Source organism: Piliocolobus tephrosceles, chromosome X (assembly GCF_002776525.5).
Source record: "Piliocolobus tephrosceles isolate RC106 chromosome X, ASM277652v3, whole genome shotgun sequence".
Taxonomy (NCBI): domain Eukaryota; kingdom Metazoa; phylum Chordata; class Mammalia; order Primates; family Cercopithecidae; genus Piliocolobus; species Piliocolobus tephrosceles.
The window spans coordinates 38,078,738-38,200,228 of NC_045455.1; the positions used below are offsets into that span (position 1 = coordinate 38,078,738).

Consider the following 121,491-nt stretch of genomic DNA (forward strand, 5'->3'; position numbering starts at 1 on the left):
TGGGCCTTGTGTTTAGATACTCTATAACCTAATGAGCCTAAATGGTTGAGGAGAGTTGCAGTGTCTAGAAGAGAGTCTTGTTTGGTAGGGCTACAGATTAGGAGATCATCTACATACTGCAGAACTTTGCTATTAGTGAGAGGACAGGAGGCAAGGTCTTTCGCTAAGGCCTGACCAAAGAAATGGGGGCTGTCCCGGAACCCTTGTGGGAGGACTGTCCACGTCAGTTGAGTGGAGGTATGTGTGTCTGGGTCCTCCCATGTGAAGGCAAACAGGAACTGGCTGTCTGTGTGTAGGGGTATGGTAAAGAAGGCATCCTTAAGGTCTAACACAGTAAAATAAGTAGAATTGGTAGGGATATGGGACAGAAGGGTGTAAGGGTTGGGAACTACAGGGTGTGTGGGACGGGTGGCTTCATTGACTAGTCGAAGATCCTGTACTAACCTATACGTTCCATCTGCCTTTTTAACTGGAAGTATTGGAGTGTTACAAGGGGAATGTGTGCGGACAAGGATATGTTGGCTAAGTAGTCGCGTGATAATTGGCTTTAAACCTTGTAGATGTGTCGGAGAGAGAGAGAATTGGGGGCGGTTTGGGAAACGAGTAGGATCTTTGAGCTTGACAAGAACTGGTGGGTGGTGGGCAGCTATGACCGGGGTGGAAGTGTCCCACACTTGAGGGTGTACAGAAATAGGGAAGATGGGGGATGGGGGCGACATAGGAGGAGCGTGTGCGCCTGCACAAAGCATGAGCAACAGGTCATGAGAGGGTTGAAGGGGAGTGGATGGGTTGGTGGGGATGTGTATGGAGGCCTTTAAGGTGCTCAGGATGTCTCGGCCTAGTAAGGGGGTAGGGCATGAGGGTATAATGAGGAACGAGTGCGCAAAATAGTTGTTGGCCAGGCAGCAATTAAGGAGTGGAGTTTTTCATGGAGTGGATGGCTTTCCGTCTACCCCTACTACAGAGATATTGGATGGAAGGCTAGGTCCAGAGAAGGACGGCAAAACAGAATAGGTAGCCTCGCTGTTGATTAAAAAATTGTCTTACCCGCTACCAGGAGAGTTACCCACGGCTCGGCGAGGGTGATGGGGGTCCCCGAGTCTCGGCACCTTCAGTTGTCATCGTCGTCCAGATGTAGGAGCTGGAAGGAGCTCCCAGGATCCTGGGAAAGGGGGTCACGTAGAGGCGCGGCACCTGTTCTCAGGGTGGGGCAATCAGACTTCCAGTTTCCTTTCTGCTGGCAAGCAGGGCACGGGGTTGCTGGTGGATGAGGGTTAGGACATTCACTGGCCCAATGTCCTGATGCCTTGCACTTATAGCAAGGCTGCGTTGGGGCTCGGGGACCCTGCGGACACCTGTTGGCATAGTGTCCTGCCTTGCCGCACTTATAGCAGGCTCTATGTAGTCTGCGGGGTGTGTGCTCTCTGGTCTGGGGTTACGACTGGGCTGTAAAGCCGCTGCTAGGAGCTGAACCTTCTGTTCAAGGCAAGCTTGCCGTCTCCTCTCTGGAGCTATAGACCTTAAAGGCTAATTTAACCAGGTCTTGTATTGGTGTCTGAGGACCATCCTCTACCTTTTGAAGTTTTTTATGAATGTCAGGAGCTGATTGAGAAATGAAATAAGATGCCAAAATGGTGGCCCCTGTTGGGGAGGCCGGATCTAACCGGGTATACTGGGTTAGAACCTCAGTCAGTTTAGGGTAGAGGTTAGGATAACCTGGAGGTCATGCCAAGTTAAGTCATAGGCCTGACAAAGGTGTCTAAATTCCTTTATGTATATGGTAGGATTAGCTGAGAAATCACCTAAACGCTTCTCAATTTTGGAAAGATCGGCCAATGAAAAAGGGACATGTACTCTGACTACCCCCTCCGCCCCAGCCACCTCTCGCAAAGGCGCTAACACTGTAGGGGGGTGCGGGGCAGGAGTGGGGACATCAGCAGGGCACTTAGAGCGGGTGTGAGCAGAGACAGGAGACTCAAGACAGCCAGTTGGGGGCCCCGAAGGAGGCATGGGACTGAGTGGATTACTAGTAGGTAAGGAAGAGGAAGGAGGAGTCCGGACAGAGGGAGGAGGAGGAGGAGTATAGGGTGGAAGTGAGGGAAAACCTAGATCCTCTGGCTGAACAGAAAGAAATGAAGACTCCTCTTTTTCGGGTTCCTGTGAGCCGGCGTCCTTGGCTAGCATAACTTGGGCCGAAGAGCACCGGCTATACAGGTCGGGACGAGAGCGTAAGGCCCAAAAGCCTTGTATGTAAGTAATTTCAGACCACTTGCCTAGCCGCTGGCAGAAATTGCTGAGGTCGGTCAGAACATTGCGGTCTAAGGTGCCCTCTGGTGGCCACAGAGACTGATTGTCTAGTTTGTATCGCGGCCACGCCACAGTGGAAAGGAAAATTAACCGCTTCCTCCTAAGGTCTTGTTCAAGCTGTAAGGTTTTTAAATTGGCTAGGAGGCACCCTAAGGGGGTGCTCTTTGGAAATTTGGACTGGGGGTTTCCCATTTGTTTCCTCTTTACCGACACACAATGGACACAATGGAAATGGAAGTGGATCTCTGCCTGGCTTCAAAGCGTCCTTTGGAACCAGCAGAGACAGACTGGAGGCTCTTGAAGCCAAAGTGGAGGGTACCTTCAGGCGGACGTCTCCGACCTGCAAGGCTCTCCGAAGCCACGTGGTGGCTTCCAGCCACTTGGTGGCTCAAAATGGACCTCGGACCTGCGCAGGATTTTGGCCGAGGGTGGTAAAGAGGAGACAAGGGCACTTACCCCAGAGAGGCCGTGAGAGTGAGCGAAGCGGGTCTCAGGTCCTGGTCCGTCCGCGGCGTGGAACGAGGAGGAGGAGGCTCCCCGGACCCTGGGGGCCCTGAGGAGGGGTCTCCTCCCGGGTTCGGCACCATCTGTCTTGTTTTTCTAAGACCACCAGAGCGAGCAAAAGAACCAGCAAGTAGGCAAAGGTCAGGCGCAAAACTGCAAGTTTATTTTAGTAACCCAAGGTGTGGAGAAGAAGTCTGTCGGCCTCCGGCAAAGAAGGCCGGCAGAGTTCCCCTCCCCCACGCTCTCGGACGGAGTTCCGACAGTTCCGACAGCAACAAGAAACTGAGGAAGTCCGCGTGGCTTAATGGAGGAGAGCGGCTTTTCTAGGAGTGGGAGGGCAATAGGTGGGGCATGGGCGTGTCAGGGGCGTTCCACAGGTGCGACCAGGTAAATCTTGGTCTCTTCAGATTGACGTCACCTGGCGCATGCCCAGTTGGTCTGCACCCCTCCCTGGGGGCCGGCTGCATTTTCGCGCGCGCGGGAAAAGTTGGGAGGGGGAGGTGAAGAACCCGGATGTGCACCATCTTGCCTCCGGGCGGGAAAAGTTGGGAGGGGGGGGATGAAGAACCCGGAAGTACACCATCTTGCCTCGGTTCGTCCAAACAGTTCCATCTTGCCAAATCCAGTTATTAAGGGAGTCCTTATCTCATTTAACATGCTTGATAACATTTGATGAACTGTTGGTTATATTCACCATTTTGAAAGTCTTTATTCAGTTTGTTTTCAGAACACTATATGGCATGGTTTTCCTTCTGCCTTAGTAAATGTTCCACTACAGTCTCCTGTGTGGGCAATTTCTCTTCCTGACCTCTAAACATTGTAGCACTCCAGGGCTCAGCTTCCTGTCTGCTTCTTTATCCACATCAACTTCCTAATTCATTTTATCTGCTGCCTCAGCATCAAATATCATCCATATGCACCAGCTGCTAGCTCTCCCATGAGCTCCAGACTTACATTTTGAACTTTCTAGACATCTTTCAATAGATGTCTAATCATCAGCTCAAAGTCCACATATCCAAAGCAAAACCTTTGATGTCCCCTGAATTTCTAGTCCTCCTTCAATCTTTACAATTTTTGTCAATGGGACCACAATTTATTCAGGTGCATCAGTTAAAATTTCAGAAGTCATCTTTAAGTTCTTTTCTTTTTCTGACAAACTATATTGAATTCAATTATATTACTTCATCTCAACCTTAAAAAATATTTCTAGCATCCAAATATGTCTCCAGCCTCTACTGCCATTGTCTTAATCTCAGATACCATCATCTCTCACATATTCAACTTCAACAATGCCCATGCTCACCTCCAGCTTCCTCTATTACGGTTTTAGAGTCTATTCCAAGCACACTATTGATAAAATCCAACCCCTTGTCATGGCCTACAAGCTCCTACATGATCTTGCCCAGCCCATCTCTGTAATCTCGTGAACCTCCTCCCATTCTTCCCTCCCTCAAATCCTTCCAGTAACAATATCTTCCCATTTTCTATCAAGCTCACAAACTCATTTCTACCTCAGGGCCTTTGCACTTGCTATTCTCTCTGCCTTGACTTCTCCTCCACCAAATTTCACAATTTATCCTCTCTTTTTTTGTATGTGAGATAGAGTCTCACTCTGTTGCCCAGGCTGGAGTGCAGTGGTACAATCTCGCCTCACCACAACCTCCACCTCCCAGGTTCAAGTGATTCTCCTGCCTCAGCCTCCCAAGTAGCTGGGATTACAGGCGTAAGCCACCTCCTGGCTAATTTTTATATATTTTAAGTAGAGACAGGGTTTCACCATGTTGGCCAGACTGGTCTCAAACTCCTGACCTCAAGTGAGCCACCCGCCTCTGCCTCCCAAAGTGCTGGGATTACAGGTGTGAGCCACCATGCCTGGCCAATCCTCTCATTTCATCCATACCTTTCAATATTTCCCTTCATCTTTCTCCTGCACTGCATGCTATATGAGGGTTCACTGCATCTATCACTAATGTATTACCTATTGTTTAGTTTATTACCTGTGTTCCAGTAGGATGTAAGCTCCACACGGGCAAGGACTTTGCTGCCTTTGCTTCCAGTGGTATTTACAGTGTATGGAACAGTGCCCGATACATATTAAGTCCCCAAAAAGTATTTGTCAAGGGAATAGATGAATCAATGAGTTAGTGTAGGAGGATATAGATAGCAAGAGGAAACTGGTGAGAGAGAACATCACAGAAGTGGCCCAGACCAAATGACATTGGCCCTTATATGTTATGATAAGTGGTTTGGATTCTACTCCAAATATAAGACAGCTACACAGAACACAGAATCTTAAGAAAAGATGACTATCTGCTTTATGGAGAATGATATGTATGATTTCAGGTAATTGCTTGAAAGCCAATGTGCAAATCAGATTTTTGGTAAATCAAATAATGTTCTTAAGGCATTATAGTGGCCATTAATTTTATAAAATTCAAAAACCATAGGCAGTGGAACTGCTTTCTATTTTATGAAGACAGATTTTCCTCTTAAGGTGGAATAATAGCGATAACTATGAACTAAATAGATTTATTTTATTTTATTTTTAAGAAATATCCTTTAATAGCATGTTCCTAACAATTGTTTAGAGTTATTTGTTAAACAGTTCCATTCACTGAAAGAAAATAGCACATAATGCATCTCTAAAGAAGTATATTTAGATTTAGCTCTCAAACATGTATATGTAAACCTGTTATAATAAGGTTTTGTGGAAAAAAGACAAGAAACATCACTAAGTAGATTTAAAAGAAAAAAAATCTTAATGTGAAAGAATAAATGTTGCCCCTTATTTTCATCTCCTGTAAATTTATCGACCTTGATCCTTTTTATTGCTGGTTTGAACAAGCAGAAAAACTTAACCTTACTGTGAGACTTTTAAAACTTACTTTCCCCTTAAGCAGATAGAAAATAATATATGGATATAGTAGCAAGGCATAGTGTGGAAAGGCCACAAAAGGGAGTTATAAGCCAAAGGAAGTTACCTTCACAAGTTGAATTCATTTTAAGTCTTGTTATCTCATCAGAACAATATAACCTTCCCCTTTCCAGAGTAAAAATGAAATCATATAACTGACTAATAAATCGAAAACAGAAAATGAAGTTCGCTAAAGAAATATAAAACATTGCTTGTTTTTGTCAGTATCATGGCAATGGGAAGTCATAGTTTATGATATTCCACAATCTTAAAGTCTTTTAAGCAATAACGGTAACATTACATGCCCTTTTATGTTGCTCTTTTCTTACTTACAACATTCTTTTATTTTATAAATAAACAGAGCCAATGTTCTAGAGGAATTACCAGGATTGGGAAACTGAGGCAAAAACATGCCTGAGTATCATGGGCTATCCAGTCAATTAATAATAAAAAGAGGTCTCAAATGCAAGGTCTTTGCCTACGCTTGCACAATTCACATTTCCTTTAACAACATTCACATGTAGAAGATGGATTCAATTAAGATAATAGAAGAAACCAACTCTAACCCCATGAATCATGTATATAGAAACACGAAACAGATGAGTTCATTTGCAATCAGTTGTATTTCAAGAGAAAGGTTGTGTGGGTTTAAGCAGACTTCCTAATTAAGGGCTAACAAACCCAAACTAAAGATGACACATCCCTCTGTGAGAAAAACAAAAGGGAGTTAAGCAGTGTGGGTGGTATGTGAGTTATAAAAAATGATGAATTTGGATGATGATAATGTTTCTGCTCAAAGACAAAGCACACTAGAGAATAGAGAATGCAATTTTAAATTAAGAGGAAAATGAAAATTGTGTTCTTTTTGAACTATCCCTCCTCTTCTTAACTGAACAACAATCTCGACATTAAAAGTTATTGCATTGACTGTAAGAGTCTTGAAGACAAGAACTGTGTCTTATCACCTTTTAAAAAAGTTCTAATACCAGAAATTCAATGAATATTACATAATACAGAGGAGAAGTTTAGAAGGGGGCAGAAACAAAAAGAAAGGGAAGAAAAAGAGCAAGGTTTTTATAAGAGGCCTTATTTCTGATCTTGCAAAAGGAGTAAATGGGCAAAAATGAGGGTCTGCAGAACTTGGGGAGTCCCTTTGTTTAAGTATTTGACCTTAATCCTAAGTCAAAACCACTCTCTCTGTCATGAAGACAGCTGTCTAAATCAGAGTAGAGGTTTTAAAGTATACATTTCGAGTGCAGCTTTGCACATTGGCACAGAGTCACAGTTCCTACTCAAGATAACTTGGATCGTGTTCAGAGCTTGCAGACCTAAGTAAAGGTAGGAGGTGGAAGCCCTATTGCCCTGGACCCTGCTTAACTTCCCAAAGTCCCCCACTAATGTCCTGACTCCCACGTTTCCTGGCCTTCTCTGTCCACCGAATTTCTGTAAAGTGAACAGAAGGGCTGTTATCATCAGCTCTGGAAGTCTTTCACTCTTCCAAATATGCTTTACTCACTACTTACAAAATGATCCACAGGAACTTTTAACCTCTGCAAGAAGCAGAAAATCCTCTTTCTCTGGATCCACGAATGAACACAACTGAAATCACTGTTGCTGATCTGTTGTTTAAAGAAGATTTGGCATTGTAACCTTCCAGAAAGTAGGCACGGTTTGGGTTCTGTTTTTAAACACAGATAAGTGCACTCTTACCCAGTGTGTTTGGGTGCTTTCGATGGTAATAATTATTCTGAGTGATTTGGTTAAGCTAGAATAATAATTATATTCAATAAAGGATTACCCATGTCAGGAGACACAGGGCTGATCGAAAGATTCTAAAAGTAGAAATCTGTTTCAGCAGAAGGGCCTAACAGATCTTGCAAGTCCAGTGGGGCATGGATTGAGATATATTGCCAGTTAATATATGAGGAAGAAAGGAAACATCATAGATCCATGTGTGACATCTGAAATGAGTTCTATGTAAACAAGGGGATAAATAAACTAGGTTGACACACTCAAGCAGGGATTTCAAGCTAAAGGGGCTAGATTAAACAAATGCATTTATCTCTAGCACTCCTCAAGCTCTAAAATTTAGAATGAAGGATAAAAATGATACCAATTAATAAGAACAAAAAGAATTATAGATGAGACTAAAGGAAACCATGTATGTCAGTAGCATTTTGGAAGATGGAAATTCCAATCGAAGAGGAGTTACAACTGATTTAATGGAGTCCATAAAACAGAGTCCTACCTGCCTGACATCAGTTCCCACCTCAGCTCGGATGTGGACTGGCGCTGATACGACAGAACTCATTCAATTCTTTAAAAGAAGCAGACTTCCAAAGCCACTCATCTACCCTTACAGCTGGGTGACTATCCCCTCCAACACAGGCACAAAACAGGAGGTTTATTCTCTGGTGAAGGTGGACCAGAAAGTATCTGCTGGGGGCAACAGTGAACTTCTCTGGAAACAGGGGGATTGAATTGTATTTTGCAAATTGAATGTTTTAATGTTTTCATTTTATTAAACTTATGAACTCTATGGCTCAGGAATTCAGACAGAGCACATGGGGATGACATGTCTCCCCTCCACAATATCTGGTCTTCAGCTGGGAAGGCTGCAACAGCTGAGGCAAACCAATGAGTACAGCTGAAATTGTTGAGTGGCATCTTCACTGACATGTTTGACACCTGGGCTTAGAGGACCACAGGCTCAGCTCATCAGGATCATTGAACAGAACATCTACACATGGCTTCTCCATGTAGCCTGAGATTTCTCATAGTATTGAGTCTTCAAGGTAGATAAACTTTTCCGTGGTCTCTCTGGGCTACAAACATGAATGTCCCCTCTTAATATTGGTAAAGATGTGAACTGAATGAAGCTCATTGCTGATGGAACAACTGCTGTGTAAAACTGTCCAGTAGTTTCTAATAAAATTATACATATGTAGAGCAATATGGATAAATTTCAAAAACATTAGATTAAATGAAAGAAGACAAGGAAAAAATAATATATATACACATAATTTCATTTATATGAATAGACAAAAACTAATCTAGAGTAATGGAAATCAAAACAGCAGTACCTACATTATGCCTCAAAGGGGGCACGAGAGAACTTTCAATATTATTAAGTAAACAGAAATTATTGTAGGTGTGATGATAGTATTGTGCTTATGTAGTCAAATCTCTGATGGTAGAAATATGCATCCAGCAAGTGTCATGATATCTGTACATTACTTTCAAATGGCTCAGCAAACAATCAAATTGCTCTATATAAAGTCAGAAAGAGAGGCAGAGAGGCAGATCCAGCTAAAGAGAGAATGAAAGATAAGAGACGTATAGATATAGAGAAGAAGGTAAAGCAAGCACAGCAAAATGTTAATAATTAGTCTTGCTGAAGTATATATGGATTTTTTTTATAACTTAAACTTTCATTTTAAATTCAGAGGGGAAAGATGCAGGTTTGTTTACTGGGTATTGCATGATGCTGAGATTTGGGGGCATGACTGATCCCATCACCCAGGTATAGGGCATAGTACCCAATAGTTAATTTTTCATAGTACCCAATAGTTAATTTTTCAGTCATTCTGGAACTCAGAATGACTGGAGATATACCTGGGTATGTAGCAGAGAAGTCTTCCTTGCACCACAGTCTCTGCACAGGGGAGGTGTGATGGCTCAGAGTGCCACAGGAGAGTGAGTGCTTCGGATGTCTGGAGATCTGCCAGAGCATGCAACAGAGAGGTCACACCTGCACCAGGATCTCTGTACAGGAAGGACAGGGTGTCTCAGGCTGCTGATCCAGGTGAGGGAGTGCTCTGAATACCCGGAGAGCTGCCTGGACATGGAGCGGAGAGGGCCTTACAGTACCATGATCTATATCCATGAAGGGTGAGGTGGCTCAGGCTGCTGATTCAGGCAAGTGGTTGCTCCAGATACCTGGATTTCTGCTTGGGGATGGTGCAGAGAGGGCCCTACTGCACCATAATCTCAGGTTAGCAGGTTGGGGCACCCAGAAATGATACACATAGACCAGTTCCAGGTCATCAAGCTGGCCCCAGCTGTAAGTCTCATCACCCAGGAGAAACTGCAGCTGCGGCAGCTCTCCTCCCACCCCAAGCTTGCAACAGGGGAAAGCATGATTCTAGCACCTACTGCTAAGGAGCTTTCCACAGTTCCGGCTGTGCAGGCCCTACTACACTCCAGAGAAAGTGCTCTAATCCCTGAACTGAGACTAAAATGCACACATGGCTACCCCGTATGCACCCGGATTAAAAGTGTCATCCTACTCTTGGTCCCAGGGCTGGGAAAATGCCTGCAGCTTTTTCCTGTGTCTTTCCCCCACAGCAGCTCCAAGCCTCTCCCCAAGCTAGTTCCAGTGATTGGGAGAAACAAAGTGCTCTCCCTCAGCCTAAGTTCCTTAAATCCCCAGTGGAAAGGTGAGTAACAGAGGGAGGCTCTCTGCCTCTCTCATGTACTGAGCCTTCACTCACTGTTATTAGCCAGGTACTGTCACAGAGGCTGTTTTCCTGCATTCTCCTCCCTGAGATCTGGGGTGTCATTCACAATTTCAGTAGATTCTCATTTTCCTTCCTGAATGAAAGCTCACAGAATTGATGTGTATATACTATCTTTTTGTTTCCAAGTGGCTGAGTCATGTTAAAAGCCTTGAATCCACTGTCTTGGGGGGAGAAATTTCATTTTGAAGCAAACCTCCACACATTGCATCATTTTATCTACAGAGTTCAGTGTATATCTCTAAAATAAGTATTTCCAAACTGAGATTTAGAACCCACATGCAGATTTATGTATTTATCAAAGATCATGCTAATAGGTTGAGTTTGAGTTTTCTTTATGCTTTTTGTTTAAATATTTTTTAAAATGAGAGGATAAATATTGCAGCCAGGACCTGATGGCATTGAAAAGCCACTTAAAGATATCATCTAAATGCCTTTAGTTAATCAATGTAATGTCTTAAAGTCAGGGTATTTAAGAGACGTTCTAAAGGTAGAGTTCTGGTGGGAGGTAGTTTAGACTAGTACACAGGTCTACTGACGCCTAGAATGAATTAGTTTCAAAGAAATTTATATATTTATGGCTGCATAAACTGTAAACTGTAGTAGTATATGCCATCTACTTTGATGACTTAGTATTGTGTAAAGTCAGCTAAACTGGAACTATGCTTCCCAAAATATCCTTCCCTGCATGGTTTAAGTTAGAATTAACTACAAGAGAAACTTGTATGAGATTTATATGGTAGAAGAAAACCAGCAGTCATGCTCACACTGGGAAGATCAGTTGAGAGTCAGGTACTATTGTAGTTCACATCATGCAGATTGTCTCAGATCAGCTGAGTCACCTTGTTGGCATGGGGCAGTATCCAGGCCTCAGTATCCAGCTCCTCCTAGATCTTCTTTAGCTTCTCAGTGGCACAGGTACCAGCTCTTTTGCAGTCATTCACTTCATCCAAGCAGGAAACTTAGAAGCAGTCAGAGATTACCATGAGTCCCAGTGAGAGATAAACACAGGTTCTAGTTTATTCTCGTGGTTTGCAGTTTGTTCTTGATCTCCTCTGCTTCATGCACTTCTTCCCTTTACAACTTCTCACCCAGCTGACTTAGACCAGCACTAGGAGCAACAAACTTACATAACAACTTACCCAGCTCCCGGAATTGCAGAAAGTAAGTCCCTGTAGTAAATCCCCTTTATTACTCAATGTGGTTCTGCTTCTATAATTGAATCCTTGCTGATAAACCTGCATGACAACTTGTACTGAAATCAGTTACAAACGTGTGGCTTAGAAACATTTCAAACTATTGGCTACCATTTTCTATCTAAATAGTTTCTGTTAAGAGCACGCATTTCTGAAAATCCGTAAGTGATGTCACTGAAATGCACATGTAACCTCAATTTGTACATTTTAAGTTTTTCATAGCCTGCTCATCTTCATTATTTAATATGATAAACTTGTAGAAATATATAAGCATTTGGCAGAGAATGTTGTGAGCAAGCTTAATGGTATAAAAGTTAGAGAAACAAATTTTTTTAGCATTCTATAATAGTAGAGATGTTCAATTGAGTTTCCTATTTGTCCATCAAGATATGGCAGGCCCTTTTCAATATCAATTTAGGGGTTTTCTGGAAAGTACATATAAAATATGAGTCCTGATGGACAGTGTGTGCCTAAAGATCTAATAGAGATGAGACACTTTCTGAAAGATGAATAAGTGATGAAAGGAGAAGTAGAGAAAACTAGGCACCACTTCATTAATTCATTTAATCTTTTGTCTAAAAATATTTATTGAGAGCCTACTACTATTCTCTGAAAATAAACTGTGAACAAGACAAATGAAATTCTGCCTTCATTGGAAGTATTCTCATTGGGATGTAGACATAAATAAATGAATAAATGGATGAACAGATAAAATAAAATAAATAATATAAATACACATAAATCTATAGAGTCATAAGTACTAATGAAGACAATAAACAGAGTAATGGAGTAGAGAGTGAATGAGTCTTGGGGTGCCTAGTTTAGCTAGAATGGTCAGGAAGACTTCTCTGAGAAGGTAACATTTGTGTTAAGACATGGATGATAAGATTAAGCTTGGTTACACAAAGATCTTGGGGAAGAGAATTCCAGGCAGAGGGACAAGCAAATGCTAAATGCACATCAACGTGACAAAAACACAGGGAGAGTGAAGAGTGTGGAGAGGCAGGCACAGGCCAGATTGTATGGGGCCTCATGAGCCCTAATAATTGCTATGGTTACAAGACATTTTACTCAGGAAAGAGGTCAGGCACAGTGGCTCCAGCCTGTGATCCAGCACGTCGGGAGGTCAAGACAGGAGATTGCCTGAGGCCAGGAGTTGGAGACCAGCTTGGGTAGCATAGTAAGACCCCATCTGTACACCCCCAGTCCCCAAAAACAGAAAGAGAGAAAATTAGCCAGGCATGGTGGTATATGCCTATAGTCCAGCTATTAGGGAGGTTGAGGCATGAGGATTACTTGAGCCCAGGAGTTGGAGGCCACAGTAAGCTATAGTAGTGTCACTGTACTCCATCCTGGGTGACAAAGCAAGATCCTGTCTCTTCAAAAAAAAAAAAAAAGAAAGAAAGAAAAAGAAAAATTTAGAAATTAATTAATCAGGGAAAAAATATAATCTGACTTACGTGTTGAAGGATCTGTCTGGCTTAGAGGGTCAAGAGTGGGAAGAGTAAGACCAGCCACAAAATTAGCCTTCTTAAAGGCATCTTCCTTGAAGGATGAATCTTTACAGGCATTATAAATGACTAGGTCTTGGAGGCCTTTGGGAAATGGTCACCTTTCTCTTGGGGTTGTCTAAACAAAAAGTAAGGTAACTATATGAACTATATGCAGACATCTGACTAAGTACTGGCTGCTGGGTTGACTCTACCCTCATATATTGCCGGGTAATAATGGGGCATCAATGCTGGGTTTTGATAAATGAATTGGGCAGTGTAAGTGGGCATTCCCTCATATGGGGAATCTGGTGAGCACCTGTGAGGTCTGGAATGGTATTGCAAGGCCACAGGCTCCAGTGAGTACAGGAGTCACTGTTGGAGGGAAATATGAGTCCCCCCATTACTCGATGATAGTAGGATTCAGACCTCTTACCAATTCCTCTTCCCTGAAGGGAGTTGAGAAAGCTGTCTGAAACTCACATGAGGAACTGAGTTCACAGGCAAGATGCTTAATCATTAGATAAATATCTTAGTTTGACTGGTTTATCTCTCAACAGACTTGTTCAGTTACACTGTTTATTTCAAATATTTGAAGCTCATATTTCGTAGCTTAGGAAGACTGTGGACAAAATCCTTATGTTTTTATTTGAAAGGCTTCCACACCCTTCAACAATAAGCTGTCAGAGAAAGAGAAGCGAGCATGGAATTTTACGGAATGAGCCAGAGAGGTTAACTCAGCTGCAAGGCAGGGTTTTGCTGGAATGGCCAGCAGCTTGAAGCACAGTGTCTGACAGCAGATCCAGGATGGTTCAACAGCTGATGAGTTTGTTGGAGGGCAAATGTAAATCCAGCTATGATCCAGGCTGCTTTAACTGCTAAGAGGTCTGGCTTGTCTCAAATCCTTACATGGTAGAATCATGGTCCTGGAGAGCTTTGACTAAGGAAGGGAGGAAAAGTATAAAATTGGGGCAGGGTATTAGTGGGTATAAGAGCAGGTAGGGGTTAAAAAGTGGTCGCAGTCCTAGGCATGTAGATCATTCTTGAGGCTTTATCCCCATAGGGGGAGTAGAGAACAATCTGGACTTTGGCCAACCAAATCCTAGCATCACTTCAGGAACCACCTGTTGATGGGAATGATGCCAAGTTGGTCAGGATTGACTAAGGAGCCAAGTAAGACTCAGCTGACAGCTGAAATTCTGAAATCCCTGAAGCTGAATAACATATGCCCAAGAGCAACATCTCCAGCAGGTAGATTGACACTGGTTTTTTATAGAAAGTACCTCTTTATTCATTATCACATATTTCTCTTTAACTTTTCTATGCGAACTCTTCTCTGCTCATCATGACCTGTTTGACAGAATAGGCTGATAAGATGCAGGACTTTAGGTAACGAGATATCAACCACTGACTAAAAGGTTGACATGATCATTGAGTTAAGACTTTGGGTTCTATCCTTTTCTATTAGGCTCCACTTAGCTTCCAGACAGAATAGTGATTAAATATCAATTTATGTTTATAGTCAAAGAATTTGTTTCAAAACTTATATTGTGTACTTCAGGGGTTGGCAAACTTTTTCTATAAAAAGCCACATGGAAAATATTTTAGGCTTTGTGGTCCATATGGTCTCTGTTGCAACTACTCTTCTCAGCTGTAGACAACAAGTGAATGGATGAGCATGGCTATGTTGCCTAAAAACTTTATTTACAAAGTCAGGTAATGGGCTGGATTTGGTCCATGGGCTGTAATTTGCTGATAATTGCTCACATCATAATTTGCTACCTACAATCCACAAAGAGGTTGATGGATATCTATAATTTCTCTGTGTTCTTTTTTTTTCCTACTTACAATGTTATTTTGTATTTTTTCCTAATTATAAGATCCATTTTCTGTTATCTAAATGTTTTAATTAATATATAATAGATATACATATTTGGGGGAACATGTGATAATTTGATACATTCATATAATGTGGAAAGATCAAATCGAGGTAATTAGGATAATGTCTCCTTAAATATTTATCTTTTCTTTATGCTAAGAACATTTGAATTATTCTCTTCTAGCTCTTTTGAAATGTACAAAAGATTATTGTTAACTATAGCCACTCTACTGATCTATCCAACACTAGTTTTTACTTTTTCTAACAGTATATTTGTATCCATTAACCAACCTCTCTTCTCTGCATTCTTTAGAATTGTTTTTTTATTGAGATACCTAGGCCTAGCATGAAACATCTGCTTGACCACCACTCAGCAACCTGAGAAAACTATAAAATGTGTTATATCCGGGGCTTTTTCTTTATGTTTTGGAAACAATCAAACTATTTGCTGTGAATCAAAAGATTATAGTTATTTACTATCTTATTCTAATTTACTAAATAGGAGGTGAATGGCAGAAAGCTCTCTGCAGAGTGAAAAAACAATCAGCACGTGCAGGTCCTCTCCGGCTCTCTACTTTAGTAGCTAACCTGTGGTGTGAATAATCAACCCTTTTGGAACAGAGCTTAGCATGTGTACTTCTTTTCTCTCACCTAGAGAGGATGACTAACTTGGACCCATGAGCACAGATACAGAAGAATGAAAGGAAAACTTCCAGTGTTCCCGAATCACCTTGGCACAACTCTCACTACATCTTTCCCACAGAGAACCCTCAAAACACTAGTTTATAGACAGACGGTGTGCAAACCCTCAGAAATGTTATGGCAGGCACTGAGAGAAAACGTGCTCAGGCTCTGGCACAGTCAGGAGTATTGAATGCAAGTTCCTTGAATTAAAGTATTGAATAAAACCCAGCAGATAACACATTGTCATTGTTCTCGACATTTATCAATCCAGTAATGAGCCTGATGCAATCCAGACTCATCTATCTCAGCAGGATTTCCCAGGTCATCTTTCTTAGAACAAAGCACTTCTGCTTCCACACTGAAAAGGATGAGACCATTGCAATTAGGCAGAGTGTCGCTGGTAACATGATCTGAATGGGATTCCCAGGACCCCAGTGAGGCAACACGAGGGAATTCATGTGAACCTGCTTTGAGCTGTTCATAAGAACAACTCAACGTTTTGTTATTGATATTTTTAGCTATCTTTGTGTTCCTAGGACTTGGCTGGATGCACTAGATTGGTACAAGAAGATCAAAGACAATCTTTTCCTTCAAAGAGCTCCCATTTGGGAAAAAATAAAAACCTCCTGGTAGCCAAAGACTTGTATTTGTTTGCATTTCTTCTCCTTCCCGCAGCCTCTCCTTTTCCTCTAATGATTTCACAGAGGCACGGCTTTGGTTGGCACAATTTAATAAAATAGGGTTTCTGTTTGAAAAGGCTAAGAACGGATGAGCTGAGTCTTTTGACAACCACTCTATGTGAGACATATTTTTAGATACTTACATTTATGTCTCCTTTATTTTATTTTTACGTTTCAAAACCACCAAAAACCGCAAAATATAATAAAACAGACATCTGTGTACTATTACAAAAATTCAATACACTTTAATAATATCTTTCCCTATTGACTTCACAACTTTTTTAAAAAAAGATATTATAGTTGCAACTACAAGCCCAATCCCTCATCTCCCCACTGCCCACTACCTGAAAAATCATTGTTCTAAATTTGAGGTTTAGTTTTCTTGGATTTTTCAGTTGTATTATAATTGCATACAGTTTATATGATTTTTAAATTTTGTTTCGATATTAACATTTGCATAAGTGCTAGCATTTTGAACATATCCTTTGTCACTTGTTTCCTTCATTTAGAATTATGTTTTCAAGATTTTTCTATGCTGTTCCACATAATTTAGCTCCTTCAGTTTAATTACCACATGGTCTTCCACTAGGTACCATGGTTTCTTTGCCTGTATTCCTTTTGATTTTCATTTATTTTGATAATTTTGAGAATAATTTTGATTCTTATCTGGTTTATTTCCTATTTTTTGCTATTATAAAAAAATACCTCTTTTATCTTTTCACACATCATACATATGTTTTGCATTTTAGGTACTTATTTTGATGCTCTCTTCTTCTGGGGAATATTAACGAAAAACAAATTAAAAAAATTTTTTTTTCCAACTTTTGTTTTAGGATCAGGAAGTTTACGTGCAGGTTTGTAACATGGGTATATTGAATGAAGGTAAAGTTTGGGGTATGAATGGACCTATCCCCTGGTGACGAGCACAGTATGCAAGAAGTAGATTTTTCAGCCCTTGCCCTCCTCCCTCTCCTTCCCCTCTAATACTCCTCAGTGTCCATAGATGCCATCTTTATGTCCATGAGTACCCAATGTTAAGCTCTCACTTTTAAGCAAGACCATGCAATATTTTATTTTCTGCGTCTGCATTAGTTCACTTAGAATAATGGCTTCTAGCTGCAACATGTTGTACAAAAGACATGATTTTATGGTTTTTTTATGGCTGCATAGTATTCCATGGTGTATATGTTTTCTTTTTTCAGTCCACCATTGATGGGCATTTGGGTTGATTCCATGTTTTCACTATTGCGAATAGCACTGTGATGAGCATATGGGTGTATGTGTCCTTTTGGTAGAGCAATTTATTTTCCTCTGGATATATACCCAGTAATGAGATTGCTGGGTCAAATGGTAGTTCAACTCTTAGTTATTTGAGAAATCCCTAGATCACTGTCCACAGCAGCTAAACTAATTTACATTCCCACCAACAGTGTTATAAGCATTCCCTTTTCTCTGCAGCCTCATTGGCCAGCATCTATTATTTTGTGACTTTTAAATAACAGCTATTCTTATTGGTATGAGATGTTTCTTGTGGTTTCGATTTGCATTTCTCTGACGACTAGTGATGATGAGCACTTTTTCATGTTTGTTGACCACTTACACATCTTTTTTTGAGAAGTGTCTGTTCATGTTCTTTGCCCACTTTTTAATGGGATTATTTGGTTTTGCTTCCTGATATAAGTTCCTTATAGATTCTGGATATTAGACCTTAGCTGGATGCATAGCTTGTGAATATTTTCTCCCAATCTTTAGGTTGTCTATCTTTGATAGCTTCTCTTTCTCTGTAGAAGCTCTTTAGCTTAATTAGGATCCACTTATCAACTTAAAAAAAAATTTTTAAAGGAGAAATGTTCAACTAGCCCCTTGTGCTCATGTGTACATATACACCCAAAATGAACAACATTCCTCAAACACTGGTTATGAATTATAAAAACTTTGTATTTTCATCAACTGCAGTATCCTCTATAGTATCAGGAAAGCAACTCAGCTTTCATCTGTTAGCTGTCTGAGGTTTCTTATTCTCTAAGGGTTTGCTATTCCGTAACCAAAGGGAGAAGATCTGCATTCACAGGAGAGAAGCTATGCAAGTTCTAAAATGTGGCTCATTTCTGGTATTTAGAAATAAGAGAGGTTTTGAAGTTATCTCCAAACTGTGATTTAAAATAGTTGATTCTGGGATTTGAAAATACAGAAACTTGCCGTTCTATGTTTCTGATCTGTGAAATCCTAAACTTCTTTTCTCTACACATAGGCCTATTTCCTTTTCAAGCACTGAAATGACAGTCTTGCTTCTGCAGTTGCTCAGGCACTCAAGCACAGCAACCCTGTTGGCAGGGGTCACTTCTGGGAAAGAAGTGATAATGAGCTTGGTCCAGCTGAGCTGCTGGAAGCTAGTCCCTGAGCAGTGGGGGAGATGAGTGTTTGGGGTTGCCTCCTAAGGTTAAGGGACCTGAAAGCATGTGTGAGAAGGGAAGGATGTGGTGCTGAATAGTTATAATAACTTTCTAAGAGGATTTGGGGTTTTTATAATTAGATTTTTTTTAAAAAAGGAAGAAGAAAAAAGGAGCATGCACTTTGGAGTAAAGCCCAAACCAGGAGTAAAGAGCTCTAGCAAACTTGTATTTGGGGCTTTGTCCACCAAGCAGTGTGTTAATCCTCCTCTCCTTCCTAATATGAGGCTCCTTCTCTTCAAATTTCATTCAGGGTTCAAGTCAAGCCCATGCTACAGAGTGCATGTTCTCTCTCATTTTCCAGTGCCATTCTATTGAGTCCACACTTCCTCCCATACTCAAGTACCCAACAGGGCTATTGTCCCTTCCTGGTAGTCCCAGAAACCAGAAAAAAATCATGCCAAGCTGAAGACCTGTCCCCTGTCCCTCCCAGAACCAAAGCATTGGACTGTATTTAAAAACCACACCCCTCTAAACCTCTTCAGATTCTACATGTGTCTATCATCACCATCATACTGGCCTCTTTCCAACTATATTGGTCCTATATTAGACCTATATTGTCGACCGACAGCTTGTCTATTATATCAAGTACCTAGTTGATCAACTCAAGGTCAAAAACAGCATCAGCAGTTACTTATGATTTAATTCATACACAAAGTGTTGTTGCATGTCTACTAGGTGTCAATTACCATGACAGATTCTAGGAAGAAGACATAGCCCTGGTCTTGAAGGGGCAGTCTGTTGAGGGAGACAGACAAATCTATAGGCATCTACCATGTCGAGGTGCTATAAGACATAGCAGTCACAGCCAAGACATCCCAGAAAAGGTATCAGGCGACTCTGGAAGTAGGGAATGGAGACAAGAAAAGGGTTGTGGGAAGTGCATTTTGAGCAGAGCAAGCAACAAATGCAGAGGACCAAAGGCAAGAGAAGGCAGATCAAGTGTCACCACTCTATAAGTAGAACATGGGTAAAAAGAAAAAATATGAAATTCACATAGGCAGCTGTACTCAACAGACTTCAGGCCTTTTAAAAATGGAGAAACATGGCTGGGCGCAGTGGCTCATGCCTGTAATCCTAGCACTTTGGGAGGCCAAGGCAGGTGGATCGCCTGAGGTCAGGAGTTTGAGACCAGCCTGGCCAACATGATGAAACCCCGTCTCTACTGAAAATATAAAAATTGGCCAGGTGTGGTGGCAGGCGCCTATAATCCCAGCTACTCGGGAGGCTGAGGCATGAGAATCACCTGAACCCGGCGGGCAGAGGTTGCAGTGAGCTGAGATCATGCCACTATACTCCAGCCTGTGCAAGAGTGAAACTCCGTCTCAAAAAAAAAAAAAAAAAAAGTTAGAAACATGATACAGTCAACCCAATGTCTCCCAAAATATAATTATTTGAAGCAAATACACACTTAGGGCCAGTATTATAAACTGTGACAATAGGGACGTAAGTAAAAAAAAGGGAAGGACATTTGTTCCCTGTCTAACTAGAGTATGTGGACCCTCCTGACTATTTTCTGTTGATGAGTCACAGAGTGGTGTCAATCCAGACCATGACTGTAGGGTGAGACTGTGGTGGGTCCAGAACAGAGGTGGGAAGAACAGATTCAATATACTATATTTCCTTCTAGAGTCACACTTAGATTTAAGCCTAGAAAGTCTTAATAGTCTAAGAACATCAGATTAGACAGCTTGATTTTGTTGTGTTTGTGGATCAGAAAAAGCCTCTCTCAAGCACCTGAGAGTTTGAAGATAAGAGAGCATGCTGTCTCATCTGCAGGGCAGCACTTCCTCTTGCACACTAGTTAAGAGAGTCCTGTCTGTTCACAAAAGAGGCACTGAGGGAGCCACCAGTTGGCATATGCAGCAGAAGGTCAGGAAGTCAACATCAGTGTGGAAATTAAGAGCGGCGCTTTACGACAACTCTGAATCAGCAGAAAATATTCCTGATTGCCATGTCCTCAGCCGCCATGGTTATTGGGCCTTACTTGGACCGCTTATGCGAGACTGTAAACCAGAGAGCGACAGACAGGACAAAGAGGAAAAATACAAGCAGGAAGAAGCAACGAATAAAAGAATTCAACTAATCCTCTTGGTTCAGACAAAAAAAAAAAATTGATCATAGCACTTATGGTTTTGACAGGACTGATTCTCAATTGCCAAGCATAAACCAATGTTTGCTTAGATTCATACACTATAAGTAATTTACTTACCGGAATTGCTAGTCACTGGAAAACTTCTGAGCACATTTAAGTTTTGAATATACCTAGAGCAGATACTGCCCTCCTGAGGACGGTAGTGATATTGCTGATTGTCTTGTAATAATTTTAAATGAACTTCTGAATGCTACCCAGGTGTGTACCCATTTGCATATATAAGTTAGTCCATATTGATTTATTCAGAAAAAAACTATTTTTGCATAAATATATTTTAGTGTTTTTTTTCTGTAGAGAAAAATGTTTCTAGATTACTGTTTGGACGAACGGAGGCAAGATGGTGCACTTCCGGGTTCTTCTTAACCACCAACTCTTCCCGCGCCGGTGAAAATGCAGCCGGCGACCTGGGAGGGTGCAGACCAACTGGGCATGCGCCAGGTGACGTCAATCCGAAGAGACCAAGATTTACCTGGTCGCACCTGCGGAATGCCCCTGACACGCCCATGCCCCACCTATTGCCCTCCCACTCCTAGAAAAGCCGCTCTCCGCCATTGAGCCACGCGGCTTTCTCACAGCCCGGCGGCCTTCTTGCAGCCCCACTCCTGTCGGGATGTCGGGACTGTGGGAAGTCTGTCCGAGAGCCCTGCGGGGAGACTCTGCCGGCCTCCTTTGCCGGAGGCCGACAGACTTCTCCCGCACACCTTAGGTTACCAAAATAAACGTGCAGTTTTGCTGTTACACTTGCCTACCCGCTGGTTCTTTTGCGCCCGCTCGGCTGGTCTTAGAAAAACAAGACAATTACTAATTAAAACATGCGTCCATTAAGACTGTTTTTCCTGTCATGAATCATAAAATCCATTTTGTGAAATCTATTCCGTGAGTCACAATCAGATTTTTTTTTTTTAAAAAAAAAGATATCAAATAAAACAGAAAAGAATAAGTAGAAAACATTAGAAGGGATTCCACAGACCCTTAACATGACCTGTGTGCACCAGGATATGGTCATCATGAAGTGTAAGGAATGTAAGACTTGACTGATGGGATCACGTGAATGTATGCCTTAGCTGGGAAGTGGCATGTGATCCTTTCCTCACTAGTATCTCATTTGATTTGCTGGCCTGTGATAGTTAATTCAACCATCAACATAATGGAACAGTGTGGTAGGCAGGATTCTAAGGTGGCTCCCAAGATCACTGCCCCTTAGTGTGCACATTTTGTGTAACTCCCTCCTAAGTACAGGCTGAACGGGTGCATAGGATAGAATTTGACTCCCATGATTGAGTTACTAATCTGCTGACATTTTGGTCAACCAAAATGGAGAGTATCCTGGTGGGCCAAATCTAAAGTCAGATTTATTTTATTTTATTTTATTTTTGAGACAGAGTCTCACTCTGTCGCCAGGCTGGAGTGCAGTGGGAAAATCTCTGCTCACTGCAACCTCCACATCCTTGGTTCAAGAGATTCTCCTGCCTCAGCCTCCCAAGTAGATGGGACTACAGCGGCATGCCCTACGCCCAGCTAATTTTTGCATTTTTTTTAGTAGAGACGGGGTTTCACCAAGTTGGCCAGGATGGTCTCAATCTCTTGACCTCATTATCCACCGGCCTTAACCTCCCAAAGCGCTGAGATTACAGGCATAAGCCACCACGCCCGGCGACAAGTCAGATTTTAAAAAGGCCTGGGTCTCTCCAGAAAGACAGTTGTGAAGCATAGAGGGCATTAGGAGAGGCCACAGGAAAAGGTACTGTTGGTGATCGTTAGGAACTGAGCTGGACCCCGGGCTGACTCCTCACAGAACAAGGGCCTCAGCTCAAGGAACTGAATTCTGCCAACAATAGGAATGAACTTGGAAGACGATCCCCAGCTTCAAAAAGGAAGGCAGCTCATCTGACATTTTGATTTCAGCCTTGTGACCCAAAGTAGAAAACCCTGTCCAGCCAAAACTGGACTTTTGGCCCATAGACACCGTGAGATCATAAATTTGTTGTTCTAAGCCCCTAAATTTGTGGTAATTTGTTATGCAGCCATAGGAAACTAATAGAGTTAATGTTCCACAATGTAATTTTGTATTTTACAATTAACTGTGAAACAAAATGCAGCATAACTTTATCTTTTGCAAAAACGTTGAGACTTTCCACTAGTTTGAGTGATGAACTTTCAGTATTACTGCAGGATGCCTCTTTCAGTATTTCCTAAGTTCTTGACAATTGTTACTTTTTCATTATAATAGTTAAATCATCTTTCAAAATGACTTTGTTATTAGAAGGAAAAAGAAAAATGACATGCAAAATGTAAAGGCACGATCAAGTTCAAATTTAACTACTGGATCCAAAAGTGCAAATAGTATATTAAGAAAAGTGTTGACTCCACTCATCAAACTTTTAATTCATCTGAGCACCATCCTTTAAAAAGGGCAAGATTTTATAATGTTATATTATATTTGTTTTATTGATTATGCAATGTAATGACAGACCTAGGCACATATGCTTTTTAAACTATTCTTCAAATTAAAGCTTATGCACTTCAAAATTGAGATACCTGAAAATACGAAATGTTGAATTTATTAATAAGTCCCTTGAATATAATTGAAAAAGAAAAATAGTGAAGCTTAGCATTATTTTGTAGCTTTTCTACAACTATTAGCAAGTCTCATATTAAAATAGGATTGACAGATTATCTGGTAAGCTTGACTACATGGAAGAGAAGTGTTTTATAGTCATGCAGAACGTAAAAACCATACCTGCAAGCTCAAAGAAATCTAAGACTTTTTTTGTTAAATGAAGCAGTTATTAACTCCATGGAAATATATGAAATCAATGAATGATGTTTAGACCAAAATCTTGTTTATATTGGGAAAGCGAAGGGAACTTCATACAAAAGAGCTGTAGTGGACATAAGTACTGGTCACCAGTATTTCCAGGTCTCTCCTCCTTCCTGGACACAGGATAATACGTTTCCCTGCTTCCTTTGCGGTCATGTGACTGGTGGTGGTAATAGACAGTTATAGGAGATGACACGTGTCCCTTTTAGTCTGAAGCACGAGGGACCTAGTTGGTGCTCTATTTCACATATTCTCTATCCCTGCTGTTATAAACCCTGGCACCTTGTGTTGCTACCAGGATTTACTATCGGGAAGCATTATAAGGTAGAGTGACTACATAAAGCAAGCCCGCTTCTGCCCTCTATCGAACGTAGACCACAACCGAGAAATAGTTGTTTTTAACCTGAGATTTGGGGATTATTTCTTACTGCAAGACCATGTACACCAGAAATTGGCAAACTCTTTCTGAAAACCATAAGTGAATATTTTAGGCTTTGCAGGCCACAGTCTCTGTTAACGTATGATTTTTTTCAATAACTCTACAAAAATATGAAAATCACCCTTAGCTTGTAACAAAAGAGTAGGCTGTGGGTGGAATCTGGCCCATGGACCATAGTTTGTGACCAAGTTCTAGACAACGGTGGAGGGGACTATCGGGGGCTGACAGCTTTCTCAAAAGCTAAGATGGCAGCTTCAACATAGGAGGGCTGGGAATTCACACCCCTCAGGAACATCCTCAGTCTTGACTGATGGGAGGAGGTGTATACATACTTCAGCTCCTGAGCAGGCTAGCCCTGAGGTGTGCATTTATGTCTCAGAATTTTCTTGTAGAATTTTCCAGTTGCCCACAGTGCTAACTTACTTAATAAGTCTTCTTTATTGCCAGTTTTCCCAGTTCTTCCTCAAATCCCCACCTACCTATGATATTTCCTGCACCTTCCAATTAAGCTACTTACCTTGTCTCAGGATCTGCTTTGGGGCAAACCAAACTAACATACCTATACTTAGGAATATACCATTAGTGCAGGAAATTGAGTGTTTCTACGACAAAAATGTAAAATGTGTGCTACTCGGCAGTCAGGCAGGGGGGGCATTAGGAAAATGGTATCAGAAGCAGAAAGCGGTGATTCATGTTCTGCCATGGTAAGCATCTGGTAAAGCCTGTAACATCTTAGTCTGCGAGACTGTGGGAGAGCGGACCACAGCCCTCACTCGCTCTAACCCTTGGATGTGATGTGCACTAAAAAGAATCTGCCAAGCACAAACCACCAAATTGGCTTAGCTCTGTTAGAACCAAGTCTTTCATCTATATTCCCATCTTCGTGCCCCTCCTATATTTTGCTTCCAGTCTATCTACTGTTTATGAGGCGAATACAATCATCTCCATGGTGGATATGGTACTTCTCTGAGCATGTCTCTCTGCATAGCACAGGGGCAAAGCTAAAAATCACATCTGTCAAACTTCCTTGCTGCAAGGATTCCAGATGTGACTTAGGGCGCACCCATCACTATTGCAGGAAAGGTGACAGTTCCGCAGTTTATGGTGTTTCTGTTGGCACGCACAGCCATGAAGACATTGCCTTTACTGTGTGGCAGCCTTGGCAGAGGTGCCCACATATGGCCTATGACTATCCACTTTCTGTTGGTGCAAATGTGGCAGGCATGACGACACAGCCATGATGCTGCTTCCTGATCCCTGGACCACAGTTAGTGCAGTGTGTTAGTGGGGCCAACAGTTCCAGTGGCAGCTTCAGATTCCCCACATCCCTGTCTCCGGTCACGTTAGCAGATCCCCTGGCAGGCCAGGTCTGTGCTGCTATGCTAGGGGCTGTTCTCAGAGGCCCACCCTAATTGGGCCCGCCAGTCCTCCCAGTGATCTTGTAGGCACTAAATTCCTCTACCAAATTCTGCTTATGTAAAGGATGCAAAATTATAGCTAGATAGAAGGAATCAGTTCTGGTGTTCTGTAACAGTGTAGGATAACTACAGTTAACAATAATATATTTTTATATAGTTTCAAATAGAAGGAGGATAGTGAATGTTTTGTAACACAAAGAAATGATAAATGTTTGAGATGATGGATATGCTGATTACCCTGATCTGATAGGTACTGAAACACCACCATATACCCCCTGAATATGTACATTTATTTATCACTCATAAAAACAAAAATAGGGCAGGCAGGGTGGCTCATGCCTGTAATCCCAGCACTTTGGGAGGTGGAGGTGGTAGGATCACCTGAGGTCAGGAGTTCAAGACCAACCTGGATAACATAGCCACACATTGTCTCTACAAAAAAAAATGTTAAACTTAAATGGATATGGTGGAGTGTGCCTTTAGTTCCAGCCACTCAAAAGGCTGAGGAGGGAGGATCACTTAAGCCCAGGAGGTTGAGGCTGCAGTGTGCCACGATTGTATTACTGCACTCCAGCCTGGAGTGACAGAGCAAGATCCTCTCTCTAAAAAATAATAATATAAATGAAAAAAAAAATTAAAAAAATTCTGCCTTAAAAACCCTAATTAGTGCTAGGGTTAACTAGCAGTGAGCCTGGCTAACATAGAATTAGATATCATTCTTGCCTTCACATCTTCCCTCAGAGAGATCTAGCTCCCCACTCCTACTTTGCATGAGCTACGAGGCCCTCCCCAAATTGGCTCCTGCCCAGCCTTCAGCTTTGTCTCTTACACCACTTCCTTACACCCTACAGTGCAGCCAAATGAAACCAATCCCTGACTGACCCAGCAATGTAACTTCAGTTCCTTGCACACACCATTCCTTTGTACATACTGCTCTGTCTGCGAGGAATGCCCACCAGCCTTATGCCTGCTTCCACTCTTGGTTCTCTTTAATTTATTCTCATATAAAGGTAGAGTAAGGTTTTTAATTTGCTCAACTCACTCCTTTTGAACTGGGTTCAAATCCAACTTCTGCCACTTAAGAGCTCTGCGTCCTGGCGTTAAGTTAACCTTTCTACACCTGGGTCTCCCCATCTTTAAAATGGAGATAATAATAGTATCTACTTCCAGCAGGCTGTGTGAGGATCACATAAGTAAAACGTTCTAAAGAGCTACACAGAGTATCTGGCACATAGGAGAAGCATTATGTGCTGGTATTATTAAGAAATCATTTCCCATTGAATTTGAAATAAAGTTCAAAGTGCTTCATGTAGCCTTGAGGTTCCACAGGATTTTCCCTCTGCTTCTTCCTCCAACTCAGCTCTTACCTCTTTCCCCTTAGCCAGGGCTGGCTTCACTGGTGTGCCACCTACACGGTATGCAGGGGCCCATGCTTAAGAGAGTCCCAGGCTTGGTTTAATACTCCACTGTCACCATCCTGAAATTCTTAATATGTTTTCAACAAGGGGCCCTGCCTTTTCATTTTGTGCTAGGTCCTACAAATGATGTCACCAATGCCGACACCAGCACACTGAGGTCCCGCCATCCCAGCCTTCTGTTGATCCCTCAAATACCCCAAAATCTTCCCCATCTGTGCCTTTCTCCTTCTCTTCACTTGATTAACTCCTGTACATTTTCAGCTTAAATATCCTTTTCTCAGAAGAAGAGGTCCCAAGGATGATTATTTAAATGGGATACCTTCAGCGAACCCCCACTGAAATAATCCTTTTCCTCTTCCTCTCATTCCTTACCATTCTATATCTCAGTCCCTACTTTTTCCTTTGTAGAAAGGAAATAGTATTTTGCTTATTTGATTTGAACCTTTCTCACTAGAATCAGGAATGTAATTTCCATGAGGATAGGAATCATGCCTGACTAACTGGCTATTACACCCTCTGCATCTAGCACAAAACCTAACGAATAGTAGACCCTCAATAAATATTTATTGAATAGATAAACTCAGGGCCTAGCGTAAAATAATAACTCTTAAGTTACCTGGAAAACCTTCTTATCCCATCAAAGTTGATCATTTCCTCTGTCCCCAAACCACTCTGTGTATCTTTTTCTATCTTTTGTCGACACAATGCTGCATTGTTTATATGACTGTTTTCTCTGAATTTCAGAGAGCCTAAAAGTCTGTATATGATCTCTTCTCCCCAGTCCCAGGCTGACACTTGAATTGCACATACATAGATTAGGTATAACACTAGGGGTCCTTATACTGCCTAGAAGAATGGTAAAGATAAAGATTAATGCAGATGCAAATTGTAATTTCTTGGGTAACCACTAAAAGAATAGCAAAACAATTAGAGTATAATTTTCAAATTAGTAGGAAATTAAAACAGAATGATAAAGCCATCTAAAGTAAGACCAAAATGGAAACCAAAGGAACAGATACAACAAACAGAAAGCTCATAAAAAGGTGACAGATTGAAATCTAAATATATTATTACTTTAGATACTAATGGTTTAAATGCTGAAGTTGATTCAACAATTTTCATACTAGATTTTTTTTAAAAATCAACAAACTATATGATGCTTAACATAAGAATTCTAATAGTTTGAAAGCTAAAGTTTTAAAAATATATATTATATAAGCACAAAAAGAAATCTGATGTGTTTAAAATTTAAAGTCCTTAACATAGTCTTGATATCAGAAAAGTAGATTTCAAAACATTAAAAAATGATAAAGAATAGTTCCGTTGATAATAGGTCTACTTTGCCAGGAAGATAAAACATGTTAAATATGTATACACCAAAGTCATATGGTGTATGTCAAAAGACATAAGCAAATTTGACAGAACTGTAAGGCGAAATAGTTACATTCACCATTATAGAGGGAGGTTTTATCACAACTCTTGGAAATAGAATAAGTATATACAACATTGGATTGTAAAACATGATATGATCTAACCTCTAATTCCTGAAGGCTTCGCCAGAGATTTATCACATATTTAAGGGAAAAATAATTCCAATATTACACAAATTCTTCCAGATAGAAAAAGACAAACTATCCCCAACTCACTCTGTGAGATTAATGCTATCGTCATCCCAAAGCTTAATAGAGACAGTTTTTTAAAAATTATAGACCAATTTTATTCATAAAATTGGACAAAAATCCTAAGCATTAGAAAATCAAATACATCTCTCTTTAAAAAAAACACAATCATAACTAAATGGGGTATATCTCAATAATTCAAAGTGGATTCAACATTTGAAAAATCTGTGTTAAAGTCAGCATATTACCAGATTAAATGAGATAATCATTTTAATCTACCACTAATAATAGATTATTAATAAAATCATATTTTATAGACGCAGAAAAAATCTGTTAAAATTCACATTCTTTCACAATAAAATAATACTATTAGCAAATTTAAAACTAAGGGCAAAATAGAAAGCTTTTTTTCTGAAAATAGCAAAGAGAGAAAGATACCTTTTATTATATATTTAATATTGCATCAAAGACCATAGGCAAGAAAGAAAAAAATATACAAATAGGAAAGGAAGAAATAATCTAACATCCATACGTTTGACTGTATGTACAGATGCAGTTTCTATGTATTCTAAAGACAAGTTAATATAAACCAACATAAATTTAAGGTTGTTGAATAAAACATTAAAAAGAAACCACTAGAGATAAAATTTTTTAAAATATCATTTACAATAGCATAAAAAATCAAATACTTAGAAATTAATCCGGCAAGATTTCTCTATAGAAAACCTATACAATTTTAATACTAGATTTAAGGATACTTGAATCAGTAAGAGGTAGACCATATTCACAAATTATAAGACTTGAAATTGTAAAGATTCAATTTCCCCCAAATTGAATGCAAACCCAATCAAAATTCCAATAGGATATTTTTCTTGAACTTGATTGACCTGCTTGCTCAAAAATGTATATGGAAATGCAAAGAGACAAGAATAGTCAAAACACTCTTAAGCAAAAACAAGGGAGCAGGATTGCTCTGCTATTTAGAAAATCTTATGTAAGGCTACGGTGATTAAAACAATATGGCTCTGGTGCAAAAATAGACAAGTCCCAAACAGACAAATATAAAGCTATGACAAAGAGCAGTGGGGGTAAGGATGAAGTTTTCAGTGTTACTAGGACAATTAAACATGCACATGGAAAATATAAAATACAATTGTAACCATACTTTATACAATATACAAAGATCAAATCCAGGCAGATTACAAATTTATAGGAGAAAAGTAAAATAACAAAACTTCTAGAATAGAGGAGAATGTATTCATGATCCTAGGGTAAGGAAATACTCCTTAAACAAGACACAAAAGAGTAACCTTAAAAAATGGCAAATTGTACTATACTAAAATAATTCTATTTATCAAAACACTCTATTAAGGGAAATAAAAGTCACGCTACATAGTGGGAAGATTATTTTTATAACACATATAACTGAAAAACGGACTATAGCAGAATATATGAAGAACTACTGCAATTAGCAAGAAAAACCCAATAGAAAAATAAGCAAAAGATCTGAACAGGAATCCATCCAATAAATGAATGAAAAGGAAAAGGTACTGGTCTTACTGGCAACCAGGGAAATGCAAATTAAAACCACAATGAGACATTGCTACACACCTCCAGTTTAAAAAGTGAAAGACTAACAATATCAAGGATGTACAGCAAGGATATACTGGAATTCTCATACACTGCTGGCAAAAACGTAATATCATACAGTTATTTTGGAAATTGGCTGGGATTATCTGGAAAAGTTAATGGAAATGTTTTACAGGAAGCTTTTATAATTAAGATGGTCCCAATAATCCTCACCTCCAGCAATCACATTTTTGTGTCATTCCCTCCCTATGAATAAGGGCTGGACATAGTGGCTGGCTTCTCATGAACAGATTATGGCAAAAGTGATGAGACTTCACTTTCAAGATTATGTTTAAAAGGCCTTAATTTCCATCTTGCTGGATCACTCTGATGAAGCCAGGTGCTAGTTTTTGACCTGCCCAAGGAGAGGTCCACATGACAAGAGACTGTGAGAGCAGCTTCTGTTGACAGCACACAAGGAAATGAGTTCTGCCAACAACCACAAAAGTGAACTTGGAAGCAGATTCTTCCACAAGCAAGCTTGAGATGACTGCATCCTTGTAAGAAACCCTAAGCCAGAGAACCCAGCTAAGCCATTGCCAGATGCCAGACCCCCAGAAACTGAGATAATATTGTTTTAAATGACTTTGTGCTAACTTGTTACACAGCATTAGCTGACTAGTACAAGTGTAAACCATGCTAGATTGTCTGCATTAACCCAACACAACAACTACCCTCCACATAAGAGAACAAAGCATCGTCTCTCCTGCATGAGTTCCAGGTTGTTATCCATGGTATCTCCTGTGAGCAACTCACATGAGATAAAGGGCCTAAGTGCCCTAGATCTCAGTCCTGTGTCCTCTCCTATCCACCTGAACTCACTTTGGTGATCTCTGCCAGAACCATGGCTTTTTGAACCTTCTCCCAGCCATAGCCTTCCCCATATCTGTTACCCTCCTAGTTGATCAGCCCAAAACCCTTGGAGTTTTTCCTCAATTGTTAACACAGCTCATCCAATCCAATGGTTCACCCAAACCAAAGAAATGTTATAGCTTTATTTCTAGAATATATCTAAACATCTGACCACTTTACCATCTCAAATGCCACCACACTGGTTACCACACTGGTTCAATTCTTCATCATCTCATTTGAAAGACTGAAATACTTGAAGTCGTTTTGCTGGCATCTACATTTGGCCTCCTACAATCCATCCTCACCAAGTGCCAGGTTAATGCTTTTTAAACTAAGTCAAATCCCATACTCTGCTGCCCAAACCCATGCTTCCTGTTTCAGAGTAAAGTCAAAGTCCATTTGTAGCCCACCATGTCCTACCTGGTCTTGCCCCATCCCCTTTCTGAACTCATCTCTGTGGCTTTACTCTTTGTCCCCTGTTTGTAGACACATTGGCCTCCTTGCTCTCCCTCAAACACACAGGCATGCTTCACCTTACAGCCTTCACACAGGCTATTCCCTCTTTTTTAGCAGCTTTTCTCAAAGGGAATTCTGCAAATCAGCCAGTGGGCTCATTCCATAGATCTGGGATGATGCTTGAGAATATGAGTTTCTAACAAGTTCTCAAAAGATGCTGCTGGTGTGAGAACTACACTTTGAAACCACTGCCCTGGGACATCCACTCTCTATAATGTATTAAATTATTTCCTGTGCATTTAGAATAATAATAGTTAATAACCCTCCTGGGAAGAACTGTGAAAATAGTCACTTCAACTATTTCATGTTCTATAGAACTCCAGGTGAAAAAGGTTGTGAAACATCTTCAGGATTAACTCTCCATCGTCAAGCCTCTGCTCATACTAGCTCCTTAATGATATTGAAGCGGCATCATTTGTCTGGGGCAACACCCGAGGTTCGTTGTCTCACACTAAGAGAAATGAAGACCACAAGATGTGGGTTTAAGAGCGGAAAGTTTAATAGGTGAAATAAACAAAAGAAAAGCTCCCCCATGTAGAGGGAGGGGGATTCCGAATGGATCTCCCTGTTAGCAGCGGGATGCGGTTGGTTTTATAGAGGGGCTTGAGGAAGCGGTGTCTGATTTACACAAGGCCCAAGGGAATGATTGGACGAGGTGTGACATTTACACGATCCTCAAAGACACTGGCCATCCCACCCCAATCTTTTGTTATCCAGATGGGGTTTCTACCTGGCCAACGCCATGACACCTGCACATGTGGTGACAAGGAAAAGGGAAGAGAAAACCTTCATGTTGAATGCTTCTAGCACAGCTGCCAGCATTCACGTATGCAAGCTTCCAGCTTGCTTATCTATGCCTGCAGCTTGATTTTTCAGGCTGCTTTTTGTTAGAAAAGAAATGATTTGGGGGCTGCCTTTCATTAAAAGAAAAACCTTACCAAAGACTCCTGTACCCTAACTGCCTAGTTTCTTTTTAACTCCTATATTAATATCTACTAAGGTGACCCTTTTAACAGTGTGATCTCTCCCCACCCCTATTTTCTCTTAACTCCTCTTGCCTTGATCTCCTTTTTTCTCCCGCAGAACTTATGACCTAACCTGCAGTGATTTTCTTACCTGTTTATGGTTTATGTTCTCTCCCCAACAAGAATGTAAAAGCCAAGATGAAGGGATCTTTGTTATTTTATTGCAAGGGCTAAGCAGACGTTTTTGAATATAAATCAAACATTTGAATGAAGAATGAATTGAATCCTTTAATTTTCTCTGCAGAATAAAAAGTGATTTTTTAACAAAAATATACCAGCTACATGTGTTCATTGGAAGAGAGCACAGTTGTGGGGAAAAATAAGACTTTTGAGTCAGATAAACCTGGATTCAAAGATTAGCTTCACTATTCACTAGCTGAATGTTTACCCAAGGCGAATGTCACTAATATGGTCTGGATATTTTGTCCCCTCCAAATCTCATGTTGAAATGTAATCCCCAGTGTTGAAAGCGGGTTTGTGGGGAGGTTTCTGGTTCATGGGGCAGATTTTCTCTTGAATGGCTTGGTGTCCTCCCCAGGCTAGTATGTTCACAGGAGAGCACTAAAGAGCCTGGCACCTCCTCCCTCTCTCTTGTTCCCTCCCACCATGTGATACACTGACTCCCCCATTTGCCTTCTGCCATTACTGTAAACTTCCTGACTCCTCACAGGAAGCTGAGCAAATGTTGGCACCATGCTTCCTGTACACTCTGCAAAACTGTGGGTCAATTAAACCTCTTTTCTTTATAAATCACCCAGACTCAGGTATTTCTTTATAGCAATGCAAAAAATAAACACAGACAATTAGTACTGAGGAGTAGGGCATTGCTATAAAGATACCTGAAGATGTAGAATTGGCTTTAGAACAGGTAAAGACAGAGGTTAGTTTGGAGGGCTAAAGACAGGAAGATGAGGGAAAGTCTGGAACTTCTTAGAAACTGTTTGAATGGTTGTGACCAAAATGCTGATAGAGATATGGACAGTGAAGGTCAGGCTGCAGAGGCCTCAAATGCAAATGAGGAACTTATTGGGAACTGGAGTAAAGGTTCCGCTTGTTGCTCCTTAGCAAAGAGCTTGCTGCATTGTACCCATGTCCTAGGAATCTGTGGAAGGTTGAACTTAAGATGACTTAGAGTATCTGGCAGAAGTTTCTAAGCAGCAAAGCGTTCAAGAAGTGCTGTGGCTGCTTCTAACAGCCTATAATGAGATACAGAAGCAAAGAGATGACTTAAAAGTCAGAATATATAAAAGGGAAGCAGATCATAAAATTTGGAAAAGTCAGCTGGGAGCAGTGGCTCACACCTTGTAATCCCAGCACTTTGGGAGGCTGAGGTAGGCAGATCGACCTGAGGTCAGGAGTTCGAGAATAGCCTGGCCAGCAAGGCAAAACCCAGTCTCTACTAAAAATACAAAAATTAGCCGGTGTGGTGGTGCATGTCTATAGTCCCAGCTACTCTACTCTGGAAGCTAAGGCAGGAGAATAACTTGAACCCAGTAGGTGGAGGTTACAGTGAGCTGAGATCATGGCACTGCACTCTAGCCTGGGCAACAGAGCAAGATCTGTCTAGGAAAAAAAAAAAAAAAAAAAACTGGAAAAGTCACAACCTGGCCCTGTGGTAGAGAAGGAATCCAAGTGGCCTGTGGAGCAACCACGTGAGAGATTAGCATGACGGAAGAAAAGCCAAATGCGAATATCCAAGAGAATGGGAAAAGGCCTCCAAGGTATTTCAGAAATCTCTGAGGCAGTCCATTGCATCACAGGCTCAGGAGCCCTATGGGGGAAGAATGGTTTAAGAGGCCAGGCCCACTGCATGGTGCAGCCTCAGGGTATTGTTCCCTGCATCCCAGCTAATCTGGCCCCTGCCTTGGCTCAAAGGGCCACAAACACATCTTGGGCTGCCTCTTTAGAGGGCGATTCATAAGCCTTGGTGGCTCCTACATGGTGTTAAGTCTGAAAATACACAGAATGCAAGAGTGAAGGAGGCTTGGCAGCTTTTATCTAGTTTCAGCAGATGTATCAGAAAGCCTGGGTGTCCAGGCAGAAGCCTGCCACAGAGGCAGAGCCCTCACAGCAGCCTCTACCAGGGTAGTGCTAAGGGGAAATGTGGATTTGGAGGCCCCCTGCAGAGCTGCCGCTGGGGATGGCCTAATGGAGCTGTGGGAAGGGGGTTGCTGCCCTTCAGACCCCAGAATGGTAAAGCCACTGGCAGTTTACATCCTGAGCCTGCAAAAACTGCAAGCACTCAACTCCAGCCTGTGAGGGCAGCCACATGAGCTGAACCCAGCAAAATCACAGAGGCAGAGCTGCCCAAAGCCTTGGGAGGCCACCCCTTGCACCAGTGTGTCCTGAATGGAGGACATGGGGTCAAAGGAAATTATTTTGGAGCTTTAAGATTTAATGACTACCATGCTGGGTTTCAGACTTACGTGTGGCCTGTTGCCCCTTTCTTTTGGCCAATTTCTCCCTTTTGGAATGGAAATGTTTGCCCAATGCCTGTACCACTATTGTATCTTGGAAGTAAATAACTTGTTTTGATAATACAGGTTGATAGTAGGAAGAAGGTAAGTCTCAGATGAGACTCAGGACTTTGGACTTGTTGGAATGAATTAAAATTTTGGGCAACTGTTGGGAAGAGAAGATTACATTTTGTAATCCAAGGAGGGCATGAGACTTGGGGGCCGGGGCACAACGATATGGTTTGGGTATCTGTCCCCTCCAAATCTCATGTTGAAATGTGACCCCCAATGTTGGAGGTGGGGCCTGGTGGAAGGTGACTGGATCACGGGGCCAGATCCCTCATAAATGGCTTAGTGCCATCTCCTGGGTGATAAGTGAGCTCTCGCTGAGTTTGCACAAATCTGGTTGTTTTTTAAAAAGTGTGGAAACCCCGCCCCAGCCCTTGCTGTCATTCTCGCCATGTGATGCACCAGCTCCCCCTTTGCCTTCCGCCATGACTATGAGCTTTCTGAGGCCTCACCAGAAGCCAAGCAGCTGCTGGCACCATGCTTCCTGTACACCCTGCAGAACCATAAGCCAATTAAACCTCTTTTCTTTATAAATTACCCAATCTCAGGTATTCCTTTATAGTGATGCAAAAACCGACAAACAGTCACCTCTGTGGGACTTGTGTCTTCATCTTTAAAATGGTGATAATAGTAGGTGAAAGTTAGACCTAGATAAATGTATATGAAACATCTTGCGCCGTTCTTTTGACTGAAGGGGTGCTTAATAAATATTACTTCCCTTTTCATATCTCACCTCCTCTAGGTCACATTCTACTTAAAGTGCAAGTTATTTAAACAAACATTCCTTTTAGTTCTAGACAGAATTACATACAAAGGTACACTCTAAAAAAACTAAAAACCTCTAATGACTATAGGTAGAACTCCATTTTAAAACCTAACATAAAAACTTTGCCTAAACTTCCCACAGTACCTTCAAGTAAAGTTTTCCAACATTTATCACATATAATGCAGAATAAGGCTAGCACTTTGCTATTTTACTGACACTGAGAAAGTATTTCAAATTCAACTCCTATAAAATAAAATAAAATCTCCACTGACAATGTTCATCTGTAAATGTGTTTCTCAGCAACATGCTGCGTGAGTTTTAGTGTCCTCTTTAAATGAACCTAAACCTCACTGTAAATCTACCTAACTGATGTAAGAAAATCACACATTTCTTATCAGGAATATTTGGGAAAAGAAAAATAATTTTATGAATGTGAATATTCTAAGTCTACCTGCTTGAGATATAAATGCCCTGCACGAGAACAGGGTAACAATAACAATTTTCACAATTGTAGTGAAACACGTGTGTAGTTATACTGTTTATGCTGCACATTCATGCATGACCTGATATTGCTGAAATAGAGTCTTTATTTCTGAACATTCCAAAACAGCAGTGTACACAGTAACAAATATTAAGTTATATGCCATAAGAAAGCATTCATTAGTGCAAATGGATTTTGTAAAAGGTCTATCAAAAAGATTTATTTGCTTTAAAATGCATTCATTTCCAGAAGCATTGTTAATAAAACATTACAGTTTCATCCGTTGTAATAAAGTATTGAAAATCAATTGTGGTACAGTAGCAAACATTGCAGGTATTAAGTGCAATGAGCTCATGATGCCGTTATAAATATGAAACCCATGTATGACAATAAATTAACAATGAAAAAGACAGGACCATTTAATTCTGCTGTGTGGCTATCTCCTTGCAATGCTTCAAATTATGTTGTGCTCATTCAACACAAAATTATGTCTCTCAAATTGCATGATGTGTTTTTGCTGATATATCCCTAGAGCTAAAAAAATAGTACCTTACCACAAAAATATTTTTATGGCACAAAATTTAAGTTGTTCCATAGTGGTTCACATAGGTGTAAAAAGAAATAGGCACAAAAAATAAAATTCCTGCAAACTATAAAAAAGTAAATTTCAAAGCATACATTATAGAACCTAGTTGTCAATATGCAATGTATTAAAATACAGAACATGTAATGGAAAGATGTTTAGAACACGTAAGTCAATTGAACAAGTTACTTTAAAAAACTCATATGGCAAAGCATTATTGATACATCTCAATTCTCTCAAAATGTATTCAGGTACAGAGCAGTTCTACAAAAACTTCCTAGATCTAAGTGTCACAATACTGCAACCATGGGTTTGAGAATGTTGCAGTATCTCAGGCAAATATTTAAGTGCAATAATTAGTCTCTGGTGACTGGTCCATTGAGAAACAATGCAGTAAATATATTAAAACACAAAAGGGAAAGAATATCCCAACATCCACTGCTACCCAGCCAGCTAGGTAACACAACCCTCATTTTTACTTCTTTCCCATTTTTCAAGGGTACATAAAACTGCATCAGTAGCAACCATCTCTCCAATTTCCATCCCTCAGAGTGCTGAGTGAAGACAGAGGCTTTGGAGGCTGAAGAAAACTAGAAAGAGACAAGAAAAACACGGAGAGATTGTTAATAATCCTGTGAGTCACATCACTTACTTTGACCTACTCTCCCATCTACGCTCCTCCACTGCAGTAATGAGAAGCCACTGGCAGTATCTCAAGTGTACCTTGTGGTTCACACTTACGGGTCTTCACTGCATGCTTATCTCCCAGAGCCCCAGTTCATGGCAGAGTGTCATGCATGTTGTATTTGTACAAGTAAATTTCCAACATAAATAAAGGGGCCAATACCCTTAATGTATAAAACATATTTTAAAATAAGAAAATATGGACTCCTGGCTAGAAAAAAATGACCTAAAAACATAAATGGTTACTCTGTTGAATACAAACAGCAAATGACTATGAAGAAATTTTCAAAACCTTATTAGTAATTGAAGATTTGCATATCATGTTGGCAAAACATTTAAAAAGAACCTTCGGCTGAGTGCAGTGGCTCACACCTATAATCCCAACACTTTGGGAGGCCGAGGCAATAGGAACACTTGAGGCCAGGCATTCAAGACCAGCTTGGGCAACACAGCAAGACCTTTATCTCTACAATTTTTTTTTTTTTTTTTCAAATTATCTGGGAGTGGTGGCATGCACTGTAGTCCTAGCAAGGCAGGAGGATCACTTGAGCCCAGGAGTTTGAGGTTACAACAAGCTATGACCACACCACTGCACTCCAGCCTGGGCAAAAGAGCAGGACCTTGTCTCTAAAAAAATACATAAAATAAAAAATTTAAATTAAAAAAATTAAAAGGAATAATACCTAGTATTTGCTTAAGTTTGGGTAAATAGACCATCTCATATTGTCTAGCAGTGACCTTTCCAAGAGTTTAGTTTGGAGACACAAATTCAAGGATAAATGTATGGTCTATAATAACCATATACATCAAATACTGTGATTCTAGTCAGCCATCAGCATGATGACGCAGCTCAGCATTTACAAAGCAGAATAAGCCAAAACTTACTGAATAAATAAGCATGTACCAAAATTGTTTCTATCTGGTAGTAGGATTATGGGTCAGTCTTTACTTTTCTATTTTTCAACAGTTTCTGTTTTTCGAAATTTGTTGTTGATCTGAGCATCCATTACTTCTAAACAAAAAACAGAACTATTTATACATCCATAAATGCATAAAGACAGAGAAAACTGCTTGTTCCACCTCTTTCCAACTTTTACTATGTTTCCTCCTTCTCCTCCTTCACATCCTAATTTCTTGAAAGAGCTGTCTGTATTTACTGTCTTTATTTCCTCATCTACCAATCTTTCCTCAAACCACTTTTATGGATTTTTAATGTAAGACACTCCATGATATTCAGTTCAAGAAGGGTACATCATGACCAGGAGCTGGACTAAAATGTCCTTTGAAGTACTCTGAAACTTTGAAGGGGAAAAAAAAAATTTCTACCTGAACGATACCGAACTTATCAACATAAGCTGATAAAGCCCCAGGTGAATGTCATTAAGATCCTTTTCAAACCATAAATGTGTGGGAGGAGGGTGTGCATGTGCACATATGCCTGACACATTTTTCCATATTTTCATTAAAAATGACTGATTCAACAAATATTTGAGATCCTACCCATATTGGGCATAGTTCTTGGCATTGGGGACACACAGCAATGAACCAAAGAGTCAACTCCCCCCGCCCTACAATTTTTGGATAGAGCTGCCACCTGAGCAAAGACCTGAAGGAGGCACAGAGCAAGCCGTGCAAATAACTTGGGAGAAGAAAGCTACAAAAGCTCTGGAGACAGAGCTTATCTGGTAAAAGCAAAAGTGTTAGGAGTGATAGTGATGAGGGAGTAAGGGAAGACAATGACATCAGAGAGAAGGGGACCTGACCGACACAGGGATATCCATCACTTTTCAAAGGGAGGAGAGCACAAGTCAGGCCATAAAGGGTAGTGACTTACTAAGGTTAAAGTGAGCCAAAGGAAAGGTCAGCGTGTGTCTGAAGCAGTTTCTAGTTCCAAACTGCAAATGAAATTATGCAAATAAAGATTCTTACCTTCTAACAGGTTGTGCAATTTTGCTTCGAGGCAGGTTACTCCCATTTATTGCCAACGAAGGTCTTGGGAGCGCACTGCGACCCATTATCCCAGAAGCTGCAGCTTTGTTCGGTGTGGGGATTCCTGTGTTGGAATACAGCTGTAAGCCGTTTGATAAAGGCATGTTACTGCTGCCTTGAACAGTTGGACTCACATAGGCTGTGGCTTTAAGAGGTTGTCGGATAGACACTGGGAAATGCCCCACGCTGTGGACTCTGTGTTGAAGCTGTCCTGGTGATGGAACTAGAAGAGAAAATGATATTCATGTGAGCGAGCTTCTACCACTATCCAACTCAGGAAATGTGTGTTATTTTCAGAAGAGCCAATTATGCCTGAGAGTACAATATACACAGGAGGAGATAAATGGAATATAGGCTCCAGATGGCACTGAGTCATGGAAAATTCTAATCCTTGACGCAGATCTCCTGGTCTGTCCATCAGCCACATTTTGGAGTGCCTGGTTATATGCAGAAGCCAGTTCTAAGCACAGCCTCCTTTCCTTTACAAATGTGATGATCTCTGAGTTCTTACAAGACAAAGTCTTCCCTGCTTGCTTGCTAGAAATTAGGATTTCTTGATGCTTGCTTTGGTGGTGGTTCCATGAAAATAAAATGAGGAGATACTTTAATAGTTGTAATTATAGAAAAGAAGACAGAGGTGGTATCTGCAGGTACAAACAGTTTATTACAGATATATTCCTTAAATAATATTCATATGTCATTTATCTCTCTTTGAGTTGCTGGGCATTATTACATATATAATAGTAGCAAAACCTATAAAATGAAGGGAACCGGGAACTCTCTGGGTAAGAACCCTTAAATATTTCATCTATATACTGACCCAACTTTGTGTGCCATTTCACATTAAAAGGTAACAAACTGGTAGGCAGAAGTTTTTAAATTTTTTAATCCCTTTCTCCAAGGAAAACAATCAAATTTAATAGAAACTTATGCACAGACTCTGCCTACTTACTAACTACCCAAGCCTTTGCTGCCTAGTACTTCCAACATGGTTAAACATGGACATACCCTGTTTTCTAAAACAGTTGAATTTACTTAATCATAAAATATATGATATATACTTTTTTGAAATAAATATAAGGGGGAAAAAACCCCAAAAAAGTATCTATGGTTTTATTTATCATCTCTTGAAAATATTTCCTTAAATTTAGTTTTTCCTTAAAAAAATTTGCACAAGTATACAAGGCAAAATCTATACACAGAAACACTGATACATGTGTTATCAAAAAGATAACACATCATGATCAAGCAGGTTTCATCCCAGGCATACGGAAATGGTTTAACATAGGCAAATCAGTAAATGTGATACATCACATAAACAGAATTAAAAACAAAAGCTATATGATCATCTCAATAGATACAAAAATAGCATCTGATAAAATCCAGCATCCCTTTATGATAAAAACAAAATAGGCATAGAAGGGACTTACTTCAAAGTAATAAAAGCGATATATGACAAACCCATAGTCAACATCATATTGAATGGGCAAAAGCTGAAAGCATTCCCCCTGAGAACTGGAACAAAACATCCTCCACAAGGATGTCCACTTTCGCCATTTCTAGTCAACATAACACAGGAAGTCCTAGCCAGAGTACTTATAGGAGAGAAGGAAATAAAGGGCATCAAAATTGGAAAAGAGGATGTCAAACTGTCACTGTTTGCCAATGACATGATTGTATATCTAGAAAACCCTGAAGACTCATCCAGAAAGCTCCTAGATCTGATTAATGGATTCGGTAAAGTCTCAGGATACAAAATCAACGTACACACATCAGTAGCACTGCTGTATGCCAACAACAACCAAGCTGAAAATTAAATCAGGAATTCAATCCCTTTTACAATATCTGTAAAATACAAAATAAAATACTTAGAAATATACTTAACCAAGGAGGTGAAAAATCTCTACAAGGAAAACTACAAAACACTGTTGAAAGAAATCACAAATGACACAAACAAAACTACATCCCATGCTCATGAATTGGAAGAATCAATATTGTAAAATGACCATACTGCCCAAAGCAATCTACAAATTCAATGCAACTCTATCAAAATACCACCATCATTCTTCGCAGAACTAGAAAAAACAATCCTAAAATTAATATGGAACCAAAAAACAGCCCACACAGCCAAAGCAAGACTAAGCAAAAAGAACACATCTGGAGGCACCACATTAAGCAACTTCAAATTATACTACAAGGCTACAGTTACCAAAACAGCATGGTACTGCTATAAAAATAGGCACATAGACCAAACAATAGAGAATCCAGAAATATACCCTAATACTTACAGCCAACTGATCTTCAACAAAACATACAAAAACATAAATTGGGGAAAGGACACCCTATTCAGTAAACAGTGCTGGGAAAACTGGCAAGTCACATGTAGAAGAATGAAACTGAATCCTCATCTCTCACCTTATACAAAAATCCACTCAAAATGGATCAAAGACTTAAATCTAAGACCTGAAACCATAAAAATTCTAGAAGATAATATTGGAAAAATTCTTTTGGACATTGGCTTAGACAAAGAAATCATGACTAAAATCCCAAAAGCAAAGGCAACTCAAACAAAAATAAATAAACAGTACCTAATTAAACTAAAAAGCTTCTGCACACCAAAATAAATAATCAGTGAGTAAACAGACAACTCACAGAGTAGAAAAAAATACCTGCAAACTATGCATCTGACAAAGGACTAATAGCCAGAATCTACAAGGAACTCAAATAAATCAGCAAGAAAAAAAAAAAAAGTAATCTCATCAAAAAGTGGGCAAAGGGCATGAATTGATATTTCTCAAAAAAAGATACACAGCCAACAGACAAATGAAAAAATGCTCAACATCACTAATCATTAGGGAAATGCAAATTAAAACCACAATGAGATACCACCTTACCCTGCAAGAATGGCCATAATTAAAAAGTCAAAAACAATAGATGTTGGTGTGGACATGGCAAAAGGGAACACTTTTACACTGCTGATGGGAGTGTAAATTAGTAGAATCACTATGGAAAACAGTATGAAGATTCCTTAAAGAACTAAAAGTAGAATTACCATTTGATCCAGCAATCCCACTCCTGGGTATCTACCCAAAGGAAAAGATGTCATTATTTGAAAAAAAAGACACATTTATAGCAGCACCATTTGCAATGGCTTAGATATGGAACCAACCTAAGTGCCCATCAACCAATGGGTGGATAAAGAAAACGTGATATATATACATCAAGGAACACTACTCACCATAAAAAGAAACAAAGTAATATTTTGCAGCAACTTCGATGGAGCTAGAGGCCATTATTCTAAGTCAAATAACTCAAGAATGGAAAAGTAAATATTGTATGTTCTCACGTGTCAGTGGGAGCTTAGCTATGAGGATGCAAAGGCATAAGAAGGAGATAATGGACTCTGGGGACTTGTGGGGAAGTTTGGGAGGGTGCTGAGGGATAAAAACTACACACTGGGTACAGTGTCCACTGCTTTGGTAACAGGTGCATCAAAATCTCAGAAATCACCACTAAAGAACTCATCCATGTAACCAAAAACCAGCTATACCCCAAAAACTATTGATATAAGAAAAAAAAAAAAAAAAAGAAATGCCAATATATGTGTATAGTAGTAAAAAAACTTTATAAAAAATAAGGTCTATATAAAATCCTCCCTTAGGTGTATTCCCATTTAGCTTCGTGACACAGCAAAGTTCTCTTGGTTGACAAATCATCTCTAAGATTCTTTCTAACCAATTCTGTAATGCCTTAATGCTAGTTTTTAACCATGCAATTTTTTAATATACTCGTTCAGCAACTGTAACAAGTCTACTGCACTAACACAAGATGTTAATAACAGGGGAAACTAAGAGGATACAGAGGGTGAGGGATTATATGGGAATTCTCTGTACTTCCTGTTCAATTTTTCTATAAGCTGAAAACTGCTTTAAAAAAGTGTTAATTTTTTAAAAACCTTCAATACATGAATTTGGCTCAATTTCTTCTGAAGCATAATATATATAAAATACATACATCTTAAGTCTAAGCTCAGTGAATGTTCAAAGTGAACATGTTCATGTAACCACTCCTCCTATCAAGATAAAAAGCATCACCAGCACCTTATAAGGCTCTCTCATGCCTCTTCCTAGTCAAACTTCCTCCAAAGGTAAGTGTTATTCCCACTTTTATCACAGCAGACTGTTTTTTCTTATTTTGAGGACATTCCTAGGAACAGACTTACTAGTATGTTAACCTTTTAATCTGGCTTCTTTCACTAGATACTTTGTCTGTGAGATTCACCTGTGCTGCTGTGTTACTAAGCAGTATTCCACTGTATATAAATGTGATTATTCCCTTGATGACAGAAAGCTAGGGTTATTTCTAATGTGGGGTTTCATGAACCTTCTTGAACATGTTTTGGTGATCATATGCGCTCATTATATTGGGTAACTATTAGAAGATATTAATTTAGCAAAGTTGCTGGATTCAATATCAAAACACAAAAATCAATTCTATCAAAAATACTAGCAAACTAGTAGAAACTGAAAGAAACCTGAGGAAATACTATTTACAAAAACACTACTTAATAAAAATCACAATACCTAGAAATTAATTTAACTATAGAAACACAAAACCTCTATATAGAAAGCTACAAAACTTCACTGATATTAAAGACCTAAGTCAACGAAGGACTATTCCACATTAATGGATGCAAAGACTTAATATTGTTAAGATCTTCCAAAAATTGATCTACAGAGTCAACGAAATTCCAGAACAGTTTATTCAGGAATACAATCCTACTATCTCTCCTACATATAACATATATAACTACCCTTGATTTTAAAAAAACACACATAAGAGAAACTAGTTAAAATTAATAGGCATAATCCTAATTTTACAAATGAGAAAATGAGACTGATAAAGAATACTTAACTTTCCAGAAAGTTTATTATTAAGAAAAGACCGGGTCTTTGACTACAACTGTGTTCCTCCTTCTATACTTGCAGCGTTTCCAACTCTCTATCCTACCTCTGTTCTTTCCTGAAGGCAAAATGGCCCATAACTAGAAATTGTCATGATAAGAATTCAGAATGCATAAATAACAGTGGCTTAGAATGCTCAGAAATGAAAGTAAATGAGAGCATAATCTTAAGATTTGAAACAAAAGTTACGAGAGTCCTCTTTCTCCTACACATTATTCTTCTTCTTGGGGGCTTTCTCTCAGTATTATGCTTGACTTAGAAATGATGATTTTTATAATTTCCTCATTTCTTTTACATGCATGAATTGGAATCTACTACAAAGAAGATGTTCCCCTCTTTCTATTTATCCAATTAAGTATGAATCCATGCATATTTATTTTATTCCATCAGTTATAATCCATCACTATAATTATTTACTCTGTGGCTCAAACTGTCCCATATTTGGCCATTAGGAGATTCCTTCAACTTGGTTCCTGTATCCTTTTGACATTTCCCATCATTTTGGGGAAACTTCAATCAAAACTGAACATTCTTTGCAGTGTACATTCTATTTTGGGTTACATACACTTTTCTGGCACTCAAATCTGCTATTAATACACACTGAGTTGGAGTCAACAAAAATTCCTAATTGTTACCATATTTACTATTCTCAAAACTGTATTTCTCTCATCCTACACTTACACTATTGATTCTTTTTTTTTCTTTTTCCAAGACAGGGTCTCATTCTATCTGTTGCCCAGGCTGGAGTGCAGTGATGAAATCTCAGCTCACTGCAGCCTCAACCTCCTGGGTTTAGGTGATCCTCCTACCTTGGCCTTCCAAGTAGCTAGCACTACAGACACTGGCCACCATGCCTGGCTAATTTTTGTATTTTTTGTAGAGACGGGTTCTCATCATGTGGTCTAGGCTGGTACGCTACTGATTTTTGTAATTCAGATATAGAATTGTATATTTCTATCAGCTAAGTTTCTTCATGATACATTTGGCCCATTGTTGTAATCTCCTGACATAAAATCAGTTATTAGTTCTCTCAGTTTCCACCATTAGCAAATTTCATAGGTTGTTTCTGTGTCCTTATACAAGTCATTGGTTCAAATATTTAACAGGTCAAGCCTTAACGTAGAATCTTGTGGCTTTCACTCAAGCATTCACTGAGTTCCTTATGTTCAGGTAACATGTCAGGCACTGGGAACAGAAAATCAAATAAATGATGGTCCAAGCCCAGAGGGAGCTTACAATCTAGTAAGGAAGACAAATACATTAATGGTAAAACATGGTACATTGAATAACAGAGGTAAGTACCAAAAATCTAATCCACTCTAGCATTGTTTGGGGGGTATTTGAGAAAGTGTGTTAGGGTGATCAAGTAAGCAATGAAAACTTCCAAGGGCATGGTATTTGGACTGTATTATAAAAGTAAATAGGAGTAAACTGAACGAAGAAGGAAAAGGAAGAATGCTAAGCAGAGAAGAACAACACGTGGAGCTAGAATATCCTAACAGTTAAAAGCATAAGCTCTGGGAGTAACCAGTCTGCCTCTCTGCTCTTCCACCTGCATGGCCTTGGACAAACTGTTCCTTAACCTGTCAGAACTGTTCCCTCTTCCACAAAATAAGAATGGCAGTAGAAACTAATTCATAGAGTTGTTGGCAGAACTAAATAAGATAATGAATATAAACTAGTTAGCACTGTTCCTTGTCCAGAGTAAATGATGTCACTTGGTTATTAGGAACTAAAACAAAGAAATGAAAGACCACTGCATGTTAGGGAGATATAATTTGACACCCAAAACTAAGTTTGAGGGAGAAGAGCTACAAATCATTTTAGATGCAGACTTAAGACATCTGTTTGATGACTCTTGGCCAGTACACTCAGAACACAGTCAGCCTCCCAAGTTTGGGCATTTTTATCAATGCTGGTAATATGACCTTGTGCCTTCCTCCTAGAGGTCAGTGTAAGACTTAACTGCAATAACCCATATAGACAGCATGAGTAGGAATCGGGGGGATGCCAAAACGGCACATCCCCACATAAAGCGAAGACACACAGCGCTAGGCCTAATGCTCACTGTGTCGCTCACTGCTGGGTGAAACATAGAAAGTAAGTAACAGAATGTGGGGTAAGCTAAAATAGAGGGGATAAAAACTACTTTAGACACACTAAAATATAACTTCATTTAGGGGGAAAAAGGACAAAAGTATGCACAGGTGAAAACCAAGACAAAAGGAATGGCTAGACAGAATTAAGTGTGCTTATTCAGGTAGACAGCTAGAAAGGGGAGGATCTGCAAGGAAGAAAATTTTTGTATGATGAGTGGATAAATCAATCACCATGTAGTACTTCTACTATCTTAGGATATAAAGGACTACAAATAATTTACTATTATTATACAATTAACAATTTACTACTATTAATTGACACCACAGGCACTGGTAAAAATACTATTCAACTCTAATGGTGAAATAAAAAAATAAGTTACAGGGCAAGGAGAAAAGTTTAGTGTTCTGGCAAGTAAATATAAAGAAATGGAACAGTAAGTTATTTTCCTTACAATTAAAAATTATAAAAAATAATTATACAATTATACAACATATAATTATATCAAATAATTATACTCACTACAAGACTGTATTCTTGAAATTCCATTTCCAGCTCCATGCAAGCTTGAGTCAAAACTCTGACTATTTCGCACGGTGACTGGAGAACTAACATTGCTACTAATGGCAGTTGTACTTGGCATCCGGGCTAGGTTAGGCATACTTCTTCGGAGTTTATCTGGAAAAGAATTTTACTAAGTTAAAAATGACAGGTGTTATGCAGCCAAAATACTCGCTTTCAAAAGCAAATAACAAAAGTCATATTGTGGTCAATAATAAATAAAAATTATCATATGCTGATGATCAAGCTCTCTAACCTACTGTATGGGAAAACACACTCCCCAACCAGAAGGGTTCCACCAAATAAGCATGTGTGATGGTTAATATTGAGCGCCAACTTGATTGGATTGAAGGATGTAAAGCATTGTTCCTGGGTGTGTCTGTAAGGGGTGTTGCCAAAGGAGATTAACATTTGAGTCAGTGGACTGGGAGGGGCAGACCCACCCTCCATCTGGGTATGCACCATCTAATCAGCTGCTAGCATGGCTAGGATAAAAGCACAGAAGAACGTGGAAGGAGCAGACATCACTTTTCTCCAGTGCTGGAGGCTTCCTGTCCTCGAGCATCAGACTCCAAGTTCTTCAGCTTGTGGACTCTCAGGCTTACATCAGTGGTTTGCCAGGGGCTCACAGGCCTTTGGCCACAGACTGAAAGCTGCACTGTCGGCTTCCCTACTTTTGAGGATTTGGGACTCTGACTGTCTTCCTTGCTCCTCAGGTTGCAGACAGCCTATCACGGGACCTCACCTTGTGATCGTGTGAGTCAGTGCTCCTTAATAAATGCCCCTTCATATATACATTTATTCTATTAGTTCTGTCCCTCTAGAGAACCCTGACTAATACAATGTGTTAAAGAAGAACAAGACTTCTATAAAAAGACACAGGGACTAGCTAAGCAGTTAGCTATCTGTTCCTATTCAATAAATGGCTAATATCATACTTAAAAAGTTAGAAAATAATCTTACAGCCATTTAGTTTACCAAAACAACCCTAGAAATTGTTACATGTTTCTTTAAAAAAAAAAGAAACAAAGAAACCTAGAAGAATCAAAACCAACATTTACTGAATCTTTTGCTACCATATCGAAATGGAACAAATTAATAAAATTCAAACTTCAGATGTCTTGAAACATCCACTCATGACATTAACATGACCACATTAATCTCTGGGAAGTTTTAACTTTCATGAGTACACCACCAAATGTTTGGAAAAGAAAAAGACCAAGAGAATAGCTTCAATTTTTTTTGCCTTGCTAAGTTCATCTTCTGCCACCAAGAGGCAGCAGAGAGTCACATACAGATTTCAACGTTGAGATGTGAAATAACGCATGTGAAATAAGCCAGCCACAAGACCACAGCTCTATGAGACACTTTTTCCTTGATCAATACACATTCCCCAAAAAACTAAAGTACCTATGTCAGGTCATTTAAGCTGAAAAAAAAAAAAAAAAAAAAAAAAGGCACATATACGAGTACTAAGCCATAACTAATTCAAGGACAAGTATTGAATTAATTTCTTTCTCCCCTTCACACTACTCCTTCTGCATTACTTAGATCCACAAACTGTAGCCCTGTCCAGCACATCACCTAATCCAAAAGTCTGGGAGTCTCTCAAGATTCAACTTCTCTTTGCACCATACTTTCCAAGTTCTGTTAATTCTGCCTCATAAACATTTAGTGAATCTTCCACTACCACCTAGTTCTTACCTATTTATCACCTACATTTTCACAAAATTCTCTTAATTGGTGTCCAAGTACCCTTGTGTCTTGTTTCTTCCATCCATCTCCCATACAGCCGATTCCACTCTTCCTAGAGCACAGCACACATCTAGTCACCCACTTGCTGAAACCCCTCCAATTCCAATTCCTCCCCTGCTCCTTCTACTGAAAGGTCAAGCTCCTGAGCACAACCCAGATGAGGCCTTCAAGGCACAGGCTCTTTATACTTCACCGGCCTGACCTCTCAGCCTGCTCCCCAATCACAGGGGAGAACTCTCATACCTGTGAGCAGGCTGGTCCCTCCAGGTAGACACCCATCCTCACTTTGGAGAAGGAACAAATGAACAAAGGAACAAACATTTACTGTGTTTACACTAAATACCAGGCACTCTGTGAGCTGTTGGGGATATCACAGTGTATTAGGCAGATACAGTCCCGAGTCTCATTGAGTTTATAGTCAAGATTGATGGTCTAGGTTTATAGTCTATACCAGTGCTTCTCAATCCTTCCCTACCCATTGTTGATCCTAAAGAGAAAATGTAAAATAAATTTAATTAAACTTAAAATTAAATTTTCTTCCAAACAAAGTAAATGCTAAAGATTAACATTTTGATAGGGGTAAACCATGGAAGATCATAAATCATTGTAATATCTAAAATTTTTTTCACCCCTCCAACTTACAAGATATTTCTACCTTTATTGATATATACTCCCAAACACTGAAGTGCACATATCAGAGCATTCAATCTTGTGGTCATTTTCTTTCAGGCAAAACCAGAAAATAATGATATACTTGAATACTAATCCAAAAGGCATTCAAGTCAAAATCAAACTCAGCTCTTCGTATTCCCCCTTCATACACTGCTCCTTTGACATTACTAATACCTATTAAATGTTACCATGTTCAGCAATTTTTGCCCCCTTGGAGTGGAAAAGACAGAAGATTAAACAAGCACAATAAGTATACTTAGATAATATGTATAATAAGAAAGCATAAGAAATTGCAGAGAGTGCTACAGTAGAAAGCACAAAAGAATATTTTACTCATGTGGCTCTTACTAATACTTTAAGAATTGGCACAATTATCCCCAGCATAGAGAAGCTTTTCTATGGACTTCCCAGCTGAGCTATCTACCTCTTACACATTTCTTTACTTTCTGTGTGTAGTTCTACAGTAAGGATGCTCAAATATTGCCACTGACTGTTACATTCCTGGGCACTTTTCCTCATTATCTTCTTGAGGCCTATTTTTAACAATCGTATGTCTCATATTCCCAAATTCCTATTAAAGTTCCCAGCCTCAAACAGCAGGTACGTCATATATCAGCAAATATTATGTGTATGATTTGGCAGACAGTGTGTAGTAAGAAGGGAGGAATTAGAAGGATTCATCTCTACATACTCTTAGTGGCCACATCTAGATCTTTTGAATATCACAAAATCTAGTGTAAAAAAGTCAGCCTCTATCAGTACTAGACTATTTTCACTATATATATTTCCTATATATATATATATATATTTTTTTTTTTTTTTTTTTTTTAAGCAGCAGGGAGACACAGGAACATAATTATATGCTATTGAGAAAATTAATTGAGCTTCTATATTTCTTTTTAAAATCTCTCTCCAACTATTTGCTATAATAGTTTTCATACATATAGAAATGTTTAAAAATAGTATCATAAACACCTGTTTTTCCATCTGGCTATACTAGTTGTTTCCATTTTGCCATATTTAATTCATCTCCACATATACATTTGTTTGCTTTGCTAAACGAGATAAAACTTCAGACATCTTGACACTTTAAATGTACATTGTAATTCTACAGAATCACAATATTGTAATCACATGTAAACAAATTAACAATATCATATGATAATCTGCATACAAAATTTTTCAGACATCCCAAGAATATCTTTCATAAGTTTTTCCTCTAAACCATGATCCAATCAAGGTCCATACGTTACACTTGGTTATGTCTCTAATCTGTGTTAGTCTTTAAAACCAATCTTTACTCATATTTAAGCAACAAGTCAGTTTCACAAAGCTTTAATCTTGAAATATGCTCTTAAAAATAAGGTCTTCCAAGTGTAAATATTTAGGACAGTATTCCCCTTGGAACGAAGGTGTGATCTCCACCTTGTTTCAGACCATCTGGAAATGAGGTACATTTCCTGTCAAACAACGTAAAAAAAAATTTTTTTTATTTTTTTATTTTTTTTATTTTTTTTATTTTTTAGGTGGAGTCTGGCTCTGTCGCCCAGGCTGGAGTGCAGTGGTGCGATCTTGGCTCACCGCAACCTCCACCTCCTGGGTTCATGCCATTCTCCTGCCTCAGCCTCCCAAGTAGCTGGGACCACAGGCACCTGCCACCACGCCCGGCTAATTTTTTGTATTTTTAGTAGAGACGGGGTTTCACCTTGTTAGCCAGGATGGTCTCCATCTCCTGATCTCGTGATCCACCTGCCTCGGCCTCCCAAAGTGCTGGGATTACAGGCGTGAGCCACCGTGCCCGGCCACAATGTGGAATGTTTTAATAACCACATATATTTTAAAGTTCAGGGAACCAAAAGTAATGTTCTATTTCTATCTTAACAAGAAATCAGCAGTTTAATCTTCAAGGACTGAGATGTAGCAGGAAACTGGAAGAACAGAACAAGTAAAGAATTCAAATGAGTTTGCTCACATTAAAGAGGCAGCAAGACTCACCACTCTATGAACAAAGACTTGGGAATCTTTACAACTAACGGAGACGCTCATTATCTATCAAACAGCTAGATGTAGGCATCCAGGCAACACAGGCTCCAGGGGAGGTCCTCATGATAATAAGGACTACATCATGCCACCAGTAACCCCGCCATACCGTAGAAATTATAAGAAAGTTGGTAAAGATTCTACAAATTTAGTCATTTTGAAATTTAGCAAGTTATTCCAGAAACACTTCTTTTAATTCTATGAATCCCAGAAATATCCCAGAAAGTTTTATGAGCCATCTCTTTAAATCTAAGCAGTGTAGGAACTATGAAAGCAGTAAATATTAATATACATTTCTAGTTTATTCTCAATTATTTTAAAATGAATCAACAGTTTAACAATTATTTTCTCCTATCTATATTATTTTGATAATTTAGAAAAATATTTAATAGATTAGTTTCAAAGTTACCATTCTTATTTCACAGTTTTGCTCAATATTCTATAGTAACAAATGCAGGCTAGGACATCTGAATCATATGCTAATAAAAGTTTAAAAACAAAAGGGGAGAAGACAACCTTTATTTAGCACATCCATTCCAGGCTCCAGGCAATGTAACATTCATTATTTTCATTTACTCCTTATAATATATTTAGGTGGAGAAAACGTGTACCAGATGGTTTGGTGTGAAATTATAGCTAAGTTTCCTAAGAGATAGATATTATCTTGCCCACATTTTAGTTAAGGAAACCAAACCTCAGAGAGTTGAGAAACTCAGGATCTACTGGACTTCAGAGCCTCTGCTCTCAACCATTAAGCTAACTAGTCAGAAGTCATATCCAGAAAATTGCCTTTGTATTCCATTTTTCTTGTATTGTGAAAACTAGACATTTTAGGCAAAATAAAACTACCACAAAGGGACCTAAACTGTGGTATGTCTCCACTTTCCTGTGAAGAATATCCCAGCATAGGATTCACAGAAACCTAATGCTTTTCAAACGGTGTTTGATGGAAGTGAATACCACTTTTCTGAGGTGCAACAAACAGCTAAGTGGAGGAGAATGATCCTATTGACAATATCAATCAAGATGCAGAGCTAGCATCTGCTTGGCAACTTGACTATGATGTTCTAAAACACTTAAGGAAAAAAAAAAAGCTTTAGAGAAATGACTCTAGGTGCCCTCTCAATTTTAATAAGATGCTATGACTTCCACTAAGCACATGGAATACATTGTCTTTCTGATGCTATGAGTTTTAATGTTAGTCATGATGACATTTTTTTAGCCACCACTCCTCTAAAGTTGAAATCTCAAGGTAGTAAGAAAAATTATGAACATAAAATTTTAAATATTTTCAAATGATCTCTTAATTAGCATCAGCATGAATGATACAGGTACAAAGGAAGAAAGGGTAAAAACTAAATACAGGGTTATGGCTGATCACTAATACAAAATTTATATTTGGCCTATAAATATTTTTAAAGACCATTTGATCACTTCTGGGCCCAGTTTTGAGTAACAGTGCTATATAATTAAGAATTGTAATTGTATAATTATAAATTATTTTTAATTGGTTTTTTCTCCATAATATATAGAATTTGTGTGTGAGGGTCCAGGTGATCACTAGTACGAAAACACACCAGGCTCAGAATATTACATGATTGCTTCCCCCATAGCTCTTAGAAGTCAGAGTCTAACTCCTGGGAGTGTGGAAGAAAGATAAATGAAGAGAGAGAAAAAGTATGAAAGAATGACACATACAGCAACCCACCATGTTGACAAGACAGATCAATTTCCCATTACCATGCCACATGCTAATGGACAGCAGCCTCCATGTTCCTGCTGCTACACAGATCTTAATGCTAGATGTCAGGAGATCAGAGGGAAAGACACATCCCAAACTTCCCTAGATCCGGCTGTGTAAGAGCAGCATCCTCTGCAAGCATCATCATTCATGCTTGCAACCTCACTCTGTGCTAGGAACAGACAGTAACAGACTGAAGGTTGTGCACAAGGTAAGGAATGACAACTCACAGCCTTTGCCTCCATGGGCTTGACCACAAACTTCTCGGCTTGTACCACCCTGCCTGTGCCACAGGCACCAGCAACAATGCAGAGATACTGCACATTTATAACTCATTCTGAGCCAGCTATGTCATGGAGGTTTTCTTGAAGCTGTGAGTTTATAAATCTGGGACACATAATCAGAAGCCAGTCAACGAGAGATGCAAATTTAGACCAAACTGAGAAGGTCTGGAGGATGATTTTAAATCTGAGAAACATTGACCAATTATCTATATTTCTCTTAAAACTGTTTTTTGGCTGGGCATGGTAGCTGTCATCCCAGCACTTTGGGAGACCAAGGCGGGCAGATTACCAGAGGTTAGCGGTTCAAGACCAGCCTGGTCAACATGGTGAAACCCTGTCTCTACTAAAAATAAAAATTAAAAAAAAAAAAATTAGCCAGGCATAATGGCATGTGCCTGTACCCCGGCTACTTGGGAGGCTGAAGTAGGAGAATCGCTTGAACCTGGGAGGTGGAGGTTGCAGTGAGGCGAGATCGTGCCACTGCACTCCAACCCAGGGGACAGAGCCAGACTCTGTCTCAAAAACAAAAACAAAAACACAAAAACCATTTCTTGACCATATATAAAAAAATCAAAGCATATCAAATACCAAAAAAGCATACAACCTACCTCCATTGGTCCTATTTGGTTGCTGATCTGGAGTTTGGGCTTGAGGTGAATAATACTGTTGCTGCTGGTAATTATTTGAAGGAAAATACTGGGAACTGGGACTCCTCCTACAATCCCGAATGCTGGAGAAAGTCTGTGAATGGGGAATTCCTCTTTGGAAAGGGGAACATCTTGGAAGACGAGGCTGAGGTGGTGGCAAATGATCAAATTCCTCTTCATCCTCCAGACTGTATCGGTCATATTCTTGATCACTACATGTCCCTTTTTTTCCTGAACTCAATGACACACTGGAACTATGTCTTGATACAGATGCTGAAGTAGAAGCATAATCTTGCCTGAGACCTATAAAATAACAAATAGTATTCTAATGTCTTTTGATCTAGCTAACATTTAGTTATAGTTAACCAAGTATTAGATGAAAAATTGTGCCAAACAAATTACTCACAGAGACTTACTATCTTGTTCTCAAGTTTACTAAATTGACAAGTTAGGTTTACCAAGATGATAATCACATTTACCTATGAAACAGATATCTAATATTGGACAATTCTATTTTGCAAAAAGATTGCCCCAATTCCAGTGAAGATTATATATACCTGCCACAGCTCATTCATTAATATCTATCAATTTCCCCAAATGATCCCTTTTCAAATCAAGAGATATTTTAGAAGGGGAACTTAGGAAGAAATATTCATCTCATTATGAATAGTTTGCTATGAGTTAAAACAATTAAAATCTTCAAATCTCTGCCCAAGTAGGAAGTCATTCTGCTCCCCACCCCTGACTTTTAAAGTCAAAGGGAAAGTTTAAAAGCCGAGGGACAAATATTTTCCCACAAGGTCATCTCTCTATTGTTCTTTTATGTTACTAATGTTACCTCTTTCAAAGCACATTGACACCTCAAAACTTCTAATAGTTTTAGGTCATCCTATATGGTAATCATCTAAAAATAGTCAAACTACAAGGTTCTCATTATTTAACCCATCACCAGTACTACAATTTTTTTTTAAAAAAGTGGTCTAACCCTGACTACTTAACTTCTGAAACTGACATACAATATTTTAGCCATATATATTTTTAGAAAGAGTATTTAAATTTGCTTTTACTAAATGATATAAAATAACCACTTTTCCCCTTAAAAATGTATCTTATTAAATCCTGCATAAGCATTACCATGTTTCTCATAGAAGCCTTGACTAATTTCTGAAAGCAGGAAATTATTATGCTTAAATACTTGATTATTTCTACCTATGTTGGCTGAAAAGATAACTCCAAAACAAACACTCCAGTTCTGTGCCTTTTGATACCATTAATGCGCTTCAACTAGTTCACTCTCAGATTATTTTTTGTAACTTTATTGCAGAACCAGTGACAAACTGTTCTATTTCTACTTATCTACTCTTTCACAATTATTTAACCGGAGAAGTATGCCAATGCATTTTAATTGAAATTTTAAGATAACTGTAGACTCACATGAAGTGCTTAAAAAAAAACAAAACTATGCCCTTTGCCCAGATTCCCCCAGTGGTAACATTTTGCAAAATTTTAGAATAATATGACAGCCAGGGTATTGGCAGTGATCTAATCCATTCATTTTATTCAGATTTTTGCAGAGGTAGGGGTGTGTGCGTGTGTGTGTGTGTGCGCGCGCGTGTGTGTGTGTCAGAGAGAGATAGTATTAAGCTGTATGCAATTTTATTACCTACAGGTTCAAAGATCCACCAATGAATAGTACCAACACTGCAAAACTCCTGTGTTGCCCTTTTATAACTACATCCAGCTTCGAGACACTCTTGAGACCCTAAGCCCTATCCCTAAAACTCCACCAACCACTAGTCTGTCCTCCGTTCCTAACATTTTTGTCATCTCGAAATGTTGTATGAGTGGAATTACACAGTATGCACTCTCTTATGATCAATTTTTTTATTCACCGTGATTCCCTGGAGCTTCAAGCAAGATGTTGTGCATATCAGTAGTTTGTTCCTCTTTATTGCTGAGTTGTACTCCATGGTATAGATGTAGCATGATTGGTTTAATCATTTACCTACTGAAGGTCATCTAAGCTAATTCTAGTTTTGGGCTATAAAGGTGCTCAGAACATTCACGTACAAGTTTCTGTGTGAACACAAATTTCCACTATTCTGGGATAAATATCCAAGAGTGCAGTTTGCTGGGCCACTTGTAAGTTGCACCTTTAGTTTTTTAGGAAACTGTCCATCTGTTTCCACAGTGGCAATACCAGCAATGTCTATGTATCAATGTGTTGTGATCAGACTAAGTTCCTACCACCTCATGATAGTGTGAGACGCATATAACTGGCTCCACCTAAAAAGTAGGACAGTATGAGAGAAAGAATCTAATTGTTTGCCCATTACCTGGAGAGAAATGCCTGAACCTCCCCCTCTGCCTGTATATTCCAAGTGGAAGCCTCATTTTTCTAGTTTAGAAAGAGCACATACTTTCTTCTTGCAGACGAGCCATGATCTGAACATCAGTGAGGTCCTGTAATTTATATCCCATGGAGATAGAATCATCCTCCAATTCTGAAGTACTCAGCTCACTGTCGATAGATGACTGGGGACTGAGCGGGGAGCCCCTGGAAGTGTAACCTGAAACACAAAGGAAATGTGTGTTCTTTCATCTGCAGGACTGATATCTATATATGCTTTACAATTCATATATAAACAGTCAGCAATTTGTCTCATGTTTTCATGTTACAAAAATCACCAACATGTCACCATTTAATGGTCAATGTGCACATGATGTGTACACAATTCATATATACAAAACCACTTGTTCATTGTTTTCAAATTCAATTTTCACAATTTAAAAAGTCACTATGTACTATATACTTAAATTGTTAAGAGGGTAGATTTCACATTATATTTTTTATCACAATGCAAAATTCACTACTGCTAAAATCTACATCCTATTAGATATGTACATATCTAAAGGCATGGTATAAGAATATATATTCATGTATACTTTAGTAATAAGACATGGACAGTAACTGATTATATACTTTGAAATTAAATTTTAATCTGGTCCATTTGTTAATGAGTACAAACAGCAGTGTTACAAATGGGTAAGAATATCACATCTAAAAGGCACACGTACATATGCAGAAACATATACAACACCCACAGAGAGTAGTCACAGGAGACTTATAGCCACCCATGAGAGTAAAAAAATAGATGGTTTCAGATAAAAGAACCAAAGAACAAATAGAAGAAGGCTATAGGAATGGAATCACACCAATGCTGAGAAAAATAAGAAAACGGTGAGATCCTCATTCATAAAAAGTCACTATGACTATTTTCTTCTACATAACCTTAGCTAAATTTAAAAGCTACCAGAAAAAAATTTAAAAAAACAAATACTTACAATCTTGAACAATAAAAACTACCTAAATAGTGTTTGATATTTAATTTTAAAAACACATAAACATTTGGAAATACAGAACTGCAGGCATATACTTTTGCTAAAGAGGTAAGACTGTCTGCTACATACAACTGAGAGCAGTAGATCAATGGTGTTAGAGTACAAATTAGTGCTAGGCCTTTTGTACCCAAGTAAGTGTGCAGCACAAACTCTCCATTCTAAGATTATTCTGAAGCTTTCCAATGAAAGATGAATATTTAAGCTGTGTTTAGTAACTGAATGACAAAGCAAGCAACTAGTCAAGAAGTTAAAATATTACCTGTTTTTTCAGGTGTTAGTATTGCTTTATTTGAGGTTTTAGAGAAGCTGGGAGTATTAATGCCATTGCTATAAGGGCTGAGTCTTGCAACAGGACTATAAGGAAAAGCCAGTGAGGCAGCTGAAGAGAAGAGACTCCGCCATCGGCTAGCTGTCATAGAAGCAGAAAATAGCAGCAGTTAGCTATATGCAAGCAGATGTTGACTTGTCAGAAGGAGAAAGGGAAGAGATTTAAAAAAAAGAGAGAGACAAAGCAACTTTTCATAAGACTATCTTAACTGACCTCCACTTGTCTAAATAGAAAATATATACAAAATAAACAATTTGTGAATTAGGGTCCTATTTATACATCCATTTTAAGAAAGTCTTACTTTGATTAAAGCCAACATGCCTGTATAATAATGAAAATTTATTTTGAGTTTCTACCTTAGAAATGTTTTCAATTTTCTATTTCCATATAAGGATTTAGTGTTTTGCAATATAAAAAAGGATTAGTGTCAAAAGAAAAGCTCAAATGTATAATCTTCCTAATCTTTAGGAATTAAGGGAAATGTTAATATTAACTACATGTAATTCTGTATTTTTCCACTCAGTATCAGAATACGTTGATAAAAAATATTTTATGTAAATTCATTATCGGATTATGGGAGGACTTAGAATGACTATTGTGTTTCCGAATGGCCTTGAGACCAAAACAAGGTTTAAAGGAAAAACGGTGTACAAAGTAACAGAGGGGCATCTATACCAGAACCTAACAATGACTATCTTAGGTGGCCAGTACAGAGACTATTGGCGATCACTTGGATTTTTTCTTTTAAAAAAATCTTGCAAATTACCTGCATTCAACATACATATTATTTATATAACTAGCGTTTCAAGGTAGGAATATACGTGTTATTACTTTAATACTATGTTTTAAATTAAAATAATGAACAAAAAGGAATCACACCAGCCATGGGCAGATGATCTCGTTCTTACATTACCTCACTTGTCTAATTAATGTACTTCTCCCCTCCAAAATTACCACCCCTTGGATCTCCATGTTCTTGGGGTCACACACACACTCACACAAATCCCAAATCATAAAAGCTTAAGTCACACCAAACATGGTTTACTCTCCTGTCATGAGATACAAATCAATGTGCTAGGCAAAATCCACTTTTCTGAAAAGTAATCATTTAGACATGTACTAAGCAGAAGGAATGATATAAAAAATATAAACAAGGCTAAACGTCAAGAAATAACTTGGTTTGTATTCACTGGAAATTTGACAAAACTTGAAAAACCAAGTATTAAAAGGACTGCTTTGAAATGTATGCCCCAAGACCACTTTTAATGAGCAATGCTAATGAGCAATCAGACAGCTGAAAAGTGCTTTAAAATGGGCAGTGGGGAGAGGGGAAAAAAAAAAAAAAAAACTGTGGGATGTGGACAGTCAAGAAAATAATCAGCTCAGCTCCATACTGGGACTTTTCAGATCCTTGCAAAACACCATCAAGTTTACTTAAAAAAAAATATATATATATATATATATTTCCTTTTACTTCAGAATCATTATGTACCAACATATTCTAATAATTACATTAAAAATATCTTTTCCTTAAGTATATGGAAGAACTAGGCAAGGAAATTACATTCACAATGACAACACTTTCAGAATCCACACATTTCGTGAAACTGTGAAGCCTGGTTCCCAACTGACACCATATATGTCACTTATCCAACCTGTAACTTACAGTGGTTAAGCAGCTCCTCCCAATCGGAGCCAGAACACAGACATGCACTCCCAGTTCCTTCACTTCTATATAGGTCAACTTGACTCCGGAATACACTACAAACTAGGGGTTAATAACGCAACACACACTAGGTAGCTGTTCTCACATGTTCAATCTCTATTATTCAAAGTTTCTCATTAAAAATTCTATATTTTAAAAGATCAATAGTTCTTTGTGACTGCTATCTTGCTTAACAGATGATGTTATTTTATACCAGTCTGATCACTTGCCAGGCAAAATTACAGTAACTGCGTGTTCTCACCCACAGATGCGGGCGGCAGCACATCACAAGTAAGCAGCATTCATCACTCTGCACAATAACCTCTGTGACCCAGCCTCCCCGCACAATTGACACAGTTATTGTGGCGATGACAGCAAGATCCCAGCGAAGAACACAATTAGCGTCTATGGCAAGAAAGAATGGTCTACATTGTTGCTTAGCATTGAAGCTTTTCAGAAAGCTTAGGAAAATTATTGTAGAGGCAAGCTAACAAAACAATAATGCTCCACTAAGGCCCAAGGTTACAGTGGAGGAGGAGGAGGACAGGAGTGGAAGCTATCACATCCTACTTGTTCTTCAGTACATAGCTAAAGGATTGTAACAGGAAGCATTTTTATAAAGAATAAAACAAACAAAAAGAGCTTGTAAAAAAGAGCAATTTTATCTTTTTCAATCAATTATCTCAATAGATTTTTGGTATATAAAATGATGTTAAATGATTTGAGAGGCTCAGTGATGAGCAAAATAGCTCTAAAGAAAGGAGTGAGGCAATTTTGCCAAAAGAGAAAAAATGGGTGATACATTTTTGAACAACAGTTAAATTTCCCTATACTCCTACTCCAAAGTTCTATTTATAAAAAAAAAAAAAAAAAAAAAAAAGGGAGGGTCGCAAACTTGGAGGTGGCATGGACTATGCATGTTTTCATTTAATTCCAGTCCCTAGAATAGCATCGAATTGGCCCCAAACAGGACTACACATTGAATCAATGTACGATACTTGGCACAGTTTTCTTTCCCAAATGCCTTAAGCTAAACTGCCTCCCAGGACACTTCTTTCTGTATGCTCTCTGTAGTTCTACTGCCACTTCCTTAACCACTCACCACCTCTCATCAGATTACTGCAACCGGCTCTTCAACAACCTTCCAGCCACCAACACTGCCCTGAGCAAACCTGTTCTGAACGTCTTATACTTTAACTGTGTTACTTTCATCAATTAAAGTACTGCAGTGGCTTTCCATCAAATGCAAGACCTTAAAGGTACTTCAGCTCATTTCACTACCATCCTTACAGACTGCCATTTATCTCATGCCCATCTCTACAGTGTCTCTAAAGCTGCCTAAAGGATGCACCCTTATTGGTTAAACTTTTTACTTCACCTCCCTTGTCTGATAATCATCTTCTACTGAATGAATGTGAAAAAGTACTACATTGTAGACTGATACCTCATTTTTTTGCAAAAAAGTAAGTTGAGTGTGACTAATGGTCTATTATGTTTTGTACATTTTCAAAGTTGCCTGACTGAAAAGACAAATTATAACACATCTGTGTAGTTATTTTTGTACACCATTAAGCAAAGTATGACCAAAAAAACTAGATTTGATAAATGCTCCAGTGATAAAATCAAGAAAATCATAAAAAGGCAGATGACAAAACGGGTTTAAGAAACCACCTAAGTTTCTTCAATTTTTCACACTGAAAATTATTCTGTGACCAACAAAAAGTTCCCAGAAACAATGACATTCCTACCATTGCTTGATCATATTTAAGTTGTTGTTAAATAGGTATGTCTCTACACATAATCAAAATCAAATTTAAGAAAGCAATTACTTAATTCACATACAATAAAAAACTGATTTAATATCTTAGAAGATTCAAAAGGCCAGTGCTGCATTAAACTAAAGAGTTCAAAAATAAAGCAACACCGTAATATATTCTGGCAACAATCCTTTTCACTCTTCTCACTACAGTCATTTCAGTACCTAATACAAGACTTGGAACACAGTATGCACTCAATAAATGCTAAATGTGGTCAAAATTTCGGCAAGTTGGCTAATATTTCTTTATCTCAAACCATTCTACCACTCCTATCCTGACATATAAATTACTTTGACCAATTTTTTAAACTTAATTATAATTGTTAACTCTGAAGACAAATAATAGTCTAATTCGATGTTTCAAATCAGCTAAAATCTCAGTGAAAAATATACCTGGAGGAGCACTTCATTAATACATCCTAGTAACTACTAAGTTGCTGAATTTTATATCAATCTTCTGGTTTCCAACTAAAGGATGTTATATTACTAAGGCCTAGGATCTGTGGCCTGGGGTGACAAACACTGAAAAGTGGTTAAACAGGTGACACTAAGATGAGTTAGTTCCTATAGCACTGCATCACACAGTTAAAAGGAAGGATTATGCCAAGCATGCTAACTGGTGGAAAACCATGCAAGAAGGCAACAAAGCTGCCTTTGAAATCTGGAAATGCTACCACTTCTTGCAATCAAAGAAAGAGTTACAAAATGGCTGCAATTCTATTTGGGCTGTATGGTAGAATTTCGATACATTCTACTGTCAATAGCAGGGCATCTGGGTTGGTTTCAGTTAGGTGAGGAAGCCGTGGAGGTCAGGACCCTCACTCTTTCTAGTGAGTTCTAACAGGAGGGCCACATTTCTCATTGGGCAGAAGTTACTCTAGAAAACAAGCCCTCCCCTGTGTCCATGTCTTCTCACTGTTCAGCTCCCACTTATAAGTGAGAACATGCAGTGTTTGGTTTTCTGTTCAGTGTTAGTTTGCTGAGGATAACGGCTTCCAGCTCCATCCATGGTAGGGGGAGGGACAGCATTAGGAAAAATAGTTAATGCATCCTGGGCTTAATACCTAGGCCTAATACCTAGCAAACCTAATAAAAACTCATTAGCAGCAAACTTCAGGTCTGTTTTACTAAAATTCACAGCCTATTTTCTAAATAAGTCATGGTTTTATATCCATGCTCATGGCTCTCTTCCCAGCTAGCCAAATTTATATTCTCCCTCATTCCCTAATCCAGGTTCTGCCTTGTGGAACTGACCAACTTTTTATTTAAATCTTCATAAGTAATGTCGTGTACCTGAGAAAAAAATATGTATATGTATATGTATATGCATATGTATATATGTGTGTATGTGTGTGTGCATGTGTGGGTGTGTGTAGTGCTCCAGAATGATTCAGATGCTTAACGTTCACAACATCTAGAGTCATTCCTTTATTCAACATTTGGCAACAGATACTAAAAAACTTCAAAGGTCAGTCTCCAGTTACCTAAATATCTTCCACAGATACATACAGTATGTGGCATTTCCCTGCTCCACAGTCATTCCGAGAAGTCTGCCTGGCCCCTAGACTCCCACCTGCTTTTTAAAATTCATTTCTCTATTCATTTGAGTAGGCACTAACTACTGTGGCTATAGCATACCAGATGCCCCAGGCGCTGACATGAATAAGATATGGTGACTCTTCTCCTCTCCTTCCCACTCCAATTTCTAAAGACCGGCTACTACAGATGACAGGCAAGTAAGGTGGAATATGATGCCATATTGTAAGTGCAGTAAAAGCACCAGGAGGAGTACACTCAGAGCAAAGTAAAGGCAATGATTAACTTTCTGGAGGAATCCAAATACTTCAGGAGTCATTATGTTTAATGTGGCCCTTGAAGGCTGAGGAGCTTATCACACAGGATATGATACCATTCTAAATAGAAGTAATGCATATGAAACCATGAACACATGAAAGAGCACTGTACATGGCAAACATTTGGAATAAGCATAGGGTATAAGAGAAGAGTTAGGGCTGGAGAGGTTGGCATGTTTGGGTTTTGCACTGTCTTATATCTATACACTTTAATGAACGGTTTACACTTTAATGAACAGTTAGCGTTTTGACTGTGAGAAGGTGAAAGACATAATCAGATCATGTTTTATGATGATGACCCAAGTAGCCATAGAAATGATGAACTAAATGGGCATGGAGACTGACGTCTGGGAGACCAGTTAAGAGGCTCGTAAAATAGGCCTGGTGAGACATGACAAGGTCCTGAACAAAAGCACAAGCAGAACATCTGGTGAGAACAGGTTCGATGAGCCACATCTGAGCTAAAGTGCAGCTATTTGGTGACCCAATGAATACAGGGAGTGGGAAAAAAGGAGACCGAAGCTAATGCTATAGTTCTTGAGACACTGATGCCATCACTAAGATGGAGAGCATGAGATAATGATGCTTAGATTGAAAAAAAAAAGTGAGTTGAACCCAAGATGGTTATTGGAAATGCCTACGTGCTTGTGTCCAGTATGGAGTTGGAGTTCAGGGAAGAGGGCTGGAGAGAAAAAGAGATTCAGGGTATATCAACAAATAGGTGTTAGATGAAGCATGAATGAAATCACCCAAGGAGAACATACAGAAGGGACTGGAAGAAACAATTTAGAGTAGACAGATGGAGAATGAGTAAAGGAAACTGAAAAAGATCATGTGGGGAGAAGAATTCAGGAGGCTCAAAGATGTATTGAGTTCCAACCTAAAAAAAAAAAAAAAAAGACTAATGCAGAAGAGTTTCAACATGGGAGCTAATAGTTAATAGTGGCAACTACTCAGGGAGGGCCTGTAGGATGTGGACTAAAAAGAGCCTACTGGCTAGAACAACCAGAGCACTGATGAGAGTAGATTCAGCAGAAGACATAAGGAAAAATCAGTGTTAGCATGTCAGGCAGATATAAAGTGAGGAGGAAGTCTTTGAAGAGAGATTTGGCTATAAATGTTTTGTTTTGTTTTTTAAGAGGGGGGTTGTAGCTTGAGGAGTATAAGGTTCAAGGGAGGGTGGCTTTTAGGATCAAGGAAACCTGGAGAATAGAAACAATAGAGAAGAGTCTAAGGAAAAAAAAAAACACAGGAAAAAGTTCCTGGAGATCAGAGGAATGGGACAGAGATAAGCTAGGGGAACAGCTTTGGAAAGGGAGGGTTCTCACTTCCTCTGAAACAGGGAAGTACAGCCAGAATACAGAGAATAAGGGAGAGGAAGGTGAGTTTAAGGCTTTTTAATCTGTAAGTTACACGCAATAAATATGCCGAGAAAATGTATTCCAGAGGCTAGAATAAAGAACCTCATGTAGTAAAATGCCGGGATGGCCACCACTGGAAACAAGGAAAATGGTTAACCATGAAAGTGACTGCCTGAGTGAGTCTGAAAAGCATATCTCTGGAACAATTCTAATCTCAACACAAGAGCTGAGATTGAAAACGTTAGCATATGCCTGCTCTATCATTCTGTAAAGGGTATTTATGTCTTACAGGTTCAGGTTTAGAGTGGCTGTGTGAGAGCCATATTGTTCACGGGGATGTCAAAATAAACGAATTTACCATAATTAAGAGGAAAAAAACCACCCCAGTGACTGAAGATAATCTTCCACTGGGAATTTTAGAAACCACTGGGAAGGTCCTGAGAAGAAGAGTTAGATGGGGTCTGGAAGGCTGTATCCAAAATCAGAGCATGGCCACAGACCAACAGTGGTCAAACATTTTCTGCAAAGGGATGGCTGACAGTGTTATAGATTTTGCTGGCCATAGGGTTTCTGTCACACCAGCTCAATGGTGACATTATGGTATGAAAGCAGCCATTGAAAACACTGAAATGAAAAGGTTTTATAGAAGCATAGCTACACTTAATTTATATACACTGAGAGTTGAATTTAATATTCATGGGTTATGAAATACTCTTGATTTCTTTTCAACCATTAAAAAGCATAAAAGTAATTTAACATTTTACATTTTAGCTCATAGGCCACACAGGAACAGACAGAAAACCAGATATGGCCATAGTGTGCCAACCCCTGGGCTAACGTACATTACCAGTTTTATAATGGTCACTCACAAAAACGTGCAGGGCTGTAACCATAGCATCCGGTGCTGAGACACAGCAGGGATGGCTGACAGGATACCTCTTCACTACAGTTTTCCATAACATACTGTAATAAAGACCAAGAAAAGACTGAAAAGACACTTGAGTAAGAATCCAAATGCCTGAGTTCCAGTCTTTATCCTGCCACATGCTAGTTTTGAAATTTGGAGCAAATTATAACATCTTAAATGCTGCAGTGTTCTCGTTTGAAAACAAGTTATGTTTGTAGGAAGAAATAAACAGGCTTTTCATGGGTACAGGATGAAAGCCTGCAGCAAGCATTCACAAACGATAATACCTTTTTTAATGAAAAGTTATAGCAAGTTGTAGCAAAAACATACTACATTCTTACTTATTTATTAGTTAGTTATTTTTATTTTATTTTGAGATGGAGTCTTACTCTGTTACCCAGGCTGGAGTGCAATGGCATGATCTCAGCTCACTGAAACCTCCACCTCCCAAGTTCTCCTGTCTCAGCCTCCTAAGTAGCTGGGACTAAAGACATGTGCCACCACACCTAGCTGTTTTATGTATTTTTAGCAGAGAGGGGGTTTCCCATATTGGTCAGGTTGGTCTCAAAACTTCTGACCTCAGGGGATCCATCTGTCTCAGCCTCCAGAAGTGCTGGGATTACAAGTGTGAGCCACTGCCCGGCCAACATTCTACATTCTGAAAGAAAATGTTCTAGAAGCTAGGTAGGAGAAAAGAGTCTGTAGGAATTTTCTACTTTTCACTTTTCCTAATTCTAAAGAAGTTTAACCCAGTCCTCTCAAAACAATGCGCTGGCTTCTTATGCTGTATCTACCTAGATAACTATGGAGACTTAGTCTTTCCTAAGTTGTTACCACCTCAGAAGCAAAACTGAACTGTCTGACCTTCAAAAGCTTGGTCAGGATAGATCAACAGTTCTTACTTATTTATCTTGACTCTTAAATAATGATGTTCATTGCCAGAGTTCTGGAAAATAAGGAAAAAGTAAGTGAGGCAAGGTTAACAGACTTTCAAGCCTTTTGCTTTTTTCTTTCTTTATACAATAGGTATGCAAGCCTCAGTTCCAAGCCAAATAGAGGAATTCAACTTCTAGTCCTTTATAAATACCAGTTACTGAATGGCCTCAGATCAGTGAAGGTACAGGAAACATCAGCTCCTCTAAGTAATTTTTATTCTCCCTTAAGCTGGCAGGAAGTTTTACCTAGAACACAGCATTCTGACCCAAACCCAGAAACCACCAGGGCAGGAAAATCTCCATTTCCATAAACCATCCTCCCAGGTATAAACTTCTTAGGTGATATTATATCTCTACATACCTTGAGCCTATAGAAATTCTTGGCACACTGATGCACTCAAATGTTTGCACTAAACTTTAACAAAAGAATTCAAAAACCAAGGTGAAGACAGCAATTGACTGGTTCAGTCTTATAAACTCTGTCTGCACAGACTGCGATACAAGCTTTCTGGAAAGGCTGTAAGTTCACAGTAGGTAAGTGCTGCTGACTTGGCTCCAACCTGAGCAACCCTTCTGGAGCAGTAACATATGGCTTGCAGCTTATCTGATCCAGTATTTTTTATTGGGTAAACTTGAGTAGCATTAGTTTCTCCACAGTGCTTGACGACCTGATAAACAAGCATATGGGGTCTAGGAAGTCCTACTACTTTGAAGCAGATGTTCACAGTACTCTTCCCCAGACATGCATGAAATACAGAGAATTCAACTATAATGTATTTGTCAGTGTATTTACATAAGAAGGGTTGAAGAACTACTAAATGCACCTAATTGGTAGTCTTAGGGACTATTCAATCAAAGTCAGTCAGTCATTATACCCAAGTCTCACAGTCTTCAAATTTAGCTAAGAAAAACTTATCAGAAAGTTACTTTGTATCTTTTCCTGTAGTTCCCATTCATTCAAACTATGACAATGAATGTAATGATTTAAAAATCATTAACCATCATATATATGTATGAGTACCTATGATCCCAGGACACTACAGATACTCAATCTTTAAATTTCCAATTGTACTCAAAATGTAGCATTTTTAAAACAGGATTTATATGCCATCTTTAAGAAATACCCAATGCAAGAGTTCATTACTTCATATGTAACTAATATCTGGAGTTAATGAAGAAAATCACTTTTGATACTAGGATTAAGCTTTAAAATATATTTAGTTCGAAAGTAGCAAAGCAGTTGTACACCCCTGACGATTGGGACGTAAATGTTTCATAAATATTTGTTGAATGAGCATTACAAATTCCACCATGTTGCAAAAGGAGTACTACTGAATAACATTTATTCCACAGAAATCAGAGTTTTATAATTATTCTTGACACTAAGTTTAATAGGTCAAATGTTTCTTAGGTTTTAACAGGAAACATAATCTCAATGGATAAGGCATCTAATCATAATTAAAGGATTAGACCTTATCTACTTCTCAGATCTTAACCCACTGCACAATCACACATTTAATGCTCTTCCCTCACGACTATTATTGGATCCTTCTGCGGGACTTCTCTAAACAGGACAACAGTCTCAAAGTAGAGCTGAAAAATAAAGGTCAGAAAGTTCGGGAAGTTATCTCAACTATCAACTTGTTTCCACTTAATCACTGGTCAAAACTGAAGATAAGACAACAGCTTTAAGCACACCAGACCAAATCCAGTATTATCCAGGACCAGAGTGACCGCTGCAACCTCACAAGTCATCCTCCAACTTCCCATCTGCAATTAATAGGGGAGATTTTTTTAAAATGTAGTAGTAATTATACTTCAAAGACATGTTTAAAAATTCCCTTTTATAGAAGCCCTTTTCTCTTTAGGTCTGTGTGTCTGCTATAGTTTAAGTCAAACTTAAGGACACAATAAAAATGGACACAGACTGTGAGAAGAGGGCTTGTGGAAAAGTAATAATTTAATCTGAAAAGAACAAGGAAGAACAGTGATCTAATAATTTGTCAACGATGAGATGTTGTCAAGCAGATTACAGACAGCTGCTTCTAATTTAGACTACAGCCACAATGCAAGCTGACAACCAGCTAGAATAACTTCCAGGTTCTACACTGCAATCATGAGGTAAGGTAAGCAAAATGTTACAGAATCTAATTATATGAAGAAATAGGCTAAATAATCTCATGTCTGAAAACAGAGGGCCCTCCCTCTGAAAGGGCAGACTAGATTTTTACTAAGAGTCTTCACGCCTATGACTGGGTAAAGTGTGGTGGCAAATCCAAGCCACCACACTTTACCCATTCAAATCTAAAAGCAGGCTTTTAGAAAGCACTGTCGGTTACTGAATGGAAGAGTTATGAGAAGAGAATTTGAATAATCCTTCCTCCCCAGTGTCTCTGAGACTAAAAGACTCTTCACTGAGTTATGGCTTATCCCAGTAACAGCAAAGGCCTCTGACCCACTAATCTTAAGAGACGACAGAAAGTAAATAAATGAATTCAGAGTTCTGACCAAGGGAAAACTATCTTTGGCCCTAAAACTAACCCATTCCTGATTTTATTAAAATACCTGCACATAAAACAACACTAAAATATACATTAAAGGCCTAAAACAGGAGTCTCTTCTCCTTCCCCACCCAGGCCCACTTTCCACTTTGTTTTTCATACTTTGAATACAATTACATAATTAGTATATAACTTTAAATAGACAATAGACAAACCAATCATCACCTTGTTGGTGTCTGATTTCCTACCATGAAATGTTATTTAGTATATATGCACCTTCTCTGTATCCATCTCCAGATCTGATAGTTCTATTTTTACACTGTCAAGGTTTATTGGATTTTCATTCTGTTTTATAGCTGTGATTGGGATAGCTATAAGGTGATCACTAGATATGACAGGACCAAGGTAAAGAAAGTAATTATTTTGCTCCAGAATACAACCAACAGGTGAAGAACATTACAAGCCTGAGAGTCAATCACTGTCTTATTTCATCTTCATCTTTCTCAGCTTCTCCTAGGTCATCTCTGAGGTCACTGTTTTCTAGATCTCATGAGATCTTTTATATTTGTACTTTTCCAAACACTGTTAAAATAGTGTGCACAAAGGGTAACACTTTCAACCATTTTAAGGTAAAATCCAGACTTTGCATAACCAAAAGTTTCTTTTGCTCCTACACTTACTTGCTTCGGTACAGGATTATAGTTTGAAAATAACTTTCTTCCTTAAAACTTTAAAGATAATATTAATTTTTATCTAGCATCCAATATTATAAAATATCTGAAGTTTGTTATACTATAGATAAACTCCTAATAATGTTCAAACGAAGGAATAGTTTATCTTTAATTCTGGAAAATCTGAAATTCAATAACCAGGAAATCTAGGTGCATGGCTTCTTTTCATCTATCTTAGTTCATCCTGAGGATCTGTCAAAGAAATTTTCTTCTATTAATTACTAATTATTTCCTTTGTTCAGTATGTTCCTGCTTCTAGAACTCCTGTTAAGATATAAGAGGTTCTGGGTCTGTCTTCTTCTGTCCCCTCACTTCTCTCATATTTTCCATCTCATTTTGGTAGATTCCTTTGGCCAACTTTCAGAGAAGCAGCTTGGTTCTTAGCCCTGTCCATTCTTCCTTTAGTATTTCTAAGAAATTAAAAATGGCCAAAAAAATTATGATTTAATTGTTTGTTTTCCCAGCAGCTATCCTTTTACTGATCTAACTTCATTTATCTGAAAATACTATAAAAATGGAGGACAAGACTGAGCATGCATATGCATGCACATTTATACAAGTACAGGACACACCCAATGACAGCAAATCCGTATTTCAAAAGACTAGTACATTTAAACACACTGTTCCTTGAAATACAACCTTACAACTATGACAGCAGAAAAAAATTAAACTCACAAATTGAAAAGAGCTCCAAAACTCAAATATATGAAAGTTATTACTATATAGAAATTTAAAGCTCCCAAATATTATACATAACTGAGAATATCAACAAATCAAACCCTTATGTTTCCAAAGTAAATTACGTGTCACAAGAACTTGGCCACATTTTCAACTACCATTTCTCACATGTAGTCACACAAGAAATTCGGGATATTAATGAAAAAGAAGAAAACATTCCCAAGTTTATCTAAGACTCTCCCTTTAAAAAAAATGCTAAAGCCTAAACCTACCCATGTTCCAAATAATTTCTAAAACCACTATTTCACTCTCCACAATTCACCAGATTTCAAAAAAAGGCTCTCCCTTCTGAGATAATTCAGGTAATATCCCGTAGCTTACCTGTTTGGTTATGTCACTCCTTTAATAAAAATTATTCAAATGGTTTTCAACCATTTTAAGATAAAATACAGAATCCTTAACTGCCCTGAAGACGCTGCACACATGTCTAGTTTCTAGTTTCATTTAGAGTCATCTGCCTCCATTACATCCCCACCACAACAGCCTGCCATTTCCTCACGTCATGTCCCACTGCAGCGCCTTTCCACATACTATTGCTATCCTTCCTCCCCAGTGTCTCCGAGAGTAAAAGACTCTTCTCTGAGTTATGGCTTATCCCAGTGACAGAAAAGGTCTGGGACACACTTCCTCACCCCCTCCTCCCGTTGGATGGACGAACAGAGGGACACATGGAGACAGACAGCCAGACACACACACACACACACACACACACACACACACACACATACAGACACACACAGAAGAGTTACTGGCTTAACTCCCACTGACTCTCAGGTCCCACCAGCTGATGCCTCACGTCTTTGGGAAATCATTTTCTGACCATACTCCTGGGTTAGGCTGCCATTTGCTTCATCATTATGCTTCTTTTATGGGACAGGAAGAACAAAGAGCTGCTATCTGTGTCATCTGTTTTTCGCACCAGAATGCATGTTCCCAAGGCCAGGCACTAAGCTCATCTTGCTTGAAACTGCACCTTGTATTTAGCACTACGACTGTACCTAGTAAGTACTCAACACATTTCATGTATTGTAATCATCTGATCAAGCCCCAGTGTTTCAGAAAAAAAGAGTCTAGAAAGTCTTGCTTTAAACCTGACTATTCTGTAGAGGTCCCAAGAAACAGGTACCAACACCTGTTACCCAAAAAAAAAAAAAAAAAAAAAAAAAAAAAAAAAAAAAAAAAAAAAAACGAATTTCACTACCATAGAGTCAAATTTAATCAACCATCACAGTAGTATGAAAGCAGCAGACAACTACCTTGGGAGAATCTCCATTGTTTTATTTTTTCCTTGGTGAAGATAGGTAACAAAATAGCATGTCAATAATAAATTCATCAGAACAACTACTATTGTTTATTTTGATAAACACTTTTCAAATCATGGTAGAAATACAAAGTGAATCCAAAGAAAAAAACCACATGGAAACACAAGTACAAATTAGCAAAAGAAAAAGGGATTATTTAAGGAAATCTGGCAAACACATATCAGGCTATAGGGTATAATAGACTGACCCTGCAAATTTCATAGAAGCACAATCCCTGATTACCTGTTACTGTACCAAATCACCGCCAATACCGAAGTAAATGCATTGGGGCTATTCTGAACATAAGAGCAAAGCAACATAAAGATGTAATGAAATCCCAAAGCTATGACAATGCATTTTCCATTTTCAGCACACACGAATGATAGCATATATCAGGAGACCCTGTCTCTGCACAAAAATTCCAACATGATTCCAGATTGTTTTTCCAGTGAGAAAATAAATTCTTTACAAAGCTTACCCAAAATGAACCCCACAGACTAAGTTTTAATTTTGTGTTCCAAGTTTGACAGAGCATCTCGAGACTAGAAATATGAGCTGGTGGAGATAACATCTTGGGCCAAGCAAGGAGAGACTGGACAGATTCCAGAAGACAGACATTTGATAAGCTTAATGTCTCACTTCAATCTGTGTGGATTTTAACAAAAGAAAGGGTCACCTGCAGAACTGTGGATTAGTCTACAACTTTCTTCTTCATCGGCTAAATTTGGACATTAACACTCCTTTATAACAACTAAAATAAGATTGGGAACTTGTACCATATGAAGATAAAAGAAAAAATGAATGGGGTAATTTCTATTCACATTTCCTTAGTATATAATCCCAGAGGAAATGACAGATGGTCATAGCGAAACATGAGCCAAGGATAGTAATTATGTAGGCCTCCACTATCTGTGAAAAGTACACCTACTCTGCTCAAATGTGACCTGTCCTGATTCAATAGTTACAGACATTCAAGTACATTAAGCCAAGATAAGCTTTTATTAACTGGCCCCAAATTAACTAAGCCACATATTGGGCGTTTCAAATGACTTAGATAAGCTTTTGATCATTATTTGGTTATTTAACATCCCAGCCTCATGAATGAACTTACCAAAGACCCTAGATTAGCCTTATTTCAATTTAGGATATCAAGTGAGCTAATCCTACCCACGAAAGTTCTATGCAGTTTTGTTATTTTTATTCTAAATGGGTGGAGGGGGGTAGAAAGATGGGCAAGTTCAAAATGGAATACATACAGGTCTAATAAAAAATAAAATAAAAACAACCAACTAAAGAGATTGTCTTGGATTTTCTATGATTGTTGAATAAACTACACTTACAAAACTTCTCAGTGTAAGATCCCTAACAAATACCTTTATTTGTAGGTATAGAAAACAGATATCCCCCCTCTGCCAAAAAAAATACTTAGTTTTCTATGAAGTATAAGTAGCCAGGCAAAGAGGATTCCCTGTGTTTTAGGTTCAATTTCTAAATGAAAATCTGTACATTAGGAATGTTTCTGTATATCTATGTAGTACTCCACATTTCTGAAGTAATTTCTCATTCAATATTTCCAGAAATCTTTCTAAAATAGCCCTGTGAAATCTGCTAAATGTCCCCACTTACTAGGCAAGGCCCTAGAAATAAGGGTCACCCTCTCAATTACAGTGGAGCAAGGATGAGGCATAACTATTAAGGTGAAAACTTCCACCATATTCACTCCTTCAACAATTAGCATGCAACACCTACCATGCAACGGGAGTTATTCCAGGCACAGAAAGGGTCACAGCAATGAACAAAACAGACTGAAACCCCCCACGCTCAGAACTAACACTTTAATAATGAACACCACTCTGTTTTGGTTTGTTTAGGTTTTTTTTGGCTTGGCTAGTAGGATGCCATTTACAACACCAAATGTTCAACGAAAATTTTTGTTTTGTTTTGTTTTGGCCAACTTAAAAAATTTAAACATACTCAAATTAGTCAATTACAAAAAAAAAATCAGTACTTAAAACATGCTGAAAAATGTATTAAGCACTGGTGATTCAAAAATCAATTTTAGGTACAGACCTCCATCTTCAGATGCTTAATCTATTTTAAAAAAGGCACATACATTAACAACTAAATAAAAAGTTCACAAAACAAGGTGCCTCGAAATGGAAAGCAAACATCGTTAGGACCATCTTCAAAAGATGATACATCTTCAAAAGATGAACAAAGCCAAGATACTGAGCTTTGTTGAAGACTGCATACTCAAATAAGTGGCCAGTGTTTTGGGGGGAAAAAAAGAGAGATTATTCCATTTTAGACTTTATTAGTTAACTTTATACTAGCAGACTGCAGATTTAGAGATGCCAGGAGATTTAACTTCTAGCAATGTTATTTCACTTTTAACATTACTTTCTGTAGATTATCCAAAAAAGCCATTTACACTATTCAAATACAAGGGGGAGACACCTAATATTTGAGCCATTATCTAATCTAATTTACAAACATCTATTTCCTTATAACAACACTACAAAATAAATGCAAATGTAAAAGAGGCTGAGAAAACTTAAGTAACTTGACTGTGCTGACTACACGATACATAAGACTTTATAAATTGTAAAATTTGAGTATTAAAAGATCAGCTTGGAAAAGAGGATAATAAGTTTTGCAATTTATAATAAAAAGTTTCTTAGGGGCAAGCACTGTGGCTCATGCCTATAATCCCAGCACAGAGAGGCCAAAGTGGGCAGATTGTTTGAGCCTAGGAATTCAATATCAGCCTGGGCAACATGGCAAAATCCCGCCCCTACAAAACATTTGCCAGGTATGGTGGTACACATCTGCAGTCCCAGGTACTTGGGAAGTTAAGGTGGGAGGGTCACCTGAGCCCAGGGAGGCTGCAGCGAGCCGTGATTGCGCCACTGCACTCCAGCCTAGGTAACAGAATAAAACCCTGTTTCAAAAAAAAAAAAAAAAAAAAACGTTTCTTAGATCCAAGTCAATTAATATTCCCTATAAGAATTAGGGGCATTAGATACACATTAGTCATATGTAGGAATATACTATACACACTAAAAATAACTATCTTATTGTATCTTTTAAAAAATATTTAACCATTTGCAAAACTGTGGATGTGAAGACAACGTATTTTTTAGCAGTATTTTAAAAACAGTGATAATGTAGGTGCTGTCTCCCTACAAAATTAAATCTTATAAAAATCCCTTTCCTTCATTTTCTTCAGAAAAAAACTTTCTGCTGAAGGGCAGAATTCTAATAAGCTTGTTCTCACAATCTCAAGACAAGGTTTAACTATGTCCCATACATTCTCTCATAACTTAGCAAGTTGTGTTATCTAGATCCAGGGTCAAAAGTTGTCAGATACATCATGAAAGCTTTTTGAGGACTCTATGAAATCACAAAGGTAGGCAGCAAGAAGAGAAATAGGCCTGGGACCTGCAAGAAGTTACAATCAGATGAGCTCATTAGCAATTGTGCAGTTAGAGACAATCTTGGGAGAAATGCAGCCAGATGGACCTACAGAAACCAACCTTGACAAACCCTTACTCAGATGGCTTCCTGGGGATGCTTACTCCATAAACAAGGAGGGACGGCTAACTTGCCACCGTGGCTAACTTGCAGCCAAGAAAACAGCCTGGGCTAATGGCCTAGGGTAAAGAAGAAATAAGGTAGACAAGGGTTTAAGACCAGCTCAAACCACCAGAAACATTCTGGCTCCTCACAACTATGCCCCTCTCCACATTTCCTAGAAGGGAATTAATCTTACTTTCTGAAGAATTTTCTTTTCAAAACATGAAGGTCAAAAAAGAGGAACCAAGTTTCAAAAATATTTGCTCAAATATTACATAAGCAGCATCTCATCTGAAGCTCCAGGCTCATATTAAGGAACTTCTACCTATCTGTCAATGAAAGAGTTGAGAGTATGAGACAAAAGCACAAGGCAGAGAAGAAGAGGGTAAAAAGGAGAGGGTAGCTTTATCCTTTGTTTACCTCTCATCACTCCTACTCATGGCTGTGAATTTCTTAGTGAAGTGTCTTTAATTTCTGTGTATATAGAGGGAGATGTATAACTCCTAAGGACTTCAATTAATCACCTTGGAACAAAATGTATAAGATAAATAGAAACTGATTGTTTTAAAGTAAACATGCTTGTGAATAGGAAAGCAATACTGCAAGCTGATACTTTAACTGATGCTAGTCTATGCCCTGAATGTAAGAGGTGGCTAATAAGGAAATGTCGCAAGGACCACAACCCATTTTAATTATTCAAAACCAAAACTGAAACAGAAGTAATAGTGACATTGGGTTAAAAAAAATTAAAACATTCATTTATTTTAGCAACAGCAACTATTTTGTGTCAGGTACCCTTCTAGGAGTTAGAAAACTGGTGCTCAACAACACAAAGTCCATTCCCTTGGGCAATTTATATTCAAATGAAAAGAAACAACCTAGTCTCAAAGAAAACACTCAGTAATATCTGTTACTCAAAAGTGCTGACTGCCCAAGGGAGAAGTTAAGTCTAAACAAAAAGAAAAATGCTTTATTAGAGAATTACTGAAACTACAAAAATACGGAAAGCTCGTATTATTCCAATTAAATCTTTATACTATGTTATGAATAAAGTGTGGGTCAAAACCATAATTTTTGGTATCTGTCAATTAACCATCATTGCCAAAGGACCCCCTTAGTTGGAAGCCAATAAGTCTTCTTCAATATGGGGGATTAACTATGAATTCCTCCCTATTCTCTTATAAAACCACACTACAGTAAGAGTCAAACTCAAACTCGTGTAAGCCCATAGGAAGACTGAAGGGGACAGGAGACAATTATCACACCGGGGATTGTCACAACATCTTAGAAATGAACAGCGGAAACAGACTTGGGTTTTGACATCCTCCGCTCTATGGCCTTACAGCAAAAAGAAACTAATAAGGACCTGGCAAGGTTCTGGAATCACAGGTGCGAAGTACCACAGCGGGTAGGGAGTTCTGTGGTGAAGTGAAAAAAACCTGATAACTGAAAATCCACAGGAAAGCACTGAAACCCTCCAGCTCCCCACCCTGCCTGCTCAGGCAACTGCTCCTCTCCTACTTTTATCAAAGACAGGCTTCATTACCTGAATAAACGGAAACAGAAAGCCACTAGATTTAAGGATACAAACACAAATAAAAGTACCTTACAGATCTGGAGGACTAAGTGAAAATCTGAATACTAGAAGGTAAGCTTAACGAGGGCAGAGACTTAATATCTGTGCTGTTCACTGATGCATCTCCGTCACCTACAATGGTACCTGGTACATAGAAGTCACTCAACATGCAGCAGAAGAGTTTAGAAGATGTGTGTTTTTTAAATCTCCAAGAAAGTAGAGCAACAACAACAACAACAAAATCAAGAATAGAAAGCGAGAGAGAAAAATATAAAATTTGAACATCAATCCAGGCAACTCTGATCCACAGGAGTATCTGGAAAGAATAGAGAAAACAAGGGCAGAGGGGTATGAATACAAAGAAATAATGCAAGAAATTTTACACAACTAAAGTTTCTAGCACACACAAAATAAATGAAATTTCAGAATACCAAGAATAAAAGACAATATTCTAAAATATTCATGTTATTTTAGGTAGAAAGGTCACAAATAAGAATCAGAAATGAGAACGGTGCTGGACTTCAAAAGCAACCCCGAAGCTAAAATATAATGGAATAATGTCTTCTAAACTCTGTGGGAAATGGTTTTTAACCTAGAATTCTATACCTAGCCCAAAGAACAATCCTGCATAAGGTGAAAGTAGGAATAAAAACGTTTTCAAACACAGGAGTTTCTCAAAATTTACCTCCCACATATCCTTTTTCCCTCTACTCTCCCAAAAAAGCAAATGCAAAAATATTCCTTTCTTTTAATGGAATAGAAAGGAAAGTATTTGTGTCTCAGAAGCAGGTAATATAGCACTGAAGAGAGGCCAGAGGAATTCCCAGGATAAGGAAAGTAAAGTCCCACCATGATGGCTCTTCAGAGGCTAAAGATGACTAGTTCCAATTAGAGTAAGAGAGCAGGGCGCTGCCTGAAGGAACACTGACAAAACAAAATTCTTGGATTTATGTGTCTCATACTGCAGATGGTTCATGAGGAGAGTTTGGGGATAAATTAATGACAAGGACCTTGTCTTATAAATTATAACAGCAACAACAACAACAACAAAACTAAGTGTCTTTTTCCAATTAATTCTTTAAAAAAAATGCTAGATGGGCTGGGCACAGTGGCTCACGCCTGTAATCTCAGCACTTTGGGAGGCCGAGGTGGGTAGATTACCTGAGATCAGGCATTCAAGACCAGCCTGGCCAACATGGGGAAATCACATCTCTATTAAAAATACAAAAATTAGCCAGGCATGGTTGTGTGTACCTGTAATCCCAGCTACTCAGGAGGTTGAGACCAGAGAACCCCTTGAACCCAGGAGGCAAATGTTGCAGTGTGCTGAAATTGCGCCACTGCACTCCAGCCTGGGCACACAGCAAGAATCTGTCTCAAAAACAAAAAAGTTAGATGGAAAAAGGAGTGATAAAATATTGCATAGCTTGAATATAACTTTCTATCATAATAAATACTGATGTCCCCCAAAGTTGGTAAAAGGTTACACAGAAAGGACATGCAGAGAAATAATATAGGAGTGAGGTGTAAAGGAATTAAATCTTCACCATCTAAAGTCAAAAGCCAATGGATAATGTTTAAAATGAAAAATTCAAAGCAATAGCCATATAAACATGGAATTTAAAAAGAGAAGTAAACAGTAAAACCAAAACAAAGAGCTTTTCTTAAGTACATCTGGGAAATAAAAGGGGCATGAGAGATTAGGGCAGCAATTTGATATTTGTCTTGTAACAGTTGTAAGACTATTTTTTAAACTATAGACATATTTTATAAAATATAAGTTGAATTTTTTAAAAAAGAGAATTTTCTCCAGTAAACAACCTAATTGGTTACTTCTCATCTCAACAGGAATATGGATTATGGATCTCTGGAATAAAAACATTTAGTCTCACAGCAAAAGAAGTTTTGAGTTTATATACAAATTAAGTAAAAGACTAATTTTGGTTTTGAAAAACTCGTTCTCTAAACTTTTACAGGACGTTTAAATAAATTACATCATGAACAAAACTGCAGTATGCCAGTTCACATCCTCATGACCTCATGATTCTGCCTGAGCTCCACATCGATGAAAGGAAAATCGGATAATGAAGCACTTAGTCTAATATCTCAACAGCAACCACCAATTAGGATTATTTACACTTAAGTTTCTCTTCTATTTTTAGGAAAAAAAATCTAAACTTATATGTAAATCTATCTAGTGTGCAAATGACGTTAAGGCTGGGGTGGGTAAGGCCGAAGGTACCCCAAATCCAGCCCACTCCTGCTTTTGTAATAAATCACCAGCTAAGAAAGGTTTTTGTATTTTTTTAATATTTGGGAAAAATATATACATTTTGTGACATGTGAAAAACCACACAAAATTCAAATGTCAGTGCTTGTAAATAAAGTTATATTGGAACACATCTTCATTCATTAATTTCTGCATTGATAATTGTTTTCTGGGCATGGCTAAGTTGAACAGTCATGACAGAGATTATGTAGCCCACAAAATCTAAAATATTAACTGTCTCTTTCAAAAAGAGTTTGTTGACCCCTGACATAAAGGGCTGTAATTCTGAATTCAATTTGAATTTTACTTCAAATTATTGAGCCGAATTCTTATATTAACATATAGATATAAGTCACTGAGTCAAGGATTAAGTAAGGAGACATAGGAATGGTCTATATAGCCCTTCAAAGAGTTAAGTACAAAGGGATTTAATGGTTTGTGTATTAGTCTGTTCTCACACTGCTATAAAGATACTACCTGAGACTGGGTAATTTATAAAGAAAGGAGGCTTAATTGATTCCCAGTTCCGCATGGCTGGGGAGGCCTCAGGAAAGTTGCAATTATGGTGGAAGGTAAAGGGGAAGCAAGGCACGTCCTTACATGGTGGCAGGAGCGGGAGAAAGTGAAAGAGTGAGGAAGTGCCACACTTAATACCATCAGCTCTCACGAGAACTCCCTATCTTGAGAACAGCATGGGGGAAAGTGCCCCCATGATCCAGTCACCTGCCACCAGGTGCCTCCCTCTACATATAAGGATTACAAATGGAGATGAGATTTGGCTGGGAACACAGAGCCAAACCATATCAGTTTTCTTAGATCACTGAGGTAAATGGGAACAGAATGAATACTAGAGCCCCCAACTCTGAGATGGTTGCTCTGTTAGATAAGCATCTATCACCAAAGTTTTAACCCTAACATGTCTTTGTCCCTACACTGCTCTTCAACTTTCCATTATTAAGCCACCCGCTTCATTTTACTTAAAATGTTAATAAAATACACTATTTCATCCCACCTTCCAAGTATTTAAAACAGATTTCTGTTGATATCTACTTATGACCATGCCAATATGGCAGTACAGAATACTGGTTAAGTATGGAGTCTCTGGTGTCAGAGAGACCCCGGCTTTGACTCCGTCCCCGAGTATCATTCTGCCTTGTAACACTGTGAACTTCTCTAAACTGAGTATTTCTCACCTCTAAAGCTGAGTTCAGTTAGACTGAATAAGATGAAGAACGTCAAGAATGTAAAGGTAATGAATGTTACAGAATTAAGAGCTCTAGAAGCATTATCTATTATACTTTTTCTTATGTCCAAATATGTTATTCGTTATCCTCGAAGAGCTTCATGGGCAGTGTTCTCAAGTATCAGTGTACATGAGAATCACACTGGTGAACCTGTCAATGCAGACTCCCCAACCCTACCCTCAGACAGTATGATTCTTCAATCTGGAGGCTCCGGAATCTGTACTTTCAAGCTCATGTATGATCTGGATGCAGGTGGTCTATAGAATAGAAACAGTGTTCCCAGAGGATGAAACAGATGCCCAGAGGTTAACAGACAAGTCAAAAGCCTACATAATTACAGCTTCAAGTAGTTCCCTGCATCAAACAGCAAGGTACCACTCACTTATTTTTGTTGTTTTTCCAACTGCCCTTTTTTAAAATTTAAACTTCTCTTAGGCTCCATAAGTTAATTAATGTTACAGATAATATGAAGATTTCTTAGTTTTTAAAGGTTAGCACTTCCAGTTATACATCCAACTAAATGTTAAAGGCATTCAATAGTACTCAGATTCCCAGGAAACCCTGTTTTCTGCCTCAGAAGTCAGCCATACAACCTTGTTACTGACCCCAGAGCACTGAAAACTGACCATTTTATTGACTGGTATATTTGCAAACAGAAAAATAAAATAAAATGTGTGTTCCTACACTGCAATATAAACCAAAGCAAACTAAAAATATGGCTAAAAATAAGCACAAAACTAAACACATCCTACATTGAGAAAGCTTGATGTGTAATACATGTGAAGCTAATTGCATGCAACAGCTGCACCTCAGGGTAAGAATTTTCAATTGAAATGTTTATTCCAAAACCAGCAACAAAAGTAGCACAGAGAGTGACAAAAGTTGAAGAATGTAAATGCACACATTCACAATTACCTTGCTCCAGTCTAAAGCACAGGGAACGTCTTGCTGCTTCCATCTCAGGAGTTGGGTTATCTAGGACATGTCTACACCATTGCAAAGGAGTCAGGGATTTCTCTGATGAGGTGAACGTCTTTGAAGAGCCAACGTATAACCTTAAAAAAAGAAATCTACATTATAGGTATGATATAGGTACACAGAGAGTACCTCTCTCTGGGGAAAGCAACATGTATTTAACAATTTCCATAGAAACACAACTCATATTTGATCACTTCAAAGTATCAGAAATAGTTTTTAACAGGCAAATATCCCCAAATAGAAGATGACACTTCCTGTAGCCTGGTGAGAAGAACTTCCAAAAAAAGGTCTAACAATTTTTCCCCTAACTGTGTGTTTCAGCATCAGAGATCAAGGGCTTTTCCTTTTTTTTTTTTTTTTTTAACTAAACTAGCCCTAAAAAGGCACTATCATGATCTTACTATCTCTATTGACATGTCAAGAAATAAACATTTTCATCTTTCTCTTTGGCAACAGAATCTTTTGTAAACTTGGGCTAATGAAGGTAAACATGATATGATAAGGAAAATCTTGTGTATTTTTTAAAAATAAGTCTAAACACCCGTAAAAGCCAGTCAGTTGATTCTTTGAACCCTTACATAATCACATATTTCTCCTGTCTCAAATCTATACTAACCTTGGTATATGCTTCCTTTTCATTAAAGCCAAACAAAGAGCTTAAAAGATATGTTTTAGGAAGAGTTCACTTTTAGCACCTACACCATTACACAATAATGGGTAGTATGCAAAATAACTACCCAGAAGCACTGCAGGTTATAAAAAAGCTTCTCATTAATATGTCATATTAATGTAGATTTTAGAATATTTTCAGTGATAGGGCTATACGAAAAGGTTTATCTTGAGGAATAAGCAAGAGTTAACTAAAAAAGGGAGAAAGGTGAATTACCTCCCTGAAACTGCTGGCTCTAATACATGACACTTCACTATTATAAGCTTACATTAATTATAAATCTAAAGTAATCTTCCTTCCAACAAAGCTACCACAATTCTAATATGCACATATTCTTGAAATAACATACTTCATTATTCACACTTTTACTGTTCTAGACAAAACGTTCACCTATTAATCTATCAGTTATCCAAGACGGTTGGGGAATGCACTATTCTTTGGTAAATTATTCTTATAGACCAGGGATTGCCAAACGTTTTCTGTAAAGGGCCAGCAAGTAAATATTTCAGGCTTTGTAAGCCACATGATCTCTGTCACAACTACTCAGTGCTGCCATTCCAGTCCAAAGGCATCCTAGACAATATGTAAGCGAATAAACATGGCTATGTTCCTTTAAAATTGATTTATAGACACTGAAAGTTGAATTTCCCATAGTTTTCCATTTTTTTATTTTTTTTTTTCATCATTTAAAAATATGAAAACGTATCTTACCCACCATACAAAACATGCAACAGCTCTGATCTGCCCTTGGGACAGTTTGCTCACTCCAGTTACAGATGAGGACTCTAAAATATAGATCTCAATGGATTTAATTGTAATTCCAATATATTATTTTTCTTCCTTAGAGTGTGTTGCACAGTCATGACTCCATCAAGAGTACATCAGTTAAAAATTCATAATCTTGGGCCCCACGTCAGTCCTACTATGGCAAGATTATCACTTACCTATGTAGGTAATAATCCCTTCCACTTCCTAGGAACATACCCTAAACTGTCGGGTACAGGCTACTTCTCCCTGCTCACAAGTATAGGCTAGTCTAGGCCAGTTATTCTCAATGTCTCATGTCTCAAAATTACTTAAACATCTTGTTAAGACAAATTGCTAAACCACATCCCTTAAATTTGATGCATAGGGTCAAAGAATCTGGATTTCTGAGAAGTTTCCAGGTAAAGCTAATATTACTGGTCTGGAGACCACATCTTGAGAGGCACTGGGCTAAGCCAATCATGGTATTTTCATTGTTCCCCTTTGCCTATGACTGGTTTAGGTCCAAGCCCCACATACAATCCTAGCCAAAAGAAACTGAGGGAAAATCATCTGATGGACTTCCGGGCAAGTTTTTCCTTATATTTAAAGGGAGGGAGGAGTGTCACAAAAGACTCAATTATATGCTTCCTACGGGAAATGCACCTTAAACATGGGCATACAAATGAGTTAGAGTAAACAGCTAGAAAAGTAATTAAAAATAAAAATAAAAAACTACTCACAAAGAAAAGTCTGGGACCAGAAGACTTTCCTGCTAAACTCTACCAAATATTTAAAGAAAACATCAGTTCTTCACAAACTTTTCCAAAAAAACAGAAGAAGAGGGAATACATCCTAACACATCCTATCAGGGCAGTTTTACCCTGATACCAAAATCAGACACTACAAATTAAGAAACTAACAGCCAGTATCACACATGAACACAGATGTAAAAAGTCTAAATATTTCAGTAAACTGAGTCTAACTTCACCATTAGCATACTTCACCATTAATAAGTGGGGTTTATATCAGAAATAAAAAGTCAGTACAAATTCAAGCATCAATATAACTTACCAGATTAACTAAAATAGAAAAAGTATATAATATCAATAGAAAAAAAAAAAGCATTTGTCATCCACTCCTGATAAAAATTCTCATCAAATCAGAAACAGAAAGAAACATCCTCAACCTGACTGAAGGCATCTACAAAAACAGCATAGTGAATGGTAAAAGGCTGAATGCTTTGCCTGTGATACCAGAAAACAGACACAGACATTGGCTCTCATCACTTCTATTTAACACTCTGCTGAAGATCCTAGCCAATGCAATCAGGCAGTACATTAAAAACATTTACATTGGAAAGAAAGAAGTAAATCTGTCTTTATTCACAGATGACACGATCATCTATGTAAAAAAAAGTCTGAAGAATCTACAAAAATGATAATAGCATAAGTGAGTTTAGTAGCAAGATTATAAGATACCAGATTGATGTAGGGAAGTCAATCGTATACTTATATATATTAACAACAAACAAATTCATATTTTTAAAATTTCACTTTTCATTTACGATAGCATTTTTTAAAAAAAACCATAAGATGCTTAAGGATAAATCTGACAAAAGATGCGTATGACCTGAACACTGAAGACTACAAAACATTCTGAGAATTAAAGAGGACATAACTGGAGAGACATGCCATTTTCCTAAGAAAACTAAATATTAAGATGTCAATTCTCCTTAAATTGGTCCACATAATTTGCAAAATCTCAATTGAAATTCCAGCAGGCGTTTTTTGTAGAAATGTAGATGATCTAAAATTCATATGGAAATGCAAAGATCTTAGAATAGCCAAACAAATGTTAAAAAAGAAATGGAGAGCTATACCACTGACTGAAGCTCATGGCAGTAATGAAAACAGTTTAGTGTAGCATAAAAATAAACGGATCAGTGCAAAAAAATAGCTAGGAAATAAAACCACACATATATGGAGGATTTTTAGTAAAATACAATTTAAAGGATAGTCTTTTAAATAAATGGTGCTGGAACAAAATGGGTATTTATATGCGGAAAAAAAAAAAAAAAAAAAAAAAAAAAACCTTTGATCCACAGTACAAACAATATCCAAAACTAACTCAAAATAGAGCACAGACAAATGTAAAACTTGAAACTATAACGCTCTTATAAGAAACCAAAGGTAAAACTATTTGTGTCCTTGAGTTGGCAAATACGTCTTAGATACAATTTATAATACTGAAAATATGATCCATAAAAGAAAAAAATATCAATTGGACTTTATCAAAATTAAAAACTTTTCTTTTAGAAAGACATTGCTAAAAAATGAGTGATAAACCACAAATTGGGAAAGACATATTTGCAAATCATCTATCTACCAAAGAACTTTTATGCAGAAAACATGAAACTACAAATAGTAAACAATTCAATTTTAAAAATAGACAAAAAGTTCGATTACACATTTCACCAAAGAAGACCTATTACGGCAAACAACTATATGAAAAGATGTTCATCATTAGTCATTAGGAAAATAGTTAAAACCACAACGAGATACTACCACATACCTATTAGAATGGATAAAATGAAAAATACTAGCCATAGCAAGTGTTAAGGAAGATTTGGTGCCACTGAAAACTTCATACACTGGTGATGGAAATGAAAAATGGTGAAACCACTTTGGAAAAGAGTTTGGCAGCTTCTTAAAAAGTTAACCTGCACCTACTCTCTGTTCCAGACACTCAAGTTTTAAGTATTTACCGAAGAGAAATGAAAGCATGTTCATATGAAGACTTAAACATAAATGCTCACAGCAGTTTTATTTGTCATAACTAAAAGCAACCCAAGTGCTCATCAAAAGATGACTGATAAACAAGCCATGGTTGCAATGATGAAATCTAACAGCTCCCACAATAAAAATGAACTACTGATTCATGTAATAACACAAATTTCAAAATAACTATCTAGCTTGAAAGAAGCCAAAAACAAACAAATAGAAGAGCACATATTCTGTGACTTTATTGATATGAAATTATAAAAAATGTACCATGCCTGTAATCCCAGCAATTTTAGAGACCAAGGCGGGCAGATCACAAGGTCAGGAGATCGAGACCATCCTGGCCAACAGGGTGAAATCCCGTCTCTACTAAAAATATGAAAATTAGCTGCACGTGGTGGCATGCACCTGTAATCCCAGCTACTTAGGAGGCTGAGGCAAGAGAACCATTTGAACCCAAGAGGCAGAGGTTGCAGTGAGCCGAGATTGCGCCACTGAACTCCAGTCAGGGTGACTAATCTAAACTGACAGAAAATAGATCAGGGGTTGCCTGGGTTGGAGGTAGCAAGAATCAGGAGGGAAAGAATAAGGAAAACAAGGGGCCACAGGAAACCTCAAGTGTCGAAATCTGTTCACTACACATTAACTGTGGTCATGATTTCCTGGGTATATATATATACATGTTAAAGTCTATCAAATTGTACATTTTAAGTGCAGTTTACATATTAATTATATTCCAATAAAGCAGTTTTTTAAAAGTCACAAGATAAAGAATCATTGTTTTGTGGTTTGGTTTGTTTTGTTTTGAGACATGGTCTTGCTCTGTCACCCAGGCTGGAGTGCAGTGGGACAAACACACTTCACTGCAACTTTGACCTTCTGAGCTCAAGTAATCCTCCCACCTCAGCCTCCTGAGTTGCTAGGACCACAGGCATGCACCACCACACCCAGCTATTTTATTTTTTAAGTTTTTTTGTAGAGATGGGGTCTTCCTATGTTGTCCAGTCTGGTCTCAAAATCCTGGGCTCAAGCGATCTTCCTGCTTCAGCCTCTCAAGGTGTTGGGACTACAGGCATGAGCCACCATGACCAGCCCTCAGTGTTCTTAAGATGAGAAACTCATAGCTGCCATCTACCATGTATGTAAAAAGCCATGAACACCACAGTCCCGACAGAAATAAGCCACTAGTTAGTCAACTGTGGAGTTTCCCTACCTCAATACTTTTTTCACCAATTTTCCTTATTGTTTCTTTTTAATTACTATACTTTAAGTTCTGGGATATATGTGCAGAACGTGCAGGATTTGTTACATAGGTATACACGTGCCATGGTGGTTTGCTGCACCCATCACCTGTTGTCTATATTAGGTATTTCTCCTAATGCTATCTCTCCCCTAGCCCCCAACCCCTTGACAGGCCCCCGTGTATGATGTTCCCCTCCCTGTCCATGTGTTCTCATTGTTCAACTCCCACTTATGAGTGGGACAAGCAGTGTTTGGTTTTCTGTTCCTGTGTTAGTTTGCTGAGAATGATGGTTTTCAGCTTCATCCATGTCCCTGCAAGGGACATGAACTCATCCTTTTTTTACGGCTGCATAGTATTCCATGGCGTATATGTGCCACTTTTTCTTTATCCAGTCTATCATTGATGGGCATTTGGGTTGGTTCCAAGTCTTCACTGTTGTGAACAGTGCCACAATAAACGTACATGTGCATGTATATTTATAGTAGAATAATTTATAATCCTTTGGGTACATCCCCAGTAATGGGATTACTGGGTCAAATGGTATTTCTGATTCTAGATCCCTGAGGAATCGCCACACTGTCTTCTACAATGGTTGAGCTAATTTACACTCCCACCAACAGTGTAAAAGCCTTCCTATTTCTCCACATCCTCTCCAGCATCTGTTGTTTCCTGACATTTTAATGATCACCATTCTAACTGGTGTGAGATTGTATCTCCTTGTGGTTTTGGTTTGCATTTCTCTAATGACCAGGGATGATGAGCTTTTTTTCATGTTTCTTGGCCACATAAATATCTTCTTTTGAGAAGTGTCTGTTCATATCCTTCACCCACTTTTTGATGGGGTTGTTTTTTTCTTGTAAATTAGTTAAAGTTCCTCGTAGATTCTAGATATTAGCCCTTTGTCAGGTGGATAGATTGCAAAAATTTTCTCCCATTCAGTAGGCTGCCTAAGCTCTTTAATTAGATCCCATTTGTCAATTTTGGGTTTTGCTGCCATTGCTTTTGGTGTTTTACTTATGAAGTCTTTGCCCATGCCTATGTCCTGAATGGTATTGTCCAGGTTTTCTTTTAGGCTATTTATGGTTTCAGGTCTTACATTTAAATCTTTAATCTATCTGTAATCCATCTTGAGTTATTTTTGTATAAGGTGTAAGGAAGGGGTCGTTTCAGTTTTCTGTATATTGTTAGCCAGTTTTCCCAGCACCATTTATTAAATAGGGAATCCTTTCCCCATTACTTGTATTTGTCAGATTTGTCAAAGACCAGATGGTTGTAAATGTGTGGATTATTTCTGAGGCCTCTGTTCTGTTCCATTGGCCTATATATCTGTTTTGGTACCAGTACCATGCTGTTTTAGTTACTGTAGCCTTGTGGTATAGTTTGAAGTCAGGTGGCATGATGCCTCCAGCTTTGTCATTTTTGCTTAGGATTGTCTGGGCTATATGGGCTCTTTTTTGGTTCCATATGAAATTTAAAGTAGTTTTTTCTAATTCTGTGAAGAAAGTCAATGGTAGCTTGATGGGGATAGCATTTAATCTATACATTACTTTGGACAGTATGGCCATTTTGATATTGATTCTTCCTATCCATGAGCATGGAATGTTCTTCCATTTGTTTGTGTCCTCTCTGATTTCCTTGAGCAGTGGTTTGCAGTTCTCCTTGAAAAGGTCTTTCACATCTTTTGTATTTCTAGGTATTTTATTCTCTTTGTAACAATTGTGAATGGGAGTTCACTCATGATTTGGCTGTCTATTATTAGCGTATAGAAATACTTGCGATTATTGCACATTGATTTTGTATCCTGAGACTTTGCTAAAGTTGCTCATCAGCTTAAGATTTGGGGCTGAGACGATGGGGTTTTCTCAATATACAATCATGTCATCTGCAAACAGAGACAATTTGACTTCCTCTCTTCCTATCTGAATACCGTTTCTTTCTTTCTCTTGCCTGATTGCCCTGGCCAGAACTTCCGATACTATGTTGAATAGGAGTGGTGAGAGAGGGCACCTTGGTCTTGTGCCGGTTTTCAAAGGGAATGCTTCCAGCTTTTGCCAATTCAGTATGATATTGGCTGTGGGTTTATCATAAATAGCTCTTATTATTTTGAGATACATTCCATCAGTACCTAATTTATTGAGAGTTTTTAGCATGAAGAGGTGATAAATTTTATCGAAGGCTTTTTCTGTATCTATTAAGGTAATTATGTGGTTTTTTCATTGGTTCTGTTTGTATGATGGATTACATTTATTGATCTGCATATGTTGAACCAGCCTTGCATCCCAGGGAAGAAGCCGATTTGATTGCGGTGGATAAGCTTTTTGATGTGCTGCTGGATTCAATTTGCCAGTATTTTACTGAGGATTTTCACATTGATGTTCATCAGGTATAATGGCCTAAAAATTTCTTTTTTTTGTTGTGTCTCTGCCAGGTTTTGGTATCAGGATGATGCTGGCCTCATAAAATGAGTTAGGGAGGAGCCCCTGTCTTTCTATTGTTTGGGATAGTTTCAGAAGGAATGGTACCAGCTCCTCTTTGTACCTCTGGTAGAATTTGGCTCTGAATCCATCTGGTCCTGGGTTTTTTTTGGTTAGTAGGCTATTAATCACTGCCTCAATTTCAGAACTTGTTATTGATCTATTCAGGGACTCGACTTCTTCCTGGTTTAGTCTTGGGAGGGTGTATGAGTCCAGGAATTTATCCATTTCTTCTAGATTTTCTAGTTTACTTCCGTAGAGGTATTTATAGTATTCCCTGATGGTAGTTTGTATTTCTGTGGGATCAGTGGTGATATCCCCTTTATCATTTTTTATTGTGTCTGTTTGATTCTTCTCTTCTTTAATAGTCTGGCTAGTGGTCTATTTTGTTAATCTTTTCAAAAACCCAGCTCCTGGATTCATTGATTTTTTGAAGGGTTTTTCGTGTCTCTATTTCCTTCAGTTCTGTTCTAATCTTAGTTATTTCTTGTCTTCTGCTGGCTTTTGAATTTGTTTGCTCTTGCTTCTCTAGTTCTTTTAATTGTGATATTAGGGTGTTGATGTTAGATCTTTCCTGCTTTCTCTGGTGGGCATTTAGTGCTATAAATTTCCCTCTGAACACTGCTTTAGCTGTGTCCAGTAGATTCTGTTACACTGTGTCTTTGTTCTCATTGGTTTAAAGAACTTATTTATTTCTGCCTTAATTTCATTGTTTACCCAGTAGTCATTCAGGAGCAGGTTGTTTAGTTTCCATGTAATTGTGCGGTTTTCAGTGAGTTTCTTAACCCTGAGTTCTAATTTGATGCACTGTGGTCTGAGAGATTGTTTGTTATGATTTCCATTCTTTTGCCTTTGCTGAATTTTACTTCCAATTATGTGGTCAATTTTAGAATGAGTGTGACATGGCACTGAAAATAAAGTATACTCTGTTGATTTGGGGTGGAAAGCTGTGTAGATATCTATTAGGCCCACTTGATCCAGAGCTAAGTTCAAGTCCTGAATATCCTTATAATTTTCTGTCTCGTTGATCTAATATTGACAGTGGGGTGTTAAAGTCTCCCACTATTATTGTGTGGAAGTCTAAGTCTCCTTGTAGGTCTCTGAGAACTTGCTTTATGAATCTGGGTGCTTCTGTATTGGGTGGATATATATTTAGGATAGTTAGTTCTTCTTGGTGCATTGATCCCTTTACCATTATGTAAGCCCTTCTTTGTCTCTTGATCTTTGTTGGTTTAAAGTCTGTTTTATCAGAGACTAGGATGTAACCCCTGCTCTTTTTTTTGCTTTCCATTTGCTTGGTAAATATTCCTCCATCCCTTTATTTTGAGCCTATGTGTGTCTTTGCATGTGAGGTGGGTCTCCTGAATACAGCACACTAATGGGTCTTGACTCTTTATCCAATTTGCCAGTCTGTGTCTTTTAATTGGGGCATTTATCCCATTTACATTTAAGGGATTGTTCTGTGTGAATTTGATCCTGTCATTATGATGCCAGCTGGTTATTTTGCCTATTAGTTGACGCAGTTTCTTCATAGTGTTGATGGTCTTTACAATTTGGTATGTTTTTGCAGTGGCTGGTACCGGTTTTTCCTTTCCATATTTACTGCTTCCAAGGCCAGGTGTGGTGGCTCACACCTGTAATCCCAGCACTTTGGGAGGCCGACGCTGGTGGATCACCTGAGGTCAGGAGTTCAAGACCAGCCTGACCAACGTGGCAAAACCCCGCCTCTACTAAAAATACAAAAATTACCCAGGCGTGGTAGTGGGCACCTGTAATCCCAACTACTCAGGAGGCAAAGACAGGAGAATCACTTGAACTTGGGAAGCAGAGGCTGCAGTGAACTAAGATGGTGCCATTGCACTCCAGCCTGGGTGACAGAGCGAGACTCTGTCTCAAAAACAACAGCAACAACAACAACAACAACAACATATTTAGCGCTTCCTTCAGGAGCTCTCGTAAGGCAGGCCTGCTGGTGACAAAATCTCTCAGGATTAGCTTGTCTGTAAAGGATTTTATTTCTCCTTCACTTTTGAAGCTTAGTTTGACTGGATATGAAATTCTGGGTTGAAAATTCTTTTCTTTAAGAATGTTGAATATTGGCCCTCACTTTTTTCTGGCTTGTAGGGTTTCTGCAGAGAGATCTGCTGCTAGTCTGACGGGTTTTCCTTTGTGGGTAACCCCTCTTCAGCTGCCCTTAACATTCTTTCCTTCATTTCCACCTTGGTGAATCTGACGATTATATGTCTTGGGGTTGCTCTTCTCGAGGAGTATCTTTGTGGTGTTCTGTGTATTTCCTACATTTGAATGTTGGCCTGTCTTGCTAAGTTGGGAAAGGTCTCCTGGATAATATCCTGAAGAGTGTTTTCCAACTTGGTTCCATTATCCCAGTCACTTTCAGGTACACCAATCAAATGTAAGTTTGGTCTTTTCACATAGTCCCATATTTCTTGGAGGCTTTGTTAATTCCTTTTCATTCATTTTTCTCTAATATTATCTTCATGCTTTATTTCATTAAGGTGATCTTCAATCTCTGATATACTTTATTCCACTTGACTGAGTTGGCTACTGATACTTGTGTATGCTTCACGAAGTTCCTGTGTTGTGTTTATCAGCTCCATCAGGTCATCTATGTTCTTCCCTGAACTGATTGTTCTAGTTAGCAATTCCTCCAACCTTTTATCAAGGTACTTAGCTTCCTTGCATTGTGTTAGGAAATGCTCCTTTAGCTCAGAGGAGTCTGTTACTACCCACCTTCTGAAGTCTATTTCTGACAATTCATCAAATTCATTCACTGTCCAGTTTTGTTCCCTTGCTGACGAGAAGTTGTGATCCTTTGGAGGAGAAGAGGTGTTCTGATTTTTGGAATTTTCAGCCCTTTTGCACTATTTATTCCTCATCTTCATGGATTTATCTACGTTTGGTCTTTGATATTGGTGACCTTTGGATGGGGTTTCTGTGTGGACGTCCTTTTTGTTGATGTTGACGCCATTTCTTTCTGTTTGTTAGTTTTCCTTCTAACAGTCAGGCCCCTCTGCTACAGGTCTGCTGGGGTTTTCCTGAGGTCCACTCCAGACTCTGTATGCCTGGGTATCAACAGCAGCAGCTGCAGAACAGCAAAGATTGCTGCCTGTTCTTTCCTCTGGAAGCTTTGTTCCAGAGGAGTATCTGCCAGATGCCAAGCCAGAGCTCTCCTGTATGAGGTGTCTGTCAACTTCTGCTGGGAAAATTCATGTTTCTGTCTGAACTTGTGCCTGTTGTTTTTAAATCCCTCTCAGCTACCACCTGAAGCTGCTACCTAAAGCACTGCTCTGCCTGTTACCTCCAGTATCCTATGGGAGAACTGCTGATCTCTTCTGCTGCCAGCAAGCTTCCTCCAACCAGCTTGACCCTGGACTCCAGATACTCCCATTCACTTTTTTTTGATAGAATCCTTTTTGTGTTTGTAGGAGAACACAACAGTAAGGTGTCTTCAATTACTTAGGGTCTATGTGATACAAATATTTCCTTTGTCCACATAGCCTCACACCATATGCAAAAGCTGCTCATTTCTACAGGCACATTCAGTTTCTAAGTGACCCACTATGCCATGTTCACTTATGGAGATTTCTCTTTCATACTCCATAGTCCAATTCCTATTGTCTGGTACTATATCTCATTCCCACTCTGCATTTCATAGAAGGTAGGGATGATCATCACACTAAAAGCAGTGAATCCAGTTGAAAGTCTACCTAGGGGCAACTGGAATTCCAAATCCCCTTCCATACAGCCAGTCCTACCGCCCCGCTCTTCATCTTAACCTGAGACCAAAGACTCTGCTATGTGAATAAGCTGATCCAGAGAAGCCCTGACTTCAGGCACACCAAACTTAGCTGAAGGAGAAATGAGGTACCTTACTTAACCAAACATTAAATGGAAGTCCACATGCTGACTCGTTAGAATTCTGGTCCCATTTCTCTCTTTATATTCCTAGAAATGACTGCCTTGCTTACATCTCCTAGAAGTATAGAAGGTTTATGCCTAGAGAAAAGGATGAATCCAAGAGAAGACCTAGAGATACTTGAATGTGGGCTGGCTACCCATCCAATCACTAGTAAACTGCACCAAGGAGCTCCATCCATGGAGAGCTTTAGATTGGCTTCAATACCTCCTTTGGGTATGAACAGACAACCAGTGACACCAAATATGTGAAATATTCCTTTTACATGAAACACTGAGACTAAAAGTAGAGGGGGTAAAGAGAACCAAAGAGAAAAACAATGCAGGGAACAGATGAAAATTTCAAGACAAGTATAATTTATATCATCTAAGAGAAAATGCTATATTCACACACACAAACACACACACACACATACACACACAAGCACACACATACACACGGATATTAAAAAAAAAAAAAACAGTTTATTCATCCTTGGGAAATGAGACTATCATAGCAAAAACAAAAGAGTCAATAAATGAGTTTGGAATATCAAGTTGAAGAAGTCTCCTGAAAAGAAAATAAAGACAGATTAGCAATGGGATAAGACAGATAAGAAAATCAAGTGATTAAGCCAGATAGAATGACCTACATCTGTCTGTTACAAGTTCTACAAAAAAAAAAAAAAAAAAAAAAAAGAAGAAGAAGAAGAAAGAGAAAAAGAAAAGAAAGAAACTGGAAAGTTATTCTGAAGAGAGAGAGAGAAAAAAAAAGGCAAGAAAATATCCAGAGTGGAAGTCAGGCCATGCAATTCTAGAGTGAAAGTGTGCACAAATGTCTGGTATACCAAATAAAATAACCCATACCAAGGTACAACATGACATTTTAGAATACTAGAGATAAAGGAAGCAAAAGAAAAAGTCAAAAAGGATTAGATACCCAAACACAGTACACTCAATAACTAGAACATAACAGAAGCTAGAACAAAATGGAAAAATGCCTTCAAACATGAAGGAAAGGTTAACTTAGACTTTCATAGCCAGTCCAACTATGAATCTTATGTAAGGGCAGAACAATGACATTTTCAAATATGCGGGATCTCAAATATGTGTGCCTCTCATGCAGGTCTCCTTTCTCAGAAAGCTATTGAAGGCTGCGCCACCTAAAAGAATAAGTGAAATACAAAGGAAAAGGACTTAAGAAGAAGGGAATCCACCTTAGCCAAGAAACGGAAAGAGTTCCCATGGCAATCGCAGTATGCATCCAGCCTAGGGGGCAAACAGTAAAAACTAGAGCAATGAGATTAAGAGTTTCAGGGGAGATAGCACTACAATATAAATTTTTTAAAAAGCAGATTTAACAAATTGCCAAATGTGTATGACCTTAATGAGGGATTTTATGGCTCCTTTAGTGTGTTTAGAGAAATAATTTCTGACACTTAATTAAAGAAAGTGAAGAGGGGAGAAGAAGGGCCATTACTAACTGTTGGAGGAACAAAGGGGTTAGAGAAAATACATGTTTAACATGCAATTAACGGGACTCAGCTAGTAAATTATAATCATAATGCAGACATTAAATATAAAAGAAAAACCATAAAAACCATCATGAGAAGGAAAAATAATATGGATATGGTAGTCGAGGGTGAGAGGAAGAGAGCTAAGTTTTCATCTTTCATAAGAAGTCCACAGATGTCTAAGATCATAAAAGTATAAAGACTGTTCAGGAAAAAGAAACCGCTAGAAGAGTATAAAGTGATGCCTATGTGAAGGACTCAGCAGGAGAAGGGAGTAGAGGACTGCCTCCTGTAACAAGCCTAATGAAAGGCGTTTTGAAAACCACTTACATGTTATTTATTATATCATTTTGATAAAACTGTTGAGGTGCTATACAAATGTATGGCATTAAGACCCAAGTGATCTTTTTCACTTCGGTCTTAATGCCAGTGGGCAGGATAGCTTTGAGCCTAGTGTTTCTATGACTTGGCCTAGAGCGGGATTTAAAGACAGACAAAGTCCACAATAACCCTGAATGTTTCCAATGAAGTATGACAATTGTCTAGAAAAAAAAAAGTCTCAGTTATTCTCAAAATATTTGGTTCTAAAGTCATCTTTTTGCAGATAATACAAAAAACTAGTTATAGAGATCATGTGGCTAAAAACTCCTTGAGTACAACACAGCTCCAAAATTAGATAGGCAAGGTTTAAAAAAAAAAAAAAATCTGTATTTCTCCTATATAGTTCTAACCTTCTAAAGAGTCATTTTAAAAATCACTTTATTCATTGTCATTAGAATGCAAGTAACATTTACAATATCCTATCTTGCCATCATTAGTGCATCATACATTCTAGTGACTTATAAAGATTTTTTCAACTTCAGTAGTTTCATTAAGGGTATATTGAATTCTGGCAAGAACATCTGAAAAGTCCTGATCTAAATTTTCAGAATTCTTCAAATTATGTTTGAAACATACATTTCAAACTACTATTTGGAATGTCATTATAATTTTCTTTAACTTTTCTTCAATTGCTTCCAAACCATACGCACCAGAAACTACTATCCTTCTCACAGAACCCCTCCTTTTCCATACACATCACATTCTACGCTGGGAGACCAAAAATAACACAAAGCCCATGAGAACCCTGAATGTTTCCAATGAAGTATGACAATTGTCTGGAAAACAAAGTCTCAGTTATTCTCAACATATTTGGTTCCAAAGTCATCCTTTTGCAGATAGTACAAACAACAAATGGTACAGCCATACATATATACAAGTATATATTTTATTTATGTGTGTGTGTATGTGTGTATGTATATATATACACACACATATATATATATTTAGACCTGCCACTGAAAAGTAATATGTGGTAATTTTCAGACAAATAATTTTAAGAGCCTTCAATCACTGCAAGTTTTATTTTAAGGAAAGCTGAAACATCAACACTAATAAGCACAATCAACAAACCTTTAGTTCTCTCTAACAGTGTTTGAGTCACTGGCACCTGCTAGGATCAATCTAGATAGCCGCTACAACACTTAGTTCCAACAGTCTCTTAAAAAGATACATGAAGTTCAAGCTTTACTTACTAAGCTGTCCTATAACAAACTTTCCCTCCACCCCTAACCCTGACTTACCCAGTTAGAGCTAAACTACTTCAGCACCTCACTTCAACATTTAAAAGTTACGTATTTCAAACACACGTCATACACTTCAGTCAATTCCATTTGCTCCTAGAAAACATTGTACATTTTCAATTAGCACTGTCAGAAAGGGAAGTACCCTCTGGTCTTTTCACTGAAAATCAATTATGCAAAAAACAGTTTAGATGGTCTAATTTAGCTGTGCCATATGTATACTACAAGGTGTTCAACAGCTTTGATGAAAAATTGGCAATGATGTTAACCAGCTGTCTGGGGTCTTGGTATTACATGTGGAAGATGAGTATCTCATTCATTAAATTTCCCTTAATTTGTACAAGTCACCATTTTTCCTTTTATAATTAACAACTTTTCTACTGTCTTTCCCAGTTGGAAAAGTTTAAAATCCTTGCCACATCCTGTTTATATAGTCTCAATGTTCTGCTAATTATCATTCTACTAAAATAAAGCCTTCTTACATGGCTGTATTTTATATTGGCTGGCTTATTTTCATCGTGGCATTTTCTCATATAGAACCATCTTCCTGGTTGAGGTGTGCAAGACCTAACGTCCCTTCAGAGTACTATACTATCTTCAGTGCTTTTCCACCTGCTTTCTCCATTTTGCTTTCAAACAGTAGAGAGTTTTGCTAACTTTGATCATAATGCAAAAATACGTTTAATACTTCCACATCCGTAAAACTGAAACACATTTAATCAAAGCAAGCATTGTATTATAAGATATGATAAACTCTGATTTTCTATTCTACTGCACTTCACTTTTTGAAAATGCTGGTCAATCCACTAAATTGACTTTATAAATTTACTAGTGAGTTACACAGCTTGCTCTGGGGGAAAAAATATGTCAATTGATGTAAACACTTCTGAATCTGGACAAATAATCTGAATTTTAGTCTGAACTCCATCAGTAACTAGAAGAGCTTACATAAGCCATTTCGCCTCAGAGCTCCTGTCCCTCAACACCGAAATAAGAGAGCTGAAAGAGGTCATAGGAAGATCTAGTATGCAGTTAGCCAATGGCTCCCATTGCCACTTCAGACCACTCTAACTTACTCTGTTTGTCCTCTGGTGCTTCACAGTCTGGTGACATTGGGACAAATATGAATCTTAAAAACATTTCTTCCATAGATAGAAAAAACATCCAATTACACTGTGTCCCATGTATGCATGGATATTTTAGTCCCTTTGAGCTTTTTATTTGCTTCTGATATTGAGACTTTTCCCTTTTCCTTTCTAGCCAATGGCCTTCCAGAGAGCTAAGCCTATCAAATTAGTAAGATAACTGAGGAATCAGTATAGCAGGATGAGAGTTTTACTATAGGGCCATAAGAGGACTTAAGAAATCAGGTTCTGGAATTGCCATCATCTTTAACTTTCTGAGACACTTAATTCCAGCAGTACTGTGCTAGGATAATCAGGTTGTATTAAGGCAACATTCAAGACTTAAAATTCAATTAAGATAAATATTCAAAGAAATAAGAATATTGCTTCATCAAAGTTTTTTGTCAAAAGGGAAAGCATAACATGCCATTGTCTTTAAAGCTTTTTTTTTTTTTTAAACATACTCCTTATAGGTTAAATAATTATTCAGAAAAAAGATCTCAAAGACCTGGTTAATCATTAACTAATGAACTATCATAAAAAGATTGGTTCTGTTAGTCACGATTTTCCTTATACACATAACTCTTAACCCAAATTTTGTCCAAGTTGTTAATAAAAGGAAAATAATGTATTCTAAGGTTTTATTAGAAAAGATATACTTAAAGAATAGCTAAAATATTCAGTGATTAATCTACATTTGTAAACTTTCCTGAACACATGACATTTTAGCAGGAAGTACTATTCTGAATAAATAAGCAAATAAATTTTGTTTAACCCATTATGATGAAGTAATAATGAAAATGCATGAAAAACTGTAGGTGATACAGTTAACAGTGACTTGTTCCTTAATATCGTCACTCTAATAATGATGCCATTGTTACTGCGAGATGTGAAGTCACATGAACATACAAATGTCCAAGGTATGTTCAATGAAAGGCAAGCATTAAAAAAAACTGATGTGTATATGTTTGTATATTGATTTGTGTAATTATATTTTTTATCTTGAAGGATCTACAGAGTATTAACAGGGTGAATTCTGAGTCACGGTAATAAATTGGGGACGAGAAAGAGAATTTTTGTGACCTTATACCTACGTCTATGTTTTAGTTTTTTTACAATGAACATGTAAAACTTGTAGTTTTAAATATTTTTAAAATAAGGTACTATATACCCACTCCAGTTGTTGCTTAATAAACACAGGAAATAAAAGTAAGTTGCCATCCTGCAAACATATCAGGGAATCCAAATGAACGGCACTCTATTTGTGGGATCACACGACAGGAACACTATAGTCTACAGTGATAAAGGAACTTCAGAGTGTTTTGCAAGCATTAACAAGTGGGTTAAACTTTTAAAATTAAACCCTGTTGATATTGTCTTCATCAAAAAGATTTGCAATACAAAAAAAAAATCTTGATGCATAAAATGTACTAATAAAATAAAATTATGTAAATCAGGTAACTTTAAAATTTTTAAGTCCATCCCACTAAGATTAATGAACCCTCCTTGTTTTTCCACCTGGAATTCTAATCCCAGGCTTGTTTTCAGGAAGATTTTCTGCCATTTGTCTCTAGAAACATTTGTAAAGCATCAAGGCTTTGATTTATTCACCTGTATACTTGTTGAATGAAATAGAGCCTGCTTCAACTTTGATTTGCTTCAAACCATCTGAAGAGTTAATATACTAATACCACTAAGTAGGTGATTTCTGTTAAAGTTGGTTATTTCAATGCTATTCGGACAAAATTAAACTATAAAAAAAAAGCCTAGGTACCAAAATACTAGCAATAGAAGGATGCTAACTACATATGACAGAAATCCATTCAAAAGAAGAAAAGTTATTAATAGATTACTAATCTAACATAAAAGCAATATCATAATAAATTTTAAAATGCAAATATTTTAAGCATAAAACTGATCCCATATATCTCCCCATCAAAAATACAAACAAGTTTCCTTCCACTGTTTACATACATACCATAAGAAAAGGCTAAATAAGGACTAAATCAACCTAAAATAATTTGAAAGTGGCACAAGGGCTGAGAGTTATTAGTGAAATCTAAGGACCATCATGAGAGCATTTTCTAGTACCACATTCAGGCTGAAACTGAGATTATAATACACCCCGGGCTTTATGGAAATAAGGGTGCAGCTTTGAAAGAATGGCTTAGTGTTCCAGAGAGTGATGAGTTGTTTGCTTTGTTACACCTTGAGCTACCTGCACAGCTGCCAAAAAGTGTTAAGGTGGATGATGAATACACCTCTGAAAGGCTTACTATAGCTCCATATATTTTGATTATTGAATCAAACCAATTAACTAATGCACTTTACAGTTTGAGCTCTCACATGATAGAGTGTAAGGCAAGCTTCCCAATAGGAAACCAGTAAGGATCTCCATTTCCCAATCCCTTCCATGCATTCACGCAACAGAGACACAAAGCAAGAAATGAAAACCCAGCTTGCAACAACAGAAAGGGTCCTACATAAAAAGGACCTAAGGTAAAGAAGGACTAAAACTATTCTTCATGCCTCTGCAATGTAGAGGTGAATGCTGCTCATTTTCCTTGCAGGAACCCAAGTTCCATCTTATCTGAAACATGTCCTATATATCTGGTGACCACAGAAAATGGGAACCAACCAAAAGAAGTCAGTCTTGAAATGACTATTACCCCATGAGCAAGCAGCAAGAAAAAATACATCATAAAGGAATTGGATGCCTCCCCCTAAAGTTACCCATTCGTGGAAAGTAGACAGTGTTAACCAGATGTCAACTGAGTAAATGCTGTCAGCCTCAAGTTTTCTGATAACCAAGCTAAAAAGTTTCCAAGAAATAGGAAAATAAGGCTTCTCTAATCTCACTTTTCTTCTACAGTTTAATTTGAAAACTTAAAGACAGTTCCTTGGTGCCTAGGTTTAAAAAAAAAAAAAAAAGTCCCTCCCACCTGTTCATTCCACTCCAAGAAAAGTCCTCTTTATTGGCACTATTTATGGGAAAGCCAGTGAGGTCACCCCATTTTAAAAAACAAGTCAGTCTCTGAAAGTAAGATTTCAATGAAAATGCAGCGCGAAAGGGCACACGACTGCAAAATTCAAACAGTAAGAACGAACCTCTCTGTAAAGAGAGATCCATCACTGCGCGGCTTCCGATGCCACCCGAGGAGGAAGAGCACGCAAATCCTGTCCATCGTTCGTTTAAAACGAAAGAACAGTAACAGTCGCAGACAGAGGCCAACCCCTACCATCCCCCGTCATCCCTCCGAAAACACTGGGGAAAAGAGCAGCACTAAGCAAAAGGACAAGATGACATGGATTTTGCACTTAATGCTAACGAGGAGCTTGGGACCCAACAATCAGCAAACAGCAGAACCCAAGATCGGGGGCGGGAGGTGGGGTGGGGGGGCGGTTCATCCGCAGTCGGAGAGATTAGAAAACAGGTTTCTGCCTTCGTGAGAAGCCTCATCGTGGGAAATGTCACCGCCTGGCTCGACACCTGCTGGATCGGCCCCTCCAGGAGCGGCGAGGAGTCACGCCGGCTGCCGCAGGGGACCCCCCGTCCGTCCCCGCCCCCGCTCCCCGGTGCCCGCAGCCCCCGAGGCCAGGGTCTCGGGGAGGGAGCGGAGCCAGGCAGTACCAGGTGTAGTCGTCCTCGTCCCGCCAGGCGGCTATGCTCTCCAGATCCAGCAGTTCCACCTCGTCCAGCAGCGTGGGGGCCGGCGAGGGCGGCGCTGCAGCTCCCCCCGGCGGCGTCCCCGCGCCCCCCGGCTCCGGCCCGCCACCGCCCGCGCCGAAGAAGCCCGCTGCCGGCTTGAAGTAGACGAAGGGCGCCTCGGGTGGCTGCGCCAGGCTGCAAAGCAGGGAGGGCGCGGGGCTAGGCAGGCAGAAGGTGCCCGGGAACGCGGGACTGGAGCCACCGCCGCTGCCACTGCCGCTGCCGCCACCGCCACCGCCCCCCGCGCCCAGCGCCAACCCGAGCCCCAGGCCCCCTGAGGCCGCGGCGGTGACCGTGGCGGCCGGGGGGCTCCGAGGACCCAATGGGCTGCAGGCCCCGGCGGGGGGCGGCGCGGCGGGTGGCGGCGGCGGCAGCAGCAGCAGGTGCGGGGCGGCGGCCGCGCTTGCCGCTCGACTCCGCAGCTGCTCGTTCTGCTTCTCCAGCTTGCGCACCAGCTCCTGCAGCTTCTTCACCTCCAGCTCCGCGTTCACCACCGGCCCGGAGCCCGCTCCAGAGCTGACCCCCGCCGAGGCGCATTTCACCTGCTCCGCCATCATCGTGGGCCCCGAGTGCGCCGCGGCCGCCGGGGAGTGCGCGCCGCCGCGCCGGCTCCTCGGGCCACAGGGAGGCTACGGCTCCTTCCCTGCCGCCCCAGCCTGGGGGGCCGACCACGCGCGGGCTGAGGCCGAGCCGGCGGTTAGCATCAGCACCGGGCCCTCGCCTCCGGCCGCAGCAGCCACCACCGAGCTGATCTGCACATGCTCAGTGCGTCCCTCCAGTCCCCTGGGCGTCGCGGCGGCTCCGGGTTTTAGCCGCGGCCCCGGGGCGGGGCGGGGCGGGGCGAGAGCGCCGAGGGGGCGGGGCGAGGGGGGGCGGAGAACCGTGGGGAAGCCCACCCAGGGGGCGGAGCCGGCAGCCCTGGTTGGGGCCGGGGAGCCGCACCCACCCTTGCTACCTAATCCCAGGTGCCTGATTGGACCTGGCCTGAACTTTCCCGCCACAGGCACCTCCTGCCGCTGCCGGGACAGCGAACTGCGCGGGTCTCTGAGTCAGGTGCGGGGGCCAGGGGGTTCCCAAAAAAGCAGCTGCAGGTGCTGGCCCTCGAGGAGTGCACCTAGGGCCCGCTGGTTTGCTTCCTTCCCAGCTCTCTGTTAGGCTCCATGACAGCATTTAATAGTCACTGACTAACGAATCCTATAGAAAACTTAAAGGCTGGGGATCCTTATTCTGAAAATCGACAAGTGGATAGGGGGAACAGAAAGGCTTTGGGACGATGCACTCATGTACTCATGGGTAATAGAGAAACAAAATGGTGGGAGACAGGAGGCCGAGAAGAAAGAGAAGAAAGCCCTCTCTCTAAGAGGTAGAGTGGCCAGCTGCTAAGGAGACAAGTGTTTACTTAAGTATTTATTCTAAAATAGTCAAATTTGAACTGTTACCACCATTGTTTGCCACAATAAAAGAAGAACTGCTTTTTTTTTTTTCATGTTATGTATATTCACGCATTCTCCAAACAAAAGATCTTTGAGCACCTACTCTGTGCCAGGAACCATTCTAAGAGCTCGTGATGCGGGCAGAGAGTACAACAGGCAAAAATGGTTATGGAGAGAAATATGAGTAAAATTGTTTAGTGCGCTTTCTGTTAAATAATGTATGAGTTATTAAAGTCAGTCTTGCTGGGGGGGGAAGCGGAAAGCAGAAAACCTCGGATTTCTACCCAATACCCTTTAATCTCACCTGCAAACCTGCTATTTCTTACCACTTGGAAACCATGAGCAAATCTGCTTTTTTAAAAGAGGTTTTAAGCAGAAGAATTAAATCGAGTTGTGTTCAATGAATACAGACTTAGCATTTTGAGTGTTTAACACAATCAGAGGAAAACCTGAGATTATATTATGAGAAAAATCTACACCACTGGTTCTCATCCTCAGATGATATACTATCTAGTGAAAGTCCTTGCTAGGGACTTTACATACCAATCTTTGTGACAATGTACCTCGTTTCTCTGGAACTGCTAATACATTGTATCTATTGGTTTTAGATATGGTTTTGTGTCTTCCTGCTCAGAAACACTTGTATCTTCTCAATTGTTAATCTGCATCTCCAGCTTCTGTGTGCACGGTGGATGTTTTGCATTTAACATGCTTGGTGAGACCTTCCCTAAATTAGATAAATGCGTGTGATGACTCCCTTAACCTTCCCGGTATTCCAGCTTGCTAGCCCACCACCTAACCACCTGTATCACCCATCACCTTTCCAAGTTTCGGTCTATCTTTACGATTTTTTTGGTTATTACCAAAACCTGGAAAAGTGGAGTTATACTACTGAAAGTCCTAAGTAAAGAATCTATTGAAGGATTTTTCCCGCATGCTCAGTGGCAGATGCGGGTAGCAGTATCCCTGCAACACAAAGAAAGGGAGACGACAGACACAATGAGAACAAAGAGCTGCTGGGTCCCACACTAGAGAAAGAAATTGGGAATAGGCACATAATAGTGAAGACAACAAGAATTAACATGTAAAGAAAAGCAGTCATTTTACTGCACAATTTATATACACTCTAAAGAAGGAGAGAAACAGACAGCCCTCTCCTCGTTCATTTACCCAATATGGTCTACATACATCCAACAAGCAGTAGTCAAGCTTTTGAACCCTGTTTTCTAAGTGATAATTATCATAAAAATCTTTGTTCTTTAAAAAGAAAGCATGCATTGAAATTTAGACGTAGAAAAGAGATGAAACATTGTTTAACAATTCTAGTCTGCATTATTCTTCTGAAAAGACAAATTTGCCCTTTTCCTACCTGTTTTAAAAGTGTGAAATTATTTATGTCCAAAGAAAATTTAAATAATGTTTTTGCTTTCTCTTAATGCCCCTCTTTTTTTCCCTTTTGTGAATTGCACATGTACACAAACCAGAGACACTCAAAATGCACACTGATTTCAACTTGGTGTCCCCAGGCTGCCAGTCTCTTTAACATATAATTAAAGAGGTTGATGGTGTCAAGGTTTTAATTAAGCAGTCTTGATTTTTCATTTTGATGCAAATTAGTAAGCTTTGTGTTTTGAAAGAGATTGCATGCTGTAGTTGCTCAATTGTAGTGTTTTCATTTTAAATAAAATATGTAGGTGATTTCAGAGGTTTACAAAGAAGATATGAGAAATGAAAGTGCATGTCTCATTTAAAACTTTGTGCTTTAAGCATACATTTGATACACCATAAGGTAATGTGAAACATCCACATATCACACATTCAAAACTGGATAAAGATATGCACATTTCTCTCTATTAATTACACTTCAGAACTACCATCACTCTAGTGAATTTTAAGAGAGTATATGAACTTATTTTAATTTGTATTTTTCACATATATTTCTAATAGTGTCTATGAACATTAAATAGATCGAGCAACAGAATCACAAAAGCACCATAGGTTCTTCTTGAGTATATAAAAATAATTCTGCAAGGAAACTGAGAAACAGCCTGTTATTATCCCAGTTTTACAGATGAGCTTACAAGGTTATGTTACTGTCCAAGTTCAGTCATGAAAATGATGGTTCTTAGCAGTTGCTAGTGGGCCAGAGTAAAATTTCTCCTAGAGTAAGATTCATATGTTTAAATTTTGCGATCAGTACAGCTGACATACCCTAATATGAGTACTACATTAATTCAAGTTTATAGATCCAATTACTGCAAGAAAAGAAAATAACCTAATGTGTTAAACTAAGATCAAAGATCCCCAACTGTATTTTCAAGTCGATTTGAACCACAGTGTTTGAGTGATTCTTATGCATCTTCATGGAGACTCCTGTTTATACATACAGAATAGACTTGAACACTGCAGGTCCCATTGCCCATGTGCAGTGCCTAGCATAGTGTCTAGCACATGGCAAAGAAATACTCAAAAAATTTTAAAGGATAAATGAATCAACAAATAAATCCCCAAGTTCTAGCTGGAATTTAGACAAACACATAATTAGCTATTTCCATAAACCTAATTTATCATAAGGTAACAACATGGGAAGACTAGAGGCTTTTTGCAGATCCCATAATAATCAATTATTTTATATCTGACCCTGTTAATAGCCAGGAAAATACTTGCTGCACCTAATGTGTTATATTTTAATGTAGGGAGATTATGGAAAGAGAAAACAGAAATACAAGAAGTCAGAATTTATTTTTAAAAAATCCCTATGTGAGTTGCTCCATTCTAACTCCACCCAACTCTACTACTCATATTCATGCCCAAACCCACATAATTATACCCTATAAAGTCACATGTGGTGGTAGTTACAATAATAATAATAGTAATAATAATCATTCTGTTGATTTGTCAAGCTATACCTGTAAGAGCTCCTTTAAATAAACACTCATTACATGTCTATTATTTTCAGATGCTAGATGAGTTTTAAGAAGTGAGTAAGAAACCAGTGTCTCCACCATCAAGAACTTATCTAGTTGAAGAAAGAAGCATATAAACAACTAACTATAACACAAAAACTAGTGTTATGTATCATAATGAAAATATAAATAAACAGCATAAGGAGTGATCAAGAAGGAGCAATTTGGCTAAAAATTTTGGGAGGGCTTCGAGTAGAAAGTAAACATTATTTCAACCAGGCACGGAGGCATGTGTCTGTAGTCCCAGCTACTCAGGAGGCTGAGAAAGGAGGATTGCTAGAGCCCAGGAATTCAAGGCCAGCTTGGGAAACATAGTGATACTTTATCTCTAAAAGAAAGAGAGAGAGGAACAAAGGCAGGAAGGGAGGAAGAGAGGGAAAAAAGAAAAGAAAGAAGAAGGAAGGAAGGAAGGAAGGAAGGAAGGAAGGAAGGAAGGAAGGAAGGAAGGAAGGAATCCATTATCTCATTTGGATCTCCTCATTTAAGAGAATTCATTATCTCATTTGGTTCTCCGCATCAAGCTGTTAGGTAAGGCATCAGGGCAAGTGTGAATTCATTTATCAGTCCGCATGGGATGAAAACTAGGATATAGTACTCAGCTCTAATTCTTAATCAATATCCTTTCCTCTGTGGTCAATTTGTTTTGTTTTTATGAATAGCTCACATATGTACTACTGTCATTAGAAAGAAACTTTCTATAATTTATCTTAGAAGCTATCTAGTGCTTACTAAATGCCAAGAATTGCTCTAAACCCTTTACATGTATTAAGTTATTTAATGATCAAACAACTCCTTGAGATACTTATTTTATAAATGAGAAAACTGAGGCACAGAGAGGTCAATTTGCCCACAGTTACCCAGCCATAAGTGGCAGAGCCAGGTTTTGAAGCTAAGCAGTCTGATTTCAGAGTCCAAGCTCCTAAACTGTAGTATCTCTTTTTAGGTCTTAAGCAGCACCAAGCAGAGTACTCTGCTCTGGTCCTTGTGGCTTTTAAATAAAAACTATTGACTAATGCAAAATCAGTCAATGGAATGCCTTGAACAAAGTCTGATTCATTAACAGGCAAATATTACTGGAACTTTAAAGGTCACCAAGCACAGATTAGAAAACAGTAAGCTTCCAAGATCAACAAAGTTCCCAGTGCTGGTACAACATTTTTGACAGTACAATGGCTATTCATTCAGTGTGCATTTCTGAGCAGATGACTAAAACAGCATAAATTATCACTGTCCTATTTTGCATTTCTAGCCATTTGGATTCTTCAAATGTCAATACCACTTTTAAGAATACGTAAAAGAAACAATGCCACGAACTATATCAAACCCAAACAGATCCAATACTGGTTTTGGAAATGTTTTGAAGTTCAAAAATTAAAAAAAAAAAAAACCATCAGGGACTTTTATTAAAAATCTGAAACTTTTTTACCCAAAGCAAATAGACATTTTTGAACAAGATTTGCTTTTCTTAAAAATAAGTGCCCAAGATTACTTAAACTTTGAAAAATAACATCTTACATAAAAGCACCTTTATTTTTCAAAATTTAACTTTACAGAGAAGAATGAATTTGGTATAATTTGAATCTAGCTGGAAAAATATAGTAATTTATCCTACCATCGCGTTGGCTATCTATTCTAAAGCTTTTGAAACTATTGGGATTTAGAATTATTTATTTTCTCATTTTCCTCAAATGTTTCTCTCATCATAAAAGTCAATGTGGTCGATTTTTTTTTTCTTTAATTGAAAATTAGTTAGTTAGTTTTCTTTGATAATTTACAGAGCTTTTATAAAACTCCTCTGAAAAAAAAATTGCCATCACATCTAAGTGTTAAAAACAAAAGCTAGAAATCATTTGGAAGTCTGTGTGACATGGCAGGGCAACAAGCCCTCCTGATAGTGGATCTTTTTGTTCTCATAACAGAATCTGACACAGGTGCAAGGACATGACTCTTGGAATCTAAGTAAATTGCAATGGAAGGCAGCCCACAGAAAATAGTACACCATTCTCTTCGCCAAATCCTCACATTCTGAAAGTTATAAGTCAGTTTCAGAGAAATTACTGCAAGTTTATTCAAAACAAACCTTCAACTAGTTCATATTCATGGTCTGTGCACATAATGAATTTTCAGAAAAGAGTAACAATGATATTATAGAGGGGTCATCTGTGTTTCAACTACAATATCTCATCCTGGATCCTTCACAGAAACAATGATTATAATCCTGTCAGAGAAGGATTGGGTCATTGTGATTACAGATATGTTTTTTTTTTTTTAATCTTCAGGAATTTTTTTGTTTATTTTCAGAAAAAAAGATATGTGTCAATTGTCATAGAATACTTTATGAAAGCTGTCGTTGTCTTCAAATCAAAATGCAAAACGTTCAAAGATTAAAGGTTCTGGTAACTAAGGGAAGGTCAAATTGGTAGGATAAGAGAGAATTAAGACAGAGTACCGTTTTCCAGATTTATAACCAGCTGAAAGCCTCTGTTTTCAGACTCTGGGCTTTACTTGATGGTATTTATAAGCAATTTGTATTAGTACATGGAAACCGTGTCTGAAAGCTCTGATACTACTAGAAGACTGGAGATAGAAAAAATAACAAACAAACAAACAAAAATCAGTAAATAGTTAAATTACTAGCTTAAAAATCAATTTATACCTGCATTTTTTCTTATATCTCTCTTACCTCTGGGTCTGTTTCCTTATAAAAATTATTTTTACATGTTTGGTGATTAGGCCAACAAATGGCAGATGCCTATTGGAAGAAGAAAATCTAAACTAATTCAGCTTTTAGAAGATAGAAATCCAGAGAATTACTGTGGAAGCCTAACTTGAAAATGAGGTGGTGACATCAGTCCCTTTGATGCTGCTACACTGCACATGTGGACAGGCAGAAGGGTGATACAGACTCAGGGTTCATCTTTGCTCCTGTGCGTAGGCTAAGAGAGGCTCCATCTCCATGCTTCTGACAGTGCTAAGGGGAAAAAAAGTGATCTGGCCAACTGTATTGTAGCTCAGAAAGCTCCTGCCTAAAAGTGGCAAGAGTTTCCTCCACTCACATTTCATTTACCAAAACGAATGACATGGTTACAACTAACCTCAAGGGAACAGGGATATGCTATGGTACCATATGGCCAGAAGAACTGGAAATATTTTTTGTATAGCACTGCCTACTACAATAGGTCTTTTACATAAGTATTTCTTGTTACAGAATAAACTGAAGGCTAAGATTCACCTAAAATATTTTGGATGATTCTCATAAATTTTGTACTTTTTTTATGTGGTTGTTTGGTATGAGTTCTTTGTTATTGTGTGTTTGGCTCAGCGTAATATGTGTGTACATATTTTAAAAATCAATCTTTTACTATTGTTTCCTAATTTAATTGCATTGTAATTAGAGATTACAGTCTGTATAAATTTGATTCCTTCAAATTGATGGGACTTCCTTTGTGGCTTAGTAGATTATGAATATATGAAAATGTTCCATTTGTACTGGAGCAGCAGTATATCTACATTCTATTTGTTGGGTGCAGGGTATCTACACACATATATAATTCATATAAATATAAATATATGTATCTAAATGTATATTTATATAGATACACAGCTTATGTATATTTGTTTGAAATCAAATTACCTACTTACCTTATTCAAATCTTCTGCAGTCCTACTCATTATCTATCAATTACTGAAAGAAAAGTATTTAAATGTGCTATTATGGTAACGTATATGTGAAAATATGCATTTGTTGTTTTATATATTTTATGCGTAGATGTTCATGATTTAGATATTCTTTGAAGCATCCCAGTTGTTTTTATGTAATGTTTCTTGTTCAATTAATTTTACCTTAAAATATATTCCATCTAATATTAATAATATTAATGTTGCTACTTCAGCTTTCTTTCAGGTAGTAATTTTAATCTTCGGATTTTTTCTAAGTTGCTTTGTTTTAGAAGTGACTTGCATAAGGTGCATATAATTGGATTTTATCATTCAATCTTATGTCTCTGTTATTTATTAGGTGTTTACATTTATTGTAATAATTGCTATTTCTGAACTTATTTTTATCAGAATATTTTGTTTCTCTTCACTACACTTTGTACCCCTTTCTACCTTTCCTTGGATTTTTAAATTTATATATTTCATTTTTTCCCTCTACTCATCCAAATGCTATGAATTTTTTTCTGTTATTTGTAGTTATCCTTCATTTTTTAAGAATCATGTTCAAGAATTAAAATTTTCTAACAAATTTTCAATTTATTTCCTTGTATGAATAGAACAGGGATTTTAGAATTCATTGGCACTTTTTTTCTGTATACTTATTATTTCCTAGATTTTTACTTTCACCTCTTTTGAGGTGAAACTCAACACACAAATAGTTATTTTAACAGTAAGTAGTTAAATTACTAGTTTAAAAAATCAATTTATATATGCCTTTTTCTTTTATCTCTTTCTTCCTTCTGGGTGTGTTTCCGTTTCCTTATTATAAAAATTATTTTTATGTTTGTTTGTTTGTTTTTAGGAAGGGTCTGTGGGAAAATGTATTTATTCTACCTTCATCCTTGAATGTGCTTTAGCTAGAAATGAAACTCTGGATAGATAGGTATTTCCCTAAGAATTTTAAAGACATAATTTTATTTCTTCTGGCATCTACTGGTAATAATAAGTTTAATTGTAATCTCTATTTTCTCCTTGGTAGATTTTAACAACATCTCTGTGTTTTGCTATTTCCACATAATGTGTCTAGTTATGCATTTACTTTTATTTATCTGGAATACACTTTTTGTGTGTGTAAATTTAATGGGCATAAGTGCAGTTTTGTTACATGTGTATATTTGTTCAGTGGTGATGTCACCAATAATGTACATTGTACCCATTAAGCAATTTTTAATCATCCTTCCCCATTTTGGCCTCCTGCTCTTCTGAGTCTCTACTTTCTATCATTGCACACTCTATGTCCATGTGTACACATTATTTAGCTCCCACTTGTTTCTGAGTTGCCTCACTTAAGATAATGGCCTCTGGTTCCATCCATGTTGCAACAGAAGATATGATTTCTTTTTTTTTTTTTTTTTTTGAGGCGGAGTCTCGCTCTGTCGCCCGGACTGGAGTGCAGTGGCCGGATCTCAGCTCACTGCAAGCTCCGCCTGCCGGGTTTACGCCATTCTCCTGCCTCAGCCTCCCGAGTAGCTGGGACTACAGGCGCCCGCAACCTCGCCCGGCTAGTTTTTGTATTTTTAGTAGAGACGGGGTTTCACCGTGTTAGCCAGGATGGTCTCGATCTCCTGACCTCGTGATCCGCCCGTCTCGGCCTCCCAAAGTGCTGGGATTACAGGCTTGAGCCACCGCGCCCGGCCGATTTCATTCTTTTTTATGACTAAATAGTATTTCATTGTAAATATGTACACCACATTTTTTTTTTCAATTTTACATGTATTTGACGATCAGCGATTAGTTCTCATCCACACTGACTGTCTGTAGATTTTTGAAAGTGGTAACAGGTACATAGGAAACCAAAGTACAGAGATAATTTGGTGAATCTTCATCCTCATTCCGTTTTCTGGACAGCCGCACACGGATTCGGTATGGGACATTCCTTATTCCTTTGGCCCAGACAGCTTTGTTGAGCCTGGTATCGATGCGCACATCTGGAGTTCCCATCTCCTTCATGGTAAATTTCCGAATCACTTTGAGTGCCCGAGGGGCACGCTTCTTGAAGCCCACTCCATGGATGCGCTTGTGAATGTTGATGGTGTATTCTCGGGTCACCACCTCGTTGATGGCAGAACGGCCCTTTTTCTTCTCGCCACCTTTCTTTGCGGGAGCCATTCTGCCGGGTCCAAGTTGGAAAGCTGTACACCACATTTTAATCCAATCATCTGTTGATGGACACTCAGGTTGATTCCGTATCTTTACTAGTGCGAATAGTACTGCAATAAACATGTGAGGGTTGGTATCTTTTTCATGTAATGATTTCTTTCCTTTGGGTAGATACCTAGTAGGATTGCTGGACTGAATGGTAGTTCTATTTTTAATTCTCTGAGAAATCTCCAAAATGTTTTCTGTAGAGATTTTACTAATTTACATTTCCACCAGCTTTGTATAAGCATTTTTTTCTCTGCATCTTTGCTGATATCTTTTATTTTTGACTTTTTAATGATAGCCATTCTGACTGATGTAAGATAGTATCTCATTGTGATTTTAATTAGCATTTCTTTGATGATTAGTTATATTAAGCATTTGTTTCATATGCTTATTCGTCATTTCTATGTCTTCTTTTGAAAAATGCCTATTCTCGTCCTCTGTCCACCTTTTAATGGGGTTATTTTTATTGTTGTTGTTGAGTTTTTGGGGTTCCTTGTAAATTCTGGATAACCGTCCCCTGTTGGATACATAATTTGCAAATATTTCCTGCCATTCTACAGGTCGTCTGTTCACTTGTTGAATATTTATTCTGCTGTGCAGAAGCTTTTTAGTTTAATTAAGTCCAGTTTGCCTATTTCTGTTTTAGTTACTTGTACTTCTTAGGTCTTAGTCATAAATTCTTTGCCGAGACCAATGTCCAGAAGACTCTTTCCTTGGTTTTCTTCTATTGTTTTTATAGTTTCAGGTCTTACATTGGAACCTTTGATCCATCTTGAGTTGATTTTTGTGTGCGGTGATAGAGGTCTGGTTTCATTCTTCTGCATATAGCAATCCAATTTTCCCAGGACTATCTATCAAAAAGGGTATCTTTTCCCAGTGTGCATTCTTGTCAACTTTGTCAAAGATTAGTTGGCTCTAGATATGTGCGTTTATTTCTAGGTTCTTGATTCTGTTCCATTAATCCGTGTGTTTGTTTTTATACCCGTACCATGCCATTTTGATTACTGTAACAATGTAGTATAATTTAAGTCAGGTATGTGATGCCTCCAGCTTTGTTCTTTTTGCTCAGGATTGCTTTGATTTTATTCAAGCTCTTTTTTGGTTCTATATGAATGTGAGACTATCTTTTAGTAATTCTGTGAAAATTATGTTGGTATTTTAACATGGATTGCATTGAATCTGTAGATTGCTCTCTGCAGTTTGGATATTTTAACAATGTTAATTCTTCCAATCTATGAGCATGGGATGTTTCTCCATTTGCTTGTGTCATCCACAGTTTCTTTCATCAGTAGATTTCCTTGTAGAGATCATTTGCCTCCCTGGTTAAATATATTCCTTGTTTTTGTTTTTTATTTAATAATTATTGAAAATGGAATTGCCCATTTGGTTTCTCAGGTTGATCATTATTGGTGTATAGAAATCCTACTTATTATTGGTGTGTAGAAATGTGTATAGATTTTTGTACATTGACTTTTTATCCTGAAACTTTACTGAATTCATTTATCAAATCTAAGAGATTTTTAGTAAAGTCTTAAGGTTTTTTAGATATAAGATTATATCATCAGCAAAAAGAGATAACTTCACTTCCTCTTTTCTTATTTGAATGTCTTTTATTTTTTTTCTCTTGCCTGAGTGCTCTGGCTCAGACTTCTAGTACTATGTTAAATAGGAGTGGTAAAAGTGGGCATGCTTGTCTTGTTACAGTTCTTAGGGGGAATGCTTTCAACCTTTCCCTGTTAATTATGATGTTAGCTGTGGGTTTGTCATAATATGGACTTTATTACTTTGAGGAATGTTCCTTCTCTGCCTAGTTTAGTCATGAAATTTGGTGTCAAAATGATACCAAATTTTATCAAATGCTTTTTCTGCATCTATTGAGGTGATCATATGCTTTTTGTCCTTAATTCTGTTTATGAGATGAATCACATTTATTGATTTGTGTATGTCGAACCATTCTTGCATCCCTGGAATAAACCCTGCCTGACCATGGTGTATTATCTTTTGATGTGCTGTTGGATTCAGTTTGCTAGTATTTTGTTGAGGATTTTTGCATCTGTGTTCATAGGAGATATTGGTCTATAATTTTCGTTTTCTGTTGTATCCTTGCCTGGCTTTGGTGTCAGGATGATACTGGCTTCATAGAATGAGTTAGAGAAAATTCCCTTCTTATGTATTTTTTGGGGAAAATTTCAGCAGGATTGGTACCAATTCTTCTTATATGCATAATAGAATTTGATTGTGAATCTGTCTGGTTCGGGGCTTCTTTTTTGTTGGGAGATTTTTTTTTCTTACTAAGTCAATCTCACTACTCATTATTGGTCTGTATAGAATTTGTATTATTTCCTGGTTCAATCTTGGGAGGTTACATGTTTCCAGGAATTTATCCATTTTCTCTAGATTTTCTGGTTTATGAGCATGTAGTTGTGCATAGTAGTCACTGATAATATTTTGTATTTCTGGGGTATTAGTTGTAACGTCTCTTTTTTCATTTCTGATTATGTTAATCTGGATCTTCTCTCTTCTTGGTTAGTCTAGCTAGTGGTATATCAATTTTGTTTATCTTTTCAAAGAACCAACTTCTGTTTTGGTTTTTTATCCTTTGTAATTTTTGTCTCAATTTCATTTAGTTCTGCTCTTTTCTTTGTGATTTCTCTTCTTCTGCTAGCTTTAGGTTTGGTTTGGTGTTAGTTTTCCAGTTCCTTGAAGTTCAACATTAGGTTGTTAATTTGTAATCTTTCTATTTTTATGTAGACATTTGACATTATAAACTTGCATCTTAGTACTGCTTTTGCTGTATCCTAGAGATATTGATATGTTGTGTGTCTCCATTTTCATTCATTTCAAAATTTCTTTTTAATTTCTGTCTTAATTTCATCATTGACACAAAGTTCCTTCAGGAGTATGTTGCTTAACTTTCATGTATTCATATAATTTCTAGAGTTCCTCTTGGTATTGATTTCTAGTTTTATTCTGCTGTTGTTTGGGAAGATACTTGATATGATTTTAATTTTTTTTCAATTTATGGAGACTTTTGTGGCTTAATATATGGTCTGTCTTAACATATGGAATGTTCCATGTGCCAATGAGAAAAATGTATATTCTATATTCGGGGAAAACATTCTGTATATATCTATTAGGTCAATTTGGTCAAAAGTCTAATTTAAGTAGAGTGTTTGTTGATTTTCTGTCTCAATGATCTGTCTAGTGCTGTCAGTGAGGTATTAAATTCCCCCACTATTATTGTACCTTGTTCTTTAGGTCTAGTAATATTTGTTTTATGAATCTGGGTGCTATGGTGTTTGAAGCATACATATTTAGGATTATTTTATTCTCTTATTTAATATATCCTTCATAATTTTCTAATGACTTTCTTTTTTGTTTGTTTGCATTTTACTATTTTGGATTGAAAGTCTGTTTTATCTGTATAAGTATAGTTTGTTTGTTTGTTTGTTTGTTTTTTACTGTTTTGGATTGCAAGTCTGTTTTATCTGTATAAGTATAGTTACTCCTGCTCAGTTTTGGTTTCCATATGTATTGAATGTATTTTTCCATCCCTCCACTTTCAATGTTTCTATATTTTTACCAATAAGATGAGTTTCTTGTAAATAGTATATAGTTCGATCGTGTTTTTTAAATTCATTCTGCCAATATATATCTTTTAAGTGGAGCATTTGATCCATTTGCATTCAACATTAATATTGATAGGTGAAGTTTTATTCCTGTCATATTGTTCATTGTTATCTAGTTGTCTGGTAAATTCTATTTTTTTTTTTTCTCTGTTTGCTTAGTGGTTTGGTGGAGTTCTCTCATGGTGCCATTTGATTCCTTTGTCTTCCTCCTGTGCTTTGTAATTGTTGTATAAGACCTGAGAGTTTTCCCTTTTGCGTATTTTTATAATGGCAAATATCACCTTTTTGTTTCAATATATTGGACTCCGTTAGCATTTCTTGTAGGTCCACTCTAATGGTTATGAATTCTGTCAGTGTTCGCTTATCTGGGAATGACCTTCTTTCTCCTTCATTTGTGAAGCTTGTTTTAGCTGGATATAAAATTCGTGACTGATAGTTTTGTTTTGTTTATCTTTTTTCTTTTAGCACTTTGAAAATAGCATATGATTCTCTTCTGGTTTGGAAGGTTTCTAATGAGAAATCTGCTGTTAGTTTGATGGGTTTCCTTTGTAAGTAACTAGACTAACTAGACACTTTTGCAATTTTAGAATTTTTTTCTTCACATTGACTTAGACAGTCTGATGCCTGTATGTCCTGGCAAAGTCTGTTTTGCAACTTATTTTGCTTGATCTTTGGGCATCCTGTACCTGAATGTTTAAATCTCATGCTAGACTAGGGAAATTTTCATCAATTGTTTCCTTAAGTAGTTTTTCTAAACTTTTTGCTTTTTTTTTAAATCCCTCAGGAATACCAAAGAATTGTAAGTTAGTCACTTTATGTAGTCTCATACTTTTTGAAGGTTTTTAAAAAAATTCTTTGAAGTACTGTTTTATTTATTTTTCTTTGACTGGATTAATTCAAAAGACCTGTCTTTAAGTTCAGTGTCTCTTTCTCCTACCTGGTCTAGTCTGTTGTCAAAGCTTTTAGAAGTATTTTGTAATTACTTCAATGAATTTTTCATTTCCAGGAGTTTTGTTTGTTTTTTAAGATATCTATCCCTTTGCTAAATTTCTTGTTCATATTTTGAATTGATTTTCTGATTTCTTTGTAATGGTTTTCAGATTTCTCTTGCATCTCACTGAACTTCTTTAAAATCACTATTTTGAATTCTTTATCCGGCATTTTTTAGGGTTTCTTTTTGCTTAGGATTTATTGCTGGAGAATTACTGTGTTCTTTGGGGGATGTCATGATACCTTACTTCTTAATATGAGGATTTATTTTCATCTAAACAATTACTTCTTATTTTTGAAATGACTTTTATTGGGGTGGGACCTTTTTTACCTTGAGGATGTGATTATGATATATGTTGAGTAGAGGAGCCGTTTGGCATTGCTTCTCGGTGTATTCAATGGTGAAGATTCTGTTTTATTTCCTTGATTGTAAATAGCCTTATCAGTGTGGTGGTTTATCAAATGTTGGTTGTAGTAGTGGAGTACTGGACAGGTGAGCAGCCTCACCGACTCTTGAGTAGCCAGGGTGGCATGGGCAATGGTGATAGTAGAGGTCACAAGAAGCTTATCTCCTTCACAAGTGCTGTGCATTTGTATCAGCACGTGCTGTGATGGACCTTGCAGGTCAACCTCCAAGCCAGTAGGCAGTGGGTATTTGCAGGTAAGAGCAGCTGAAGTGGTAGCAATATGGTTTATGCTTGATTTTTGTTAACCAGGAGAAGTACTTGGGTGTCCCAGGCAATGGACTGGGCATGGAACACTCAGTGGTCTGGGTCCTGTGCTCAGCCATGGTGGGGAGTTTGATGCTGGATGGAGCTGACCTTGGCAAGTCTGCACTCAGGTCCCCCAGTCATGGTTGCAAGCACTAGCCCTGCTGGGGGTATCCGGGGGCAGTCAATATGCTGCTGGAGAAATGCCTGGGCGAGGAGCAGAGCACCACTGCTGCACCAAGGTCCCAGGCACAGGAACAGAGAGTGACACTGCCACCAAGGTCAGATGAACAGGAATGAGACAGGTCTCTCCCTCACTCTCTAGACCCAATCGGGCTCACTCTCCTTTCCCTACCAATGGAGCCAGTTGGGACATTTAGTCACACACAGTCTGCCTTCAGTCCTCAAGGCCATCCAAAGGTATAATACTCATCATCTAAGTCAAAACCATGCCTCTCAGGCAAATCTCCCTCTGCTCCGGTTCCATAAAGAGAGGGTGCCCAATTGCAGTGCCCATGGCTGGAGCCCACACTTCACTCATCTCTCAGTTCAGGTCATGGGGCCCCTCCTCTGCTTGAAACCCAGTACTCCAATATCCAGACTGAGACTTTTATGCCAACCGCTGCCACTGCTGCTAAATTCCAGGATCCTGCGTGGCTTGCTATGAGCTAGCATCAAGAATGGCACTGTCCTGTCAGCACCCAGGCCTGGGAAAATGGTTGGGAGGCGTCCCAGGGCCATTTCTTCTCACAGTTTTCTGGCTGCTTCCCACGTTAGACCTAGAGTTTAGGAGAGTCAAAGTCCTCTCCATGGCCAGGGTTGTGCAGTTCTCCAGTGGAGAGATGAATCACAGAGAAACACTCACTCACCCTTTCCTGTACTGAGGATTCACTCACAGTTTTTAGCCAGACCCCACCATGCAGGCTGCTGCCCACTTTCTCTTTCCTAGCATCTGAAATTGTCTTTCGCTTTTCTGTTGAATTCCCATGTTTCTTCTTGAATGAAATTTCACAGTATGAATCTCTACACACTATTTTGCTTCTTCCAGGTGAGTGAGGCATGCTAGAAAAGCCTCTAATCTACCATCTTGGAAAAACAAAAACAAAAACAAAACTCCAGAGTGTATTTTCTGATTGCTGATGTATTTCATCTACTCTAAAAATTCTCAGTTTTTATTTCACATCTTGTTGCTTCTGCCTTTTTCTCCATTCTTTTCTGTGGCAGTGGGGAGGCAGGTGGAATTTCATGGCTGTGTCTGTGTTTATTCACTCATTCATTAATTTATATCTATCTCTATATCAATATATCTTTATATTTCTTAATTAATCTTTCAAACTTTTTTCCTCTTATTCTCTCTGCTAAAGTCTTGGTGAATTCATTGGTATTAACACTCAATCTATTTGTATTACTTTGATAATTCCAGTTTAGAGTTTGTCCAGCCTACTAAGTTGTAAAAATTACTTTTGTATGATTTCTCCTGTTTCCTCGAATTATGCTGTCACTGTATGTATCTCTTCGTTAACTTTAAACATACATGTTCTAAAGCATTTTTAAAATGGCACTTTTATTTCTATTTTGTGTAAAATTATTGTATTTCCTAAGGTTTCATTTTACTTTCTAACTTTCTTGGTGTTAATTTTATTTGAATATTTTAGAAGGTTGCTTTTTAGATCCACCTTGACTCGGTGATATTTTTCTCTTATCTCTTTTTCTCCTCTCTGTTTACAGTTTCTGTGGTTGCCTCAGCCCAGCCCCTAGGACTCATAGTCCAAAACCAGATCTTTCTCTAATGACTCAGTGGTCTTATCCACCATGATACTGGGATAGTTTGGAGCTAGATGACATGTTGGCTAGGCTTGGTCTTGAAGGTTGAGTCTGTCCTGTTGTTTTTTCCTAGTACTCCAATTCTTACAAGCTATACCTCCGGCCAGCAACTGGCAACACCTTTTTGCTTCTGCCTGTCTTCCTGGGGTAGGAGAAAAAGAAAGGAGGGAGGAGAGAGGCTTGCCTCTCCACCCTACTTCTCCCCGGACTGATACCTGGAAACTGATATCCTTACTGCTTCTGCTGCTTCTGGTACTGAGAATGGCCGTCCTGGGGCTTCAGTCCAACATTTCTCTTAAGTTCCTCATTTATAAAGCATATTATCCTTTTTAAAAATTTTATGTTATGCTTTGCTCCCATGGTTATACGTTTGGACATGGGCTCTGTGAGTGATTCAAAATGTAAACTTTGAATGTCATTTTGACGGGAAGTCTACACTATTTTATTATCTGTTTTTAAACGAAGCTAAACATTGCCTCCTAACCCCATGCCACAGTAGAGGTCGGACTATGTGTTTTCTTCCACGTTACAGCTTCTGTTCAACATTAGCCTCTAGTGCACACCATACACTACCTTAATCAGCATGCCTCATCCTCACTCAAAGAATAAAAGGAAGCTACAATGGCTTTAAACTTCTCCCTCTTATACAAAAACAAAAAGATAAATTACATAAGACATTTTTCACATAAAAGAAAGATTACATTTTTCCACATTCATTCAGGTATAGTGGTTTGATATCCTGAATCAATTTGGAAGAATGAAGTGGGCAGAGGTTGCAGCTTGCCTCTCTGCTACTGCCTCCTAAAAGTTGTAGCCTCATGACTATTGTTTCCACATACTGGTCATCAGCTAGGAAAAGCCTATAAAAATAAAGCATTGGCTTACCCTCCTCCCCACCAAAAATCCCACTGTTTAATAGGAACTATAATGGATTTTGAAATCTAAGATAAATGATACTTTAAAAATAAACAGCTTAGAATCATACTTGTGATGTTGTTCTCCCTTTTTTGGCAAAGAATGGAATTGAGAAGATGAGGGAGGTTTACATTTGGACTTGTTTTAAATTTTAAGAAGCTGTTCTTTTAAATTTACCATCTGTTACTTCAATACTTCAAAGTGTCTATGGTAACTGTTCAGGGATACCAGACAGAACCATGGTGTAATTGGGTACGGCTTGACCCCTACTGTGCCTTTCTCATGGAGGAAGACCAACTCATTGTGAGTCTCATCACATTAAAAGAGAGTTTCCCTGCAAATATGTTAGCCTTCTGGTTACTGCACAGCAGAGATAAGAATTAGCTATAGACATTTTTGTAAGCCATTTGAATTACAAGGTGCTAATTCTGAGAAGAAAATTCTACCAACCTCTTGAGGTGAACCTCCATGCAAACTACAGTATTTCAACATTTTATGGCAGGTCTTAAATAACACCAAGTAAATACGTTTAAGTCAAACAATTAGTCTTTGATTAAGAAAGAACGATCCAGTTCACAGATTCCATTGTTTTCTTGAGATACTTTTGAGTTGGAGAAATTACCAGAAATACATTGATTTTTTTTAACTTTATTTTAAGTTCAGAGGTACATGTGTAGGATGTACAGGTTTGTTGCATAGGTAAATGTGTGTCATGGGAGTTTGTTGTACAGATTATTTCATCATCAAGGTATTAGGTATCTATTAGTTATTTTTTCTGATCCCTCCTCCCACCACCTTCCTCCCACCCTCCACCCTCAAATAGACCCCAGTGTGTGTTGTTCCTCTTTATGTGCCCATGTATTCTCATCATTTAGCTTCCACTGATAAGGAAGAACATGCTGTATTTGGTTTTCTGTTCCTGCATTAGTTTGCTAAGGTTAATGACCCATAGCTCCATTCATGTCCCTGCAAAGGACATGATCTCATTCTTTTTTAGGGCTGCATAGTATTTCATAATGTATATGTACCACATTTTCTTTATCCAGTCTATCATTGATAGACATTTAGGTTGATTCCATGTCTTTGCTACTGTGAATGGGACTGCAGTGAACATACATGTGCATGTGTCTTTTTAAAATTTTTCAATTTTTTCCCATAGGTTGTTGGGGTACAAGTCATATTTGGTTACATGAGTAAGTTCTTCAGCAGTGATTTGTGAGATTTTGGTGCATCCAACACCTGAGCAGTATACACTGTACCCTATTTGTAGTCTTTTATATTCCTCACCACGCCCCCCATCCTCCTCCAAGTTCTCAAAGTCCATTGTAGATTCTTATGCCTTTGCATTCTCCTAGCTTAGTTTCCACACATCAGTGAGAACATATGATGTTTGGTTTTCCATTCCTGAGTTACTTCACTTAGAATAATAGTCTCCAATCTCATCCAGGTCACTGCAAATGCCATTAATTCATTTATTTTTATGGCTGAGTATATATCAGTTTCTTTATCCACTCATTGATTGATGGACATTTGGGCTGGTTCCACGATTTTGCAATTGCGCATTGTGCTGCTATAAATTTATGTGCAAGTATCTTTTTCATATAATGACTTCCTTTCCTCTGGGTAGACATCGAGTAGTGGGATTGCGGGATCAAATGGTAGTTCTACTTTTAGTTCTTTAAAGAATCTCCGGCGGGGCACAGTGGCTCAAGCCTTTAATTCTAGCATTTTGGGAGGCCCAGACGGGCGGATCACGAGGTCAAGAGATTGAGATCATCCTGGCTAACATGATGAAACCCCGTCTCTACTAAAAAATACAAAAAAAAAAAAAAAAAAAAAAA

At 38.4% G+C, this 121,491-nt stretch overlaps 1 protein-coding gene and 1 pseudogene across 3 annotated transcripts; both read right to left on the bottom strand.

Moving 5' to 3' along the window:
- Positions 1-36,371: 36,371 nt before the first annotated feature.
- Positions 36,372-102,118, bottom strand: SLAIN1 (SLAIN motif family member 1). Of its 2 annotated transcripts, XM_023185948.2 has the most exons (7): positions 101,244-102,118; positions 81,461-81,600; positions 56,723-56,872; positions 54,264-54,605; positions 47,125-47,280; positions 39,482-39,764; positions 36,372-37,458 (listed from the first exon to the last, which is right to left on the bottom strand). In XM_023185948.2, exons 1-7 carry the CDS (start codon positions 101,876-101,878, stop codon positions 37,383-37,385), a joined length of 1,782 nt encoding a protein of 593 aa, XP_023041716.1. In that variant the 5' UTR covers positions 101,879-102,118; the 3' UTR covers positions 36,372-37,382. The 2 variants fall into 2 exon arrangements, with proteins under 2 accessions (XP_023041716.1, XP_023041725.1); XM_023185957.3 differs by lacking the exons at positions 81,461-81,600; positions 101,244-102,118 and adding an exon at positions 57,964-58,113.
- Positions 102,119-111,168: 9,050 nt separating this feature from the next.
- On the bottom strand, positions 111,169-111,578 carry LOC111521875 (annotated as a pseudogene). Its single transcript, XR_002725109.2, has one exon. The product of XR_002725109.2 is annotated as a 60S ribosomal protein L31 pseudogene (transcript).
- Positions 111,579-121,491: the final 9,913 nt, after the last annotated feature.

Coding starts and splice junctions, on each gene's coding strand:
- SLAIN1 (XM_023185948.2), bottom strand. CDS start 101,878: ATGATGGCGGAGCAGGTGAAATGCGCCTCGGCGGGGGTCAGCTCTGGA. Junction 81,601..101,243: donor GACGAGGACGACTACACCTG/GTACTGCCTGGC, acceptor TCTTTTTTTAAG/GTTATACGTTGGCTCTTCAA. Junction 54,606..56,722: donor GGCTCGTCTGCAAGAAGAAA/GTATGTGCTCTT, acceptor GTTATTTTATAG/GTCTCAGGCAAGATTATGCT.